We start from the raw sequence: 129,741 nt of genomic DNA on the forward strand, positions 1-129,741 counted from the left end.
ATCTTACGTTTATGGACAGTTTCCCATCTTTTTCCTGGACTTATTTTTACCTAAATTTCGTCCAACTCCACGTAAGTCCAATCTCAGAGCAGTTACCATTTTATTTTATTTTTTACTAATATTTAAAGCCACACTGTCTACGTAGCATCCGTAGTCCAGACCTCAACAATTTACCGAGAAACTTTTACCAACAAAATGTTTAAGAGTGAACATTTTAGTTTCAGGCTTTTTGAAAAAGCAAAATTTGCGTCTACAAATCATTCAAATATTACAAAATTTAATTTCTTAAAATATTTTTCCGGTTGCATAAATTGTGTGCGACAAGCATAAAACAACATTTCTCACAAATCAGGGAAGTTGCAACAAATCCAGGAAAATTCTAAGTAAGACTTCTGTGAAAAAAAAGTGACTGTTTTAATAACTATATTAATTCCTTCAAAAAGGATAAAACTTTTTTTTTTTTCCCTCCAATTTGTGCCTGAAAACATTTACAGACGGCATTCACGTCTGGTGATCATGCAGAGACGGACAGATCAGCGATTGTAAGCTTTTATCAGATTTCTGCCGCAAACAGCGTGCACTCTAACGTCAACGTGTTTCCCTTGCCCATCACTAATGCATGCACGTTAACAGAGGCCGCGGGAAGCGGTTCTAAAATTAGAATTTTACTATCCGTTTTTTTTTTTATTGCTTAATATTTACAAAAAGGAAAAAAAAAAAAAGCAAACATTTGCAGGCCATAGCAAGAATAAAAGAAAAGAAAATCAATTATTTACCAAAACACAACTAGGTGTAGAAAATATCTACAAATCTTCAGGAAGATTTAACCCATTTAATATAACAATTCAGCCTGAGAAGTCCTATCATTTTTTTTTTCTTGTTTCGGCAAAATCTAACCCTTTCAGTGCCAAACTAAATGGCTTGCGGCGACAAAATAACCCATATTGTGCATCTTTTGGTGTCACGGTGGAGACTTAATGGATGGTAAGTGCTAATATATTTTCTTCCTCTTAAAATAAGAGTCGCTGTAGTTTTCCCCAGAGGCGGAGGAATACTGGTCGGCGTAGCCGGATTCAGCGTTGGAGACCATGTATGTTCTTTTGTCGCTGCTTGTCCCCTGTAAGAGAAAGGAGGAAACCGGTTTATTCTATGTGTCCGTGTAAATATTCAAATGTCGTCAGCAAACAGCGCGGCTATTCTCCTATTCCTCCAACAGTATTTGCATGTTATCTGGTAAAACGATTGTAATGGAGCAGACGCACTAGAAGCGCCGCTTCATTCTCTTATATCATTTCATACAGATCTAAAAAAAATGGGATGGTTAAAACATCTCACACACATTTTACTGTCTGGACCTGAAGCTTTTAAAAGCCGCCTTATGAAGGGAGTGGAGCTTAATTCTTGCCAGGATAATTGTACATTTGTTTAATGATAGTGGATTTAAAAACAAACAGGAATACGAGTTATCATATTTCCAGGACAGGAAAGACGAAAAAAATCTTCTAGCAAGTACCAAGAAATGCAAGTTTCCTTTTTTCGTTCAAGACGCAACTATGGTGAATGTGAACGTTTACTAGAGAGACCTTTTATCTGATGGGACACTTCCTGTAAGTGGAATGCAATTTGCGTTTCAGTCTAGGGCAGTATTCCAAACGCCATTACAGGCCAGGTTTTAAGGATATCCATGCTTGAGTACAGGTGACGTAATATCTAAACTCGAACCTGGATATCTTGAAAACCTGGACTGCAATGGCAGAGTTTGGGAAACTCTGGTCTAGGGTAATGCGAGAGGGAGATTGGGCAACGAGCTGTTATCACACAGGCTACAGAATCTTGTAGCTGAAGAAACGCGGCGCATTAGAGGACCATGTACTGGTTTACGCCAGGGAAGTGCAGAGATTAAACAGTGCATTGCTTTTACCATACGACGTTGTGTGGTAGTAGCTTGTGGGACACTAGCTGGAGAAGGGAAGGACCTGTCCCCGCCTCTGATCTTCAACACCCAAAATCTAGAAAATCTTAACGTACAGTCTCCTTACAAAGAACAATTACTTGTATCCACTTTGGAAGCGGATGAGCCACCCACACACACCCCCCACTAGAAACAGCCATTTTGTGGGCAGAATCGATATAAGAACGCAGATTATCAGTTCACTAGGAATAGATGACCTCATTGAGGTAAGAGGCATGCGGTTATTAATCTGCAGTTACTGTGTAGAGGCATCGGGGGCTTGTTCCTATAATACCACCACACAAACCTGTTGTTGTTCTCCATGTCTGCAGCGTATAACGGGGTCATCATGCGAGACCAGCACCTGGTTCCACTGACTATAGCCTCTCTGATCTTTACCCCACAAGCTGATCACCTACCTTTTCTGCAGATGGCGAGACCCCGGGCTGGTACGTTCCTTGTGCATTCGCATAGTAGGTGGGCGGTGCCTGGATGTACGCGTTGTAATCTCCGTAACCCGGAGTGGAAGACGACTGCAGAGAATAAAACTAATTATAGAACAGATAACAGCTGACCAGCAATAATTGCTCTATACTCCCCTTTCACCGCTGACCCTGAAGTAGGATCAGATAAACCCATCTAGGATCTGGTCTTTGTCCAACCCCTACCTAACCACTGCAAGGTGTATGTGGATGTGTTCATTCAACAGCTCAGACCCAGGAGGGAGGCTGCATGAAGTGAACTGCACCTTGACGCCTGTCCCTGGCCTGCTCACCTGTCCACTGTCTGCCTGGACGTCCAACTGGGAGCTGCCATATGAGGAATATTGTTCATACCACTGCTGAAGGGCATCCTGCAAGACAAAGAGTACCAGTGAGCTAATCAAGGGGTACACACCCAACCGCACAGGGAGGTCGCAACTCAGGGGAGAAGGTGCTACCTGAGAGTAATCCCCGTAGTTCTGGTTGTAGGTGAAGTAGTTGTCTAGTCCCGTCTGTCCTGTGGAGTCCTGAGAGTGTAAACCATCCATTGCATGCTGCTGATAGTTCGGTGCGGCCATCCCTAGGTCACATGGGAACAGCCTCAGTACAATCAGGAACCTCATTAATTCCATTTTACAAAGAACCCCCCCCTCCCCGTTTATGTTTTGTCCTATTTGCTCAGTAACCCGCTCTGCAAAATATTACACTGTCCTGACCGCCCCCTGTGCCAGATACATACAGACACACTTTACAAAATGAATAAGCTAGATAGGCTTTCGAACTGATGACCCTTTCTAGTAGAAGCGTTACCTGTTGGTTCGCGCCACTGTACCGCCAAATACAGGTGGTCATTCCGAGTTGATCGCTATCTGCTTTAGTTCGCTGTGCAGTGATCAGGCAAAAAAAAACTGCACTTCTGCGCATGCGGCGCAATGCGCACGCGTGAAGTAGTATTACAGCGACCGATGTAGTTTCACACAAGGTCTAGTGATGCTTTTCAGTCGCACTGGTTGCTGCAGAGTGATTGACAATAAGTGGGCGATTCTGGGTGTCAACTGACCGTTTTCAGGGAGTGTTCGTAAAAGCACAGGCGTGTCAGGAAAAACGCAGGCGTGGCTGGGCGAACGCAGGGCGTGTTTGTGACGTCAAAACAGGAACTGAACAGTCTGAAGTCATCGCAAGCTCTGAGTAGGTTTTGAGCTACTCTAAAACTGTACAAAAAAATTATGCCGCCGCTCTGCGATCCTTTCGTTTGCATTTCTGCTAAGTTAAAATACACTCCCAGTGGGAGGCGGCATAGCATTTGCACGGCTGCTAAAAACTGCTAGCGAGCGATCAACTCGGAATGACCACCACAATGCTATCAAAGATGTCGCTGCATCGTAAACTTAAAATAAGATTTTACTCACCGGTAAATCTATTTCTCGTTGTCCGTAGTGGATGCTGGGGACTCCGTAAGGACCATGGGGAATAGCGGCTACGCAGGAGACTGGGCACAGCTAAGAAAGAATTAGGACTACCTGGTGTGCACTGGCTCCTCCCACTATGAACCTCCTCCAGACTTCAGTAAGGATACTGTGCCCGGAAGAGCTGACACAATAAGGAAAGGATTTTGAATCCCGGGTAAGACTCATACCAGCTACACCAATCACACCGTATAACTCGTGATATTATACCCAGTTAACAGTATGAACATAACAGAGCCTCTCAACAGATGGCTCAACCATAACCCTTTTAGTTAACAATAACTATATACAAGTTTTGCAGACAGTCCGCACTTGGGACGGGCGCCCAGCATCCACTACGGACTACGAGAAATAGATTTACCGGTGAGTAAAATCTTATTTTCTCTAACGTCCTAGTGGATGCTGGGGACTCCGTAAGGACCATGGGGATTATACCAAAGCTCCCAAACGGGCGGGAGAGTGCGGATGACTCTGCAGCACCGAATGAGAGAACTCAAGGTCCTCCTCAGCCAGGGTATCAAATTTGTAGAATTTTGCAAACGTGTTTGCCCCTGACCAAGTAGCAGCTCGGCAAAGTTGTAAAGCCGAGACCCCTCGGGCAGCCGCCCAAGAAGAGCCCACTTTCCTCGTGGAATGGGCTTTTACAGATTTAGGCTGCGGCAGGCCAGCCACAGAATGCGCAAGCTGAATTGTGCTACAAATCCAGCGAGCAATAGTCTGCTTTGAAGCAGGAGCACCCATCTTGTTTGGTGCATACAGGATAAATAGCGAGTCAGTCTTCCTGACTCCAGCCGTCCTGGAAACATAAATTTTCAAGGCCCTGACTACGTCCAGTAACTTGGAGTCCTCCAAGTCCCTAGTAGCCGCAGGCACCACGATAGGTTGGTTCAAGTGAAAAGCTGATACCACCTTAGGAAGAAACTGGGGACTAGTCCTCAATTCTGCCCTATCCATATGGAAAATCAAATAGGGGCTTTTGCATGACAAAGCCGCCAATTCTGCCACCCGCCTTGCCGAAGCCAAGGCCAAAAGCATGACCACTTTCCACGTGAGATATTTTAAATCCACGGTTTTGAGTGGCTCAAACCAATGTGACTTTAGGAAACCCAACACCACGTTGAGGTCCCACGGTGCCACTGGAGGCACAAAAGGAGGCTGAATATGCAGCACTCCCTTGACAAATGTCTGAACTTCAGGCAGTGAAGCCAGTTCCATTTTGGAAGAAAATCGATAGAGCCGAAATCTGGACCTTAATGGAACCCAATTGTAGGCCCATAGTCACCTCTGACTGTAGGAAGTGCAGAAATCGACCTAGCTGAAATTTCTCCTTTGGGGCCTTCCTGGCCTCACAGTACGCAACATATTTCCGCCATATGCGGTGATAATGGTTAGAGTTCACTTCTTTCCTAGCTTTAAATAGCGTAGGGATAACTTCCTCCGGAATTCCCTTTTCCTTCAGGATCCGGCGTTCAACCGCCATGCCGTCAACGCAGCCGCGGTACGTCTTGAAACAGACAGGCCCCCTGCTGCAGCAGGTCCTGTCTGAGCGGCAGAGGTCATAGGTCCTCTGAGATCATTTCTTGGAGTTCTGGTTACCAAGCTCTTCTTGGCCAACCCGGAACAATGAGTATAGTTCTTACTCCTCTCCTTCTTATTATTCTCATTACCCTGGGTAAGAGAGGCAGAGAAGGGAACACATACACCGACTGGTACACCCACAGTGTTACCAGAGCGTCCACAGCTATCGCCTGAGGGTCCTTGACCTGGCGCAATATCTTTGTAACTTTTTGTTGAGGCGGGACGCCATCATGTCCACCTGTGGCCTTTCCCAACGGTGTACAATCATTTGGAAGACTTCTGGATGAAGTCCCCACTCTCCCGGGTGGAGGTCGTGTCTTCTGAGAAAGTCTGCTTCTCAGTTGTCCACTCCGGGAATGAACACTGCTGACAGTGCTAACACATGATTTTCCGCCCATCGGAGAATCCTTGTGGCTTCTGCCATCGCCATCCTGCTTCTTGTGCCGTCCTGTCGTGTACATGAGCGACCGCCGTGATGTTGTCTGACTGGATCAGCACCGGCCGGTGTTGAAGCAGGGGTCTAGCCTGACTTAGGGCATTGTAAATGGCCCTTAGTTCCAGAATATTTATGTGTAGGGAAGTCTCCTGACTTTTCCATAGCCTTGGAAGTTTCTTCCCTGTGTGACTGCCCTCCAGCCTCAAAGGCTGGCATCCGTGGTCACCAGGACCCAGTCCTGTATGCCGAATCTGCGGCCCCCTAGAAGATGAGCACTCTGCAGCCACCACAACAACGACACCCTGGCCCTTGGAGACAGGGTTATCCGCCGATGCATCTGAAGATGCGACCCGGACCACATGTCCAACAGATCCCACTGGAAAATCCTTGAATGGGACCTGGCGAATGGAATTTCTTTATCATCCACTAGGGGTCACTGGAGTACTCTTGGGATATGGACGGGCGTAGCCGAACAAAGGCACTGAATATTTAAATTTAGGACTCTCCCCCCCTCCATATCCCCAAGTACCTCAGTGTACTTTGCCAGTGTTTTTTCGGTGCTCACAGATGAACATCGGCTTGTGGCAATGGCCACTTTTCAGAAGATTTTTATTTTTATTTTTAATTTTTACACTTCCCGTCCCAGTTTCTGGAAAAACTTGGGTCCGGGATGGTGCCGCTGCAAGGCAGCGTATGGCGTGTCGGTCCTCACAAAGAGCACCCTCACAGCCACAGGCGCTACAAGGCAGCGCATGGCGTGTCGGTCCTCACAAAGAGCACCCTCACAGCCACAGGCAGCCACTGTCTCCTGCAAACTGAACGGAGCTTACAGGAAGAAGCTCAGTCACAGCCAGGATGAGACAAAGAGCTGGAAGAAACTACATCTGCAAGGAGCTTACACCAGAAGCCCCGTCACAGATGAGAAGCTGGAGGCTGTAACGGAGTTTACACAGATCACAGCCAGGATGAAAACGGCACAAGGTAGGGGTGTCAGGGCGGTCAGCTCACGCTGCCGCCCTGCTGTGTGTGAAAGTGTTAACTGTACCCGCCGCTAAGCACCGCTGAAGGGGTCCTGCTAAACTATGCACAGAGCGGCCGCACGTCACTCAGACGCCGGCCGCTCTCACTGTGCTGATGACCGGAGAGACTCCGTGTGCTGAATACGCGCAGAGCGGCCGCACGTCACTCAGACGCCGGCCGCTCTCACTGCGCTAATGCCCGGCACCACTACACGCCGCACAGAGACTGCCGAGACTTTAACACTGCCGAGACGCTGCTGGCCGGACACAGAAGACTGTGTATTACGCCGCCCGCTCGTCCGGACGGCTCCCCGGCGCTATATACAGCGCTCTTCTGCTATCGCTCTCCTGCTCTCCCTGCACCTCGAACCCCGTACGCTGCAGGTACCATGGGGAGACAGGGGGGGGGGGGAGGGGGAGTAATGCCCATAGCAGCAGCAAAGGCTGCATGGGTTTAAAATAAGCAGCGCAGCGTTTTAAACAGAATCAGAAGCTATATTATCAGTATAAAACTGTAGATATAAGATCAGTGGGAACTGTGATTATATGTTCAGCACATTTTATATATCTAATATATAATGAAGCTTGTTGCTGCCAGACTGTGTCTAATATCAGTATGAAACTGTGATTATATGTTAAGCAGTTTATATATATAATATATATATGAGGCTTTGGTTGGCAATAGGCTATCAGTGGCATAATCTATTGCAGGTTTAACCATGTTTTCTGTTAATTTCTATAAGACATTCACTGCAGGCAGTGTTCATATTAATGAAGGCTAACTAAATACATGTATTTTACTGTATCCTACACCTGTGTTATCACTGTATAATCTGTATAATAGGCTATTAAGTCTATATTAAAAATGCAGCAGGTAACCTGTACTGTGATTTTATGTGAAAACATGGCATGACGGCCATTTTAATCATTGCTGTTTTTCCAGTTATAATTCCAGAACATTCCGGCAATACACCTCTACTCCACAAGGAGGCGCAGGGGTGTTAGTGGGAATTTTTAGTTTAGGATAATTCTAGAACATTCCTGCCCTACATCTTTAAGCCACCAGAAGGCGCAGGGGTGTTAGTAGGAATTTGGTTCGGGTTTCATGCCCATGTGAAATGCTTTTCACATAAGGAACACTTTAGTTCCTAATAAATATGCTGTTCAGCAATAACATATATATATAGATATATATGCCATATAATAAATTTATTAAGTCGTGCAAGTGTCTGTCTGTTGCCTATTAAGATGTCTGTCTACATAGCGAATAAGGCTCTAGTGCAGACTAAAAATGTTAACATTGGCAATTCAAATTAAAACAGCGGTAATCGGAGTCTCGGAATAACTCCGCCAGCGCTAACAAAAGACAATCTTTCCAAAGGGACAATTTTCCTTTGGGTACCAGAGGGTTTATTTCACTGGTCTTATAATTTAATGCACGATTCTATGTCAAATCTCACACCGATAACTACGAGTGAGAAGGGTACATTAGTCCAGCACTCAGATAGTGCGGGGTTTTGGACAACCATACAGACGCGATCCGCCATTGGTATATGCGTTTCTGTCAAACATTATAAAAACCCCTAGATTCTATGTATGAAACCATGTCGATCACGGTTAAATAAGCTGCACAGTATATCTGTAAAGCTTCTGCTAACGCCGGTTATTTTCATTGTCGTTAGTTAAGCGCTAAAAGGCCAGAGCTTGTTTGCTCCTAAATATACTTGTAACGGCATTTTATCCCTTTTAGGATATTCTGACATTAGCGCATACAGTATACTTGTAACGGCGTTTTATTCCTGTATAAGAAACAGTCACGCCTTGTAACGACAAGACGTTACAGTCAACAAGCCAGTGGTTTGATGACCTCTTTTACAATTGTGGAAGTGCGTCTTTTCATGTTACCTTTGCGAGGTTTCATGACTTCAACTCATATATGTCTCAGCTATTTACAGCTTGGAGTACAAAACTGCTTCTGTCGAACGGTTTGGCAGGTTGTCATTTAGTCTTTGCTGGTTTATAAACCAGGCAATAGTACGCCAACAGAGTCAAAGTTACTTATTTCCCTCTGTTTGAGCAAAATCAAACAGCTCCGTTGCAATATCAATCAGCAAGTCATTTACTACAGTTAGAAAATGGCTTTTCTGCAGTGAGTTTTTTGCTTTTTCGAGCCACAAAATTGTATAATTGCATTTGATCTTCACAATGCGTATTTACCCAGTCCGGTTTCTTCATCACAGGTTATAGCGTTTGCAAATCGCCACAACCATTACCCATTTCCATTCTACCGTTGCTTATCGCTTCCGGTATTTACCAAAGTGATGTTGCAATGATAGCTCATCTCACATAAGAACTATGTATCAACAAAGTCCTCTATCTTGCGCTACTAAGATATACTGCGGTAGCAGATTAAGTTCGAAAACAATCACATCTAAGTCTGTCTAAACGATATCAATTCCGAAGTAAGATTATAAATACGGTAAATCAAATACTTTTACCTACTACACCAGCAACAACAAAAGTACACGCACACTAGCGGTATATTGCTGTATTCACTTATTAAGAATAAAGATGTGTTTTCAGTTAGTTCGCCACCCTTCACTCGCGTTTCCCACAAAGGGACAAGGGTGCGTATACTCTGGAATGCAAGGATGCGTATAATCTGGACAACAGTCACAGAGAGTCAGGATTTGTATTTAAATTCAACGCAAAGGTTCTAAAACACGACACTGCTGTCGATAAATGTACTAGAACTCTGTGCATTTTACAATGCAATAGATAAATGTCCTAGAACTCTGTGCATTTTACAATGCATTAAATGATTCGCTTTCAGTCGAACCAGAGATAGACTCTGGTTTCTCTTCAGAACGAATAAATCTTTCGCTTTTTACTAAAGATTTCTGTGGAGAGAAACAACCGTGAGTTTCATGTAATTTTGTTTTTCAGGCCTGGCTCACGCTGCCCTTAAGCAGTCAAACAAAGCAACGGCAGTTGCATACTCAACAACCAGTGAGAACCAAGAAGCCGCATGACAATGCGGCAGGTAACTCAAATCTTCAATGGCTCAGAACGCCATTATGTGAAAATGTCAAGACATCAATCCGTGAGTGGACATCTGTTAGACACACGATCTCACCCGTCAGGGTTTGGATCTTGAAAACTGGACATTAAATCCACAGGTGTTTCGTATGTGAGTCCACACAAGGAGGTTACCCTCAAGTATATCAGTATGTGTACATCACATTCATGGGGTCATTCAGCATCGTGTGTCTAGCTACACCATTTTCCGCTTCTCTCTTCGTTGCCAAAACGGATCAGAAGACAGTTCGTCACAGTCATACTGGTGGGATCTCATGGGTTTCAGAGAAGTTGCTTCTCGAATTTTCAAGGAATACTTGCACACGATCTGGGCCCGCTCATAATACGTCCAACCTGTTACATCAGGAAACGTTCTTTTACCCATAGTTACCTATGTACCTATTATCTATGTACCGCAGCTGCGGTTGACAGGGTGAGGGTTCAGACCGCCCTCTTAAAAAAAATAGAGCGTTACTGTATCGGTTATACCAACCATGTTACGAAATAGTAAGCCGCTTAAGGCAGCTCATTATTAAAAAGATTTCGTGTGCTTACATAGGTTGTAAACCTCGGAAGTTTCCAACATCATCCTTCAAGTAACCGTATTCTGTTAAACGGAATGGGATGGAAAACTGCGGTCATCTGCACTAAGAGTGCAGGTATCTGTGTGGTAAACTTATTTTCAAAGCGTTTGCTCTATTTGCGTCTGTAAACATCTTTCTACAAGGTGTCACCAAAGTTCAGACTCTATTTATCCCACCTACAGCGCTAGGCGATTTGAGGTTGGGTTCAGATTTATGACAGTTTTCATATTTTGGAACCTTTTCAACAAAAGGGAATTAAGTTTTCATATTTTGGAACCCTTTCAAAAAATGGGGATTAAGTTTCTCACTTTGGAAAACATTTTTCTTCTAGCCTTGGCTTCGGCAATAGTGCTTCGACAAGGGGTTTGTTTTCAGATTTGGTTGCCTTGTATTACAAGCCACCGTATTTGAGTTTTCTCATGACAAAGCAGATCTTCGGACGAAATCCGCTTTCGTATTCTTCACATCAATATACCAATAGTGGTTCCTGTGTGGACACCACATTCTAAAATTCTGAATGTGGTACACGCGTTACGCGTTTATATATGTACCGAACGACTACAGTACGTGATATGAATACGTTGTTTGTTCTATATGATACTGCAAACTGGAGTTAGCCAGTTTCTCAGCAGACATTATCCAGTTGGATAATAATGACTACAAGTCAGGCTTACTTTAAGGCTAAGTTACAATCGCCTACGTCAGTAATAGTTCATCCCACAGGTTCTGTGGGAATGTCAGACCCAGCGGGTCGTGGAGCGTCTACGACGCGGCTACATAGCCTTCAGTGCACCACGTTTGTGCACTTTTACACGTTATGAATGGTGGCGCCGTCAGCATATAGCTTTGGCTGCCTACTGTTACAAGTATCAAACAGCTCTCCCGCCCACGAGGGAAGCTTTGGTACGTCCCAAGAGTACTCCAGTGACCCCTAGTGGATGATAAAGAAAATAGGATTTTGGTACTTACCAGGTAAATCCTTTTCTTTGAATCCATAGGGGGCACTGGACGCCCACCCAGAGCAGTTTTACCTGGGTTGTTTTAAGCTCAAGGGAGCTTACTGAACAAATTTTACTTGTGTGGTATTAAGCTCAAAGAAGCTTATGGTAACACATTTTCACCGATTGGCTCAAATTATAAAGTTCTATCGGTTAAGGTGTCAACTGTTTAGTTGACAATAAGGTTACAGGTCAACTTTGTGGTTGTCTGTTATAGGGATTCTCCATTGTCAATCTCTCTATATCCTGTTCGCTCAGTAAAAAACACTGGCAAAGTACACTGAGGTACTTGGGGATATGGAGGGGGGGAGAGTCCTAAATTTAAATATTCAGTGCCTTTGTTCGGCTACGCCCGTCCATATCCCAAGAGTACTCCAGTGCCCCCTATGGATTCAAAGAAAAGGATTTACCTGGTAAGTACCAAAATCCTATTTTCTTCGTAAGAAGCTACCATCCTTCCCAGGGCTCGCGTGCATTGATGCACCGACACCTGTATACGTATTAGGAGGTCTCTGTCTAGAGACGACAACTCCTTGGACTTTTCCTCTGGGAGAAACCCTTTTTATCCTGTTCTGTGTCCAGAACCATACTCAGGAACAGTAGACGCGTCGTAGGAACCAGCTGCGACTTTGGAATATTCAGAATTCAGCCGTGCTGTTGTAGCACTTCCCGAGATAGTGCTACTCCGCCGAACAACTGCTCCCTGGACCTCGCCTTTATAAGGAGATCGTCCAAGTACGGGATAATTATTTCGGCCATTACCTTGGTAAATACCTCGGTGCCGGGGACAGACCAACGGCAACGTCTGGAATTGGTAATGACAATCCTGTACCACAATTTTGAGGTACTCCTGGTGAAAAGGGTAAATAGGGACATGCAGGTAAGCATCCTTGATGTCCAGTGATACCCTCCAGGCTTGCAATAATCGCCCTGAGCGATTCCATTTCGAACTTGAACCTTCGTATATAAGTGTTCAAGGCTTTCAATTTTAGAATGGGTCTCACCGAACCGTCTGGTTTCGGTACCACAACATTTTGGAATAGTAACCCCGGCCTTGTTGAAGGAGGGGTACCTAGATTTCACCTGCTGGAAGTGCAGCTTGTGAATTGCCGCCAGTACTACCTTTCTCCGAGGGCAGCAGGCAAGGCTGAGGTGAGGTAACGGCGAGGGGGAGTCGCATCGAACTCCAGCCTGTATCCCTGTGATACTATTTGCTGAACCTAGGGATCCACCTGTGGGCAAACCCACTGGTCCCTGAAGTTCCCGAGACGCGCCCCTACCGCACCTGTCTCCACCTGTGGAGCCCCAACGTCAAGCGGTGGACTCAGAGGAAGCGGGGGAAGATTTTTGATCCTGGGAACTGGCTGCTGGTGCAGCTTTTTCCTTCTTCCCTTGTCTCTGTGCAGAAAGGAAGCGCCTTTGACCCGCTTGCTTTTCTGAAGCCGAAAGGACTGTACCTGAAAATACGGTGCTTTCTTAGGCTGTGAGGAAACCTGAGGTAAAAAAAAATTTCTTCCCAGCTGTTGCTGTGGATACGAGGTCCCAGAGACCATCCCCAACAATTCCTCACCCTTATAAGGCAGAATCTCCATGTGCCTTTTATAGGCAGCATCACCTGTCCACTGCCGGGTTTCTAATACCCTCCTGGCAGAATGGACATTGCATTAATTCTGGATGCCAGCCGGCAAATATCCCTCTGTGCATCCTTTATATATAAGACAACATCTTTAATATGCTCTATGTTAGCAAACTATTTTCCCTGTCTTAGAGTATTAATATTATCTGACAGGGTATCAGACCACGCTGCAGCAGCACTATTTATGCTGAGGCGATTGCAGGTCTCAGTATATAACCTGAGTGTGTATATACAGACTTCAGGATAGTCTCCTGCTTTTTATCAGCAGGCTCCTTCAAGGTGGCCGTATCCTAAGACGGCAGTGCCACCTTTTTTGACAAACGCGTGAGCGCCTTATCCACCCTAAGGGATATCTCCCAACGTGACCTATCCTCTGGCGGGAAAGGGTACGCCATCAGTAACTTTTTAGAAATTACCAGTTTCTTATTGGGGGAACCCACGCTACTTTACACACTTCATTCATTCATCTGATGGGGGAACAAAACACTGGCTGCTTTTTCTCCCCAAAAATAAAACCCCTTTTATGTGGTACTTGGGTTCATGTCAGAAATGCGTAACACATTTTTTATTGCCGAGATCATGTAACGGATGTTCCTAGTGGATTGTGTATATGTCTCAATCTCGTCGACACTGGAGTCAGACTCCGTGTCGACATCTGTGTCTGCCATCTGAGGTAACGGGCGCTTTTTTGAGCCCCTGATGGCCTTTGAGACGCCTGGGCAGGCGCGGGCTGAGAAGCCGGCTGTCCCACAGCTGTTTTACGTCATCCAGCCTTGTAAGGAGTTGACATTGTCGTTTAATACCTTCCACATATCCATCCACTCTGGTGTCGGCCCCACAGGGGACGACATCCCATTTATCGGCCTCTGCTCCACCTCCACGTAACCTTCCTCATCCCACATGTCGACACAGCCGTACCGACACACAGCACACACACAGGGAATGCTCTGACTGAGGACAGGACCCCACAAAGTCCTTTGGGGAGACAGAGACAGAGTATGCCAGCACACACCAGAGCGCTATATAATGCAGGGATTAACACTATAACTGAGTGATTTTTCCCCCAATAGCTGCTTGTATAAACAATATTGCACCTAAATTTAGTGCCCCCCCCCCTCTCTTTTTAACCCTTTGAGCCTGAAAACTACAGGGGAGAGCCTGGGGAGCTGTCTTCCAGCTGCACTGTGAAGAGAAAATGGCGCCAGTGTGCTGAGGGATATAGCTCCGCCCCTTTTTCGCGGACTTTTCTCCCGCTTTTTTATGGATTCTGGCAGGGGTATTTATCACATATATAGCCTCTGGGGCTATATATTGTGATATATTTGCCAGCCAAGGTGTATTTATTGCTTCTCAGGGCGCCCCCCCCCAGCGCCCTGCACCCTCAGTGACCGGAGTGTGAAGTGTGTATGAGGAGCAATGGCGCACAGCTGCAGTGCTGTGCGCTACCTTGGTGAAGACTGATGTCTTCTGCTGCCGATTTTCCGGATTTCTTCTTGCTTCTGGCTCTGTAAGGGGGCCGGCGGCGCGGCTCCGGGACCGAACACCAATGGCCGGTTCCATGCGGTCGATCCCTCTGGAGCTAATGGTGTCCAGTAGCCTAAGAAGCCCAAGCTACCACCAGTTAGGTAGGTTCGCTTCTTCTCCCCTTAGTCCCTCGCTGCAGTGAGCCTGTTGCCAGCAGATCTCACTGTAAAATAAAAAACCTAACATATACTTTCTTTCTAGGAGCTCAGGAGAGCCCCTAGTGTGCATCCAGCTCGGCCGGGCACAGGATTCTAACTGAAGTCTGGAGGAGGGTCATAGTGGGAGGAGCCAGTGCACACCAGGTAGTCCTAATTCTTTCTTAGCTGTGCCCAGTCTCCTGCGGAGCTGCTATTCCCCATGGTCCTTACGGAGTCCCCAGCATCCACTAGGACGTTAGAGAAAATAAAATACTAACAGAGACCGCGCAGGCTGGATTCTATGGAGAACACTAAGACTGGCAAAGTTCATCTACATAATAATACTTACCGGTCAGGGAGTTACCAGGCATCACGCTCGCCAAGTTCAGGAACGGGTTAGTGCTGAGACGGACATCCCTCGGCGGCTCTCCGAGCAGCGACATCTGGTTGTTCGACTTGTACTACAAAATAAAATCTACCCTTAAAAAAAACATTAAATAAACACTTAAGCTGTAACTTGTCCGGGGTGGACGGGCAATGCACAGTCTATGTTGCAAAGACGTTCTTTTCCATGGTTAGGACGTAAACCTCTCATATAACTCTACTAGAGATCAGTAAGAAAACACCAGTACAACACATGTAAAAATATTACACAGAGCAGATTTGGAGAACCACAGCCATGTAATAACGCAGACTGTTCTGCAGTTGTGTAGGAGCCACCTAAGCCTGGACTATAATACAGCTTTTGACATTTTGGACATTCGTAAGTCATTGTCATGTAATTTACAATTGAGCCACTGGGTGGCACTGGTCTAAGTCTATGAATGAATGCGTTATTAGTTGAGATGCAGATGATCGCAATACAGTATGTGCATATGTTTTACTGAACAAGAATCCTTGGAGAGCAAAGGAAACAAGTGGATTAATCAAGCTTTTAGAAGGCCTCTCAGCAGTGATCAGACCTTAGGTTTAGGGGTTCTGCGTTCTCTGTCCCCAGACGCAGTAATGTAAGTTCACTTTCAGAACATTTAAATAATTAAACATTAGAAGTTTTTTTGCGGTTCTCACCACATTCTGAGCATCCGGATTGCTGGGCTGATACTGGGCTGGATTGCTGGGCTGATACTGGGCTGGATTCTGCGCAGCCAGCAAGGAGCTGTCAAACACCACAGATGCCAAATGCTTGTCTTGTGCGAGCCTGGACAGTGCCGAATTCAATTGCTGCTTGTGGTAATACGGCAGCATGTCTAGGGGAGGAAGTGCAGAGCGGACAGGTGAGTCTGGGAGCAGGAAAATATGGCAGAGCATTTGCCAGCACCTTGTCTAGATAACATGGCAGTATATACAATACAATCATCCAGACCTGTGACCTCAAAGAGCTATTGTGTTCTAGGTAACCCTTAAAAGGACCTTATAATAGAACGTCATCAGAGGGGAAAATAAGATTTTACTCACCGGTAAATCTATTTCTCGTAGTCCGTAGTGGATGCTGGGACTCCGTAAGGACCATGGGGAATAGCGGCTCCGCAGGAGACTGGGCACAACTAAAGAAAGCTTTAGGACTACCTGGTGTGCACTGGCTCCTCCCACTATGACCCTCCTCCAGACCTCAGTTAGGATACTGTGCCCGGAAGAGCTGACACAATAAGGAAGAATTTTGAATCCCGGGTAAGACTCATACCAGCCACACCAATCACACCGTATAACTCGTGATACTATACCCAGTTAACAGTATGAAATATAACTGAGCCTCTCGACAGATGGCTCAACAATAACCCTTTAGTTAGGCAAGAACTATATACAAGTATTGCAGACAATCCGCACTTGGGATGGGCGCCCAGCATCCACTACGGACTACGAGAAATAGATTTACCGGTGAGTAAAATCTTATTTTCTCTGACGTCCTAAGTGGATGCTGGGACTCCGTAAGGACCATGGGGATTATACCAAAACTCCCAAACGGGCGGGAGAGTGCGGATGACTCTGCAGCACCGAATGAGCAAACTCTAGGTCCTCCTCAGCCAGGGTATCAAACTTGTAGACTCTTGCAAAAGTGTTTGAACCCGACCAAGTAACAGCTCGGCAAATTTGTAAAGCCGAGACCCCTCGGGCAGCCGCCCAAGAAGAGCCCACTTTCCTCGTGGAATGGGCTTTTACAGATCTAGGGTGCGGCAGTCCAGCCGCAGAATGTGCAAGTTGAATCGTGCTACAGATCCAGCGAGCAATAGTCTGCTTAGAAGCAGGAGCACCCAGCTTGTTGGGTGCATACAGGATAAATAGCGAGTCAGTTTTCCTGACTCCAGCCGTCCTGGAAACATATATTTTTCAGGGCCCTGACTACGTCCAGTAACTTGGAATCCTCCAAGTCCCAAGTAGCCGCAGGCACCACAATACGTTGGTTCACATGAAAAACTGATACCACCTTAGGAAGGAATTGGGAACGAGTCCTCAATTCCGCCCTATCCATATAAAAAAATTAGATAAGGGCTTTTGTATGATAAAGCCGCTAATTCTGATACACGCCTGGCCGACGCCAAGGCCAACAGCATGACCACTTTCCACGTGAGGTATTTTAGCTCCACGGATTTAAGTGGCTCAACCCAATACGACTTCAGGAAATCCAACACCACGTTGAGATCCCACGGTGCCACTGGAGGCACAAACGTGGGCTGACTATGCAGCACTCCCTTAACAAAAGTCTGAACTTCAGGCAGTGAAGTCAGTTCTATTTTGGAAGAAAATCGATAAGAGCCGAAATCTGGACCTTAATGGAACCCAATTTTAGGCCCATAGTCACCCCTGACTGTAGGAAGAGCAGAAATCGACCTAGCTGAAATTCCTCCGTTGGGGCCTTCCTGGCCTCACAGCACGCAACATATTTCCGCCATATGCGGTGATAATGGTTTGCGTTCACTTCTTTCCTAGCTTTAATTAGCGTAGGGATAACTTCCTCCGGAATGCCCTTTTCCTTCAGGATCCGGCGTTCAACCGCCATGCCGTCAAACGCAGCCGCGGTACGTCTTAGAACAGACAGGCCCCCTGCTGCAGCAGGTCCTGTCTGAGCGGCAGAGGCCATGGGTCCTCTGAGATCATTTCTTGGAGTTCTGGGTACCAAGCTCTTCTTGGCCAATCCGGAACAATGAGTATAGTTCTTACTCCTCTCCTTATTATTCTCATTACCCTGGGTATGAGAGGCAGAGAAGGGAACACATACACCGACTGGTACACCCACAGTGTTACCAGAGCGTCCACAGCTATCGCCTGAGAGTCCCTTGACCTGGCGCAATATCTTTTTAGCTTTTTGTTGAGGCGGGACGCCATCATGTCCACCTGTGGCCTTTCCCAACGGTGTACCATCATTTGGAAGACTTCTGGATGAAGTCCCCACTCTCCCGGGTGGAGGTCGTGTCTGCTGAGAAAGTCTGCTTCCCAGTTGTCCACTCCGGGAATGAACACTACTGACAGTGCTAACACATGATTTTCCGCCCATCGGAGAATCCGTGTGGCTTCTGCCATCGCCATCCTGCTTCTTGTGCCGCCCTGTCGGTTTACATGAGCGACCGCCGTGATGTTGTCTGACTGGATCAGCACCGGCCGGTGTTGAAGCAGGGGTCTAGCCTGACTTAGGGCATTGTAAATGGCCCTTAGTTCCAGAATATTTTTGTGTAGGGAAGTCTCCTGACTTGTCCATAGTCCTTGGAAGTTTCTTCCCTGTGTGACTGCCCCCCAGCCTAGAAGGCTGGCATCCGTGGTCACCAGGACCCAGTCCTGTATGCCGAATCTGCGGCCCTCTAGAAGATGAGCACTCTGCAGCCACCACAACAGCGACACCCTGGCCCTTGGAGACAGGGTTATCCGCCAATGCATCTGAAGATGCGACCCGGACCACTTGTCCAACAGATCCCACTGGAAGATCCTTGCATGGGACCTGGCGAATGGAATTTCTTCGTAAGAAGCTACCATCTTTCCCAGGGCTCGCGTGCATTGATGCACCGACACCTGTATTTGTATTAGGAGGTCTCTGTCTAGAGACGACAACTCCTTGGACTTCTCCTCCGGGAGAAACCCTTTTTATCCTGTTCTGTGTCCAGAACCATACCCAGGAACAGTAGACGCGTCGTAGGAACCAGCTGCGACTTTGGAATATTCAGAATCCAGCCGTGCTGTTGTAGCACTTCCCGAGATAGTGCTACTCCGACTAACAACTGCTCCCTGGACCTCGCCTTTATAAGGAGATCGTCCAAGTACGGGATAATTATTTCGGCCATTACCTTGGTAAATACCCTCGGTGCCGGGGACAGACCAACGGCAACGTCTGGAATTGGTAATGACAATCCTGTACCACAATTTTGAGGTACTCCTGGTGAGGAGGGTAAATAGGGACATGCAGGTAAGCATCCTTGATGTCCAGTGATACCATGAAATTCTCCAGGCTTGCAATAATCGCCCTGAGCGATTCCATTTTGAACTTGAACCTTCGTATATAAGTGTTCAAGGATTTCAATTTTAGAATGGGTCTCACCGAACCGTCTGGTTTCGGTACCACAAACATTTTGGAATAGTAACCCCGGCCTTGTTGAAGGAGGGGTACCTTGATTTCACCTGCTGGAAGTACAGCTTGTGAATTGCCGCCAGTACTACCTCCCTTTCTCCAAGGGCAGCAGGCAAGGCTGATGTGAGGTAACGGCGAGGGGGAGTCGCCTCGAACTCCAGCTTGTATCCCTGTGATACTACTTGCAGAACCTAGGGATCCACCTGTGGGCAAGCCCACTGGTCCCTGAAGTTCCCGAGACGCGCCCCCACCGCACCTGTCTCCACCTGTGGAGCCCCAGCGTCATGCGGTGGACTCAGAGGAAGCGGGGGAAGATTTTTGATCCTGGGAACTGGCTGCTTTCTTAGGCTGTGAGGAAACCTGAGGTAAAAAATTTTCTTCCCAGCTGTTGCTGTGGATACGAGGTCCCAGAGACCATCCCCAAACAATTCCTCACCCTTATAAGGCAGAATCTCCATGTGCCTTTTACAGGCAGCATCACCTGTCCACTGCCGGTTTTCTAATACCCTCCTGGCAGAATGGACATTGCATTAATTCTGGATGCCAGCCGGCAAATATCCCTCTGTGCATCCCTCATATATAAGACGACGTCTTTAATATGCTCTATGTTAGCAAAATATTATCCCTGTCTAGGGTATTAATATTATCTGACAGGGTATCAGACCACGCTGCAGCAGCACTATTTATGCTGAGGCAATTGCAGGTCTCAGTATAGTACCTGAGTGTGTATATACAGACTTCAGGATAGCCTCCTGCTTTTTATCAGCAGGCTCCTTCAAAGTGGCCGTATCCCAAGCCGGCAGTGCCACCTTTTTTGACAAACGTGTGAGCGCCTTATCCACCCTAGGGGATATCTCCCAACGTGACCTATCCTCTGGCGGGAAAGGGTACGCCAGCAGTAACTTTTTAGAAATTACCATTATCTTATCGGGGGAACCCACGCTCTTTACACACTTCATTCACTCATCTGATGGGGGAACAAAACACTGGCTGCTTTTTCTCCCCAAACATAAAACCCCTTTTATGTGGTACTCGGGTTCATGTCAGAAATGTGTAACACATTTTTCATTGCCGAGATCATGTAACGGATGTTCCTAGTGGATTGTGTATATGTCTCAACCTCGTCGACACTGGAGTCAGACTCCGTGTCGACATCTGTGTCTGCCATCTGAGGTAACGGGCGTTTTTTGAGCCCCTGATGGCCTTTGAGACGCCTGGGCAGGCGCGGGCTGAGAAGCCGGCTGTCCCACAGCTGTTTCGTCATCCAGCCTTTTATGTAAGGAGTAGACATTGTCGGTTAATACCTTCCACCTATCCATCCACTCTGGTGTCGGCCCCACAGGGGGCGACATCCCATTTATCGGCCTCTGCTCCGCCTCCACGTAACCTTCCTCATCCAACATGTCGACACAGCCGTACCGACACACCGCACACACACAGGGAATGCTCTGACGGAGGACAGGACCCCACAAAGTCCTTTGGGGAGACAGAGAGAGAGTATGCCAGCACACACCAGAGCGCTATATAATGCAGGGATTAACACTATAACTGAGTGATTTTCCCCCCAATAGCTGCTTGTATACACATATTGCGCCTAAATTTAGTGCCCCCCCCCTCTCTTTTTAACCCTTTGAGCCTGAAAACTACAGGGGAGAGCCTGGGGAGCTGTCTTCCAGCTGCACTGTGAAGAAAAAATGGCGCCAGTGTGCTGAGGGAGATAGCCCCGCCCCTTTTTCGGCTGACTTTTCTCCCGCTTTTTTCATGGATTCTGGCAGGGGTAATTTATCACATATATAGCCCTGGGACTATATATTGTGATGATTTGCCAGCCAAGGTGTATTATATTGCCCTCAGGGCGCCCCCCCCCCCCCAGCGCCCTGCACCCATCAGTGACCGGAGTGTGAGGTGTGCATGAGGAGCAATGGCGCACAGCTGCAGTGCTGTGCGCTACCTTGTTGAAGACAGAAGTCTTCTGCCGCCGATTTTCCGGAACACTTCTTGCTTCTGGCTCTGTAAGGGGGCCGGCGGCGCGGCTCCGGGACCGAACATCGAGGTCGGGTCCTGTGGTCGATCCCTCTGGAGCTAATGGTGACCAGTAGCCTAAGAAGCCCAAGCTACCACAAGTTAGGTAGGTTCGCTTCTTCTCCCCTTAGTCCCTCGCTGCAGTGAGTCTGTTGCCAGCAGAACTCACTGTAAAATAAAAAACCTAAAATATACTTTCTTTCTAGGAGCTCAGGAGAGCCCCTAGTGTGCATCCAGCTCAGCCGGGCACAAGAATCTAACTGAGGTCTGGAGGAGGGTCATAGTGGGAGGAGCCAGTGCACACCAGGTAGTCCTAAAGCTTTCTTTAGTTGTGCCCAGTCTCCTGCGGAGCCGCTATTCCCCATGGTCCTTACGGAGTCCCAGCATCTACTTAGGACGTCAGAGAAATAAAAAGCCCTTGCTGGGGCGGAGGACCACATGTGACTTCAGATGTAACAGACCTACTGCTGTGTTAGGTAAGCAATGGTCTATCACATGCAGCAGAGCTGTGGATGGCACGTTAGGACCCGGGCAGCAGAGACGTTGGACAATACAAAAGGAAAATGGTTTGAAAAATGCAGAATTCTAAAAAGGGAGAGGGAATTGAAAAACGGGACAACAAAATGTGTGCGGTACGATATACCGTCAGACGGGATGTAGGCTGTCAGTATACCGGCAGCGAGGCTTCGCTTGCCACGTGTTCTATTCCCACTAGGTTGGCGGCGTGGACCCACCAACAGAGTGGAAATTTGGGGGGTGAGGGGGGGATTCAATTCGCAGGTAAAATGTTGGATTTTGGGATTCCGGCGTCAGTTTAAGATCTGGACTCTGAGCTCGATAGTCCATCCGGGGTTACTGAATTTTCTGTATTATTGTATGCCAGGCCAGTCCAGGGTGTATTATTGTATGCCAGACCAGTACAGGGTGTATTATTGTCTGTCAGGCCAGTCCAGGGTGTATTATTGTATGTCAGGCCAGTCCAGGGTGTATTATTGTATGTCAGGCCATGCTAGGGTGTATTATTGTCTGTCAGGCCAGTCTAGGGTGTATTATTGTATGCCAGGCCAGGCCAGGGTGTATTATTGTATGCCAGTCCAGGGTGTATTATTGTATGCCAGGCCAGGGTGTATTATTGTATGTCAGGCCAGTCCAGGGTGTATTATTGTATGTCAGGCCAGTCCAGGGTGTATTATTGTATGTCAGGCCAGTCCAGGGTGTATTATTGTATGTCAGGCCAGTCCAGGGTGTATTATTGTATGTCAGGCCAGTCCAGGGTGTATTATTGTATGTCAGGCCAGTCCAGGGTGTATTATTGTATGTCAGGCCAGTCCAGGGTGTATTATTGTATGTCAGGCCAGTCCAGGGCGTATTATTGTATGTCAGGCCAGTCCAGGGCGTATTATTGTATGTCAGGCCAGTCCAGGGTGTATTATTGTATGCCAGGCCAGGTCAGGGTGTATTATTGTCTGTCAGGCCAGTCCAGGGTGTATTATTGTATGTCAGGCCAGTCCAGGGTGTATTATTGTCTGCCAGGCCAGTCCAGGGTGTATTATTGTCTGTCAGGCCAGGGTGTATTATTGTCTGTCAGGCCAGGGTGTATTATTGTATGCCAGTCCAGGGTGTATTATTGTATGTCAGGCCAGTCCAGGGTGTATTATTGTCTGTCAGGCCAGTCCAGGGTGTATTATTGTCTGTCAGGCCAGGCCAGGGTGTATTATTGTCTGTCAGGCCAGTCCAGGGTGTATTATTGTATGTCAGGCCAGTCCAGGGTGTATTATTGTATGTCAGGCCATGCTAGGGTGTATTATTGTCTGTCAGGCCAGTCTAGGGTGTATTATTGTATGCCAGGCCAGGCCAGGGTGTATTATTGTATGCCAGTCCAGGGTGTATTATTGTATGCCAGGCCAGGGTGTATTATTGTATGTCAGGCCAGTCCAGGGTGTATTATTGTATGTCAGGCCAGTCCAGGGTGTATTATTGTATGTCAGGCCAGTCCAGGGTGTATTATTGTATGTCAGGCCAGTCCAGGGTGTATTATTGTATGTCAGGCCAGTCCAGGGTGTATTATTGTATGTCAGGCCAGTCCAGGGTGTATTATTGTATGTCAGGCCAGTCCAGGGTGTATTATTGTATGTCAGGCCAGTCCAGGGTGTATTATTGTATGTCAGGCCAGTCCAGGGCGTATTATTGTATGTCAGGCCAGTCCAGGGCGTATTATTGTATGTCAGGCCAGTCCAGGGCGTATTATTGTATGTCAGGCCAGTCTAGGGTGTATTACTGTTTGCCAGGCAAGTCCAGGGCGTATTATTGTATGTCAGGCCAGTCCAGGGCGTATTATTGTATGTCAGGCCAGTCCAGGGTGTATTATTGTATGCCAGGCCAGGGTGTATTATTGTATGCCAGGCCAGTCCAGGGTGTATTATTGTATGCCAGTCCAGGGTGTATTATTGTATGCCAGGCCAGTCCAGGGTGTATTATTGTATGTCAGGCCAGTCCAGGGTGTATTATTGTATGCCAGGCCAGTCCAGGGTGTATTATTGTCTGTCAGGCCAGTCCAGGGTGTATTATTGTCTGTCAGGCCAGTCCAGGGTGTATTATTGTATGCCAGACCAGTACAGGGTGTATTATTGTATGTCAGGCCAGTCCAGGGTGTATTATTGTCTGTCAGGCCAGGCCAGGGTGTATTATTGTATGTCAGGCCAGTCCAGGGTGTATTATTGTATGTCAGGCCAGGCCAGGGTGTATTATTGTATGTCAGGCCAGTCCAGGGTGTTTTATTGTCTGTCAGGCCAGGCCAGGGTGTATTATTGTATGTCAGGCCAGTCCAGGGTGTATTATTGTATGTCAGGCCAGTCCAGGGTGTATTATTGTATGCCAGGCCAGTCCAGGGTGTATTATTGTATGCCAGGCCAGGGTGTATTATTGTATGTCAGGCCAGTCCAGGGTGTTTTATTGTCTGTCAGGCCAGGCCAGGGTGTATTATTGTATGTCAGGCCAGTCCAGGGTGTATTATTGTATGCCAGGCCAGGGTGTATTATTGTATGCCAGGCCAGTCCAGGGTGTATTATTGTATGCCAGTCCAGGGTGTATTATTGTATGCCAGGCCAGTCCAGGGTGTATTATTGTATGTCAGGCCAGTCCAGGGTGTATTATTGTCTGTCAGGCCAGTCCAGGGTGTATTATTGTATGCCAGGCCAGTCCAGGGTGTATTATTGTCTGTCAGGCCAGTCCAGGGTGTATTATTGTCTGTCAGGCCAGTCCAGGGTGTATTATTGTATGCCAGACCAGTACAGGGTGTATTATTGTATGTCAGGCCAGTCCAGGGTGTATTATTGTCTGTCAGGCCAGGCCAGGGTGCATTATTGTATGTCAGGCCAGTCCAGGGTGTATTATTGTCTGTCAGGCCAGGCCAGGGTGTATTATTGTATGTCAGGCCAGTCCAGGGTGTTTTATTGTCTGTCAGGCCAGGCCAGGGTGTATTATTGTATGTCAGGCCAGTCCAGGGTGTATTATTGTATGTCAGGCCAGTCCAGGGTGTATTATTGTATGCCAGGCCAGTCCAGGGTGTATTATTGTATGCCAGGCCAGGGTGTATTATTGTATGTCAGGCCAGTCCAGGGTGTATTATTGTATGCCAGGCCAGGCCAGGGTGTATTATTGTATGTCAGGCCAGTCCAGGGTGTATTATTGTATGTCAGGCCAGTCCAGGGTGTATTATTGTATGCCAGGCCAGTCCAGGGTGTATTATTGTATGCCAGGCCAGGGTGTATTATTGTATGTCAGGCCAGTCCAGGGTGTATTATTGTATGTCAGGCCAGTCCAGGGTGTATTATTGTATGCCAGGCCAGTCCAGGGTGTATTATTGTATGTCAGGCCAGTCCAGGGTGTATTATTGTATGTCAGGCCAGTCCAGGGTGTATTATTGTCTGTCAGGCCAGTCCAGGGTGTATTATTGTATGTCAGGCCAGTCCAGGGCGTATTATTGTATGTCAGGCCAGTCCAGGGTGTATTATTGTATGTCAGGCCAGTCCAGGGTGTATTATTGTATGCCAGGCCAGTCTAGGGTGTATTACTGTTTGCCAGGCCAGTCCAGGGTGTATTATTGTATGTCAGGCCAGGGTGTATTATTGTATGTCAGGCCAGTCTAGGGTGTATTATTGTATGCCAGGCCAGGGTGTATTATTGTATGTCAGGCCAGTCCAGGGTGTATTATTGTATGCCAGTACAGGGTGTATTATTGTATGCCAGTACAGGGTGTATTATTGTATGCCAGTACAGGGTGTATTATTGTATGCCAGTCCAGGGTGTATTATTGTATGTCAGGCCAGTCCAGGGTGTATTATTGTATGTCAGGCCAGTCCAGGGTGTATTATTGTATGTCAGGCCAGTCTAGGGTGTATTATTGTATGTCAGGCCAGTCCAGGGTGTATTATTGTATGTCAGGCCAGTCCAGGGTGTATTATTGTATGCCAGACCAGTACAGGGTGTATTATTGTATGTCAGGCCAGTCCAGGGTGTATTATTGTATGTCAGGCCAGTCTAGGGTGTATTATTGTATGTCAGGCCAGTCCAGGGTGTATTATTGTATGCCAGTCCAGGGTGTATTATTGTATGTCAGGCCAGTCCAGGGTGTATTATTGTATGTCAGTCCAGTCCAGGGTGCATTATTGTATGCCAGGCCAGTCTAGGGTGTATTATTGTATGTCAGGCCAGTCCAGGGTGTATTATTGTCTGTCAGGCCAGTCCAGGGTGTATTATTGTATGCCAGACCAGGGTGTTTTATTGAATGCCAGGCCAGGCCAGGGTGTATTATTGTATGCCAGGCCAGGCCAGTCTAGGGTTTATTATTGTATGCCAGGCCAGGCCAGTCTAGGGTTTATTATTGTATGTCAGTCCAGTCCAGGGTGTATTATTGTATGTCAGGCCAGTCCAGGGTGTATTATTGTATGCCAGGCCAGGGTGTTTTATTGAATGCCAGGCCAGGCCAGGGTGTATTATTGTATGCCAGGCCAGGCCAGTCTAGGGTTTATTATTGTATGCCAGGCCAGGCTAGGGTGTATTATTGTATGCCAGGCCAGGCCAGTCTAGGGTGTATTATTGTATGCCAGGCCAGGCCAGTCTAGGGTGTATTATTGTCTGTCAGGCCATACCAGGGTGTCTAGGCCAGGGCGTATTATTGTATGCCAGTCTAGAACAGGGCGTATTATTGTATGCCAGTCTAGGCCAGGGTGTATTATTGTATGCCAGTCTAGAACAGGGCGTATTATTGTATGCCAGTCTAGGCCAGGGTGTATTATTGTATGCCAGTCTAGAACAGGGCGTATTATTGTATGCCAGTCTAGGCCAGGGTGTATTATTGTATGCAAGGCCAGGGTGGAAACACGACATCGCGCAGCCTATGATGATCCCCTTATCCAACTCGTCTACTTTCCAGGGGGGGGGGGGTCACACAATTTCAACTTTAGACTACATAGTGTAGATGAGGGGGACGTCAACTCCAGTCCTCAAGTACCACCAACAGGTCACATCTTGCAGAGGGGCTTAGTCATGCCCAGGTGAGTTTATCTACGTTGCTGGGTTAACAATTACCCCACCTGCTTCCACAGGCAGAACCCCTCACGGCATGACCTGCTGGGGGTACCGGAGAAACCCTGTGCTAGATAAAGGCTATAAACTGTAGCAATTTCTCCAATACATTCCCCCTATAATCCAGTAATACCAGTATACTCTACATGTGCTGTTATACTATACAGCCATGGAAAGCATCATCTAATAGTTCTGAACAACCAAACAAAGCTCGGCAGCTGTCAGCAACTACCACGAGCGTATTACAGGCTATAACTGGCCAAGGGGCAGATGTACTAAGCTTTGGAGAGAGATAAAGTAGCAGCCAATCAGCTCCTAACTGCCACGTTACAGGCAGTATTTAAAAAATGGTTAGTTAGGAGCCGGTTGGTTGACACTTGATCTCCGTTCTCTTTGTCCCGCAGTGTTTAAAGAATCTTTTTGATTTGGTCTACGAGTTATTTACCCTGTAATCACATCTCGTGCTCTTGTACTGCGCTACGGGATCTGTAGCGCCATATATGCATCGTGGATGACGATCTCTCACCATTTGCACAATTACAGGTGCTGGCTGCATCTAGCAGCAATACATTTCTCGGAGCCAGAGAACAAGGAGCCATCACAGGCAATCTGCGAGCCGGCCCAATATTCTTATGAACGAGGCCGCTTAGTTCCGTGGGAAATGGAGATTGTCAGTTCTTGCCACAGAGTAGCTGCCTGCACGTGCACCGGAAGGTGGAGATTACCTGGTGCCAGGGAGGGTTGGCCACACTGACTCCCGCACTCTACACAGAATAACCTTCCCTGCTGAGGAATGTCAGCCTGACTCCCCTCCCCCGTCTCTATTAGCAACCAGGAGCGGATGTGGAGGAGAGAAACTTCTGTAATACTGGAATGAGCTTAGTTAACCCCTTAACCTCTGCGTCCCAGTGCTAGCAGTGTCCCAGTGCTGGCTGTCCTCCCGTACATGTAGGGCTACGCCCGCTAAAACACTGTGAAGACCAAGATTACTTTTCTGCATGTCCCTCTGGGAGGCCTCCACTGATCCTGTCTGCGCCGTCCCCATTGCTGTCTGTAACATGGAACCCGGGGCTTCTCCCAGCAGGCCGGGTTTCTATACACAAGGAAAACATGTTTAGGGCGAGTACAATAACACTGGTGATTACTGTCTTGGAGGGAGACACGTATGACATGGGCACATAAGTACTCACGCTGTTGTTGGACTGGTTCTTCAGCTGTAGAAGTTGCTGCTGCGCCATTTGCAGATGCGGATAGTTTTGCAGCAGGAGGTTCCCGGCGAGACTGGGCTTCTGTGCGACAAGACAACGGATGTCAGTCATACGATCAAACGCTACAGTGATGCCGAGACGCAGGCGCTATAAAAGGGGTTTCTAGTGATGAGCGGATTCGGTTTTACTCGGTTTTACTCGGTTCTCAAAACCGAATCTTATTGGCTATCCAAAACACGTGACATCAGTGAGCCAATAAGATTCGGTTTTGAGAACCGAGTAAAACCGAATCCGCTCATCACTAGTTTCTATGCACAGAATTTCCAACCAAAGTTTCAATCATTTTGCGGTAATCCCCCCGCGTGTCAGGGATGTACACGCTCTGGCGGCAGCCAGTCACCTGCTTAGCCCCAGGAACAGGAGAGAGATGGAGGCGAGGGACCGCTCAGTAACTCCTTAGCCAGGTACACAGTGATATGATATCGGCCCGATGTGTTGTTTTCAGCAAAATAGCGCTGAGCGGTCAACCGGGTGATATCGCATGCATCGTGGGATATGCTAATGAGTGACGGAACAGTGATCCTTTCCGTCCTTCATTAAATCGTTCTGATGTGTACTCAGGATCCGATATATCTGCTAGTCAGGCCAACACGTCGGCTGGGTACATGTCACATAGCGAGTATCCAGATTAATAATAGCTGCCCACATGTATGTTATTAAAGGTAACATTTTGACCCCCATTTATGAAGCCTTGGAGAGAGATAAAGTGGACAGAGATCAAGTACCAGCCAATCCGCTAACTGCCATGTTACAGGCTGTGTTTGAAAAATGACAGTTAGGAGCTGATTGGCTGGTCATTATCTCCAAGGATTGATAAATCCGGGCCTGTGTGTGGAAAATACTCTTCAACGATAGAACTGTGAAGTTGCATAATGGTCAGAGAGGAGGCAGAAGTGCCTAAAGCAGAAACAGGAGGAAAAGAGCTTTAGAATTGCAGGTTGCTCCCATCTGAAAAGGAATGATGGCTGTATCCCATGGTAGTATGAACGGGAATGATGGCTGTATCCCATGGTAGTATGAACGGGAATGATGGCTGTATTACATGGTAGTATGAACGGGAATGATGGCTGTATTACATGGTAGTATGAACGGGAATGATGGCTGTATCCCATGGTAGTATGAACGGGAATGATGGCTGTATCCCATGGTAGTATGAACGGGAATGATGGCTGTATCCCATGGTAGTATGAACGGGAATGATGGCTGTATCCCATGGTAGTATGAACGGGAATGATGGCTGTATCCCATGGTAGTATGAACGGGAATGATGGCTGTATCCCATGGTAGTATGAACGGGAATGACGGCTGTATCCCATGGTAGTATGAACGGGAATGATGGCTGTATCCCATGGTAGTATGAACGGGAATGATGGCTGTATCCCATGGTAGTATGAACGGGAATGATGGCTGCATTACATGGTAGTGTGAACGGGAATGACGGGAATGATGGCTGTATCCCATGGTAGTATGAACGGGAATGATGGCTGTATCCCATGGTAGTATGAACGGGAATGATGGCTGCATTACATGGTAGTATGAACGGGAATGATGGCTGTATCCCATGGTAGTATGAACGGGAATGATGGCTGTATCCCATGGTAGTATGAACGGGAATGATGGCTGTATCCCATGGTAGTATGAACGGGAATGATGGCTGTATCCCATGGTAGTATGAACGGGAATGATGGCTGTATCCCATGGTAGTATGAACGGGAATGATGGCTGTATCCCATGGTAGTATGAACGGGAATGATGGCTGTATCCCATGGTAGTATGAACGGGAATGATGGCTGTATCCCATGGTAGTATGAACGGGAATGATGGCTGTATCCCATGGTAGTATGAACGGGAATGATGGCTGTATCCCATGGTAGTATGAACGGGAATGATGGCTGTATTACATGGTGTTGACAACACTATCATCTCCCCCGTTCCCCAACTCCGCTGCCTGGGTGTCACTCTTGACTCCTCCCTCTCCTTTGCACCCTACATCCAAGCTCTGGCGCAATCTTGTCGGTTCCAGCTACGCAACATTGCTCGTATCAGGCCATTTCTCTCCCAGAGTGCAACTAAACTTATCATCCACTCACTGGTCATCTCACGACTTGACTACTGCAATGTGCTCCTCACTGGCCTCACTTGCTCCCACATCGCTCCCCTCCAATCTGTCCTCAACTCTGCAGCTAGGCTCATCTTCCTCTCCCGCCACTCCACTTCTGCCACTCCCCTTCAACAAAATCTACACTGGCTCCCATTCCCCTACAGAATCCTCTTCAAACTCCTCACCCTCACATACAAGGCCATCTCTAATTCCACTGCTCCCTACATCTCCAACCTCCTCTCCCTTCATACTCCCTCCCGCCCACTACGGTCGGCTGATGACCGTCGCCTCTCCTCTGCCTTGGTCACTGCTTCCCATGCACGAGTTCAGGATTTTGCCCGTGCTGCACCCCTTCAGTGGAATGCGCTCCCCCGCTCCATTAGACTCTCCCCGACCTTGCAAAGCTTCAAACGGGCATTGAAAACCCACCTATTCATCAAAGCGTACCCCTCCAATGCATAACCTAGTCCTAAGGCTGCTCCTCCATCCCCTTGCCCCATGCCTCGGACATCTCTGCTTTGCTCGCATACCACCATCAGGCTTCTACCGGCTTGCACCTCATGTCATCTGTCTGTTGCCCCTCCCCACTAGATTGTTAGCTCTTCAGAGCAGGGCCCTCTTTCCTCTTGTCTAAACCCTCTTCTGGACACATTTCACTCAGCGACCATCTTTACCTGCTTTCTCTCCTGCTGGTAAAGGCTCATCTCTATCTATGGCTGCCAGCCACAAGTAGTACAATGATTACTCCTTCGCTACTTACATCTAAGCTGTATTATGTTTTGAGAATTGTGTTGCTCTTTGTTACCTGCACTCCATTTTTGTTATTTATTTACTGTTATGCTAAGTTTTGTCTCCCTGTACTGTCCTTTGTACGGCGCTGCGAAACACTTGTGGCGCCCTATAAATAAAATGTAATAATAATAATAATGGTAGTATGAACGGGAATGATGGCTGTATTACATGGTAGTATGAATGGGAATTATGGCTGTATCACATGGTAGTAATGAACGGGAATTATGGCTGTATCACATGGTAGTAATGAACGGGAATGATGGCTGTATCCCATGGTAGTATGAACGGGAATGATGGCTGTATCCCATGGTGGTATGAACGGGAATGATGGCTGTATTACATGGTAGTATGAACGGGAATGATGGCTGTATCACATGGTAGTATGAATGGGAATTATGGCTGTATCCCATGGTAGTATGAACGGGAATGATGGCTGTATCCCATGGTAGTATGAACGGGAATGATGGCTGTATCCCATGGTGGTATGAACGGGAATGATGGCTGTATTACATGGTAGTATGAACGGGAATGATGGCTGTATCACATGATAGTATGAATGGGAATTATGGCTGTATCCCATGGTAGTATGAACGGGAATGATGGCTGTATCCCATGGTAGTATGAACGGGAATGATGGCTGTATCCCATGGTAGTATGAACGGGAATGATGGCTGTATCCCATGGTAGTATGAATGGGAATGATGGCTGCATTACATGGTAGTATGAACGGGAATGATGGCTGTATCCCATGGTAGTATGAACGGGAATGATGGCTGTATCCCATGGTAGTATGAACGGGAATGATGGCTGTATCCCATGGTAGTATGAATGGGAATGATGGCTGTATCCCATGGTAGTATGAATGGGAATGATGGCTGCATTACATGGTAGTAATGAATTGGAATGATGGCTGTATTACATGGTAGTAATGAATGGGAATGATGGCTGCATTACATGGTAGTATGAACGGGAATGATGGCTGTATCCCATGGTAGTATGAATGGGAATGATGGCTGCATTACATGGTAGTATGAACGGGAATGATGGCTGTATCCCATGGTAGTATGAACGGGAATGATGGCTGTATCCCATGGTAGTATGAATGGGAATGATGGCTGCATTACATGGTAGTAATGAATTGGAATGATGGCTGTATTACATGGTAGTAATGAATGGGAATGATGGCTGCATTACATGGTAGTATGAACGGGAATGATGGCTGTATGCCATGGTAGTATGAATGGGAATGATGGCTGTATCCCATGGTAGTATGAACGGGAATGATGGCTGTTTTACATGGTAGTATGAACGGGAATGATGGCTGTTTCCCATGGTAGTGTGAACGGGAATGATGGCTGTATTACATGGTAGTAATGAATGGGAATGATGGCTGTATTACATGGTAGTAATGAATGGGAATGATGGCTGCATTACATGGTAGTATGAACGGGAATGATGGCTGTATGCCATGGTAGTATGAACGGGAATGATGGCTGTATGCCATGGTAGTATGAACGGGAATGATGGCTGTATGCCATGGTAGTATGAATGGGAATGATGGCTGTATGCCATGGTAGTATTAATGGGAATGATAGCTGTATCCCATGGTAGTATGAATGGGAATGATGGCTGTATCCAATGGTAGTATGAACGGGAATTATGGCTCTATTACATGGTAGTATGAACGGGAATGATGGCTCTATTACATGGTAGTATGAATGGGAATTATGGCTGTATTACATGGTAGTATGAATGGGAATGATGGCTGTATTACATGGTAGTAATGAATGGGAATGATGCTGCATTACATGGTAGTATGAACGGGAATGATGGCTGCATTACATGGTAGTATGAACGGGAATGATGGCTGTATTACACGGTAGTGTGAACGGGAATGATGGCTATTTTACATGGTAGTAATGAATGGGAATGATGGCTGTATTACATGGTAGTATGAACGGGAATGACGGCTGTATTACATGGTAGTATGACTGGGAATGATGGCTGTATTACATGGTAGTAATGAATGGGAATGTTGGCTGCATTACATGGTAGTATGAATGGGAATGATGGCTGTATCCCATGGTAGTATGAATGGGAATGATGGCTGCATTACATGGTAGTATGAATGAGAATAATGGCTGTATTACATGGTAATATGAACGGGAATGATGGCTGTATTACATGGTAGAATGAACGAGAATGATGGCTGTATTACATGGTAGTATGAACGGGAATGATGGCTGCATTACATGGTAGTATGAATGAGAATAATGGCTGTATTACATGGTAGTATGAACGGGAATGATGGCTGTATTACATGGTAGTATGAATGGGAATGATGGCTGCATTACATGGTAGTATGAACGGGAATAATGGCTGTATTACATGGTAGTATGAACGGGAATAATGGCTGTATTACATGGTAGTAATGAATGGGAATGACGGCTGTATTACATGGTAGTATGAATGAGAATAATGGCTGTATTACATGGTAGTATGAATGGGAATAATGGCTATATTACATGGTACTCCGTACACCCCCATTGCACCCACTACAGTTACTGGGGAGAATATCCGCTCCATCAGCCAATCGCCTTCTCGCATTCAGCACATTAGAAGCTGCCGAGCAGCCTCCGCAGCTCCAAGTCTCAAGAAGTTTTGGTGACGTTTGTCACGACTGAGGAGCTGCGGCACTATACATGGCATTGAATGGCGTGCCCCCATAACACAGGTGGTCTGTGGCCGGAGATACAGCAGAGCCACAGCACTAATATGCTGAATGACGCGGCTCTGCCCCTGTGACCAGAGAGGTTAGTACATGGTAGGTTGTTACCTGGTGCAGCTTGTTGAGCTGTGAGAGTGCTTGGCTGACTGTAGGATTGATGTAATGAGACCGGTCAGTAGAACCTGCAACACAAGGACATGTCAGAACATAGCAGGTGGACTCTGGACCGAATGTGCTCCAACTTGATAAAAGAGCTCTCACCATGTCCCCCTGACATTCCGGGGGGCTGCGTCTGCAGAAGCATTTGTAGCATGGCTGGGTTGTTGAGGCTCTGCATGATCTGAGCAGGGTTAGGCTCTGGAAGCAATCCTTTCTGGTTATGCTGCAACTAGACACGGAGACATAAGCAGTATTATACAGTCCTCTAGGAAATTCTGTGTATTTTACATATTCAAGTGTTATTGCAGCCCTTCAAAACCGTATCATCTCCCAATGCCAGCCTCAGGCCAAGAGGTTGCATTGTGCTGGTCTAGATGGAGATGACAATGCCCAGACCATAGGAGATAGTGCCGCTCAGAGCAGACACTGGGACAGTAGTGAAGTTTGGGGACGAGTCTGGTTAGGCAGGGGAGTGAGTATTATCAGCACTGGATCAGGGAGTGAGGGATGGGGACGGAGGGCTAAGGTCAGAGGTAGCCATAACAGGGTGTGACCAGGTCAGAGATGTAAGACGGGGAGGCCTAGGTAAAGGCTATGAAGGTGGAGGTTACGTGGAACCAGTGTACGCACAGGACTGCAGGATCACAGCAGGCAGAGGCAGGCTGGGAAAGGCCAGACAGGAGGTGGCTGCAGTAGTGTAGGCAGGAGATCAGGAGAGTATGGGTAATGGGTTTAGTAACATCCAGGGAGAGAAAGGGCCATATCCTGGCAATGTTTCACATGAGGCGGTGGCAGATGTGTGAAGGAAAGCGGAAGGTGGGGATGACACAAGGAGAAGAGGCAATAGGGGGGGGGGGGGAGGATAGCTAGAGCACATGGTCATCATGCAGGAGTGAGACACCGGTAAAAGGGCAAACAGATACAGCTACGGCTTGTGGGTGGGGCGTAGTGGGAGGAGTCTGCCTCTCAGGGAGAAGAAAGACACCGTAGTCTGCACTGACATAAGGCTGGTCCTAACTGTTGCTAACTGAGCGCTGCCACGTTTTTGAGACTGTAGCTTAAAAAGGGAGTGTAATGACCGCACAGGTTGGGGTGTATACAGTAAGTTGTCTCTTCTATAAGTTTAATGGTTGCCGCTAGGCATGTGTGTGTCCAAATATGCACAGAGGTAGATTATAATGATGACACTTGGGTGCTCCCTGAGAGTGTGAGATAGACAGCAAAGACAAAAGAGATGCGTCCAAATAGACTCTCCTAGAGTGCGGCACTCAGATACACCTTCAATCAAAATTCTGGATATTTACGTTGGAAACCGATGGCAACTAAAATTTAACTTTTAATAATTCAATACACAATAAAAACTGGAGTACCTAGGTACTGCAAACTATTAAATTAAAAAGGCGAAATATTAACTCACAACATATAAGGACACGACATTCTTAAAAGTGTACACAGCTTCAATTTCTTATTAATGGCCTCAGCCAAATATTGACGCATAGATATACGGACAACCGATTGTGATGGAGCAGGATAGAGAGGCAGGGCTTTTATGTTGTTTTCTGGGTTCTGCTGCCCCGCCATTTGCCTAGGCATTGAATACGGGGTGAGAGATCCCTACTCACAACAGCCTATGGAAAAGCGAGAAAGCATCAAGGCTTACGCAGGTAAGTGACTTCGTTTCTGCTTTCGGCTGATGGCTAAATACCAGCGCAGCCGAAGAGAGAACTACTCGCACCCTGGAGGCCCAGATATGGAATATAGCTAAGTGTGTACATAAAACAATGGGGTGTGCGTATGTGGAGAGCGTGCAGATTTAATATTTGCAACCTAAGCCATTCCACTAAACACATGGAGTTAATACATCCTGGAAAACATATATAATCAGATGTATCATAAATGGAATAACGTTGCTTTCCAATGTAATGTAACAAACACCTCTGTTACATTTGTAACACACCAGAATGTATCTTTGTATTAACACAACTTCTAAACAACAGTCAGCTATGTAAATTAACCATTTGGTACAGAGTTATAATTATCTATATCTCTGCATGTAATACAACCAAATGTAGCTCTGTTTATTTATAGCCTGTAGCATATGGGCATAAAAACACCATTTTTGAGAAGGCCTTTCCCATAAGCTGGGACAGCAGACTGGCTCAGTCAACACGTGTCCCTGGCAGCAGCAACGTATGTTACAGCAGATACGGTTACACGCCTTTCCTGGTGCAGAGAGATAACCGCAGCACGGCAATCCTGTTACCAGAGCTTCTCCATGCTCTATGTGTACACAGAGGAGTGACGCTCACCAAGGAGAGACGGGAGAAACTAACGCTGATGAGTCTGCGTCACATGATCAGTTCTCACTGATGGCTGATCTTACACTATATGTACTCTATACACACACCCCTATACCTACATACTGTATATAGTGTATTGCAGCAGCTGTATCCTAGCGTGGCGAGAAGCTGACTCTCCATACGGTAACGCTGCTTATGCACGGGACGGCCGAGGTTTCCTCATTCACATTTCTACAATTAATAAGATAATATGAACCTGTGTGTAAGAGGCAGAAGGTTTCTTACCCTCCTCTGCGCAGCAATGAGGGCGGCTAGCACGTTCCGGCCCGGGGACCCGGGGGCACTGAAGGAGACCTGGATCGTGTATCCTTCCACAGTAGTCCCATCCATAGCGTCCCTCACCTCCTCCGCCTGCTCGGGCTTTTCATACTCCACCACTGCCACCCCGTAGCTGTAGCCGCTTTCTTCCTCCGCCAGCTGCAAGCACAGGTCACATTAGCGGTAAATTCACATACATTATAATTCATGACAATTCAGAGACATTTCTACATGGGGGGGGGGGGGGGGGGGGAGGGGGGGCTGAAACGCAATGAGCCGGCAGACATGGGTCAAACATTATTGCGCCTGTAATCACGGTCGGAAAATGACGGCGTCCATAGGCAGATACTAATCCTTCTCTAACAGTCCTCTAATAATCCTTCTGGTTTTGATCATTTTTTAAAGCGCTGACACATTAAGCAGCGCTGTAAGGGGGTTCTGCACACACACTGCTGACACTGAAGGATCTGCCCAAACGTCTGATATACACAATGTAATAATAAGTGTAACAGTCATCTCTACACAGAATCAGCAGCGGGTTCCCCTGTGAACAGACAGGACGCCTGGTGCCACTGCCCACTCTACAGCTGCCTCTCCCATGTGTACGCCGGGTGTGGATCATAGGGTCGAACACCCTTAGGTCATAAGGTTGACCATTATTAGTCGACAGTGACTGTCAACACATGAAATAGGTAGACACGGTCATTAGGTCGACATCATTTTTATTTTTATTTATAAAAAATTCACTCAGTTACTATTACCAATTGTAGTCCACGTGGATCGTAAAGTATGAAAAAGGAAAGAAAATAAGTGAAAAAACTCACGTCGACATTTTTTCATGTCGACCTAGTACAGGTCAAACCACAGGTCGTGTCGACCAATAGTGGTCGACCTAAAGACCGGATACCGTGTACGCCAGCACCGGTGGGACCTGGACAGTAGGGAAAGGACTGGTGCTAAGATACCCGGTAGACCCCGGCCCCGGATGATAGATCTACAGTGTATCGGTATGGTGAATATGCAAAAGGCCTATAGATGAAAGATCGACTGTGTTTATGGTTGACAAGTGCAAAATGTTGACACTTTTTTTTGTTTTTTTTTGTTGTTTTCCAAACGTTTGCTTGATTGACTATCCACGTGGATTACAATTGCCCAAAGCGTGGCGGGCAAAGCGAGCCTGCGAGGGTGTACGTTTCTACTGGTTACATATTACCAAACAAAAAATAAGAATTTACTCACCGGTAATTCTATTTCTCGTAGTCCGTAGTGGATGCTGGGAACTCCGTAAGGACCATGGGGAATAGCGGGCTCCGAAGGAGGCTGGGCACTCTAGAAAGATCTTAGACTACCTGGTGTGCACTGGCTCCTCCCACTATGACCCTCCTCCAAGCCTCAGTTAGGTACTGTGCCCGGACGAGCGTACACAATAAGGAAGGATTTTGAATCCCGGGTAAGACTCATACCAGCCACACCAATCACACCGTACAACTCGTGATATGAAACACAGTTAACAGTATGAAACAATAGAGCCTCTCAACAGATGGCTCAACAATAACCCGATTTAGTTAACAATAACTATGTACAAGTATTGCAGATAAACCGCACTTGGGATGGGCGCCCAGCATCCACTACGGACTACGAGAAATAGAATTACCGGTGAGTAAATTCTTATTTTCTCTAACGTCCTAGTGGATGCTGGGAACTCCGTAAGGACCATGGGGATTATACCAAAGCTCCCAAACGGGCGGGAGAGTGCGGATGACTCTGCAGCACTGAATGAGAGAACTCCAGGTCCTCCTCAGCCAGGGTATCAAATTTGTAGAATTTTGCAAACGTGTTTGCCCCTGACCAAGTAGCTGCTCGGCAAAGTTGTAAAGCCGAGACCTCTCGGGCAGCCGCCCAAGATGAGCCCACCTTCCTTGTGGAATGGGCATTGACAGATTTTGGCTGTGGCAGGCCTGCCACAGTATGTGCAAGCTGAATTGTACTACAAATCCAACGAGCAATAGTCTGCTTAGAAGCAGGAGCACCCAGCTTGTTAGGTGCATATAGGATAAACAGCGAGTCAGATTTTCTGACTCTAGCCGTTCTGGAAACATATATTTTCAGTGCCCTGACAACGTCTAGCAACTTGGAGTCCTCCAAGTCCCTAGTAGCCTAGGCACCACAATAGGCTGGTTCAGGTGAAACGCTGACACCACCTTTGGGAGAAACTGGGGACGAGTCCTCAATTCTGCCCTATCCATATGGAAAATCAAATAAGGGCTTTTACAAGACAAAGCCGCCAACTTTGATACTCGCCTGGCAGAAGCCAAGGCCAATAACATAACCACCTTCCACGTGAGATATTTCAGATCCACGGTTTTTAGTGGTTCAAACCAATGTGATTTTAAGAAACTCAACACCACGTTGAGATCCCAAGGTGCCACAGGAGGCACAAACGGGGGCTGACTCTGCAGCACTCCTTTTATAAATGTCTGAACTTCAGGTACTGAAGCTAGTTCTTTTTGAAAGAAAATCGACAGAGCCGAGATCTGTACCTTAATGGAACCCAATTTAAGGCCCATAGTCACTCCTGCTTGCAGGAAATGCAGAAATCGACCTAGTTGAAATTCCTCTGTTGGGGCCCTTTCGGCCTCACACCATGCAACATATTTTCGCCATATGCGGTGATAATGAGTTGCTGTAACCTCTTTCCTGGCTTTAGTAAGCGTAGGAATGACTTCCTCCGGAATGCCCTTTTCCTTCAGGATCCGGCGTTCAACCGCCATGCCGACAAACGCAGCCGCGGTAAGTCTTGGAACAGACAGGGCCCCTGCTGCCGCAGGTCCTGTCTGAGTGGCAGAGGCCATGGGTCCTCTGATATAAATTCTTGAAGTTCTGAGTACCAAGCTCTTCTTGGCCATCCACGAGTATCGTTCTTACTCCTCGCCTTCTTATTATTCTCAGTACCTTTGGTATGAGAGGCAGAGGGGAGAACACATAAACCGACTGGTACACCCACGGTGTTACCAGAGCGTCCATAGCTATCGCCTGAGGGTCCCTTGACCCGGTGCAATATCTTTTATAGCTTTTTGTTGAGGCGGGACGCCATCATGTCCACCTGTGGCCTTTCCCAATGGTGTACAATCCTATTGGAAGACTTCTGGAGGAAGTCCCCATTCTCCCGGGTGGAGGTCGTGTCTGTTGAGAAGATCTGCTTCCCAGTTGTCCACTCCGGGAATGAACACTGCTGACAGTGCTAACACATGATTTTCCGCCTATCGGAGAATCCTTGTGGCTTCTGCCATCGCCATCCTGCTTCTTGTGCCGCCCTGTTGGTTTACATGGGCGACTGCCGTGATGTTGTCTGATTGGATCAGTACCGGCTGGTTTTGAAGCAGAGGCCTTGCTGGCCTCAGGGCATTGTAAATGGCCCTCAGGTCCAGAATATTTATGTGTAGGGAAATAACCTGACTTGACCAAAGTCCCTGGAAATTTCTTCCCTGTGTGACTGCCTCCCAGCCTCAAAGGCTGGAATCCATGGTCACTAGGACCTAGTCCTGTATGCCGAACCTGCGGCCCTCTTGAAGATGGGCACTCTGCAGCCACCACAGTAGAGATACCCTGGTCCTTGGAGACAGGGTTATCAGCCTATGCATCGGAAGATGCGATCCGGACCACTTGTCCAACAGGTCCCTCTGAAAAGTTCTTGTATGGAACCTGCCTAATGGGATTGCTTCGTAGGAAGCTACCATTTTTCCCAGGACTCGCGTGCAATGATGCACCGCTACCTATTTTGGCTTCAGGAGGTCTCTGACTAGAGATGACAACTCCTTGGCTTTCTCCTCCGGGAGAAACACTATTTCTGGTTTATGTCCAGAACCATCCCCAGGAACAGTAGACGTGTCATAGGAACCAGCTGTGACTTTGGACTGTTTAGAATCCAACCATGCTGTTGTAGCACTTTCCAAAATAGTGCTACCCCGACTACCAACTGCTCCTTGGACCTCGCCCTTATAACGAGATTGTCCAAGTACGGGATAATTACAACTCCCTTTTTTTGAAGGAGTATCAACATTTCGGCCATTACCTTGATAAAACACCCTCGGTGCCATGTACAGTCCACACGGCAGTGTCTGGACTTGGTAATGGTAATCCTGTACCACAAATCTGAGGTACTCCTGGCGAGGATGGTAAATGGGGACATGCAGGTAAGCATCCTTGATGTCCCAGGATACCATGTAATCCCCCTCGTCCAGGCTTGGAATAACCGCCCTGAGCGATTCCATCTTGAACTTGAATTTTTGTGTTCAAGGATTTTAAATATAAAATGGGTCACACCGAACCATGCGGTTTCGGTACCCCAACCCGTGTGGAATAGTAACCCCGTCCTTGTTGAAGTAGGGGCACCTTGAGTATTACCTGCTGGGAATACCGCTTATTAATTGCCTCTAGCACAGCCTCCCTGCCTGAGGGAGTTGTCAGCAAGGCATATTTTAGGAAACGGCTGGGGGGAGACATCTCGAATTCCAGCTTGTACCCCTGAAATACTACTTGAAAGAAACAGGGATCCACCTGTGAGCGAGCCCACTAATTGCTGAAATTTTTGAGACGGCCCCCCACCGTACCTGGCTACACCTGTGGAGCACCCGCGTCATGGTGTGGCCTCACAGGAGGCGGGGGAAGAATCTTGATTCTGGGAACAGGCTGACTGGTGCAGCTTTTTTCCCTCTACCCTTGTCTCTGTACAGAAAGGAAGCGCCATTTGACCCGCTTGCTTTTCTGAAGCCGAAAGGACTGTACCTTTGTCTGTGAGGAAACCTGAGGTAAAATTATTTCTTCCCAGCAGTTGCTGTGGATACGAGGTCCCAGAGACCATCCCCAAATAATTCCTCACCCTTATAAGGCTCTCTATGCGCTTTTTAAGTCAGCATCACCTGTCCAGTGACAGGTCTCTAATACCCTCCTGACAGAATGGACATTACATTTATTTTGGATGCCAGTCGGCAAAATATCCCTCTGTGCATCCCCCATATATAAGACGACGTCTTTAATATGTTTTTATGTTTGCCAACTAGTATCCCTGTTTGACAGGGTCACCGACCACGCTGCAGCAGCACTATCTGCAGGTCTCAGTCTAGTACCTGAGTGTGTAAATACAGACTTCAGGATAGCCTCCTGTTTTTTATCAACAGGTACCTATTAAAGTGGCCGTATCCTAAGACGCCAGTGCCACCTTTTTTGACAAACGTGTGAGCGCCTTATCCACCCTAGGGGATATCTCCCAGCGTAACTTATCCACCTGGCGGGAAAGGGTACGCCATCAGTAACTTTTTATAAATTACCAGTTTCTTAACGGGGGAACCCACGCTTTCACACACTTCATTTATTCATCTGATGGGGGAACAAAACACTGCCTGTTTTTTCTCCCCAAACCTAAAACCCATTTTTAGAGGTGCTTGGGTTAAAGTCAGAAATGTATAACACATTTTTTATTGCCGGGATCACGTCACGGATGTTCCTAGTGGATTGTGTATATGTCTCCACCTTGTCGACACTGGAGTCAGACTCCGTGTCGACATCTGTGTCTGCCATCTGAGAGAGCGGGCGTTTTTGAGCCCCTGATGGCCTTTGAGACGCCTGGGCAGGCGCGGGCTGCGAAGCCGGCTGTCCCACAGCTGTTATGTCATCCACCCTTTTATGTAAGGAGTTGACACTGTCGGTTAAAGCCTTTCACCTATCCATCCACTCTGGTGTCGGCCCCACAGGGGGCGACATCACATATATCGGCCTCTGTTCTGTCACCATATAAGCCTCCTCATTCAACATGTCGACACAGCCGTACCGACACACCGCAGACACACAGGGAATGCTCTAAACGAGGACAGGACCCACAAAAGCCCTTTGGGGGGACAGAGTAAGAGTATGCCAGCACACACCAGAGCGCTATATATATACAGGGACTAACTGAGTTATGTCCCTAATAGCTTTTATATAATATACTGTATACAGTGCCAATTTTAATGCCCCCCCTCTCTTTTCCCTCTTACTGTACTGTAGAATTGCAGGGAAGAGCCAGGGAGCTTCCCTCCAGCCGAGCTGTGAGGGAAAAATGGCGCCAGTGTGCTGAGGAGATAGGCTCCGCCCCTTTTTCGCGGCCTATTCTCCCGTTTTTTATGGAATTCTGGCAGGGGTATTTACCTCATATATAGCCCCTGGGGCCATATATTGAGGTATTTTAGCCAGCCAAGGTGTTTTTATTGCTGCCTCAGGGCGCCCCCCCCAGCGCCCTGCACCCTCAGTGACCGGAGTGTGAAGTGTGTGAGAGGAGCAATGGCGCACAGCTTGCGCTACCTTGGTGAAGACAGAGTCTTCATGCCGCCGATTTTCCGGACCATCTTCTTGCTTCTGGCTCTGTAAGGGGGACGGCGGCGCGGCTCCGGGACCGAACATCAAGGCTGGGCCTGCGGTCGATCCCTCTGGAGCTAATGGTGTCCAGTAGCCTAAGAAGCCCAATCCGGCTGCAAGCAGGCGAGTTCGCTTCTTCTCCCCTTAGTCCCTCGCTGCAGTGAGCCTGTTGCCAGCAGGTCTCACTGAAAATAACAAATTCTAAGACTATAACTTTCTAAGAGCTCAGGAGAGCCCCTAGTGTGCATCCAACCTCGGCCGGGCACGAAATCTAACTGAGGCTTGGAGGAGGGTCATAGTGGGAGGAGCCAGTGCACACCAGGTAGTCTAAGATCTTTCTAGAGTGCCCAGCCTCCTTCGGAGCCCGCTATTCCCCATGGTCCTTACGGAGTTCCCAGCATCCACTAGGACGTTAGAGAAACTTGTGTCGACGTTTGCTATGTTGACCTTTTGACCCTGCCGGCCATATGGTGATAACCTATCGACTGTCTTCCTAGACGCTGTAGATCTTCTCACCACACCCTCCCAGGACTGCAATTAAGCAGAACTACAAATCTGTAACAGAATTTAACTACAACCATAAATTCACATTTCCTGGGTCATAAATGACAATACGACGACACTCGGCCAGCATTCACGTCACAGGTCAGCCCGATGTATATCGCTACATGTAACAGAGCAGCGACTTCTCTATGGAGGGAGAATAAAGTTCTGGTTTCCAGCTTATGTGATACAGAGGCGATACAGAGATTTATTTTTGCTAGTAACCCCAAAATAAAGTGATGCATAGCTAACAATAAGGTTACCCCTTAAAAAAATAAAATGGTGGGGACACAACTTGGGATCCTAACAGAAAGATACGCAATTCTGCTTTAACGGACCACTGATGTGAATATATAGGCGGATATAAGCTGTACCAGTGTATTTAAAAAAAAAAATAAGAATTTACTCACCGGTAATTCTATTTCTCGTAGTCCGTAGTGGATGCTGGGAACTCCGTAAGGACCATGGGGAATAGCGGGCTCCGAAGGAGGCTGGGCACTCTAGAAAGATTTATGACTACCTGGTGTGCACTGGCTCCTCCCACTATGACCCCCCTCCAAGCCTCAGTTAGGACACTGTGCCCGGACGAGCTGACATAATAAGGAAGGATCTAGAATCCCGGGTAAGACTCTTACCAGCCACACCAATCACACCGTACAACTCGTGATACTATATCCAGTTTGACAGTATGAAAACAACTGAGCCTCTCAACAGATGGCTCAACAATAACCCTTTAGTTAACAATAACTATTTACAAGTATTGCAGACAATCCGCACTTGGGATGGGCGCCCAGCATCCACTACGGACTACGAGAAATAGAATTACCGGTGAGTAAATTCTTATTTTCTCTGACGTCCTAGTGGATGCTGGAAACTCCGTAAGGACCATGGGGATTATACCAAAGCTCCCAAACGGGCGGGAGAGTGCGGATGACTCTGTAGCACCGAATGAGAGAACTCCAGGTCCTCCTCAGCCAGGGTATCAAATTTGTAGAATTTTGCAAACGTGTTTGCCCCTGACCAAGTAGCTGCTCGGCAAAGTTGTAAAGCCGAGACCCCTCGGGCAGCCGCCCAAGATGAGCCCACCTTCCTTGTGGAATGGGCATTTACAGATTTTGGCTGTGGTAGGCCTGCCACAGAATGTGCAAGCTGAATTGTACTACAAATCCAGCGAGCAATAGACTGCTTAGAAGCAGGAGCACCCAGCTTGTTGGGTGCATACAGGATAAACAGCGAGTCAGATTTTCTGACTCCAGCCGTCCTGGAAACATATATTTTCAGGGCCCTGACAACGTCTAGCAACTTGGAGTCCTCCAATTCACTAGTAGCCGCCGGCACCACAATAGGCTGGTTCAGGTGAAACGCTGACACCACCTTAGGGAGAAATTGGGGACGAGTCAACAATTCTGCCCTATCCATATGGAAAATCAGATAAGGGCTTTTACATGATAAAGCCGCCAATTCTGACACTCGCCTGGCTGAAGCCAAGGCCAATAACATGACCACTTTCCACGTGAGATATTTCAGATCCACGGTTTTTAGTGGCTCAAACCAATGTGATTTTAAGAAACTCAACATCACGTTGAGATGCCAAGGTGCCACAGGAGGCACAAACGGGGGCTGAATATGCAGCACTCCTTTCACAAATGTCTGAACTTCAGGTACTGAAGCTAGTTCCTTTTGAAAGAAAATCGACAGCCGAGATCTGTACTTTAATGGAGCCTAGTTTTAGGCCCATATTCACTCCTGCTTGCATGAAATGCAGAAATCGACCTAGTTGAAATTCCTCTGTTGGGGCCTTTTTGGCCTCGCACCATGCAACATATTTTCGCCATATGCGGTGATAATGCTTTGCCGTAACATCTTTCCTGGCCTTAATAAGCGTAGGAATGACTTCTTCCGGAATACCCTTTTCCTTTAGGATCCGGTGTTCAACCGCCATGCCGTCAAACGCAGCCGCGGTAAGTCTTGGAACAGACAGGGCCCCTGCTGTAGCAGGTCCTGTCTGAGCGGTAGAGGCCACGGGTCCTCTGAGAGCATCTCTTGAAGTTCCGGGTACCACGCTCGTCTTGGCCAATCCGGAACCACGAGAATTGTGTTTACTCCTCGCTTTCTTATTATTCTCAATACCTTTGGTATGAGAGGCAGAGGAGGGAACACATAAACCGACTGGTATACCCACGGTGTCACTAGAGCGTCCACAGCTATCGCCTGAGGGTCCCTTGACCTGGCGCAATATCTTTTTAACTTTTTGTTGAGACGGGACGCCATCATGTCCACCTGTGGTTTTTCCCAACGGTTTACCAGCATCTGGAAGACTTCTGGGTGAAGTCCCCACTCTCCCGGGTGGAGGTCGTGTCTGCTGAGGAAGTCTGCTTCCCAGTTGTCCACTCCCGGAATGACCACTGCTGACAGTGCTAGTACATGATTCTCCGCCCATCGGAGAATTCTTGTGGCTTCTGCCATCGCCATCCTGCTTCTTGTGCCGCCCTGTCGATTTACATGAGCGACTGCCGTGATGTTGTCTGACTGGATCAGCACCGGCTGGTGTAGGAGCAGGGATTTTGCTTGACTTAGGGCATTGTAGATGGCCCTTAGTTCCAGAATATTTATGTGAAGGGAAGTCTCCTGACTCGACCATAGTCCTTGGAAGTTTCTTCCCTGTGTGACTGCCCGCCAGCCTCGAAGGCTGGCATCCGTGGTCACCAGGACCCAGTCCTGTATGCCGAACCTGCGGCCCTCTAGAAGATGTGCACTCTGCAGCCACCACAGTAGAGACACCCTGGTTCTTGGAGACAGGGTTATTAAGCGATGCATCTGAAGATGCGATCCGGACCACTGGTCCAACAGGTCCCACTGAAAGATTCTGGCATGGAACCTGCCGAAGGGAATTGCTTCGTAAGAAGCCACCATCTTTCCCAGGACCCGCGTGCAGCGATGCACGGATACCTGTTTTGGTTTCAGGAGGTCTCCGACTAGAGATGACAACTCCCTGGCTTTCTCCTCCGGGAGAAACACTTTCTTCTGGACTGTATCCAGAATCATACCCAGGAACAGTAGCCGTGTCGTCGGAACCAGCTGTGACTTTGGGATATTCAGAATCCAGCCGTGCTGCTGCAGCACCTCCTGAGATAGTGCTACTCCCACCAACAACTGTTCCTTGGACCTCGCTTTTATTAGGAGATCGTCCAAGTACAGGATAATTAAAACTCCCTTTTTCCGAAGGAGTATCATCATTTCCGCCATAACCTTGGTAAATACCCTCGGTGCCGTGGACAGTCCAAACGGCAGTGTCTGGAATTGGTAATGGCAATCCTGTACCACAAATCTGAGGTACTCCTGGTGAGGATGGTAAATGGGGACATGCAAGTAAGCATCCTTGATGTCCAGGGATACCATGTAATCCCCCTCGTCCAGGCTTGCAATAACCGCCCTGAGCGATTCCATCTTGAACTTGAATTTTTTTATGCATGTGTTCAAGGATTTCAAATTTAAAATGGGTCTCACCGAACCGTCCGGTTTCGGTACCACAAAAAGTGTGGAATAGTAACCCAGGCCTTGTTGAAGTAGGGGTGCCTTGATTATCACCTGCTGGGAATACAGCTTGTGAATTGCCGCTAGCACCGCCTCCCTGTCTGAGGGAGCAATCGGCAAGGCAGATTTTAGGAACCGGTGGGGTGGAGACGCCTCGAATTCCAGTTTGTACCCCTGAGATACTATTTGAAGGATCCAGGGATCCACCTGTGAGCGAGCCCACTGATCGCTGAAATTCTTGAGGCAGCCCCCCACCGTACCTGGCTCCGCCTGTGGAGCCCCACCGTCATGCGGCGGACTTGGAAGAAGAAGCGGGGGAGGGCTTTTGCTCCTGGGAACCTGCTGTTTGTTGCAGCCTTTTTCCCCTACCTCTGCCTCTGGACAGAAAAGACCCGCCTTTTCCACGCCTGTTTTTCTGGGTCCGAAAGGACTGAACCTGATAAAACGGCGCCTTCTTAGGCTGTGAGGGGACATGGGGTAAAAATGCTGACTTCCCAGACGTTGCTGTGGAAACTAGGTCCGAGAGACCATCCCCAAATAATTCCTCACCCTTATATGGCAGCACTTCCATGTGCCTTTTAGAATCTGCATCTCCTGTCCACTGGCGAGTCCATAATCCTCTCCTAGCAGAAATGGACAATGCACTTACTTTTGATGCCAGTCGGCAGATTTCCCTCTGTGCATCTCTCATATATAAGACTGAGTCTTTTATATGGTCTATGGTTAACAGGATCGTGTCTCTGTCTAATGTGTCAATATTTTCTGACAGTTTATCTGACCACGCAGCGGCAGCACTGCACATCCAAGCTGACGCAATAGCTGGCCTAAGTATAATGCCTGAGTGTGTATATACAGACTTCAGGATCGCCTCCTGCTTTCTATCAGCAGGTTCCTTGAGGGCGGCCGTATCCGGAGACGGTAGTGCCACCTTTTTAGACAAACGTGTGAGCGCTTTATCCACCCTAGGAGGTGTTTCCCAACGTGACCTATCCTCTGGCGGGAAAGGGAACGCCATTAGTACCTTCTTAGGAATTACCAATTTTTTATCAGGGAAAGCCCACGCTTCTTCACACACTTCATTTAATTAATCTGATGGGGGAAAAAATAAGATTTTACTTACCGATAAATCTATTTCTCATAGTCCGTAGTGGATGCTGGGGACTCCGTCAGGACCATGGGGATTAGCGGCTCCGCAGGAGACAGGGCACAAAAATAAAGCTTTAGGATCAGGTGGTGTGCACTGGCTCCTCCCCCTATGACCCTCCTCCAAGCCTCAGTTAGGATACTGTGCCCGGACGAGCGTACACAATAAGGAAGGATTTTGAATCCCGGGTAAGACTCATACCAGCCACACCAATCACACCGTACAACTTGTGATCTGAACCCAGTTAACAGTATGACAAACGTAGGAGCCTCTGAACAGACGGCTCACAACAATAACAACCCGATTTTTTTGTAACAATAACTATGTACAAGTATTGCAGACAATCCGCACTTGGGATGGGCGCCCAGCATCCACTACGGACTATGAGAAATAGATTTATCGGTAAGTAAAATCTTATTTTCTGACGTCCTAGTGGATGCTGGGGACTCCGTCAGGACCATGGGGATTATACCAAAGCTCCCAAACGGGCGGGAGAGTGCGGATGACTCTGCAGCACCGAATGAGAGAACTCCAGGTCCTCTTTAGCCAGGGTATCAAATTTGTAGAATTTTACAAACGTGTTCTCCCCCGACCACGTAGCTGCTCGGCAGAGTTGTAATGCCGAGACCCCTCGGGCAGCCGCCCAGGATGAGCCCACCTTCCTTGTGGAATGGGCCTTGACAGATTTAGGCTGTGGCAGGCCTGCCACAGAATGTGCAAGTTGAAATGTGCTACAAATCCAACGAGCAATCGTCTGCTTAGAAGCAAGAGCACCCAGTTTGTTGGGTGCATACAGGATAACAGCAAGTCAGTTTTCCTGACTCCAGCCGTCCTGGAAACCTATATTTTCAGGACCCTGACAACATCTAGCAACTTGGAGTCCTCCAAGTCCCTAGTAGCCGCAGGTACCACAATAAGCTGGTTCAGGTGAAACGCTGACACCACCTTAGGAAGAAACTGGGGACGAGTCCGCAGCTCTGCCCTGTCCGAATGGACAATCAGATATGGCTTTTGTGAGACAAAGCCGCCAATTCTGACACTCGCCTGGCCGAGGCCAGGGCCAACAGCATGGTCACTTTTCATGTGAGATATTTCAAATCCACAGATTTGAGCGGTTTAAAATGTGATTTGAGGAATCCCAGAACTACGTTGAGATCCCACAGTGCCACTGGAGGCACAAAAAGGGGGTTGTATATGCAATACTCCCTTGACAAACTTCTGGACTTCAGGAACTGAAGCCAATTCTTTCTGGAAGAAAATTGACAGGGCCGAAATTTGAACCTTAATTGACCCCAATTTGAGGCCCATAGACACTCCTGTTTGCAGGAAATGCAGGAATCGACCGAGTTGAAATTTCTTCGTGGAGCCTTCCTGGCCTCACACCACGCAACATATTTTCGCCACATGTGGTGATAATGTTGTGCGGTCACCTCCTTCCTGGCTTTGACCAGGGTAGGAATGACCTCTTCCGGAATGCCTTTTTCCCTTAGGATCCGGCGTTCCACCGCCATGCCGACAAACGCAGCCGCGGTAAGTCTTGGAACAGACATGGTACTTGCTGAAGCAAGTCCCTTCTTAGCGGCAGAGGCCATGAGTCCTCTGTGAGCATTTCTTGAAGTTCCGGGTGCCACGTCCTTCTTGGCCAATCCGGAACCACGAGTATAGTTCTTACTCCTCTACGTCTTATAATTCTCAGTACCTTGGGTATGAGAAGCAGAGGAGGGAAAACATACACCGACTGGTACACCCACGGTGTTACCAGAACGTCCACAGCTATTGCTTGAGGGTCTCTTGACCTGGCGCAATACCTGTCCAGTTTTTTGTTCAGGCGGGACGCCATCATGTCCACCTTTGGTCTTTCCCAACGGTTCACAATCATGTGGAATACTTCCCGATGAACTCCCCACTCTCCCGGGTGGAGGTCGTGCCTGCTGAGGAAGTCTGCTTCCCAGTTGTCCACTCCCGGAATGAACACTGCTGACAGTGCTATCACATGATTTTTCGCCCAGCGAAGAATCCTTGCAGTTTCTGCCATTGCCCTCCTGCTTCTTGTGCCGCCCTGTCTGTTTACGTGGGCGACTGCCGTGATGTTGTCCCCCTGGATCAATACCGGCTGACCTTGAAGCAGAGGTCTTGCTAAGCTTAGAACATTGTAAATTGCCCTTAGCTCCAGTATATTTATGTGGAGAGAAGTCTCCAGACTTGATCACACTCCCTGGAAATTTTTTCCCTGTGTGACTGCTCCCCAGCCTCTCAGGCTGGCATCCGTGGTCACCAGGACCCAGTCCTGAATGCCGAATCTGCGGCCCTTTAGTAGATGAGCACTCTGCAGCCACCGCAGAAGAAACACCCTTGTCCTTGGAGACAGGGTTATCCGCTGATGCATCTGAAGATGCGATCCGGACCATTTTTCCAGCAGATCCCACTGAAAAGTTCTTGCGTGAAATCTGCCGAATGGAATCGCTTCGTAAGAAGCCACCATTTTTCCCAGGACCCTTGTGCAATAATGCACTGACACTTTTCCTGGTTTCAGGAGGTTCCAGACTAGCTCGGATAACTCCCTGGCTTTCTTCTCCGGGAGAAACACCTTTTTCTGGACTGTGTCCAGAATCATCCCTAGGAACAGCAGACGTGTCGTCGGAAACAGCTGCGGTTTTGGAATATTTAGAATCCACCCGTGCTGTCGTAGAACTACTTAAGATAGTGCTACTCCGACCTCCAACTGTTCTCTGGACCTTGCCCTTATCAGGAGATCGTCCATTTTCTTTGAAGAAGAATCATCATTTCGGCCATTACCTTGGTAAGGACTCGGGGTGCCGTGGACAATCCAACCGGCAGCGTCTGAAACTGATAGTGATAGTTCTGTACCACGAACCTGAGGTACCCTTGGTGAGAAGGGCAAATTGGGACATGGAGGTAAGCATCCCTGATGTCCCGGGACACCATATAGTCCCCTTCTTCCTGGTTCGCTATCACTGCTCTGAGTGACTCCATCTTGATTTGAACCTTTGTATGTAAGTGTTCAAATATTTCAGATTTAGAATAGGTCTCACCGAGCCGTCTGGCTTCAGTACCACAATATAGTGTGGAATAATACCCCTTTCCTTGTTGTAGGAGGGGTACTTTGATTATCACCTGCTGGGAATACAGCTTGTGAATTGTTTCCACTACTGCCTCCCTGTCGGAGGGAGACGTTGGTAAAGCAGACTTCAGGAACCTGCGAGGGGGAGACGTCTCGAATTTCCAATCTGTACCCCTGGGATACTACTTGTAGGATCCAGGGGTCCATTGCGAGTGAGCCCACTGCGTGCTGAAACTCTTGAGACGACCCCCCACCGCACCTGAGTCCGCTTGTACGGCCCCAGCGTCATGCTGAGGACTTGGCAGAAGCGGTGGAGGGCTTCTGTTCCCGGGAATGGGCTGCCTGCTGCAGTCTTCTTCCCTTTCCTCTATCCCATGGCAGATATGACTGGCCTTTTGCCCGCTTGCCCTTATGGGGACGAAAGGACTGAGGCTGAAAAGACGTTGTCTTTTTCTCCTTTATACGGCAATACTTCCATGTGCCGTTTGGAATCTGCATCACCTGACCACTGTCGTGTCCATAAACAACTTCTGGCAGATATGGACATCGCACTTACTCTTGATGCCAGAGTGCAAATATCCCTCTGTGCATCTCGCATATATAGAAATGCATCCTTTAAATGCTCTATAGTCAATAAAATACTGTCCCTGTCAAGGGTATCAATATTTTCAGTCAGGGAATCCGACCAAGCCACCCCAGCGCTGCACATCCAGGCTGAGGCGATCGCTGGTCGCAGTATAACACCAGTATGTGTGTATATACTTTTTAGGATATTTTCCAGCCTCCTATCAGCTGGCTCCTTGAGGGCGGCCCTATCTGGAGACGGTACCGCCACTTGTTTTGATAAGCGTGTGAGCGCCTTATCCACCCTAAGGGGTGTTTCCCAACGCGCCCTAACTTGTGGCGGGAAAGGGTATACCGCCAATAATTTTCTATCGGGGGAAACCCACGCATCATCACACACTTCATTTAATTTATCTGATTCAGGAAAAACTACAGGTAGTTTTTTCACACTCCACATAATACCCTTTTTTGTGGTACTTGTAGTATCAGAAATATGTAACACCTCCTTCATTGCCCTTAACAAGTAACGTGTGGCCCTAAAGGGAAATACGTTTGTTTCTTCACCGTCGACACTGGAGTCAGTGTCCGTGTCTGTGTCGACCGACTGAGGTAAAAGGACGTTTTAACGCCCCTGACGGTGTTTGAGACGCCTGGACAGGTACTAATTGGTTTGCCGGCCGTCTCATGTCGTCAACCGACCTTGCAGCGTGTTGACATTATCACGTAATTCCTTAAATAAGCCATCCATTCCGGTGTCGACTCCCTAGAGAGTGACATCACCATTACAGGCAATTGCTCAGTCTCCTCACCAACATCGTCCTCATACATGTCGACACACACGTACCGACACACAGCACACACACAGGGAATGCTCTGATAGAGGACAGGACCCCACTAGCCCTTTGGAGAGACAGAGGGAGAGTTTGCCAGCACACACCAAAACGCTATAATTATACAGGGACAACCTTTATATAAGTGTTTTTCCCTTATAGCATCTTAATATATATAATCATATCGCCAAATAAGTGCCCCCCCTCTCTGTTTTAACCCTGTTTCTGTAGTGCAGTGCAGGGGAGAGCCTGGGAGCCTTCCCACCAGCATTTCTGTGAGGGAAAATGGCGCTGTGTGCTGAGGAGAATAGGCCCCGCCCCCTTTTCGGCGGGCTTCTTCTCCCGTTTTTCTGAGACCTGGCAGGGGTTAAATACATCCATATAGCCCCAGGGGCTATATGTGATGTATTTTTTAGCCAGAACAAGGTATTCTCATTGCTGCCCAGGGCGCCCCCTGCACCCTCCGTGACCGCTGGTGTGAAGTGTGTGACAACAATGGCGCACAGCTGCAGTGCTGTGCGCTACCTCATGAAGACTGAAAAGTCTTCTGCCGCCGGTTTCTGGACCTCTTCGCTTTTCGGCATCTGCAAGGGGGTCGGCGGCGCGGCTCCGGACTCCATGGCTGGGCCTGTGTTCGATCCCTCTGGAGCTAATGGTGTCCAGTAGCCTAAGAAGCCAATCCATCCTGCACGCAGGTGAGTTCACTTCTTCTCCCCTAAGTCCCTCGTTGCAGTGAGCCTGTTGCCAGCAGGACTCACTGTAAAATAAAAAACCTAAAAACTTTTTCTAAGCAGCTCTTTAGGAGAGCCACCTAGATTGCACCCTGCTCGGACGGCACAAAAACCTAACTGAGGCTTGGAGGAGGGTCATAGGGGGAGGAGCCAGTGCACACCACCTGATCCTAAAGCTTTATTTTTGTGCCCTGTCTCCTGCGGAGCCGCTAATCCCCATGGTCCTGACGGAGTCCCCAGCATCCACTAGGACGTCAGAGAAACTACGGGTAGTTTTTTCTCCCCAAACATAATACCCTTTTTAGTGGTACCTGTATTTATATCAGAAATGTGTAACACCTCTTTCATTGCCTCAATCATGCAGTGAATGGCCTTAGTGGGCATCAGGTTAGACTCATCGTCGTCGACACTGGTGTCAGTATCAGTGTCGACATCTGGGTCTGCGGTCTGAGGTAGCGGGCGTTTTAGAGCCCCTGATGACCTGTGCGACGCCTGGACAGGCACGAGCTGAGAAGTCGGCTGTCCCACATTTGGCATGTCGTCAAATTTCTTATGTAAGGAGTCTATACGTGCACTCATTTCTTTCCATAAGTTCAACCATTTAGGTGTCTGCCCCGCAGGGGGTGACATCCCTTCTAAAGGCATCTGCTCCGCCTCCACATCATTATCCTCATCAAACATGTCGACACAGCCGTACCGACACACCGCACACACACAAGGAATGCTCCAACTGAGGACAGGACCCACAAAAGCCCTTTGGGGGGACAGAGTGAGAGTATGCCAGCACACACCAGAGCGCTATATAATGCAGGGACTAACTGAGTTATGTCCCCTATAGCTGCTTTTTCTATATAATTTATACTGCGCCTAAATTTAGTGCCCCCCCTCTCTGTTTTTACCCTGTGCTGTAGTGTAGACTGCAGGGGAGAGCCAGGGAGCTTCCTTCCAGCGGATCTGTGAAGGAGAAATGGCGCCAGTGTGCTGTGGGAGATAGCTCCGCCCCTTTTCCGCGGACTATTCTCCCGCTTTTTTCTATATTCTGGCAGGGGTATTTTCCACATATATAGCCTCTGGGGCTATATATTGTGGTATTTTTGCCAGCCAAGGTGTTAATATTGCTTCTCAGGGCCCCCCCCCCCCAGCGCCCGGAGTGTGAAGTGTGTGTGAGGAGCAATGGTGCACAGCTGCAGTGCTGTGCGCTACCTTGGTGAAGACGGATGTCTTCTGCCGCCGATTTTCCGGACCTCTTCTTGCTTCTGGCTCTGTAAGGGGGACGGCGGCGCGGCTCCGGGACCGAACACCAAGGACTGGGCCTGCGGTCGATCCCTCTGGAGCTAATGGTGTCCAGTAGCCTAAGAAGCCCAATCCGGCTGCAAGCAGGCGAGTTCGCTTCTTCTCCCCTTAGTCCCTCGCTGCAGTGAGCCTGTTGCCAGCAGGTCTCACTGAAAATAAAAAACCTAAATCTATACTTTCTTTCTAAGGGCTCAGGAGAGCCCCTAGTGTGCATCCAACCTCGGCCGGGCACAAAATCTAACTGAGGCTTGGAGGGGGGTCATAGTGGGAGGAGCCAGTGCACACCAGGTAGTCCTAAATCTTTCTAGAGTGCCCAGCCTCCTTCGGAGCCCGCTATTCCCCATGGTCCTTACGGAGTTCCCAGCATCCACTAGGACGTCAGAGAAATAAAAAACAACAAAACACACACTATGGCATGTTAGATTTGGTTTTTGGATGTGTTTGCAGTAGAAATATTGCGTCTGTGTGTAGAGAAAGGTCTGCCGCCTGGGCATGTAAGGACACTGCTCAGAGCCTGCGAGCCGAGAGCATTACAGACGCGGCAAGTGTAAATGCGGAGTGTGACATTGCGTTACAGCCATACAGGAGCGGACGTGTATACCTGTGTGAATCGCGGTTGCATCAATCAACACTTAAAGTTTAGTTGCCCTCTAAACTATTTATTAATCCGTACAGTGACGCAAGGGGCAGGCTACCCACCATGTCACATTGACACAATGGGCGGGCTTCCGTGTCACAGTAATGCAATGGGCAGGCTTCATCTCCATCTCACAGTGACGCAAGGGGCGGGCTCAGGTAAGACGTACTATTATTGTGCAGCATTACTGTGTGTATTTATAGATATAGCTCTAATTTGTGGGGGCCACTGCAGGAGAGACCTCCGACATCATTTGCGCAGAAGCCGCTGAAAGCCTTACTGAACAAATGAAACATCCCTTTGACAAAAAAAAAAAAAGTGGAAATCCCACTTACAAGGGAATAAAACACTGTATGCACTTAAAAACAGGACTTTTATACTTACACAAATTCCTGGACCATGGGGTACAGACACTCTGGATGAGGCAAATACTTCTATATTCACACCCTGACGTAAACCAGTTATTTGTATAACCAACCCCCACAGGATGGAAGCGCAAGAGTGTGACACCACTGCCTCTACAAGAGTGGAACCCAACCATTGGTAAATGGCCTAACAAGAAAGGAACCGTCCTGGCATCCACAGGAGATGTCTGCGGTATCCGGGTCCTTGAGCAGTTCTGCCCCACCTTTTGATTTAACCTGGATATGATCGTCACAACCTCGGACCAGAGAATAGCGGACATGACATCCATGAAACAATCTGGGTACAAACCAGTGGAGCTGTGGAAACTGGATATGGGGGGGGCACCAACCTGCAAATCTACAGCCTTCCCAGGTGGGAACATACAAGTAAGCATCCTTGATGTCTACGGATACCATAAACGCATCCTTTTGTAAGCAGTTGATGACAGATCTAAAGGATTCCATCTTTAACTTTTCCACCAAAACATAAGCATTGAGGGACTTAAGGTGCTATATGGGTGGAAAGAAACTCATGTACCGGGAGCAAAAGTATCACACTTATGGCCAAGTGGTGGTGGTGAGGGGACAGAGGGGAGGGAAATCATACACAGATTACAGAATGGTCTCAAGTTTCCTTTCTGTAATTTCCAGAAGTACGGAATGGTGGTAGCCTGAAATTCTATGGGAGCATCACCTTAGGTCAGGCATTCCCAACCACGGTCCTCAAGGCACACCAACAGTGCAGGTTTTAGTGATATCCAGGCTTCAGCACAAATGGTTAAATCAAAATAACTGAGCTACTAATTAAGTCACCTGTGCTGAAGCCTGGATATCACTAAAACCTGCACTGTTGGTGTGCCTTGAGGACCGTGGTTGGGAAACACTGCCTTAGGTGGAGCTCCCCATACTTTGGTATACTGTTCTATAAAGAGTGTGAGAAGCCGGTCACACTTTCAGGCTTCACATAACAAATGGGGAAACGAAGCGTTAGCTCTGGTTCTTGTTAAGCAGTGTACCGTCAGGCTCCACTGACTTCTCCCTGACCAGGAAGTCATCCTCCCCTGTAGTGTTCCTATGAAGATGAGGAAGCCTCGGCCTGATTCCTCCTACACCTCACCATCCCTTGGAAGACTCTGTCAGACCCTCTCTAGCACTGACCCGCGGCAAACCTCTGATGTTTCCACAAAACAGCTGGTGAGGGTTCCGCCAGACCCCTCTCCTAAAGAGAGAGACTGACTACATCCTGCACTTATCAAAGAAATGCCCCTAAACCGGTTTGTCTAGCGTCTCCACCTCTGACCCACAGATGAACCCCCGGCCGAGATGCATGGGGTCAGTGGTGAGGCAAAATAGGCAGGACGTTTCTTTTCCCCTACGCGGCGAGCTACATGAGCAGTGCCAGAGATTCAGCCCAGGCTGCTCCTACCAGATCAGTGGTGGATCGTGTGTGTCAGCAGTAGCCGGCTATCACATTGGCAAGGCAAGAATGAGGCATCCATGGCTGGATGTCCCTTGGACAATGCAGAATGACACTTCAGTCACTGAAGAAGCCTCCCAGCCGGGCTCAGACCAGGAATTACTCCCTCTTTCAGACATAACACATGCAAAACCCCAAGGAAATCCCACCTTATCTAAAGAAAGTACCAGGGAAAGGAAAGCGCAGGTGCTGGCGGTTTCTTTATGTATGAACTACAGCGCGCACACTGGGGCGGAGGCACCAGGCTGCCAAAATACCGCACCTCCCGTCAGGGCTGAGCACATACCAGTCACAGTCACACAAGGGACAGCTCCCTAACGACTGGCCTACGCCATAGGTTCCCCCCACCTGATTATGCTTTCTAGATAGGTGCTAGGGCTCTACCGTGGTAATTCGCCCCTTGGGAACCGACCCGGGCTTTGATAGCCACAACTGCCTTACCGTCACCTGTGCTTACCCCTGGTTTGCCGGAGGTTGCAATGACAGCAGAAAGTAAGGGAAAAGTGATCTCGCGCTGGGCACAGCACCGCATCGGCCAACTCCCACAGTCATGTGACCACAACCTCAGGTGGTCCCAGTGCAGAAGTAATATATTACACTATATCAGTTACTACAGGGGCACTGTAATAAATGTGTTCCTGCAGGACAGAAGATAAGAGGAGGGACGAGCAAAATGGGTCTTTATACCCCATGGACCAGTGGGTTAAAAGAGAATAGAGGATTTTGGTACTTACCGATAAATCTATTTCTCCGAATCCACTCGCAGACACTGGAGATCTCAGACAGCTGGGGTGTGATGGATGCAAAAAAACAAACAAACAAAAAGAAACACTTATGCACAGCTGGCTCCTCCCCCTTCACCCCCCTAATCCCTCCAGTTTGAAAATTGACGGAGAGAAGAGAGAACATGAAAAATCAAAGCCATACGGGAAGGAACCAACCGTACCAACACCTCGAACAGCAACCAAGAACTATGACCATTATAATCAAACTGTTTGAACTAAATTTAACAAGAACACGCAGGCAGACAGCACCGAGGCGGGCGTCCGGTGTCCCCGAGTGGATTCAGAGAAATGGATTTATCGGTAAGTACCAAAGTCCTCTTTTCTCTTTCATCTACTAGGGGACACTAGAGATCTTAGACAGCTGGGTACGTCCCAAAGATACTCCCATGGGCGGGAGTGCTGTCCGAAGCCTGAAGAACCAAACGTCCAAAATTTGCATCTCGAGATGTAAACGTATCAAACTTGTAGAACAGAGTGAACGTGTGTGCTGATGACCATGTTGCAGCTCTGCAAAGTTGGGCAGTGGAAGCTCCTCTAGCCACAGTCCATGAAGCACCCACTGATCTGGTGGTATGAGCTCCTATCCGAAAAGGAACCCTCCTACCACTAGAGATATATGCCTGTTTTATGGTTAGTCGTATCCATCTGGCCAAGGTTTGTTTTGAAGCCGGCCAGCCCTTCCTGGGTCCATCACATACAGAACAAAAAAGCTTCAGATTTCCTAAGAGATACCGTAGCTTGTATGTAAGGCTTTGACCACATCCAAAGACAAGTCCGCTTCTGCCAATCCCTGGAAGGAGGGGACCACAATCAGTTGGTTTATGTAAAAACCCGAAACCACCTTAGGTAAAAACTCCACCTGCGTATGGAGTTTTGCTCTGTCTTCATGAAAAACTAAAAAGGGACTTTTACATGACAGAGCCTCTAACTCCGAGACCCTCCTCGCTGATGCTAAAGCTAGGAGCAGGGCTACTTCCCAGCTAATGTATCTCAGATCTGCCTTTTCCAAAGGCTCAAAAACTGCCAATTTAAAAAATTCTAGCACTAAATTTAGATCACACAGGGCCGTGGGAGGACGAAAAGGTGGTTGTATTCTCAACACACCCTGTAAAAATGTCTGGACCTCCTGCAGGGACGCCAGACATTGCTGGAAAAGAATATAGAGGGCCAAGACCTGTACCTTCAAGGATCCAAATCATTTTGGAGAAACCTCAAAAGTCTACTAAGGCGGAACACTCTGGGATTCCAACCCCTAGGCTGACACCAGTCCATGTACTCCTTCCAGATTCTATAGTAGGGTGCCGCAGTGAGTGGCTTTCTTGCCGCTAACATGGTAGGAATAGCCGATTTTGGGATACCTCTGTCTCTTAGAAACCAGGTCTTAACCACGCCGTCAAACGTGGACGGCTCAGATCTGGGTGAAGGAATGGCCCTTGTGACAACAGGTCTTCCCTCTGCAGCAGTCTCCAAGGATCTTCCGCCAGGAGTCCCCTCAGGTCTGAGTACCAACTTCTGCGAGGCCAGTCTGGTGCTATTAAAATCACCCACGCTTTTTCCCGTTTGACCTTTTTCAAACACTCCTGGTAAAAGGGGAAAAGGCGGGAAGATGTACACCTGTTCGTATAGCCAGGGAATCGCTAGTGCGTCCATTGCTTCTGCTGCTGGATCCCTCATCCTGGCAGCTGATGGTTGTTTTTCCGAGAGGTTAGGTCTATCTGTGGTAGACCCCACCGTCGTACTACTGCCTCGAATACCTGTGGGTAGAGACACCACTCCCCTGGATGCATGTCCTGCCAACTGAGGCAACCTGCTTCCCAATTTTCCACTCCTGGAATAAAGACTGCTGACAGGATTATGTTGCGCTTTTCTGTCCAAGACAGAATCTCTGTGGCCTCTTTTTGAGCCATGCAGCTTCTTGTTCCTCCCTGACGGTTCATGTATGCCGTTGCAGTCACATTGTCCAACTGCACTCTCGTGTGCTGAGCCCATACTAGGTCTTCCGCCAGAAGAAGTGCATTGTAAATGGCTCTTAATTCCAGTACATTTATTGGGAGACTGCTCTCCTGCAGTGACCATATTCCCTGAAACAGATGACAGTCCAGTACTGCTTCCCATCCTCTGATACTGGCATCTGTTGTCAAAATCTTCCAATCCCAGATTCCAAACCTCTTTCCCGCTGTCAGGTTCCTGTGGACCGAGCACCAAATTAACGGGGTCCTGGCCTGGGGCGACAAGCGAATCCTTCGGTGAAGAAGTACAGTAAATGCATGCCTGCCCCCTGAGGAATCAGATTTAGCTGAAAGGGTCTGGAATGTGCATGCCATATTGGATCGCTTCAAAGGATGCTACCATCTTTTCTAGAAGCCGTACACAAAGATATAGAGAGACAGTCTAGTTCTTTAGAACCTGAGGTACCATTTCCTTGATATCTCAAATTTTGTCCTCTGGGAGAAACACCTTCAGTTGTATGGTGTTCAAGATGAGACCCAAAATTTGAATCCTCTGCGTCGGTTGCAGATTGGATTTTTTGAAATTCACGATCCAGCCATGTCGAATCAGAAATTGATGAGTGATCTAAGCATCCAGGATCAACTGGTCCTGAGAGGGAGCCTTGATGAGAAGGTCGTCCAGATACGGTATTATCGTTACCCCTAATTATCTCAATTTCGCTACCATGACTGCCATGATCTTTGTGAAGATCCTCGGGGCTGAAGATAGGCCAAACTGTAAAGCTCTAAACTAGTAATGAGTCTTGCCCACTGAAAACTGTAACTAGGCTTGGTGTGGGGTCCAAATTGGGACACGGAGGTACCCATCCTTTATGTCCATCGACACCATAAACTCCCGATGCTCCAGTCCCGCTAAAACTGACTGTACCGATTCTATCTTGAATCTGTAAACTGTCAGGAATTGATTTAAAACCTTTAAATTGAGGATTGGCCTGACAGACCCATCCGGTTTTGGTACTACAAAAAGATTTGAATAAAATCCCACTCCTCTTTGAGAAGTCAGGACAGGCATAATTACTTCTGTCTGAAGTAACTTTTGAATAGCCGTGTCTAATGCTCTCGCTTTGTGAGGGCACCAAGGAAGGCCCGTCATAAAGAACTGTGAGGTCGGTTCAGAAATTCTATCTTGTATTCCTGGGAAATAATATGGTTGACCCAGACTTTTTGTGAGGTTTCGGCCCAGGTATCCCGAAACCTTTCCAGTCCTGTTTTCGGGTTGTGGACTGGGAACGGCCTCTTCTTCAGACTCTTCTTGCAGGAGAGGGAGGGGTCTCTTTACTGCTTTACGCACAGTCTTTTCTACTTGTGCGGCCGGAGCTACTCTAATTAAGAATTCCTTCATAGTCTTGTAAAAACCACCATCTCCGTAGAAATATCTGCCAGGGCATGTTCCCATGACGGGCCACTGCACCCAGGTTGAGCGTCCATTCCCAAATATGTGCTGCCAATATTAGTGCTCTTTTTTCCATACATAGCAAATCTTTGTGGTCTTGGTTGGTGCTTTAGACGACATGTTAAAAGCACACACACGCCCAATCAGCAGTACTTTCACCCTATTAGAGTAGGAGGAGAAAGACCGTAGTGATATAGGGAGCAGTGAAAAAGTTGGGAGTCACACAGCTGGAGTTCTATTAAACATTATATAAAAAAATAAAGAAATTTTAACCAGCCTGATGTTTACAACCCTCACACCAACAACTGTTAACACTGCTTGAGTTGTCTGTATCCCTCCTCCGCAGGACCTGTCAGCAGTGCCCCTTGGAAGATAAAATGTTCTTTTAGAGCATTTAAAATCAGAAGTTCTCAGGAGTAGAGCCCTATAAAAACCTTTTTCTACAAGCCAGCGCCAGTAATAACCAGCACTGTCAGGAGTGCCGTTAGTAACAAGCAGCAGCTCCTATGAGCCTTTAGATTCCCTTCAGTGAACGGACACTTAACACATCCGCTCCCCTCAGAAAGGAATAGCCCTCTCTACGCACCTAAACCAGAAAAACAAAATGGCGGCAAGTGATTTTTTTTTTTTTTTCATACACCTCACAACACTTATCCTAACAGCGCGGCATATGGGGCAGAGAGGGAGCCGTTTTCTGGCTGCTTTCTGAATGTAGAGTCAGCCCGTCCTGCGTGACCACAAAAGCGCTTTATCTCAGCTTTCTCAGTACCTGTGCGCCAATTCTCCCCCCGCTGAGTAACAGCCGCTCACTAGCCTCCGGTCTCGCCACAGGTAGTCCCCACGCTGCTCAGCCGCTGGTCTCCGGCTGCTCCCGACCTCAGCGGCTTACTGACTGCTACAGGGAGATAGTCGCAGTTACTGAGGGAACGGTCCGCTATGCTCAGTTACTCACTGCTCGTCGGCGGCTCTGCTGAATGATCTTCTGACAGAGATGCAGATCCCTTCCACCGGGATATTTGTCTCTCCTATACAGCGTATAGTTTTTGGAAGCTTTCACCCTCCTTTCTGATAGGCAAGATCAGCCCACTTGATTAGATATTCCATTAAAAACCAGACGTTTGCAGCTAGTATAGTCATTCACCACATTGACACTGTATAGAGTGTATTTCTGATCAATTTAATGTTATCTTCATTGTAAAAAAAACCCAGCGCTTTTCTAAAAAAAAAAAAAAAGAAAGAAAAGAAAATTTCTAAGTGACCCCAAACTTTTGAACGGTAGCCTGTGTCTCTGTATGTGTAAAAAAATAAAATAAAAAATAAAATAAATATATATTATATTTTTTTGTTTGATTGTTAAAAATATTAAGCACAAAACTATGAAAGATTTGATTTCGTACATACAAGTCCTCTTACAGTACATCATATTTGGATGATCTCACCTATGTATAAGCTCAAGCTTTGCAGGATGGGCAATTATTACTGTTCAATGCTTCCCCTTTCTACAACCACCCTATGTACCGCAGAAGAACAAGGTTCCCCGTCTCCCCCTTAATAACCGCACCCCAGCACGGCCACATACAGTACACTACTATACACATAACCGTTAAGAGCAGGTGAAACTGGAGCTTGATCCTGTACCTGGCAGTAGACTGGCTTGTGCAGGAAGGAAAACATTTGCATCAGTTCATAAGTATTGTTGTAATCCTTGGGAAGCTTGTCGACGCACAGGCACTTTGAGTGAAGAAAATCCTCTATCAGCTGACTGGCGTCCACCCACTGGGCAAACAGGGTGAAATCCTCCAGCTGCTTGCCAACCAACCCCAGGCGGGCCTTGGAAGCGGTGTCCTTCTTCATATACTCCACAAACCCATATCCCTTAGAGTGCCCGGTGAACTCGCTGTAAACCAGAAAGCATCGCTCAATGTGCCCGTAGATCCGGACCAATTCCTCAAACTCTTTAATGGTGAACAAGGGGGGCAGGTTGGTGACGCAGAGCAAAGCATCTGTCGGCTGCAGCTGAACGGAGATCTCCTGGTCTCGGAGCTGGTGATTGTGGAACCTGGAAATCGCGTCTTCTGCTTGCTCTCTGTCTGATAGAGTGACGTAGGCTGGAAAGAGAGAGGGGGGGGGGGGGGGAATTCATTACAATCCAAAATACATGTTCCATTAGTGCTCAGAACAAGGATTTACTGCAAGAGACTGACATTGTAGGTGCAGCTATGATCTTTCCATTGCATCACTCACGTTGTTTGCCACAATGGCATAGCGTCCGTACAAGGAACTAGGGAAATAATGTGTGTTTGTCACATGAAGAGCAACAGGGGGATGAAAAAAAATATTCGCCCCCTTTGACGATTCTTTGCAAAGACAAAAAGCTCGGAGCATCAGTTTTCTCCAAAGCTCACTTAAGTGGCTGGTGTGAATAAACTGAAGTGTTTTAAATGTTTAAATAGTTTTTTTTTTTAAATACACAGTTGGTTAGTGTATTTTCAAACATGAGCTTCATCATGAAGATCAGAGAACAGCCAAGATAAAATTTCTGAAAATAGCGTACATGCCAGCTAGGGTCTTCTAAAAAGGCATAGTAAATGCTCAAAGTTTATAAAGGTTAAAGTTGTGCCTTCAAGCCAGTGCAAAAGGATGCACTCAAACAGTTTTATAAACATTGATATATATTTACACAGACACAAAAGGAATAGGACTACTCAAAGTCCCAAGTATCAGAACAGATGAACAAACACTATGAATGGGAAACATTCAATGACTCAGCTATTCCTGAACTCACAACATGCACAGAATCAGCAGCAATGTAGATTTACACCTAAAAAAATACCTTTCATTTATAAAAGGCTAATTTGATTTCTACACGGTAAGGAGAGCGTTCACATTTTATGCTGTCTCTGAACAGAGTACGGCAGTTAGGGTCTAATAAATAATTTAATTGCCAAAACCTGCAGACGGGTAATGCCGCATTATTCTGCAGACGTCAGGATACTGGGAGATCAGTAACAGCTGAGTCAGGTACAAACGTTACATTACACATCTATCCCTCCTAAAGGAGTCTTAATTATTAGGTCTGCTACACTTCCTTTTACTAAAACAATTAACATACTGAAGCCTATAACATTCCACCTATAAATAAGCCAGAACGATTAAATTATATTAGACAAAAACATATAAAGCTTATATGTAACAACGTAAAAAAAATAAATAGGAATTTAATACCTATCGGTAATTCCTTTTCTCGTAGTCCGTAGGTTATACTGGGATGGTATTAGTACCATGGGGTATAGATTGAGTCCATTGCAGCCTTGGCACTTTAAAAATCTTCAGTGCATGCTGGCTCCTCCCCTCTATGCCTAAGGAACAGGGACAACAACAGCATATTGGGATGGTATTCGTACCATGGGGAAGTCCCAAAGCTCCCAGAACGGGTGGGAGAGTGCCGAGACCTCTGCAAAACTGACTGACCAAACTGAAGGTCCTCAGAGGTCAAGGTATCGAATAGTGTTCACTCTAGGCTGTTTTAGCTGGCAAAACCCGCCCTGCCCCTTTTGCGGCGCCCTGCTAGAACAGCCGCCCGCTCCCTGCCCTCCCGGCGTGTATAGATGCCGTGCGCATGCGCGCGGCATCCATTCACGCATTGGGAGAGGGCTGGGGGAAGCCCAGCACCAACGGAGGTGCTGGGCACGCCCCCAACAGTGACGTCGCCGGCCACAGACGCTCTCTATAGTAGCGTCTGTGGGCCGCACCGCCCCCTAAAATGACGTAGGCGTGGCAGCACCCCCATTTCGGCCGCGCGCGCACTTGTGCCCCTGGAGTCCGGCGCCCTGCCCCTTTTCACTCCTAGAGTGAACACTATCGAACTTGTAGAACTTTACAAACATGTTCGAACCAGACCAAGTAGCTGCTCGGCACAACTGCGAGGCCGAGACACCACAGGCAGCCGCCCAGGAAGAACCCACCAACCTAGTGGAGTGGGCCTGAATAGAACTTGGCAGTGGCAATGCTGCCGAAGTGTAAGCCTGTTGGGATAGTCAGACGAATCCAACCAGCAATGGACTGCTTTGAAGCAGGACATCCAATCCTGGTAGCATCGTAGGAGGACAAAAAGAAAGTCAGTCTGTGGCGAGCTGTCCTCTTGACGTAAGTCTTCAAAGCCCGAACCACGTCCAGGGACTTAGGAGTAACAGATGTGTCAGACACCACCGGAACCACAATCGGCTGATTTATGTGAAAAGCCGGCACCACTTTTGGCAAAAACTGCGGGCGAGTCCTGAGCTCCGCCCTATCCCCATGAAATTTAAAATAAGGGATCTTACAGGATAAGACACCCAAATCAGACACACGCCTCGCAGAGGCCATTGCCAGCAGCATGACAGTCTTCCAAGTCAAGAATTTCATGTCCACCCTGTGTAACGGTTCAAACCAATCCAATCGGAGAAAGGTTAGGACCAAATTGAGATCCCACAGAGCTGTGGGAGGGACAAAGGGCGGTTGAATGCGAAGGACACCTTTTAAGAACGTCTGTAACTCTGGAATCACAGCCAACTGCCTCTAGAAGAATATGGACAAGGCCGACATCTGAACTTTGATGGGGCCTAGCCGTAGGCCCATCTCCACCATGCCTGCAGAAAGAGCAGGAAACGGCCAAATTCCACAGTAGAATATTTTCTACCCTCACACCAAGAAACATACTTCTTCCAGATGCGGTGGTAATGCTTTGACACGACCACCTTTTGGGCTTGGACCATAGTCAAGACCACCCTGGAGGGAAGTCCTTTTCTGGCTAGGATCTCCCTTTCAACCTCCATGCTGTCAAACGTAGCTGCAGGAAGTCTGGATAGATGAACGGCCCTTGCTGAAGATCTTTGAGAAGCGGCAGAGGCCAGGTCTCGTCGAGAGACATGGCTAGGAGGTCCACATACCAGGCCCGACGAGGCCAATCCGGGGCAATCACAATTGCTTGAACGCATTCCCATTTCAGTCTTTTTAGAACTCTGGGAATGAGAGGAATTGGAGGGAATAGATAGATGAACTGGGGAGTCCACAGCGCTGTCAGAGCGTCCATCGCTGCACCCTGCGGATCCCTCGTCCTGGAACAGTAGCGACGCAGCTTCTTGTTGAGCCAAGAAGCCATCATGTTTATTATCGGGCAGCCCCACCAATGAACCAGCTGTGTAATCACCTGAGGGTAAAGGCCCCATTACCCCGTATGTATATCATGACTGCTGAGGAAGTCTGCTTCCCAGTTGTCCACTCCCGGAATGAATATGGCCGACATGGCCTTTGCATTGTTTTCCGCCCAGAGGAGTATCCTGGACACCTCTCGCATGGCGGCCCTGCTTTTTGTTCCTCCCTATTGGTTTATGTATGCCACCGCCGTGGCGCTGTCCAACTGGACCTGTATGGCCTGATGTTGGAGAAGAGAGGAGGGCCTGTAGAAGGGCATTGTAAATCGCCCTGAGTTTCAGAATGTTTATCGGAAGAGAAGACACCTGACGCGACCACCTTCCTTGGAACTGAGCCCCTTGGGTCACAGCACCCCAACCGCGGAGGCTCGCATTAGTTGTCAACAGAATCCAAGACTGGATTCCGAACGGTCGACCTTCCACTAGGTGGGAGATCTGCAACCACCACAATAGGGAAATTCTCGCCCTTGGCGAAAGTGATATCCTTTGGTGCATGTGTAGATACGACCACGACTACTTGTCCAGTAGATCCAGCTGGAATGGACAGGCATGAAATCATCCGTATTGAATTGCCTCGTAGGAGGCCACCATCTTGCCTAGTAGGTGAACGTAAAGATGCACTGAGATCTTGTGGGGCTTCAGCACAGAGCGGACCATAGACTGAATTGCCAAGGCTTTGTCCATTGGAAGAAATACTTTGAGACACAGTATCCAGTATCATCCCCAGGAACTGTAGTCTCTGCGATGGTTCCAGGTGTGATTTTTGTAGATTTAGAATCCACCCGTGGTTCATAAGAAGCAGTGTAGTCAGGTCGATGCTCTCCAACAGTCACTCTCTGGACACAGCTTTTATGAGGAGATCATCCAAGTAAGGGACGATGTTCACTCCCATCACACGGAGCTGTAGCATCATCTCCACCATAACTTTCGTGAACACCCTCGGTGCCGTTGAGAGGCCAATGGGCAAGGCCCGAAACTGGAAGTGGCGGTCCTGTAACGCAAATCTGAGATAAGTCTGATGAGGGAAACATATCAGGATGTGCAGGTATGCATCCTTGATATCCAGGGATACCAGGAATTCCTCCTTCTTCCAGGCCAGAAACCACCGCTTTTAGAGATTCCATCTTGAACTTGAGCACACGCAGGTACGGGTTCAGAGATTTGAGGTTCAAGATCGGCAGTACCGAACCGTCCAGTTTCGGTACCGCAAAGAGGCTTGAATAAAATCCCTCGTTTTGGAACAGAGGGGGGACTGGACCAATAGCCTGTGTTTGCAGCAGTTTTTGAATGGCGTCCTGCAAGGTAACCCTTGCTACAGGTGAAGCTGGTAAGCCAGATCTGAAGAATCTGTGAGGAGGGAGTGCTTGAAATTCCAACCAGCAACCTTGGAATATTAGGTCTCTTACCCAAGGGTACCAGCAGGACCCTGCCCAAACCTGGGCGAAATATTGCAGTCGAGCACCCACCTGATAGTCCCCCTGCAGCTGGGTCCAACCGTCACGCGGAGGGCTTCGTGGAGAAAGAACTGGAATTCTGGTCCAGTGATCCAGCAGCTGCTGGTCTGCGAGATTTTCCTCGAGATACTCTAGCTGCATTAGAGGCACCCCTGGCCCTACCTCTAAATCTGGCCACACGAAAGGACTGTAAAGAGAGGCCGGGTAAGGTCTTCTAGCCAGAGGGGCTGCAGACCGCAGATAAGTGGACTTACCTGCCGTTGCATGTGAAATCCACTCGTTTAGTTCTTCACCAAACAAGGCATCCACCTATGAAAGGAAGATTCTCAACACCTTTTTTGGAATCAGCATCCGTTGTCCAATGTCGCAGCCATAGTGCTCTGCGAGCCGATACCGCCATAGCCGTGAAGCGGGCATTAATGAGGCCTATATCCTTGATTGCCTCACTCATAAAGTTAGCAGCATCCTAGATATGTTGCACTAGAGTTATGATCTCATCCTCAGGCATCGTGTCAAACCCCTCAATTATATTATCAGACCATTTTACCATGGCCCTTGTGATCCAACCACAAGCAATGGTGGGTCTCCGTGTGACTCCCACCGCAGTGTAAATGGATTTGAGCGTAGTTTAAATTTTACGATCAGCTGGGTCTTTCAGGAAGAGAGCACCAGGTACAGGAAGTACAACTTTTCGTGACAGCCTGGAAACCGAGGTATCCACAGTAGGGGGATTTCCCCACACTTTCCTATCCTTAGGAGGAAAGGGAAATGAGGTTAGCAACCACTTAGGGGTTTGAAACTTCTTGTCACGATTAATCCATGTCTCTTTAAAAAGAGTGTTTAATTCCTTTGAGACAGGAAATGTGGCAGTAGATTTTAGTTTCACATTAAAAAAAAAAATGACTCTTCATTAGGTCATGCCTCTTTATCTGGGATATTGAGGACCTCCCTAATAGAATATATTAGGGCTTCTACACCCTGAGATAGAGTAATGTCACCTTTGTCAACATCTACCTCTCCCTATTTCAAATCTGGCATGTCATTTTCAGAGTCAGAATGGAGTACATGTGGGAGTGTGCGTTACTGTGAAACCAGCAGGGGGGGCTGAGAAGCCGGTCTGTGGTCAGAAGTATGAACTAAAAAAGCATCCACAGATTTTTTAAGCATTTGTCTTTCCTGCCTGGCAGTAGCCAATTCAGAATTAATGTTAGATATCATCCTTTTAAATGAATCCAGCTATGCTGGTTCCTGTGTGCTGCTTCTCCTGAGAAGGGGTGGTGCACCAAGTACACAACAGAGATCCCCCTGGAGAAGGGGAAAACTTTGTGTTACAGGATGGACACACAGCCTTTTTTGCCAGACATGTTTATACAGCAAAACACACACACTAGCAGTGAAATAACACAGTAACAGTGAGATAACACAGAACCCCAGACAGCCTGTATGGAGTGATACAGAAAGGGACAGAACCAGCACACTATGCGTCAACAGCTAAAGCAGTGCTTTGCCGGGCATAAACTAGAGCCCTAGATAAGGGAACTAGTTTTTCTTACAATATAATGCTCCCCCCCCTTCTACAAACCCCTTGGTAGCAGCACAAGGTGCTTTTAGAGGGTCCTTGGAGGAGCAGCGCTTCCTTGCCTGGAGTCTGATGCAGCAGGAAATGGCGCCTCTAAGCCGCTGGTCCCGCTCTCTGGGAAGCCCCGCCTGCTCAATGACACGCGGTCCCTGTATATTATTTATACTGGCTTTCTGGCATTTGAGTAGAAAACGGGGTTTAAACCCCTTTTCTGTGCTAGCGCCAGTGTGGGTATAGGCTGCCCTTATGCCGCCATTGTAACCAGGGACCGTGGTTTCTGTACTCACCGCACCAGCGTCTGTTAGGGGTAGCAGAATGCTGTTGGAGTACGTGCACACCCTGGGGGTGAGCGAAACACCACCTCAGGAGCTTTGTCCTGTCAGCGGGGATCTGGACCATTAACCCTGTAAGAGGTTGGTTCGGTCCCCCCCATAAGTCCCACAACGCAGGCAGACTGGTGCCAGCCAGTGCTGCCTGAAAATAAACTAAAATAAGATTTTACTCACCGGTAAATCTATTTCTCGTAGTCCGTAGTGGATGCTGGGGACTCCGTAAGGACCATGGGGAATAGCGGCTCCGCAGGAGACTGGGCACAGCTAAGAAAGATTTAGGACTACCTGGTGTGCACTGGCTCCTCCCACTATGACCCTCCTCCAGACTTCAGTAAGGATACTGTGCCCGGAAGAGCTGACACAATAAGGAAGGATTTTGAATCCCGGGTAAGACTCATACCAGCCACACCAATCACACCGTATAACTCGTGATAATATACCCAGTTAACAGTATGAACACAACAGAGCCTCTCAAAGGATGGCTCAACAATAACCCTTGTAGTTAACAATAACTATATACAAGTATTGCAGACAGTCCGCACTTGGGACGGGCGCCCAGCATCCACTACGGACTACGAGAAATAGATTTACCGGTGAGTAAAATCTTATTTTCTCTGACGTCCTAGTGGATGCTGAGGACTCCGTAAGGACCATGGGGATTATACCAAAGCTCCCAAACGGGCGGGAGAGTGCGGATGACTCTGCAGCACCGAATGAGAGAACTCAAGGTCCTCCTCAGCCAGGGTATCAAATTTGTAGAATTTTGCAAACGTGTTTGCCCCTGACCAAGTAGCAGCTCGGCAAAGTTGTAAAGCCGAGACCCCTCGGGCAGCCGCCCAAGAAGAGCCCACTTTCCTCGTGGAATGGGCTTTTACAGATTTAGGCTGCGGCAGGCCAGCCACCGAATGCGCAAGCTGAATTGTGCTACAAATCCAGCGAGCAATAGTCTGCTTTGAAGCAGGAGCACCCATCTTGTTTGGTGCATACAGGATAAATAGCGAGTCAGTCTTCCTGACTCCAGCCGTCCTGGAAACATAAATTTTCAAGGCCCTGACTACGTCCAGTAACTTGGAGTCCTCCAAGTCCCTAGTAGCCGCAGGCACCACGATAGGTTGGTTCAAGTGAAAAACTGATACCACCTTAGGAAGAAACTGGGGACGAGTCCTCAATTCTGCCCTATCCATATGGAAAATCAAATAGGGGCTTTTACATGACAAAGCCGCCAATTCTGACACACGCCTTGCCGAAGCCAAGGCCAAAAGCATGACCACTTTCCACGTGAAATATTTTAAATCCACGGTTTTGAGTGGCTCAAACCAATGTGACTTTAGGAAACCCAACACCACGTTGAGGTCCCACGGTGCCACTGGAGGCACAAAAGGAGGCTGAATATGCAGCACTCCCTTGACAAATGTCTGAACTTCAGGCAGTGAAGCCAGTTCTTTTTGGAAGAAAATCGACAGAGCCGAAATCTGGACCTTAATGGAACCCAGTTTTAGGCCCATAGTCACCCCTGACTGTAGGAAGTGCAGAAATCGACCTAGCTGGAATTCCTCCGTTGGGGCCTTCCTGGCCTCACACCACGCAACATATTTTCGCCATATGCGGTGATAATGTTGTACGGTTACATCTTTTCTAGCTTTAATAAGCGTAGGAATGACTTCCTCCGGAATACCCTTTTCTTTTAGGATCCGGTGTTCAACCGCCATGCCGTTAAACGCAGCCGCGGTAAGTCTTGGAACAGACAGGGCCCCTGCAGCAGCAGGTCCTGTCTGAGCGGCAGAGGCCATGGGTCCTCTGAGATTAATTCTTGAAGTTCCGGGTACCAAGACCTTCTTGGCCAATCTGGAACAATGAGAATAGTTCTTACTCCTCTTTTCTTTATTATCCTCAGTACCTTGGGTATGAGAGGAAGAGGAGGGAACACATAAACCGACCGGTACACCCACGGTGTCACTAGAGCGTCCACAGCTATCGCCTGAGGGTCTCTTGACCTGGCGCAATATTTTTCTAGCTTTTTGTTTAAGCGGGACGCCATCATGTCCACCTGTGGCTTTTCCCAACGGTTTACAATCAGTTGGAAGACTTCTGGATGAAGTCCCCACTCTCCCGGGTGGAGGTCGTGCTTGCTGAGGAAGTCTGCTTCCCAGTTGTCCACTCCCGGAATGAACACTGCTGACAGTGCTAACACGTGATTTTCCGCCCATCTGAGAATCCTTGTGGCTTCTGCCATCGCCGTCCTGCTTCTTGTGCCGCCCTGTCGATTTACATGGGCGACTGCCGTGATGTTGTCTGACTGGATCAGAACCGGCTGGTTTTGAAGCAGGGGCTTTGCTTGACTTAGGGCATTGTATATGGCCCTCAGTTCCAGAACATTTATGTGTAGGGAAGTCTCCTGACTCGACCAAAGTCCTTGGAAGTTTCTTCCCCGTGTGACTGCACCCCAGCCCCGAAGGCTGGCATCCGTGGTCACCAGGACCCAGTCCTGTATGCCGAATCTGCGGCCCTCTCTGAGATGAGCACTCTGCAGCCACCACAGCAGAGACACCCTGGTCCTTGGAGACAGGGTTATCAACCGATGCATTTGAAGATGCGATCCGGACCATTGGTCCAACAGGTCCCACTGAAAGGTTCTGGCATGGAACCTGCCGAATGGAATCGCTTCGTAGGAAGCTACCATCTTTCCCAGGACTCGCGTGCAATGATGCACCGACACCTGTTTTGGTTTCAGGAGGCCTCTCACTAGAGATGACAGCTCCTTGGCTTTCTCCTCTGGGAGAAACACTTTTTTCTGGACTGTGTCCAGAATCATCCCCAGGAACAGTAGACGTGTCGCCGGAACCAGCTGAGACTTTGGAATATTCAGAATCCAACCGTGCTGGTGTAGCACCTCCTGAGATAATGCTACGCCGACCAACAACTGCTCTCTGGACCTCGCCCTTATCAGGAGATCGTCCAAGTATGGGATAATTAAAACTCCCTTCTTTCGAAGGAGTATCATCATTTCGGCCATTACCTTGGTAAATACCCTCGGTGCCGTGGACAGGCCGAACGGCAACGTCTGGAATTGGTAATGACAATCCTGTACCACAAATCTGAGGTACTCCTGGTGAGGATGGTAAATGGGGACATGCAGGTAACCATCCTTGATGTCCAGAGATACCATGTAATCTCCCTCTTCCAGGCTTGCAACAACCGCCCTGAGCGATTCCATCTTGAACTTGAATTTTCTTAAATATGTGTTCAAGGATTTCAAATTTAAAATGGGTCTCACCGAACCGTCCGGTTTCGGTACCACAAACATTGTGGAATAGTAACCCCGTCCTTGTTGAAGTAGGGGCACCTTGACTATCACCTGCTGGGAATATAGCTTGTGAATTGCCTCTAACACAGCCTCCCTTTCTGAAGGAGTCGTTGGTAAGGCAGATTTGAGGAAACGGCGGGGGGGGGGGGGGGGGGGGGGGGGGGGGGATGTCTCGAATTCCAGCCTGTTCCCCTGAGATACCACTTGAAGGATCCAGGGATCTACCTGTGAGCGAGCCCACTGATTGCTGAAGTTTTTGAGACGGCCCCCCACCATACCTGGCTCCGCCTGCTGAGCCCCAGCGTCATGCGGTGGACTTAGCAGAAGAAGCGGGGGAGGACTTTTGTTCCTGGGAAGTGGCTGTATGCTGCAGCTTTTTTCCCCTACCTCTGCCTCTGGGCAGAAAGGACGCGCCTCTACCCCGTCTGCTCTTTTGGGGGCGAAAGGACTGCACCTGATAATACGGTGCTCTCTTTGGTTGTGAGGGGACATGTGGCAAAAATGCTGACTTCCCAGCTGTTGCTGTGGACACTAAGTCTGAAAGACCATCCCCGAACAACTCCTCACCCTTATAAGGCAAAACTTCCATGTGCCTTTTAGAATCTGCATCACCTGTCCACTGCCGGGTCCATAACCCTCTCCTGGCACAAATGGACAGTGCACTTATTTTTGATGCCAGCCGGCAAATATCCCTCTGTGCATCTCTTATGTAAAAGACAGCGTCTTTAATATGCTCTACGTTTAGCAATATAGTGTCCCTGTCTAGGGTGTCAATGTTTTCTGACAGGGAGTCTGACCATGCAGCTGCAGCACTGCACATCCATGCTGAGGCAATAGCTGGTCTCAGTATAATACCAGTGTGTGTATATATAGCTTTCTGGAGAGCCTTCTGCTTTCTGTCAGCAGGTTCCTTTAGGGCGGCCGTATCCTGGGACGGCAGTGCCACCTTTTTTGATAAGCGCGTAAGCGCTTTATCCACCCTAGGGGGTGTTTCGCAACGTGACCTATCCTCTGGCGGGAAAGGGTACACCATTAGTAATTTTTTTGAAATTACCAATTTTTTATCGGGGGAAGCCCACGCTAGTTCACACACTTCATTCAATTCTTCAGAAGGGGGAAAAACTACTGGTAGTTTTTTCTCCCCAAACATAATACCCTTGTTAGTGGTACCTGGGGTCACCTCAGAAATGTGTTAAACATTTTTTATTGCCTCAATCATATAACGAGTGGCCCTATTGGACATTACATTAGTCTCTTCGTCGTCGACACTGGTATCAGTATCCGTGTCGACATCTGTGTCTGTCACCTGAGCTAGCGGGCGTTTTAGAGCCCCTGATGACTTTTGAGACGTCTGGGCAGGCACGGGCTGAGAAGCCGGCTGCCCCGCATTTGGCATGTCGTCAAATTTTTTATGTAAGGAGTCGACACTTTCGCGTAATTCCTTCCACAAGTCCATCCACTCCGGTGTCTGCCCCGCAGGGGGTGACAACACATTTACAGGCACCTGCTCCTCCTCCACATAAGTCTCCTCATCAAACATGTCGACACAGCCGTACCGACACACCGCACACACACAGGGAATGCTCTGACAGAAGACAGGACCCCACAAAGCCCTTTGGGGAGACAGAGAGAGAGTATGCCAGCACACACCAGAGCGCTATATAAATCAGCAGTGTTCACTCTAGGAGTGAAAAGGGGCAGGGCGCCGGACTCCGGGGGCACATGTACGCACGCGCGGCGAAGCTGCGATCGTGTCAGAAACGGGGCGCGGCCACGCAAATTAGGGGGTGTGGCCACGCCTACGTCATTTTAGGGGGCGGTGCGGCCCACAGACGCTACTATAGAGAGCGTCTGTGGCCGGCGACGTCACTGTTGGGGGCGTGCCCAGCACCTCCGTTGGTGCTGGGCTTCCCCCAGCCCTCTCCCAATGCGTGAATGGATGCCGCGCGCATGCGCACGGTATCTATACACGCCGGGAGGGCAGGAAGCGGGCGGCTGTTCTAGCAGGGCGCCGCAAAAGGGGCAGGGCGGGTTTTGCCTGCTAAAAAACGGGCAGGGCGCGGCGCCCTGCTAAAACAGCCTAGAGTGAACACTAAATCAGGGATTAACTAAATTATATCCCCTTATAGCTGCTATATGTATATTGCGCCTAAATTTAGTGCCCCCCCTCTCTTTTTTACCCTTTTCTGTAGTGTAGACTGCAGGGGAGAGCCAGAGAGCTTCCTTCCAGCGGAGCTGTGAGGGAGAAATGGCGCCAGTGTGCTGAAGGAGATAGCTCCGCCCCTTTTTCGGCTGACTTTTCTCCCGCTTTTTTATGGATTCTGGCAGGGGTATTTATCACATATATAGCCTCTGGGGCTATATATTGTGATATATTTGCCAGCCAAGGTGTATTTATTGCTTCTCAGGGCGCCCCCCCCCAGCGCCCTGCACCCTCAGTGACCGGAGTGTGAAGTGTGTATGAGGAGCAATGGCGCACAGCTGCAGTGCTGTGCGCTGCCTTGGTGAAGACTGATGTCTTCTGCTGCCAATTTTCCGGATTCTTCTTGCTTTTGGCTCTGTAAGGGGGCCGGCGGCGCGGCTCCGGGACCGAACACCAATGGCCGGTTCCATGCGATCGATCCCTCTGGAGCTAATGGTGTCCAGTAGCCTAAGAAGCCCAAGCTACCACAAGTTAGGTAGGTTCGCTTCTTCTCCCCTTAGTCCCTCGCTGCAGTGAGTCTGTTGCCAGCAGATCTCACTGTAAAATAAAAAACCTAAAATATACTTTCTCTCTAGGAGCTCAGGAGAGCCCCTAGTGTGCATCCAGCTCAGCCGGGCACAGGATTCTAACTGAAGTCTGGAGGAGGGTCATAGTGGGAGGAGCCAGTGCACACCAGTCCTAAATCTTTCTTAGCTGTGCCCAGTCTCCTGCGGAGCCGCTATTCCCCATGGTCCTTACGGAGTCCCCAGCATCCACTAGGACGTCAGAGAAAATAAAGTTTTGAAGAAAACACTCTGGAGCTCCAGAGAATGCACCCAGCTCCTTGGGCACATTTTTCTAAACTGAGTCTGCAGGGAGGGCATAGAGGGGAGGAGCCAGCACACACTGAAGATTTTTAAAGTGCCAAGGCTCCAATGGGGCCAATCTATATCCCATGGTACTAATACCATCCCAGTATCCCCTAGGACGTTAGAGAAATGTAATGAGTGTAGATTATGGATTGTCCCTGTACCCACAATAACCCATCTGTGTGTCTATGAGAATGGGTGCAATACTGGAACCCATAAATAACCCTCAATGTAGTCATATACTGTATCCAAAACCAATTAAACCCACAAAGGACTTACATTTTTTGTTTAATTAATCAATAACAAAATGTGTTTTTATAGTAAAACACACAGCCTGTGAGAACTTCTTACCGGTCTTTTTAATTTTATCCACATAGCAATATTTGATCTCGTAGTCCTGTAATAAATTGTGTATGTCCTAGGAGTAAAAAAACAAAACAAAGTATGTTAAAAAGGACTGAAAAGAAGCCGCCATCAGTGAGAGAGAACAGACGCTGCCGCCGGAACATATGGAACGGAACGCGCGTTTACTTAAGAAGCTGCTGCAGTCGTGTATTTATAGGCATAAACATTACAAATACTTAGCAGCGGTGTCAGCACTGGAACTAAAGCACAAAACAGATTGTGCTACATGGTGCAGTAGCGTTAATGGAAAGGCTTCCTATTATATCCTTATCAGAGATGCTTTGTGCTCTCAGCAAGTCACCGATTAATTTCACCTGGCCAAAGACGGCCCGGAGACAGACCAGATGGTGGTTAACAAAGTAATACAGGAATCAGGAGCCGGGCAGCGAGATCTAGGATGCCGCAAGTTCTTCTAAGGAGCCAGGGGAGATCTGCACCCACTCACATCAAGAGCTGCGACTCTAAATTCAGGAAGCAGCATAAATGTGTATTTACATGAAATCACTATTAAGGTGCAGCTCTAAATAGGACGCGGTTCTTACACAAGAACACGGCCTATCTATTCACCCCTGTGGAGACGGATCAGGACCGCAGATTATGGAGTGACAGAGTATTCTAACAGATTACACTAGATCATCATATTGTTTGGCTGGAGTCTCTATGGGGGGAGATGTATCAACCCTCCTAAAGAGTGGAGAAGATGCCCATAGCAACCAATTAAGCTTCTATCTACAATTATATAGAATGTGCTTCATAAATGATAGCTGGAAGCCGATTGGTTGCAATGTCCAACTTCTCCACTCTTTGCAAGGTTTGATACATTTCCCCTTATGGGGTAGATTTACTAAAACTTTTAAAAATAAAAAGTGATGGTGTTGGTTGCAACCAGCCAGACTCTGCCTATCATGGTCTAGGATGCAATAGAGACATGATAGCTAGAACCTGGTTGCTATGGGAAACACCGCTTTTCCTTTTTAGAAGCTTTAGTAAATTTACCCCTCTGTCCGTAAACCTAGTAACAGTGGCCGTGCGCTCCCATACACGCCATTGCTGGACACGTGCAGTCACTGGTAGCGACAGAGAGGTTACCTGTGATCGCAAGCACATGGCATGTACAGCGGACGCTAAGCGCTGAGTGGGAACGCAATAACGGATTCCACATTTAGTGTCTGGCGTGGGCATCACCTGGGATTTCCTCAGTTGTGTGGAGGGTGAAATCCTGGTCGGGTCCCTGGCGCTATCACTATTAGATCCAGGGTACCCTTTATACAAAGCAAACTACATAAGATATTTTTTCCCCTCAAGTTATTACTCTCTCCTGCTTTCCCCAAGAGGAGTCAGCCATGCGAGTCACTTCAGACCATTCCGGATTGGCACATCGCGTCCTGACGGCATCGTAAGTTCTCTACGGGACGTAACTGAAAACGTATGACTCTGGTGCTACCGTAATCAGCCGATACGCACACTGCAGCATATTGTGGTGACACCCTGTGACATATCATGCCAAACTGAATATCCCCCACTGCGGCCGATTACAAATGCCCTCAATACACTTGAATTGGCTATTTATCAACGAGTGATAAAACTTGTTGTGAATGATCAAACTCGCTGCACATGATATATGACACTCCAGCCAATCAGCCACAACTGTCATTTTTCTAACATGACAGTTAGGATCTGATTGGCTGGGGCACCATTTATTATTCACAACGAATTTGGGGCAATTTCTTTGCCTCATTTTATAGTACTCCCGATCTTACACCAGCCCCACGTACAATGGTTGTTGACTGTAGAGAGTACATCTCAGTTCTCAAGACCTACAGCTGTGCCCAGCCAGGTATACAGCATACATATAGAGGGGTGTATTCAATAAGTGTCTGATCCATTCAGACATGAATTTGTCGGAATGGATCAGACAGGGGCTATTCAAGGGTCCGCCAAATCAGACTGTCGGATTTGGCTGTACCCGGGGCCCTGTCCTGTCACTGCTGTCAGCGGCTGCTGGGTGCGCTGACAGCGGCAGCAGATGGTGGTGGTCAGAGCTGCAGCAGGGAGAGAGGTGTCTGGCCCGGGGGACGGCCGTCAAGGTACCTCTCATCCCCGCAGCACCGCTCCCCACCTCAATCCGACTTGTTTTCAGTCAGATTGAGTTTGTCGGAAAGCGGGCCAAAACCTGTCGGATTTGACCCCATTTCCAACAGAAGCACGCGGATCGCGGCTATTCCGCCGATCCACGTGATTCCCGACTTGTCGGAAAAAAATCAGCCACTATTGAATAGGTCGGAACCCCTTCCTTCCTAAATCAGTCGGAAGCTGCCGTCTTTCCGGCAAGACGGCAGCTTCCGACTCTTATTGAATACACCCCATAGTCTCACTGCTTTGCACGGGAGAACTAGTTGGCTACAATTTATGGGCACTTTCTGGGTTCGCTGCAATTATATGACCTATTAGGAAAATAACATAAAATGTATTCTTATGCTACCAGAAGTTCACCCGTTCTCTCCTGATAAAGGAACCCAACATATGTGAGGCCAAAACTAACAAAAGGTGGATGCTCCTCGTTACCAGGCCTGACATTCTCTAATTTCCCCAGGACAAGCCGTCAGGCATTATATAAATAAAATATAACACTATGCAGCGGACCGAAAAATTTCCCATGAAACAAAGGCCAGACTGCTCCGGACAGCAGCGCATTACACAAAGCTCCGAGCCAGGAATACTTTCCTGCCAGTCCGTTCCAAACCCTGCACAGCGTAACACACAGGGGTCAGGGAGAGAGGGTATTATCTTCCACATCCATTTCAGCCTTTTTTTGCATGCAATCACTAGAACATAATTCCTGCCTGTCCTTCTGCAACTGCCATGCAAATGGGATGACACCGGATCCCTCCAACACAGCCATCTGGGGCTGCGGAGTACAATTGGGCGATGACAACGTGCGATGCAGAGAAATTAGGTCAGTCATCGAGACTCCAGAACAACTACGCATTCAAAGCTGGAATAAAAACAGCAAATCCTACCAAATGTACCAAATAAATAAAATCACAAGTGTATGAATAAACGTCACATTGTCTCAATCCCTGTGTGTCATCTGGGGGCGTATAATCCTTCAGAGGATTATAAATTGCAAATAGAACAGAAAACACGAATATAGAAATTTAAAGTAAGCAGATTAATTGGAGCAATACATTTTGCAGTGCTAAATAATGGGAAACAGACAAAGTACACCTCTCTGTTGGGAGTCAGTAAATCTAGTGTTTCAAAGTTGCATAAAAAGTCACAGCTACAACTAATCTGTATCACTAAAACAGACACGGAAATGCCATAACAGGGAAACATAAAACACCACCATGAACTGAACAACTGCTGATGCACAAGACATCGCAAACATCAAGCTTGTCCCAATTAATTTAGGTACGACTATGGGATGAATACAGTCTGCAAAGTGTCAATTGTTTAATACAAACTCCCGCAGCTCCGTTCCAAAGGCTAGCCTTATTTTTAGGACACTGCGGTCAGTTTTATTGAAAATGATTTTATGCTTAGTCTTTCTGTGCAAATATTGCATTAATTATTAGTAGAACTTGTATTATTTTAGCTTTAGGGCAATAAGGACAGTTAGGAGAGACTGCTATTGGGCCAAAACTATTTTCTTGTGCATATTGTACAGAGAAAAGCCAGACAAAACCAGGAACACACACCTTCCACTATTACTCACCGCGCTAGTCTCATGTATTTATACCACAGCTGTATTATCTAGCTAAGGTCAAGGAACAATGCAGCACATATTTGTGTCTGCAGCTACAGAAAACCTACAGGGCAGTGGCATTTGTCGAGCAGCCTCTGACTAGGCATCGTGGTAATACAGGACATAGGTATATAGTAATGGATAATGGATAACGGCTGATTCTGACTTGGGAGCAAAACAAACCCAAAAACATGTAACTGCACCTGGAACAAACCATGTTGCAAATATATTTATTATGTTTGCATGCAGGGTAAATACTGGCGGCTCCTGCATGTAGCCCAAAGATGCTGGTCAGTTTTATTTTTACACTGCAATTTACATTTGGGTTTGAACACACACCTCCGGAATATAACTCTCTCTGCACATCATCTGCCCCCATGTAGTGCAGCATGGTTTTACCAAGGTGTACACTTAGGGGGCTATTAAGAGGTGGACGCAGACGTCTAAAAATCTCAAATGGGCGATTTTCGCACGTTGGTGGTCGCATCATGATCGACAGGCGTTTTTGGGGCCGGACGATGGAGTCGCCTGCGTTTCCTGCAATTATAAACATGACGGAAGTACGCCTGCAAATATCATCCTCTATTTGGCCTCCAGCATACGATTTTAGTGATCGCAGATTTTGCTATTTTGCAAAAACTTCCACCAACTCTGAATAACCCCCTTTTTACTTAATAAAAATATTTTTTTTTTAAAGAACCGTTTTTTGTTCATTTGCGGACAGAAGCTAAAAATGGATGCTGAGACTTGTAGTTCTCACCAGTGTGACACTACAAGTCTCAGCATGGTAGCACCTCTCATTATGTTTAGAGTTAGGGTGTGCAATCCAGCCCCCCCTATAAGTTCCAAAACAGGGGCAGGTCCCCATTGTGCCTACCGCTAATGTATGCGTCTGTAGCAGAAGTAAAATACCAGGAGAACGCGTGTGAATGGATTCGTGTGCAGTGGGATCGCTGCACATTCATTCTGCTGATGCACACACATTTTAAAGAGCAATAAGAGAAACCTGGGCTCTTGCTGCTGGCAATATTCCCACAGCACGCTAAGCAAACATCAACACTTTGCAGAACTGAAGGCTCCAGTTCTACTGAATGGCCGAGTAAATAGAAGTAAGCAAACAGAGCTGGAATCACGTCGTTATTTCCACTGCAACAGCAACAAGAAACACGGCTGTCATCGCAGCAGGCCGCCACATACACAGGTAACGCAACTCAGCCAACAACACCCACTGTGAGACGCGGACATCTGCGCTGGGCCATGACACCTGGAGAGTTACATGTAAATATAGGGGAAGGGGGATTACTGCAGGAAAGGTACAGCAAGTCCTTCCAGGGAAGCGATTCTCAACCTCTGTCCTCAAGGCACACTAACAGTCCAGGTTTTCCTGATATCCATGCTTGAGAACAGATGCTTAGATCGAAATAACGGAGGTACTAATCTAGTTACCTGTGCTCAAGTATGGCTATCCTTAAAACCTGGCCTGTTTGTGTGTTGAGGGCCGTGGCTGGAAATGCCTCTGCCAGGGTTATACGTAGCGTCTCGTGCTAGCAATGGTTGCTTAAAGTTTATATATGACTCTCAAAGTGCACATGACTTACTGTCCCGAGACCCCCACTCTCAGGGTGTGCAACACTTACTGGCCAGAGACCCCCACTCTCAGGGTGTGCAACACTTACTGTCCCGAGACCCCCACTCTCAGGGTGTGCAACACTTACTGGCCGGAGACCCCCACTCTCAGGGTGTGCAACGCTTACTGGCCGGAGCCCCCCACTCTCAGGGTGTGCAACGCTTACTGGCCGGAGACCCCCACTCTCAGGGTGTGCAACGCTTACTGGCCGGAGCCCCCCACTCTCAGGGTGTACATCACTTACTGGCCAGAGACCCCCACTCTCAGGGTGTACATCACTTACTGGCCGGAGACCCCACTCTTAGGGTGTGCAACGCTTACTGGCCGGAGACCCCCACTCTCAGGGTGTGCAACGTTTACTGGACCGAGACCCCCACTCTCAGGGTGTGCAACGCTTACTGGCCAGAGAGCCCCACTCTCAGGGTGTGCAACGCTTACTGGCCAGAGATCCCCACTCTCAGGGTGTGCAACGCTTACTGGCCGGAGCCCCCCACTCTCAGGGTGTGCAACGTTTACTGGACCGAGACCCCCACTCTCAGGGTGTGCAACGCTTACTGGCCAGAGAGCCCCACTCTCAGGGTGTGCAACGCTTACTGGCCGGAGCCCCCCACTCTCAGGGTGTGCAACGTTTACTGGACCGAGACCCCCACTCTCAGGGTGTGCAACGCTAACTGGCCAGAGATCCCCACTCTCAGGGTGTGCAACGCTTACTGGCCGGAGACCCCCACTCTCAGGGTGTGCAACGCTTACTGGCCGGAGACCCCCACTCTCAGGGTGTGCAACGCTTACTGGCCGGAGACCCCCACTCTCAGGGTGTACATCACTTACTGGCCAGAGACCCCCACTCTCAGGGTGTACATCACTTACTGGCCGGAGACCCCACTCTTAGGGTGTGCAACGCTTACTGGCCGGAGACCCCCACTCTCAGGGTGTGCAACGTTTACTGGACCGAGACCCCCACTCTCAGGGTGTGCAACGCTTACTGGCCGGAGACCCCCACTCTCAGGGTGTGCAACGCTTACTGGCCGGAGACCCCCACTCTCAGGGTGTGCAACGTTTACTGGACCGAGACCCCCACTCTCAGGGTGTGCAACGCTTACTGGCCGGAGACCCCCACTCTCAGGGTGTGCAACGTTTACTGGACCGAGACCCCCACTCTCAGGGTGTGCAACGCTTACTGGCCGGAGACCCCCACTCTCAGGGTGTGCAACACTTACTGGCCAGAGACCCCCACTCTCAGGGTGTGCAACGCTAACTGGCCGGAGACCCCCACTCTCAAGGTGTGCAACGCTAACTGGCCCGAGACCCCCACTCTCAGGGTGTGCAACGCTTACTGGCCGAAGACCCCCACTCCCAGGGTGTGCAACGCTTACTGGCCGGAGACCCCCACTCCCAGGGTGTGCAACGCTTACTGGCCGAAGACCCCCACTCCCAGGGTGTGCAACGCTTACTGGCCGAAGACCCCCACTCCCAGGGTGTGCAACGCTTACTGGCCGAAGACCCCCACTCCCAGGGTGTGCAACGCTTACTGGCCGAAGACCCCCACTCTCAGGGTGTGCAACGCTTACTGGCCGGAGACCCCCACTCTCAGAGTGTGCAACGCTAACTGGCCAGAGATCCCCACTCTCAGGGCATGCAACACTTACTGGCCGGAGACCCCCACTCTCAGGGTGTGCAACGCTTACTGGCCCGAGACCCCCACTCTCAGGGTGTACATCACTTACTGGTCCGAGACCCCCACTCTCAGGGTGTACATCACTTACTGGCCCGAGACCCCCACTCTCAGGGTGTGCAACGCTTACTGGCCCGAGACCCCCACTCTCAGGGTGTGCAACGTTTACTGGACCGAGACCCCCACTCTCAGGGTGTGCAACGCTTACTGGCCGGAGACCCCCACTCTCAGGGTGTGCAACGCTTACTGGCCGGAGACCCCCACTCTCAGGGTGTGCAACGTTTACTGGACCGAGACCCCCACTCTCAGGGTGTGCAACGCTTACTGGCCGGAGACCCCCACTCTCAGGGTGTGCAACGTTTACTGGACCGAGACCCCCACTCTCAGGGTGTGCAACGCTTACTGGCCGGAGACCCCCACTCTCAGGGTGTGCAACACTTACTGGCCAGAGACCCCCACTCTCAGGGTGTGCAACGCTAACTGGCCGGAGACCCCCACTCTCAAGGTGTGCAACGCTAACTGGCCCGAGACCCCCACTCTCAGGGTGTGCAACGCTTACTGGCCGAAGACCCCCACTCCCAGGGTGTGCAACGCTTACTGGCCGGAGACCCCCACTCCCAGGGTGTGCAACGCTTACTGGCCGAAGACCCCCACTCCCAGGGTGTGCAACGCTTACTGGCCGAAGACCCCCACTCCCAGGGTGTGCAACGCTTACTGGCCGAAGACCCCCACTCCCAGGGTGTGCAACGCTTACTGGCCGAAGACCCCCACTCTCAGGGTGTGCAACGCTTACTGGCCGGAGACCCCCACTCTCAGAGTGTGCAACGCTAACTGGCCAGAGATCCCCACTCTCAGGGCATGCAACACTTACTGGCCGGAGACCCCCACTCTCAGGGTGTGCAACGCTTACTGGCCCGAGACCCCCACTCTCAGGGTGTACATCACTTACTGGTCCGAGACCCCCACTCTCAGGGTGTACATCACTTACTGGCCCGAGACCCCCACTCTCAGGGTGTGCAACGCTTACTGGCCCGAGACCCCCACTCTCAGGGTGTACATCGCTCACTGGCCAGAGACCCCCACTCTCAGGGTGTACATCGCTCACTGGCCCGAGACCCCCACTCTCAGGGACATTGCCACGTCGACCTTTTCCAGGTGTCGTCCGATAGTGGTCGACCGAAGGACCGTATCCCAACTAAACATCACATTTACCAGTAGGTGTGATATGGGTGACCGGCGCAGGGGGAAGGGCGTGCTCGGAGGCAACCGCACTCTATGGATGTCATGCATGCCGACCGTTGGGGATGTTGAGGGGGCGGGGTGTAGGGGGAGGTTATGTGACCGCCAGTCACATTACTACATCCTCTACCAGTGACCCAGGTGCATATCACTTACAGTTCAGGGGCATTTAGGGTGCACAGCACTCACCAGTCTTATGGTGCACCTTACTCAATGGCCTAGAACCCTCAGTCTGCGTGTGCCTCTCTCATTGGCCTAGAACCCTCAGGCTGCGTGTACCTCTCTCTCTCACTGGCCTAGAACCCTCAGTCTGCGTGTGCCTCGCTAACTGGCCTAGAACCCTCAGTCTGCGTGTGCCTCGCTAACTGGCCTAGAACCCTCAGTCTGCGTGTGCCTCGCTCACTGGCCTAGAACCAAGTCACACTTCATCTCATTCCCAGACCTGGGACCTATAGTCAGGAGCCACCCCACTCACAGCCCGGGACCCACAGATAGGTGGGCATCCAACTCACAGCCCGGGACCCACAGATAGGTGGGCATCCAACTCACAGCCCGGGACCCACAGATAGGTGGGCATCCAACTCACAGCCCGGGACCCACAGATAGGTGGGCATCCAACTCACAGCCCGGGACCCACAGATAGGTGGGCATCCAACTCACAGCCCGGGACCCACAGATAGGTGGGCATCCAACTCACAGCCCGGGACCCACAGATATGTGGGCATCCAACTCACAGCCCGGGACCCACAGATAGGTGGGCATGCAACTCACAGCCCGGGACCCACAGATAGGTGGGCATCCAACTCACAGCCCGGGACCCACAGATAGGTGGGCATCCAACTCACAGCCCGGGACCCACAGATAGGTGGGCATGCAACTCACAGCCCGGGACCCACAGATAGGTGGGCATGCAACTCACAGCCCGGGACCCACAGATAGGTGGGCATGCAACTCACAGCCCGGGACCCACAGATAGGTGGGCATGCAACTCACAGCCCGGGACCCACAGATAGGTGGGCATCCAACTCACAGCCCGGGACCCACAGATAGGTGGGCATCCAACTCACAGCCCGGGACCCACAGATAGGTGGGCATGCAACTCACAGCCCGGGACCCACAGATAGGTGGGCATGCAACTCACAGCCCGGGACCCACAGATAGGTGGGCATGCAACTCACAGCCCGGGACCCACAGATAGGTGGGCATGCAACTCACAGCCCGGGACCCACAGATAGGTGGGCATGCAACTCACAGCCCGGGACCCACAGATAGGTGGGCATGCAACTCACAGCCCGGGACCCACAGATAGGTGGGCATGCAACTCACAGCCCGGGACCCACAGATAGGTGGGCATGCAACTCACAGCCCGGGACCCACAGATAGGTGGGCATCCAACTCACAGCCCGGGACCCACAGATAGGTGGGCATGCAACTCACAGCCCGGGACCCACAGATAGGTGGGCATGCAACTCACAGCCCGGGACCCACAGATAGGTGGGCATCCAACTCACAGCCCGGGACCCACAGATAGATGGGCATCCAACTCACAGCCCGGGACCCACAGATAGGTGGGCATCCAACTCACAGCCCGGGACTCTCAGTCAGGAGGCACCTCACTCACTGGCAGGGGACCCTCAGTCACTGGCAGGGGACCCTCAGTCACTGGCAGGGGCCACCTCACTCACTGGCAGGGGCCACCTCACTCACTGGCAGGGGCCACCTCACTCACTGGCAGGGGCCCCTCAGTCAGGGGCCACCTCACTCACTGGCAGGGGACCCTCAGTCAGGCGGCACCTCACTCACTGGCAGGGGCCACCTCACTCACTGGCAGGTGACCCTCAGTCAGGAGGCACCTCACTTATTCCCTGGGATCCTCAGTCAGGGGAAACCTCACTCAATGGCAGGGGATCAGCACCCGGCAGTCGGAGGCCGCGGCCTAGCTCATTCCCGGCCTCCCGTGCCCCCTCCTCCCCGCTCACCTGGCTGTTGCTGTCCTGCGGGAGGTTCCTGATCAGGATCTTCCTCCGGTTCCCGAGTTTCCACTTAGTTGTGTCCAGCCTCCGGGCGATCTCCGCGGGCTCCAGCTTCGGCAGAGTCCCGGCTCTCTCTCCCCAGCGGCCGGGAGTAGTGGCCACAGCCGGGGTCCCCGGGTAGAGCAGGGGTAGCCCGGTGCCCTGTACCGCCATCTTGCTGCGGCTGCCTCGCTCGATGTGTGCGGGCGGGGAGGAGCCGGGGATCTGCTCTCCTCCTTCTCCTCCCCTACCGGGGCGTCATCCACTGCCTGTCACCCGGCCGTCACCCAGTCACACAGCAGCGCCCGGGCCGGGTGTTTCCCAGTCAGACCCATGGGGCAACTGTGTCACTGGCTGGGGGGATTACATGAGGGTTTCCTGCTGTGCAGTATATACTGACTGAGTAATGCACATAGCAGCATCTAGGTCTATCACCCCTCTCTGTGCTCTGCAGCAGTGTACTCTCATCATCCTCTTTCATCATCATCATCCTCTCTCTCTCATCATCATCATCATCCTCTCTCATCATCATCCTCTCTCTCATTATCATCCTCTCTCAACATCATCCTCTCTCTCATTATCATCCTCTCAGCATTATCCTCTCTCATCATCATCATCATCCTCTCTCAACATCATCCTCCCATCATCATAATCGTCCTCTCTCATCATCATCATCATCATCATCATCATCATCATCCTCTCTCATCATCATCATCATCATCATCCTCTCTCTCATTATCATCCTCTCATCATCCTCCCTCTCTCATCATCATCCTCCCTCTCTCATCATCATCCTCTCATTATCATCCTCTCTCATCATCATCATCCTCTCTCTCATTATCATCCTCTCATCATCCTCCCTCTCTCATCATCATCATCCTCTCTCATCATCAATCATCCTCTCTCTCTCTCATACTCCTCTCTCTAATCATCATCCTCTCTCATCTTCATCATCCTCTCTCTCTCTCTCTCTCATCATCATCATCCTCTATCTCAGCTACACATACAGCGGTGCCTGAAAGTTTGTGGAACTTTAAGAATTTTCTATATTTCTGCTGAAATTCAGCCTAAGACTACCTCAGATTTTCACGCCAGCCCTAAAAGTAAAAGAGACCAAATGACACCTAAAAATCAGACGCGCCCATATCTTTATTGCAGAAAATAATCCAATATCACGTATATGTGAGGGGCAGAAGTATGTGACCATTGGTTTCAGTATCGGGTATGACCCCCTTGTGCAGCAATAACTGTATGTAAACGTTTCCGGTAATTGTTGGTTAGTCCTGAACATCGGCTTGGAGGACTTTGACCCCATTCCTCCGTACAGCTTCAATTCTGTTATGTTGGTGGGGTTCCTCCCATGAGCTGCTCGCTTCAGGTCCTCCTGCAACATTTCAGTTGGATTAAGGCAGAGGTTCTCAAACTCGGTCCTCGGGGGCCCACACAGTGCATGTTTTGCAGGTCTCCTCACAGAATCGCAAGTGAAATAATTAGCTCCACCTGTGGACCTTTTAAAATGTGTCAGTGAGTAATTAATAGTGATGTGCACCGGACATTTTTCGGGTTTTGTGTTTTGGTTTGGGTTCGGTTCCGCCGCCGTGTTTTGGGTTCGAACGCGTTTTGGCAAAACCTCACCGAATTTTTTTTGTCGGATTCGGGTGTGTTTTGGATTCGAGTGTTTTTTTCAAAAAACCCTAAAAAACAGCTTAAATCATTGAATTTGGGGGTCACTTTGATCCCATAATATTATTAACCTCAATAACCATAATTTACACTCATTTTCAGTCTATTCTGAACAACTCACAATATTATTTTTAGTCCTAAAATTTGCACCGAGGTCGCTGGATGGCTAAGCTAAGCGACCCAAGTGGCCGACACAAACACCTGGCCCATCTAGGAGTGGCACTGCAGTGTCACGCAGGATGGCCCTTCCAAAAAATACTCCCCAAACAGCACATGACGCAAAGAAAAAAAGAGGCGCAATGAGGTAGCTGTGTGAGTAAGCTAAGCGACCCTAGTGGCCGACACAAACACCTGGCCCATCTAGGAGTGGCACTGCAGTGTCACGCAGGATGGCCCTTCCAAAAAATACTCCCCTCCCCAAACAGCACATGACGCAAAGAAAAAAAGAGGCGCAATGAGGTAGCTGTGTGAGTAAGCTAAGCGACCCTAGTGGCCGATACAAACACCTGGCCCATCTAGGAGTGGCACTGCAGTGTCACGCAGGATGGCCCTTCCAAAAAATACTCCCCAAACAGCACATGACGCAAATAAAAATGAAAGAAAAAAGAGGTGCAAGATGGAATTGTCCTTGGGCCCTCCCACCCACCCTTATGTTGTATAAACAGGACATGCACACTTTAACGAACCCATCATTTCAGTGACAGGGTCTGCCACACGACTGTGACTGAAATGACTGGTTGGTTTGGGCCCCCACCAAAAAAGAAGCAATCAATCTCTCCTTGCACAAACTGGCTCTACGGAGGCAAGATGTCCACCTCATCATCATCGTCCGATTCATCACCCCTTTCACTGTGTACATCCCCCTCCTCACAGATTATTAATTCGTCCCCACTGGAATCCACCATCTCAGATCCCCGTGTACTTTCTGGAGGCAATTGCTGCTGGTGAATGTCTCCATGGAGGAATTGATTATAATTCATTTTAATGAACATCATCTTCTCCACATTTTCTGGAAGTAACCTCGTACGCCGATTGCTGACAAGGTGAGCGGCGGCACTAAACACTCTTTCGGAGTACACACTGGAGGGAGGGCAACTTAGGTAGAATAAAGCCAGTTTGTGCAAGGGCCTCCAAATTGCCTCTTTTTCCTGCCAGTATACGTACGGACTGTCTGACGTGCCTACTTGGATGCGGTCACTTATATAATCCTCCACCATTCTTTCAATGGTGAGAGAATCATATGCAGTGACAGTAGACGACATGTCAGTAATCGTTGGCAGGTCCTTCAGTCCGGACCAGATGTCAGCATAAGCAGTCGCTCCAGACTGCCCTGCATCACCGCCAGCGGGTGGGCTCGGAATTCGTAGCCTTTTCCTCGCACCCCCAGTTGCGGGAGAATGTGAAGGAGGAGATGTTGACAGGTCGCGTTCCGCTTGACTTGACAATTTTCTCACCAGCAGTTCTTTGAACCCCTGCAGACTTGTGTCTGCCGGAAAGAGAGATCCAAGGTAGGTTTTAAATCTAGGATCGAGCACGGTGGCCAAAATGTAGTGCTCTGATTTCAACAGATTGACCACACGTGAATCCTGGTTAAGCGAATGAAGGGCTCCATCCACAAGTCCCACATGCCTAGCGGAATCGCTCTGTTTTAGCTCCTCCTTCAATGCCTCCAGCTTCTTCTGCAAAAGCCTGATGAGGGGAATGACCTGACTCAGGCTGGCAGTGTCTGAACTGACTTCACGTGTGGCAAGTTCAAAGGGCAGCAGAACCTTGCACAACGTTGAAATCATTCTCCACTGCGCTTGAGACAGGTGCATTCCACCTCCTTTGCCTATATCGTGGGCAGATGTATAGGCTTGAATGGCCTTTTGCTGCTCCTCCATCCTCTGAAGCATATAGAGGGTTGAATTCCACCTCGTTACCACCTCTTGCTTCAGATGATGGCAGGGCAGGTTCAGGTTTTTTTGGTGGTGCTCCAGTCTTCTGTACGCGGTGCCTGTACGCCGAAAGTGGCCCGCAATTCTTCTGGCCACCGACAGCATCTCTTGCACGCCCCTGTCGTTTTTTAAATAATTCTGCACCACCAAATTCAAGGTATGTGCAAAACATGGGACGTGCTGGAATTTGCCCAGATGTAATGCACGCACAATATTGCTGGCGTTGTCCGATGCCACAAATCCCCAGGAGAGTCCAATTGGGGTAAGCCATTCTGCGATGATCTTCCTCAGTTGCCGTAAGAGGTTGTCAGCTGTGTGCGTATTCTGGAAAGCGGTGATACAAAGCGTAGCCTGCCTAGGAACGAGTTGGCGTTTGCGAGATGCTGCTACTGGTGCCGCCGCTGCTGTTCTTGCAGCGGGAGGCAATACATCTACCCAGTGGGCTGTCACAGTCATGTAGTCCTGAGTCTGCCCTGCTCCACTTGTCCACATGTCCGTGGTTAAGTGGACATTGGGTACAACTGCATTTTTTAGGACACTGGTGAGTCTTTTTCTGACGTCCGTGTACATTCTCGGTATCGCCTGCCTAGAGAAGTGTAACCTAGATGGTATTTGGTAACGGGGGCACACTACCTCAAGAAATTGTCTAGTTCCCTGTGAACTAACGGCGGATACCGGACGCACGTCTAACACCAACATAGTTGTCAAGGCCTCAGTTATCCGCTTTGCAACAGGATGACTGCTGTGATATTTCATCTTCCTCGCAAAGGACTGTTGGACAGTCAATTGCTTACTGGAAGTAGTACAAGTGGTCTTCCGACTTCCCCTCTGGGATGACGATCGACTCCCAGCAGCAACAACAGCAGTGCCAGCAGCAGTAGGCGTTACACTCAAGGATGCATCGGAGGAATCCCAGGCAGGAGAGGACTCGTCAGACTTGCCAGTGACATGGCCTGCAGGACTATTGGCTTTCCTGGGTAAGGAGGAAATTGACACTGAGGGAGTTGGTGGTGTGGTTTGCGCGAGCTTGGTTACAAGAGGAAGGGATTTACTGGTCAGTGGACTGCTTCTGCTGTCGCCCAAAGTTTTTGAACTTGTCACTGACTTATTATGAATGCGCTGCAGCTGACGTATAAGGGAGGATGTTCCGAGGTGGTTAACGTCCTTACTCCTACTTATTACAGCTTGACAAAGGCAACACACGGCTTGACACCTGTTGTCCGCATTTCTGTTGAAATACTTCCACACTGAAGAGCTGATTTTTTTGGTATTTTCACCAGGCATGTCAATGGCCATATTCCTCCCACGGACAACAGGTGTCTCCCCGGGTGCCTGACTTAAACAAACCACCTCACCATCAGAATCCTCCTTGTAAATTTCCTCCACAGCCCAAGCAACACCCATATCCTCATCCTGGTGTACTTCAACACTGACATCTTCAATTTCACTATCAGGAACTGGACTGCGGGTGCTCCTTTCAACACTTGCAGGGGGCATGCAAATGGTGGAAGGCGCAAGCTCTTCCCGTCCAGTGTTGGGAAGGTCAGGCATCGCAACCGACACAATTGGACTCTCCTTTGGGATTTGGGATTTCGAAGAACGCACAGTTCTTTGCTGTGCTTTTGCCGCAAGTCTTTTCTTTTTTCTAGCGAGAGGATGAGTGCTTCCATCCTCATGTGAAGCTGAACCACTAGCCATGAACATAGGCCAGGGCCTCAGCCGTTCCTTGCCACTCCGTGTCGTAAATGGCATATTGGCAAGTTTACGCTTCTCCTCAGACGCTTTTAATTTTGATTTTTGGGTCATTTTTTTACTGATCTTTTGTGTTTTGGATTTTACATGCTCTGTACTATGACATTGGGCATCGGCCTTGGCAGACGACGTTGATGGCATTTCATCGTCTCGGCCATGACTAGTGGCAGCAGCTTCAGCACGAGGTGGAAGTGGATCTTGATCTTTCCCTATTTTTTTAACCTCCACATTTTTGTTCTCCATATTTTGCGCACAACTAAAAGCCACCACAGGTATACAATGTAGATGGATGGATAGTATACTATTATTACTTATACTTATGGACGACGAGTGACGACACAGAGGTAGGTACAGCCGTGGCCTACCGTACTGCTGCTTATATATATATAATATACTGTATAACGGACCTGGTGGACACTGTCAGCAGACTGCTAAACTAGTATGAAGAAAAAAAGAAAAAAACACCACAGGTATACAATGTAGATGGGTGGATAGTATACTATTATTACTTATACTTATGGACGACGAGTGACGACACAGAGGTAGGTACAGCCGTGGCCTACCGTACTGCTGCTTATATAATATACTGTATAACGGACCTGGTGGACACTGTCAGCAGACTGCTAAACTAGTATGAAGAAAGAAAAAAAAAAAACACCACAGGTATACAATGTAGATGGGTGGATAGTATACTATTATTACTTATACTTATGGACGACGAGTGACGACACAGAGGTAGGTACAGCCGTGGCCTACTGTACTGCTGCTTATATAATATACTGTATAACGGACCTGGTGGACACTGTCAGCAGACTGCTAAACTAGTATGAAGAAAGAAAAAAAAAACACCACAGGTATACAATGTAGATGGGTGGATAGTATACTATTATTACTTATACTTATGGACGACGAGTGACGACACAGAGGTAGGTACAGCCGTGGCCTACCGTACTGCTGCTTATATATATATAATATACTGTATAACGGACCTGGTGGACACTGTCAGCAGACTGCTAAACTAGTATGAAGAAAGAAAAAAAAAACACCACAGGTATACAATGTAGATGGGTGGATAGTATACTATTATTACTTATACTTATGGACGACGAGTGACGACACAGAGGTAGGTACAGCCGTGGCCTACCGTACTGCTGCTTATATATATATATAATATACTGTATAACGGACCTGGTGGACACTGTCAGCAGACTGCTAAACTAGTATGAAGAAAGAAAAAAAAAACACCACAGGTATACAATGTAGATGGATGGATAGTATAGTATTATATTACTTATGGACGACGAGTGCACTGACGACACAGAGGTAGGTACAGCCGTGGCCTACCGTACTGCTGCTTATATATATATATATATATATATATATATATATAATATACTGTATAACGGACCTGGTGGACACTGTCAGCAGACTGCTAAACAAACTAGTATGAAGGAAAAAAAAATACACAGGAGTGTTTTTCAGGCAGACAAACGTATACTGGACTGGTGGACACTGTCAGCAGACTGCTAAACTAGTATGAAGAAAGAAAAAAAAAACACCACAGGTATACAATGTAGATGGGTGGATAGTATACTATTATTACTTATACTTATGGACGACGAGTGACGACACAGAGGTAGGTACAGCCGTGGCCTACCGTACTGCTGCTTATATATATATATAATATACTGTATAACGGACCTGGTGGACACTGTCAGCAGACTGCTAAACTAGTATGAAGAAAGAAAAAAAAAACACCACAGGTATACAATGTAGATGGATGGATAGTATAGTATTATATTACTTATGGACGACGAGTGCACTGACGACACAGAGGTAGGTACAGCCGTGGCCTACCGTACTGCTGCTTATATATATATATATATATATATATATATATAATATACTGTATAACGGACCTGGTGGACACTGTCAGCAGACTGCTAAACTAGTATGAAGAAAGAAAAAAAAAAACACCACAGGTATACAATGTAGATGGATGGATAGTATAGTATTATATTACTTATGGACGACGAGTGCACTGACGACACAGAGGTAGGTACAGCCGTGGCCTACCGTACTGCTGCTTATATAATATACTGTATAACGGACCTGGTGGACACTGTCAGCAGACTGCTAAACTAGTATGAAGAAAGAAAAAACACCACAGGTATACAATGTAGATGGATGGATAGTATAGTATTATATTACTTATGGACGACGAGTGCACTGACGACACAGAGGTAGGTACAGCCGTGGCCTACCGTACTGCTGCTTATATAATATACTGTATAACGGACCTGGTGAACACTGTCAGCAGACTGCTAAACAAACTAGTATGAAGGAAAAAAAAATACACAGGAGTGTTTTTCAGGCAGACAAACGTATACTGGACTGGTGGTCACTGTCAGCAAAACTGTGCACTGTACTCCTGCTATAACTGCTCCCCAGTCCCCACAATTAGGCAGTGTGAGCAGTGCACTCAGCACAGATATATCATGCAGCAGTGCAGCACACTGAGTGAGCACAGATATGGTGGTCGGAGCGTTTTTTTTCAGGCAGAGAAACAAAGGATTAAACTCACTGGTGGTATAATCAAAACCCTGCACTGTACTCCCTAACAGCTGCTCCCCGTCCCCAATCCTCCCCACAATTATAACAATGTCACTCTTAGTCTTTTCTATTACGGAGAGGACGCCAGCCACGTCCTCTCCCTATCAATCTCAATGCACGTGTGAAAATGGCGGCGACGCGCGGCTCCTTATATAGAATCTGAGTCTCGCGAGAATCCGACAGCGGGATGATGACGTTCGGGCGCGCTCGGGTTAACCGAGCAAGGCGGGAGGATCCGAGTCGCTCGGACCCGTGTAAAAAAAAGGTGAAGTTCGGGCGGGTCGGATTCCGAGGATCCGAACCCGCTCATCACTAGTAATTAATACACCTGTGCACCTGCTGGGTTACCTGCAAAACATGCACTATGTGGTCTCCCGAGGACCGAGTTTGAGAACCTCTGGATTAAGGTCTGGAGTTTGACTTGGTCACAGGGCTGCCATTACAGGGATACTACTGTCTCAGGCCCGGGAACTCTGACAGAGTGGAGGCCCCAGGCCTCTCATACCGCCCGCCACTGCCCTGCAGTTAGCTGATGGCTGCCCCCGTTTTCCCGTCTCCCGCCGGCCACTGCCCATGCAGCAAAGTATCAGAAGAGTCCGCCGGCTGCCGATGCACAATAAAGTTTATTGGGGATCAGAGTTCAGGAGCCAGAGCAATCCTCCGACAAAAATATAAAACTGCATATTAGGCGTGTGTAGCTGGAGCAGGGTCCAGCTGCTGGAAGGCTAATATCTCTGGTTCTGGGCATAGTGGAGACAAGCTGCCAGTGTCCAGCGAAAGGAGAGAGACCCAGCTTTTCCAGTATACCCTCAGAAAATCTCTAAGACAGAACCCAAGATATGTTGCTGGGAAGAGCAATTAACAAGCTTAGATGGGGGCCACGGCTTTAAAGTTGGATATCTCCGGTTCCCCAGGGCCGATTTGCAAAAATCGAGTACCTCTGGAAAAAGGGACCCTCAGCTATCAGCATAGGGCCCTTATACTCCTTGGATCCTTGGACAAGTGCCCATTGAGCCCATACGAAAAGACGGCCCTGCGATAGACGCCACCTAATAGAAGCCTATGGGCTTCACTTTGCATAATTCACCAAGAGGAACCGCCGCACATACGCAGAAGAATTCCTGAGTCATATACCCAGAAGTACTCTCATCGCAAAGGACAGCTCTTATCAGAAGAGGTATCCTTTGAATTTTAATCACAATTGTATATACATACGGCATTACTAAATGCTATGCAATCAGTGGCAGGATGTAACGCGTTCAAAATATGATGCTTAATACATCTCACCATATGTTCGCTCTTAATTAAACTGCAAAACTCAAAAGAAAGCAGGTAGACCTACCTAGATAACCCTCTTTCTCTGAAGTCCACAGTGTCCACAGGATCTACCTTGGGATATAAGGTAGTGACAGCGGAACGGGCACCAAACAGTTAAGCTTTTCAGACTCCCAGGATGCAATGGGCCAGCCCCCTATATCCCCGCCTCCTCGCTCAGGCACTTCAGTTGGTTCCAAAGTTCAAAGCAGGAGCAGTTTAAAAGAGAGGGAAGCCTATTCAGGCAAGAAGAACATACCCACGAACTTCCACACCAAAGGACAAGAAGAGGTTAGTAAGTGTACAGATTCTCAAATCAGGTGCGTCAGGGAGAGATCCCCGTGGACACTGTGGACTTCAGAGAAAGAGGGTTATCTAAGTATGTCTACCATAGTCCACAGTGATCCACAGGATCTACCTTGGGACGTCCCAAAGCAGCCACTAAGGGAGAGGACACTCCTTGGACAGGAGAATCCTTCGCCCAAATGTAGCATCCTGAGAGGCAAATTTGTCAAAGGCATAATGTCCAATGAATGTGTTAATGGATGACCATGTGGCTGCCTTACAGATTTGTTCAGCTGAGACACCACGGTGGGCTGCCCATGAAGGACCTACCTTACGAGTAGAGTGAGAGAGACATTATCCGGAATCGGGAGATCCGCTTGAGAATATGCTTCTGAGATAGTCATCCGAAGCCATCTCGCCAGTGTCTGCTTATCAGCAGGCCATCCTCTCTTGTGAAATCCGTAGAGAATGAATAGAGAATCTGTCTTTCTGATGGCGCTGGTACGATCCACGTAAATCCTTAGAGCACGAACTACATCCAATGATGCATCTCCCACAGAGAGGTCCGGTCCCTGAAAAGCCGGAACTACAATTTCTTCATTAAGTTGGAACTATGAGACCACCTTATGAAGATACCCAGATTTAGTTAGAAGAACTGCTCTAGCTGGATGAAAAACCAGAATAGGAGGGCGACACAACAGTGCCCCTAAATCTGATACTCTTCTAGGTGAAGCAATTACCAGAAGAAAAAGCACTTTAGCTGTCAACCATTTGAGATCCACACAATTCAGTGGTTCAAATTGGGCAACTTGAAGTGCCATGAAAACTAATTCTAAGTCCCAGGGAGCTGTAGGGTGAACAAAAGGAGGTTGAATGTGAAGCATTCCCTGGAAAAAAAAAGTGGCAACATCCTGCAATTTTCTGTTGAAACCATACAGACAATTCCAGGGACGAACTGGGGGCTCCAGCCGGCCCTGGCGTATACGTGCGCACGCATGAGAAAGGGGGCGCACGCGCTGTGTAAAGGGTGCGTGGACACTGCAAATGGGGGCGTGTCGCAAGTCAGAGGGTGTGGACTCGCGGCACGCCCCCATATTAGCAACGGGTGGCTGCAGCGGGGGACAAACCAGAGAGCCGGGAGCTGCGCTGAGCGCAGCCTTCCCGGCTCTCTGTGGACCGGACCGGCCCACCAGCTTATCGGACCTTCTGGCATTTGCCAGAAGTGCCAGATGGCCAGTCCAGCCCTGGATAATGCTGACACTTGAACCTTCAAGGAAGCTATGCGGAGACCCCTGTCCATTCCTGCTTGAAGGGATTCTAGAATTCTAGAAACTCTGAAAGACTTCGGGTCAAAACCTTTGGCAGCGCACCATTGGAAATATGCATGCCAAAACCGGTACTAGATGCGAGCAGAGGATGGCTTTCTTGCTTTAAGCATCGTCTGAATTACCTCTTGTGAAAAACCTTTTGCTTTTAGGACGGATGTTTCAAGAGCCATGCTGCGAAAGACAGTCGATCCAGATGTTTGTAGAGACAGGGACCCTGAATCAGCAAATCTGGCCATTGAGTTAGTAGGAACGGAGCGTCCACAGACAGCCTCTGCAGATCTGTGTACCAGTTTCTTCTGGGCCCCCCGGAGCTATTAGTATCATGGTGCCCCCTTCCTGTTTGAATTTTCAAATCACTCTGGGCACCATAGAGATTGGTGGAAACATGTAAGCAAGATGAAAATTCCATCTCACTGACAGGGCATCCATGAAGATTGCTTCTGGAACCTTTGTTCTTGATTCGTATGTAGGAACTTTGTTGTTCCGACGGGAGGCCATGAGATCCACCCCGGGCAGTCCCCACCTGTTTATCAGAATCTGGAAGACTTCTGGTTGTAAGGCCCATTCTCTTGCATGAATGTCGGGCCTGCTGAGAAAGTCTGCTTCCTGATTTAGGACTCCTGGTATGAAAACTGCTGACACGGCTGGATGATGAAGATCCGCCCACCGTAATGTGCGGCTTACTTCCTCCATTGCCATTTGACTTTGAGTGCGTCCTTGATTGAGGTGCGCTTACTGCCGTGGTATTGTCCGAGCGAATCTGAATCGGTTTGCCGTGAAGTATTTATTTTGCCTGGGTGAGTGCCATGTCCGTTCTAGTGGTCCGGCTCCCGTCGCACCAAACTAAAAACTGAATTGCCTGAGCCATGAGGCGGGGATATAGGGGGCTGGTGCATTGAATCCTGGGAGTCTGTTTGGTGCCCGTTCCGCTGTCACTACCTTATATACCAAGGTAGATCCTGTAGATCACTGTGGACCCTGATAGAGAAATAAAAGTTTTTGGTATTTTTTTTAAACTAGGCGCTTCATCACGCTCTACGGGCGCTCTTCACACCGTCGAAAGGGGCTACGCCCCCTTAACTCCTGCACGCCTTGCTGGGGTTCAATATTTGTATTATATGGAGTATTACCTGCATTCCTAGGTTTGTTAGTGGTTAAATATTGCAAGACGAAAGTGCTTCCGATGGTGAAGGGGGTGTAGCCCCTTGCGACGGCGTGAACAGTGCCTGCAGGGCACGATGTACAGAATGTAGCGGGTGCGGGGGGGGGGGGAGGGGGGGCAGGGAGTATGTAGATGCTGCGGGTGGAGGGGGGGTGGATTCAGGTGGGGGGGGGGGTGCAGGACCTATAACTATGTGATGTTATGTGTAACAATATATAGGACACGGATAAGGATGTATGTGATATAGACATACCGGCATGAAGAGGTAAATGGTGTCATTAGACACAGAGGGAAGTGCTGGTACAATGCGGAACAGGGGCAGCTGTGTCCTCTCTCTACACCGTACCATCCTTCAGGTGTAGCAACGCGGACATGTTGCGCACGCAATGTCTCCACGCGGCCGCAGGTGCACCGGTCCCCTCTGCATGCGCTATGTGCGCGCCCCCCTCAGGTGCTGTGTGAGGGATAGGGAGGAGGCGGCACAGCGAAGCATCACCGATATACCGGTAGCTACGGGGGGCACCGCAGGGGGTTATGGCTCCTGTCCTCCTGGTGAGGGTTTGTCAGGGAGTTATCCAGGAGCCGGTGGTATGGACCCTGCATGGGACACAGGGGGGTAGGGAGGGGACGCAGAGACGCGGGGCGGTCTGGAGGGGATACAGAGACGCGGGGCGGTAGGGAGGGGATGCAGAGACGCGGGGCGGTAGGGAGGGGACAGAGAGACGTGGGGCGGTAGGGAGGGGATAGAGAGACGCGGGCGGTAGGGAGGGGCTAGAGAGAGGCGGGGCGGTAGGGAGGGGATGCAGAGACGCGGGGGGCGGTAGGGAGGGGATAGAGAGATGTGGGGCGGTAGGGAGGGGATACAGCGGCACAGGGCGGTAGGGAGGGGATACAGAGAGGCAGGGCGGTAGGGAGGGGATACAGAGATGCAGGGCGGTAGGGAGGGGATACAGAGACGCGGGTCGGTAGCGAGGGGATAGAGAGAAGCGGGCGGTAGGGTGGGGATACAGAGGCGTAGGGAGGAGGGGATACAGAGACGTGGGGCAGTAGGGAGGGGACACAGAGAGACGCGGGGTGGTACGGAGGGGACGCAGAGACGCGGGGCGGTAGGGAGGGGATAGATAGACGTGGGTCGATACGGAGGGGACGCAGAGACGCAGGGCGGTAGGGAGGGGATAGAGAGATGCAGGGTGGTAGGGAGGGGATACAGCGGCACAGGGCGGTAGGGAGGGGATACAGAGAGGCAGGGCGGTAGGGAGGGGATAGAGAGAAGCGGGGCGGTAGGGTGGGGATACAGCGGCACAGGGCGGTAGGGAGGGGATACAGAGAGGCAGGGCGGTAGGGAGGGGATACAGCGGCACAGGGCGGTAGGGAGGGGATACAGAGAGGCAGGGCGGTAGGAAGGGGATAGAGAGAAGCGGGGCGGTAGGGTGGGGATACAGAGGCGTAGGGAGGAGGGGATACAGAGACGCGGGTCGGTAGGGAGGGGATAGAGAGAAGCGGGGCGGTAGGGTGGAGATACAGAGGCGTAGGGAGGAGGGGATACAGAGACGTGGGGCGGTAGGGAGGGGACACAGAGACGCGGGGCGGTACGGAGGGGATAGAGAGACGTGTGGTGGTAGGGAGGGGATACAGAGACGTGGTGCGGTAGGGAGGGGATAGAGAGAAGCGGGGCGGTAGGGTGGGGATACAGAGGCGTAGGGAGGAGGGGATACAGAGACGCGGGGCGGTACGGAGGGGACGCAGAGACGCGGGGTGGTATGGAGGGGATACAGAGGCGTAGGGAAAAGGGGATACAGAGACGCGGGGCGGTACGGAGGGGACGCAGAGACGCGGGCAGTATGGAGGGGATACAGAGACGCGGGGCGGTAGGGAGGGGATACAGAGACGTGGTGCGGTAGGGAGGGGATAGAGAGAAGCGGGGCGGTAGGGTGGGGATACAGAGGCGTAGGGAGGAGGGGATACAGAGACGCGGGGCGGTACGGAGGGGACGCAGAGACGCGGGGCGGTATGGAGGGGATGAAAAGGGGCGTGGCCTCACCGGTCTTTTTTTCTCTCGCTCCGGGGGTGTTTCCAGCTTGCCTGTAGATGCTGGCAGCCCCCGGAGACTGGAGTGTGTGTGCCGGCTCTTCTCTGTGACAGGAGGCGAGTGCTGCAGGAGATGACGTCACTGCAGCACTCGGCTCCTGTCACAGCAGGAGAGCGGACAGCTGGATGTGCGTGGAGGAGGCGGCGGGTCTGTGTACGCGGGGCAGGGAGGGCTATGAAGCCTTCTGCTGCGCCACCCGTCCCTCCTAATGTCTATGCCTGTGGCAGCAGCAGCAGTTGTTGTTCGCTCTGCACCGCGGCCGGAGAGTCGGAGTGGCTGATGGGGGGGGGGAGGAGCAGAGACTTGCTACACATGTGGTGGGCGGGCTCTGTGACTCCGCCCACCACTGTGACTCCACCCATCGTTAGAAATGCAGGCACAGAGTCACAGGGCTAATATATAGGAGATGTTTTTTTGTAATTTGTGCAATTTCTTTTTTTTTTATTCAATTCTTGTAAGATATGGTGCCAATGGTGGAACAATCCAACACATGCGGCTAAATGTAGCCTCCGAGTTCTAGAGATGCAGGAATTTTTGTGCGAGTCTGCCCCATTTTTTAAATCGGCAATCTCATTAACAAGGCAAAACCAGGTTGGTTTTCAGGTGCTGAAAATTAATAAGGGACTACAGCACGCATTCCCAACCACGGTCCTCAAGGCACACTAACAGTGCAGGTTTTAGTGATATCCAGGCTTCAGCACAGGTGACTTAATTAGTAGCTCAGTTATTTTGATTTAACCATCTGTGCTGCAGCCTGGATATTACTAAAACCTGCACTGTTGGTGTGCCTTAAGGACCGTGGTTGGGAATGCCTGGACTACAGGATAGATAGATATATATATATACATATATATATATACATATATCTATATCAAACATTCTAATGGGGATAGGTGGAGAAGTTCACCTTATTAACCAATCAGCTTCAAGCTATCATAAACCATAGGCAGAAGATGATTGTTTGCATAACTTCTCTGTAGAAGGTTTGGAGTGAGAAGGTGGGTGTGGCCAATGCTGTGTGGGCGTGGTCAGTGGCATATAGAGCCTCCCACTAACCACCTACATCTCCCACCCATATTCCCTGTGGTTCATACAGTATGTCATTACTAATTAAACTGTGCAGTAATTTTATTAACAACAATAGAACTCAATTATTCTCACAATTAATATGACAACGTTTAGTTAAAACATACAGGCAGATTAATTTCTAGTTTATAAGCCTCAATTGACAATGACTACTGTTTTTACTATATATTATTATAAATTGGTATTTTGGACCCATTATTTGCTGGGTAGCAAGCATGCAAAATGCATATAAAAATGTATAAGTCCTACTGATGGAGGTAACTGGCAGATAAAGGAGCATATTTAACAAGTGATTTCCTTGTTATCACTCATTACAAATGGTGAATGGTGCTCCAGCCAATCAGCTCCTGCCATTTATTCAAACACATGACAGTTAGGAGCTGATTGGCTGGAACATCATGCATCATTTTTAACAAGTGGTAACATTAATATCACTCATTGATAAATCTGCCCCAAAGTGCACAAATAGTGGTGTTGGGCAAATGGTTGGAGACATTAGTCTGGAAGCTGAGTGGGGTGCTTAGCCCAGGGTGATGGTGCCCCATCAATAGCTGGCAATGTAGGCTGACAGGTTGCATAAGGTTTCACATAGTGTTTCTGAAAAATTCCCCCCCTGGATGTTCCCCATCATAGCACTCAGGAGCGGTTCTTGGTGCGGGCAAGCAGTGCCTGTGCCCGGGGCGCTGTGGCCTGGGGGCGCGGCTGCAGTCACCCCGCAGGCACCGCTAGTGTCTGTGCGGCGCTGCTATGGGAGAGACGTGATGACGTCTCTTCCATAGAGAGGAGCCGCGGGAGGCCAGACGGAGCAGCAGCAGCGGTCGGGAAGCAGGAGCAGGGCAGTGGTAAGTATTGTTTTTTTTCTTTTTGTGTGTGTTTGTAAGCGGCTACTAGGGGACACAGCGACAGGGGGCACAACTACTGGGGGCAAAGCAACAGGGGGCACAGCAACAGAGGGCACAACTACTGGGGGCAAAGCAACAGGGGGCACAGCAACAGAGGGCACAACTACTGGGGGCAAAGCAACAGGGGGCACAGCAACAGAGGGCACAACTACTGGGGGCAAAGCAACAGGGGGCACAACTACTGGGGCAAATCTACTGGGGGCACAACTACTGTGGCAAATCTACTGGGGGCACAACTACTGGGGGCAAAGCAACAGGGGGCACAACTACTGGGGCAAATCTACTGGGGGCATAGCTACAGGGGGCACAACTACTGGAGGCAAAGCAACAGGGGGCACAGCAACAGAGGGCACAACTACTGGGGGCATAGCTACAGGGGGCACAGCGACAGGGGACACAGCAGCAGAGGGCACAACTACTGGGGGCAAAGCAACAGGGGGCACAGCGACGGGGCACAACTACTGGGGCAAATCTACTGGGGGCATAGCTACAGGGGGCAAATCTATTGGGGGCAAATCAACTGGGGGGCACAGCTACTGGGGGGCATAACTGTGGCCACGCCCCTATTTTTTTTTTTACACTTTTTTTGCTTTGGGTGGGGGGGGGGGGGGGGGGGGCAGTGGAAACTTTCACACTGGGCGCCACAAGGTGTAGAATCGGCCCTGATAGCTGATAGCACTGGCTCTATAGATTGGGGCTAATGAATGGAATAGCCCAAAACATCTTTACTAAGTTAGTGCTTCTCAAACTTGGGGGGTAATTCCAAGTTGATTGCAGCAGGATTTTTGTTAGCAATTGGGCAAAACCATGGGGGTCATTCCGAGTTGTTCACTCGGTCAAAATCTTCGCATCGCAGCGATTTTCCGCTTAATGCGCATGCGCAATGTCCGCACTGCGACTGCGCCAAGTAAATTTGCTATGCACTTAGGAATTTTACTCACGGCATTTTCATCGTTCTGGCGATCGTAATGTGATTGACAGGAAATGGGTGTTACTGGGCGGAAACAGGCCGTTTTATGGGCGTGTGGGAAAAAACGCTACCGTTTCCGGAAAAAACGCAGGAGTGGCTGGAGAAACGGGGGAGTGTCTGGGCGAACGCTGGGTGTGTTTGTGACGTCAAACCAGGAACGATAAGCAGTGAAATGATCGCAGATGCCGAGTAAGTCTGAAGCTACTCAGAAACTGCTACGAGGTGTGTAATCGCAATATTGCGAATACATCGTTCGCAATTTTAAGATGCTAAGATTCACTCCCAGTAGGCGGCGGCTTAGCATGAGCAAATCTGCTAAAATTCACTTGCGAGCGAACAACTCGGAATGACCCCCCATGTGCACTGCAGGGGAGGCAGATATAACATGTGCAGAAAGAGTTAGATTTGGGTGTGGTGTGTTCAAACTGAAACCTAAATTGCAGTGTAAAAAAGAAAGCAGACAGTATTTACCCTGCACAGAAACAAAATAACCCACCCAAATCTAACTCTTTCTGCACATGTTATATCTGCCTCCCCTGCAGTGCACATGGTTTTGCCCAATTGCTATCAAAAATCCTGCTGCAATCAACTTGGAATTACCCCCATGGTCTGCAAATACAGGTTTTAAGGATACAGCACACATGACTTAATTTGCACCTCAGTCATTTTGAATTAACCATCTGTGCTGAAGCATGGATAACCTTAAAACCTGGACTGTTAGCTTGTCTTGAAGACTGAAGGGAAGAAGTTTATTTATTCACCTCTCTAAATTTTGTTATTGGCTCTTCAAGTCAACGGTGTATTGAATATGTGCAAAGTTGCCAGCCATCAATACCGACATGAGAGGAATAATAAGCAAACATTTTATTCCTAGTGATCAGTCAGGAGCGGTGCTAGGTGCGGGCAAGCTGGGCGGAAGCCCGGGGCATTGTGTCCTGAGGGCACGCCCACAGTAACCCTGCAGGCTTCCGTCTGCACTCTGGCTGCTGCAGCAGATACCATTTAGACAAACACTCAGGCGCTAGAGGTCCTATTTGCCCTCTAGCGTCTGGAGGAGAGAAGGGAGACAGACGCTAGAGGTTGAGTAGGACCTCTAGCGTCTGAGTGTTTCCCTCAATGGCATCGGCTGCAGTAGGCACCCACGCAGCCTGCTGCACCCAGGATGTGGGCAAGGCAGTACAAACGAGTGGGTGGGCACATGTAAACCCCGTGGCAACGAGCATGAGACCCCTGGCAGTGAGCAGGTAATTTAAAAATAATTAGAAACCTTACTGTGGGGCATCATTTATAATGGACATTATTGTGTGAGGGGCATAAAATGGTGTCAGGGGCATAACTATGTGTGGTATAATGTGTAATGGCATAACCGTCTGTTGCATAATGTGCAATGGGCATTACGGTGAGCGGCATAATGTGTAATGGGCATTACGGTGTGTGGCATAATGTGTAATGGGCATTACGGTGTGTGGATTAATGTGGAATGGGCATTATGGTGTGTGGCATAATGTGCAAGCGCTATTATTATAAGGAGGAAAAATGACAAGTAGTTTAAAGGGTATGAATCAGGATTTTTTTTTCATGTGTCTTGGTTTTTCCTGTGTTGTACAAGGGGCTCTACCAGGCGTAATGTGTGTAAGGGGTACTACTGTGTGGTGTCATGTGACTGACGGACACTATTGTGTGGTGTAATTTGAATTGGTACTATTGTGGCCACGCCCCTATTTTGCCTTCAGTACACGCTAACCATAGTTTAAATGGAGGAGGGGCGCCAAATGAAACTTTCACCCTGGGCGCCACTAGGTCTAGAACCGGCCCTGTGATCAGTACAAGCGTGACCTCCTTTGCTTTCCAATACATTATACATACCATGTACAAGCCTGTGGTTTGGGTCTAGGAAGAGCTACAGACCTGGTGTATTCCATTCCCCGGCCCCTGTGTCCGCTAGATGCACACATTTACATTTGGAACATTTTCATGTTTTAGAAATGTGTAAACAAAAATGCTAGTTATTACCACTAGTAATACTTATTATAAATATTAAATTACATGTTGGTGAGTCTGTGTATTATTGTAAATCTGGAAATTTGTTCTGCAAATATTGTTTCATTCAGGTACTCAATGGCAACACGCTAGGGAGATATATAGGCCATACGCTTGGGGCAAAACAGGAAAAACATCTATAATTAGTTCTCCCTCTTTCCCACAACACATCTCAATCCCCTTGTGCTTTATGAGGAGTCAGAGAGAAAAAGCTGCTGCATCCATGAATGTAATAGAGACGAGAATCCCACTGTCACCTGGGAAACCTAAAGAAAACAGAATTTACAGGACAAGAGCTCTGGCTCCTTCAACCCTCCCCCAGCAGCGTACAGTAAGGGTATGACCGCCCAGCGTACAGGAAGGGTATGACCGCCCAGCAGCGTACAGGAAGGGTATGACCGTCCAGCAGCGTGCAGGAAGGGTATGACCTCCCAGCAGCGTACAGCATTACGGTGTGTGGCATAACGTGTAACGAGCATTACGGTGTGTGGAATAATGTGTCATGGGCATTATGGTGTGTGTATAATGTGTAAGGGGCAGTACTATAATCAGTGCTATTTTTGTAGGAAAATAGGTCCAGGAACTGTGGGTGGGGCAGAGGTGAGTGGTGATGTGGGTAGAGCTAACAAATGGGCGGGGCATCAATTGGTACATAAACTTTTATTTTATTTTTAAAACACAATACCGAGTATATATACACATAATAGAAACATAGAATTTGACAGCAGATAAGAACCACTTGGCCCATCTAGTCTGCCCCTTTTTTATTTTATCCTTTAGGCAATCTCAACCCTTTTTTAACCTTAATTCTTTGTAAGGATATTCATATGCCTGTCCCAAGCATGTTTAAATTGCTCTACAGTCTTAGCCTCCACCACCTCTGATGGGAGGCTATTCCACTTATCCACTACCCTTTCTGTGAAGTAATTTTTCCTTAAATTTCACCTGAACCTCCCCCCCTCCAGTCTCAGTGTATGTTCTCGAGTTCTAATACTTCTCTTCCTTTGAAGAATGTTTCCCTCCTGAACTTTGTTAAGACCCTTGATATATGTGAAAGTTTCTATCATGTCCCCCCTTTCCCTTCTCTCCTCCAAACTATACATGTTAAGATCTTTTAGCCTTTCCGGGTATAGAAAAGTAATTTGCCCCAAATAGTGCCAGTTACACAATGCTCCCGGTAGTGGCCAGATGATATATAGTTTATAGAAAAGAGGGCACTCAAAATGGACTTTAAAATAAAACTTATCTTATGGAAAATAAATTTTGGCTCGGCACAGGTTCAGGAACTCAGTTCCTGATGATATCATATTTAATGAGCATTTCATATTTAATGAGAGATTTGATGACATGCGCACTAACCCTGTTTTGACTAAGGGAGGGGGGGGGGGGGGGCAGAGGAAACTTTCACCCTGGCACCACAAGGTCTAAGCTATTTTTGTCATTAGGGTTCATATATGAACACATTTAATATTGTTAGGTGACACGTGTAACAGTGCTGAAGAATAACAAGTGTTGCTATATCGGAGAACCAGTTACAGAACCCCCATGGTGTGCATTTGCGTTGGGTAGGAAATGCCGGCAATCAGAAGACGACCGCGGCATCCCAATGCTTAGAATCCCGACATGGGGGAAGGTAAGTATACTATCCTTACCCTAATGCCCCCCTACCCTCCCTGGGGGTGCCTAAATCTAACCCCACATTCCCGCATCCTAATCCTAACCCTTTTTAATAAATTTGCAAAAATCTCAAAAAAACTTTTTTCACGTTGTCATTATGGGGTATTGTGTGTAGAATTTTGATGGGTAAATTAATTTATTCAATATGCTATATATTAGGCCAAATCTGTGACTCTGTGCCTGTCCGTAACGCTGGGTGGAGTCACAGCGGTGGGCGGAGTCAGCAAGTCTCTGCTCCTGCTGCCTGTCCATCTCTCTCTCTCCCCTCCCCCCACCCATCAGCAGCTCTGACTCCCCGGCTACGGCGCCGGGCGAACAACAACGGCTGATGCCGCCCCCGGCATACACATTAGGAGGGACGGGTGGCGCAGGAGAAGGCTCTCATAGCCCTCCCTGCGCCGTGTACACACACCCGCCGCCTCCTCCACACACATCCAGCTGTCAGCTCTCCTGCTGTGACAGGACACTCCTGCAGCACTCGCCTCCTGTCACAGAGAAGAGCCGGCACACACACTCTCCGGGGGCTGCCAGCATCAACAGGCAAGCTGGAAACACCCCCGTAGCGAGAGAGAACATACCCGCGAGCCCACGCCCCTTTTACATAAGGCCACACCCCCTTTTCATCCGCGTGGGGGGGGTGAGAGATGTGTGTAATAGAACAGACTGCGCTACGACACCCAGTGACGCCTCTGGACACTACTGTTTACCAGCCTGCAGCAGCCGCCCACAGCCCCAACGGTGAGTCCCTCCGGCCATCCTAACCACTGATTCTATGTCTGGTCGCCACTTTACACAAGTCTCCACTTCTGGTGCCCTCCCTCTCCACTACTTTCCCCCCTCTCTTCATCAGCTTCCTCACTGGGGACCCTCCCTGCCGCCCCGCGTCTCTATATCCCCTCCCTACCGCCCCGCATCTCTCTATCCCCTCCCTACCGCCCCGCGTCTCTCTATCCCCTCCCTACCGCCCCGCGTCTCTCTATCCCCTCCCTGCCGCCCCGCGTCTCTATATCCCCTCCCTACCGCCCCTCGTCTCTCTATCCCCTGCCTACCGCCCCGCGTCTCTCTATCCCCTCCCAGCCGCCCCGCCTCTCTGTATCCTCTACCTGCTGCCCCGCATCTCTGTATCCCCTCCCTAACACCCTGCATCTCTGTATCCCCTCCCTACCGCCCCGCGTCTCTCTATCCCCTCCCTACCGCCCGCGTCTCTGTATCTCCTCCCTACCGTCCCACGTCTCTGTATCTCCTCCCTACCGCCCCGCGTCTCTGTATCTCCTCCTCCCTACGCCTCTGTATCCCCACCCTACCGTCCCGCGTCTCTGTATCTCCTCCCTACCACCCGGCTTCTCTCTATCCCCTCCCTACCGCCCTGCGTCTCTCTATCCCCTCCCTACCGCCCTGCGTCTCTCTATCCCCTCCTTACCGCCCTGCGTCTCTCTATCCCCTCCCTACCGCCCCGCGTCTCTCTGTCCCCTCCCTACCACCCCACGTCTCTGTATCCCCTCCTCCCTACGCCTCTGTATCCCTTCCCTACCGCCCTGTGTCTCTGTATCCCCTCCCTACCGCCCTGCGTCTCTCTATCCCCTCCCTACCGCTCTGCATCTCTCTATCCCCTCCCTACTGCCCTGCGTCTCTCTATCCCCTCCCTACCGCCCTGCGTCTCTCTATCCCCTCCTTACTGCCCTGCGTCTCTCTATCCCCTCCCTACCGCCCCGCGTCTCTCTGTCCCCTCCCTACCACCCCACGTCTCTGTATCCCCTCCTCCCTACGCCTCTGTATCCCCTCCCTACCGCCCCGCTTCTCTCCATCCCTTCCCTACCGCCCTGTCTCTGTATCCCCTCCCTACCGCCCTGCGTCTCTCTATCCCCTCCCTACCGCTCTGCGTCTCTCTATCCCCTCCCTACCGCCCTGCGTCTCTCTATCCCCTCCCTACCGCCCCGCGTTTCTGTATCCCCTCCCTACCGCCCTGTGTGTCTGTACCCCCTCCCTACCGCTCTGCGTCTCTGTATCTCCTCCCTACCACCCCGCTTCTCTCTATCCCCTCCCTACCGCCCTGCGTCTCTCTATCCCCTCCTTACCGCCCTGCGTTTCTCTATCCCCTCCCTACCGCCCCGCGTCTCTCTGTCCCCTCCCTACCACCCCACGTCCCTGTATCCCCTCCTCCCCGCCCCGCTTCTCTCCATCCCTTCCCTACCGCCCTGTGTCTCTGTATCCCCTCCCTACCGCCCTGCGTCTCTCTATCCCCTCCCTACCGCTCTGCATCTCTCTATCCCCTCCCTACTGCCCTGCGTCTCTCTATCCCCTCCCTACCGCCCTGCGTCTCTCTATCCCCTCCCTACCGCCCTGCGTCTCTGTGTGCCCTCCCTACCGCCCCGCGTCTCTCTATCCCCTCCTTACCGCCCTGCGTCTCTCTATCCCCTCCCTACCGCCCCATGTCTCTGTATCCCCTCCCTACCGCCCCGCTTCTCTCCATCCCTTCCCTACCGCCCTGTGTCTCTGTATCCCCTCCCTACCGCCCTGCGTCTCTCTATCCCCTCCCTACCGCTCTGCATCTCTCTATCCCCTCCCTACCGCCCTGCGTCTCTCTATCCCCTCCCTACCACCCTGCGTCTCTCTATCCCCTCCCTACCGCCCCATGTCTCTGTATCCCCTCCTCTATATGCCTCTGTATCCCCACCCTACCGCCCCCCTTCTCTCTATCCCCTCCCTACCGCCCCGCGTCTCTGTATCCCCTCCTCCCTACCGCCCTGTGTCTCTGTATCCCCTCCCTACCGCCCCGCGTCTGTTTCCCCTCCCTACCGCCCTGCGTCTCTCTATCCCCTCCCTACCGCCCCGCGTCTCTCTGTCCCCTCCCTACCGCCCCGCGTCTCTGTATCACCTCCCTACCGCCCGCGTCTCTGTTTCCCCTCCCTACCGCCCTGTGTCTCTGTATCCCCTCCCTACCGCCCTGCGTCTCTGTATCACCTCCCTACCGCTCTGCGTCTCTGTATCACCTCCCTACCGCCCTGTGTCTCTGTATCTTCTCCCTACCGCTTTGCGTCTCTGTATCCCCTCCCTACCGCCCCGCGTCTCTGTTTCCCCTCCCTACCGCCCTGCGTCTGTTTCCCCTCCCTACCGCCCTGCGTTTCTGTATCCCCTCCCTACCGCCCTGTGTGTCTGTACCACCTCCCTACCGCTCTGCGTCTCTGTATCCTCTCCCTACCGCCCTGTGTCCCATACACGGTCCATACCACTGGCTCCTTGATACCTCCCTGACAAACCCTCACCAGGAGTACAGGAGCCATAACCCCCTGCGGTGCCCCCCATAGTTACCGGTATATCGGTGATGCTCCGCTCTGCCGCCTCCTCCCTATCCCTCACACAGCAAGCGCAGGGCGCAAGCCCAGCACCGAGCACATGATCGCGCTGTCCATGCCCATTGTCCCCTCCTCCTACTGCACCTGAGGGGGGCGCGCACATAGCGCATGCAGAGGGGACTGGTGCACCTGCAGCCGCGTGGAGACCTTGCGTGCGCAACATGTCCGTGTTGCTACACCTGAAGGATGGTACGGTGTAGAGAGAGGACACAGCTGCCCCTGCTCCGCATTGTACCAGCACTTCCCTCTGTGTCTAATGACACCATTTACCTCTTCATGCGGGTATGTCTATATCACATACATCCTTATCCGTGTCCTATATATTGTTACAAATAAAATGACATAGGTATAGGTCCCCCTCCCCCCCCCCCCACCTGCATCCACCCGCAGCATCTACATACTCTCTGCCTCATCCGCGGTCCCCCCCGCACCCGCTACATTCTGTACATCGTGCCCTGCAGGCACTGTTCACGCCGTCGCAAGGGGCTACGCCCCCTTCTCCATCGGAAGCACTTTCGTCGTGCAATATTTAACCACTAACAAACCTAGGAATGCAGGTAATACCCATACAAATATTGAACCGCAGCAAGGCGTGCAGGGGTTAAGGGGGCGTAGCCCCTTTCGACAGTGTGAAGAGCGCCCGTAAGGCGCGATGAAGCACCTAGTTTTGAAATAAAGCTGTAACATAACAAAATGTGAAAAAAAGTGAAGCGCTGTGAATACTTTCCGGATGCACTGTAATTACACCTTTTTGTGTTTGCTTTTTATATTAGCGTTTACTTGGTCCCTGAAAGGTTCTACTAGTTTGGCTGCCATCCGAGTCAGTGGTGTGAGAAGATGGGTGCGGGGTGTGCGGCCTGCTCCCAGGTGTCACCCTCAGAGGGGGTGACACCAAAATGCCTCTTGCTCTCACTCACAGGAGCCGGATGCTGCAGTGTGACCGTTGCTTGCGGCACTCGGCTCCTGTGATCCAGGCGCTGACACTGCACATCTACTGTTCAAAAGGGGGCAGCCCAGCTTCCTCGGATGATGTTAGGCTGCCCCCGGAGTGATGTTACCGGGTTCCCCCGCGAGGCCACGCCATGCAGTCAGCAGGCTGTCCTGGGCGCCTCCTCCCTGCAGCCAGAAGGACCTCCGGCTGTGTTGCTACGGGGTGGAGGAGTTGAGCTTCCGGGATCAGGGCTGCCGTGACGGAGGTATGCCGGGGGGAGAGTGGTCGGTGTCAGCGGTGCGGTGGGTTGCAGCGGCCGTCGGTAAGGATACCCTCCGGGGCAAAAACTCGGTGGCCGGAGGTTAGGGAGTTTTACCGCATTTTCCCTTTAGTACATCCCGCCCATAGTCTGTAATGGTTTCTTGTCTCTCCCGTTCCGCATATAAAAAGGCACTCGTCAGGGATGCCCATTAACCCCTACTATCATTCGCCATAGCGTCGGAACCACTCGCCATTGCTCTCCGTACATTAGCTGCTTTTACTGGTATATCGGTTGGCGGCCGGAGGTCAAGTTGGGACTTTTTAGCAGATGACGTTATTATTCATGTCTGATCCTGTCAGCTCTATACCGATTGTGACTAACATCACTGATGATTTTGGCTCTTTTTCGGGATACAAAGTGAATTATTCTACATCAAATTTATTACCACTGACAGGGGGGGGGGGGGGGGGGGGGGGAGCAGGATAATTAGATAATGCTAATTTTACCTATTGGAAAGTAGTTTGGGATTTCTGCTAAATGTGATGCCTTCGACCCGGGGGGAGTAATGCTTACTTTTTGCATCCTTGCAGGAAAAATACCTTATGGACACTTGTATATGTTTTTACAAGCTAGACATTTTGTTCAATCTCTCCCCTTGTTACAGACGAAGGATGAGGATATGGACCCTCTCTTCCCACATATGTCCCCTACCCTTTCTAAATTTCAGAAACGTTGGTGGCTTTATAATAGGTTAATTCTTCCCTCAAGAAACAAATGATGGCAAGACACACTAACGAAGTGGACGAAAGACATACCCTCTATTCATACTAATAAGATATAGCTGACACATTGTGAATTAGTACTCACATTTTTACACTCGGCTAAATTACAGTAAGCATAGCTGAAATTTCCATTAATGGGCCCTGGTGGTCAGCACTACAGTTGGGTAGGCCTTCCATTAATGGGACCTGGTGGTCAGCACTACAGTTGGGTAGGCCTTCCATTAATGGGACCTGGTGGTCAGCACTACAGTTGGGTAGGCCTTCCATTAATGGGAGCTGGTGGTCAGCACTACAGTGGGTGATGCCTTCCATTAATGGGCCCTGGTGGTCAGCACTACAGTTGGGTAGGCCTTCCATTAATGGGCCCTGGTGGTTACCACTACAGTTGGGTAGGCCTTCCATTAATGGGCCCAGGTGGTCAGTACTACAGTGGGTTATAGCTTCCATTAATGGGACCTGGGGGTCAGGACTACAATGGGTTATGCTTTCAAGTAATGTGTCCTGGGGGTCAGCACTACAGTGGGTTATGCTTTCCATTAATGGGACATGGTGGCCAGCACTACAGTAGGTTATGTCTTCCATTAATGTCTCCTGGAGGTCAGCACTACAGTGGGTTATGCCTTCCATTAATGGGCTCTGGGGGTCAGCACTAGAGTGGCTTATGCCTTCCATTAGTGGGTCCTGGGGGTCAGTACTACAGTGGCTTATACCTTCCAGTAATGTGTCCTGGGGGTCAGCACTACAGTTGGGTTATACCTTCCAGTAATGTGTCCTGGGGGTCAGCACTACAGTGGGTTATACCTACCAGTAATGTGTCCTGGGGGTTAGCACTACAGTTGGGTTATGCCTTCCAGTAATGTGTCCTGGGGGTCAGCACTACAGTGGGTTACGCCTTCCATTAATGTGTCCTGGGGGTCAGTACTACAGTGGGTTATGCCTTCCAGTAATGTGTCCTGGGGGTCAGCACTACAGTTGGGTTATACCTTCCAGTAATGTGTCCTGAGGGTCAGCACTACAGTGGGTTATGCCTTCCATTAATGTGTCCCGGGGGTCAGCACTACAGTGGGTTATACCTTCCAGTAATGTGTCCTGGGGGTCAGCACTACAGTTGGGTTATACCTTCCAGTAATGTGTCCTGAGGGTCAGCACTACAGTGGGTTATGCCTTCCATTAATGTGTCCCGGGGGTCAGCACTACAGTGGGTTATGCCTTCCATTAGTGGGTCCTGGGGGTCAGCACTACAGTGAGTTATGCCTTCCAGTAATGTGTCCTGGGGGTCAGCACTACAGTTGGGTTATGCCTTCCATTAATGTGTCCCGGGGGTCAGTACTACAGTGGGTTATAGCTTCCATTAAATACATCAGGAATGATACAATGTAAGCACTTACTTTCTCTCAATTATGGCAACATAAATTTCCTGTTTAAAAAAAATGTATGAACCCAAATTCCTCTGACCTGGTCTGTCCCTCATATAGGTCTGTTCTCCCCTTGTTAGGAGAGAACAGACCCATACGAGGTGTGTATAAACCACAATGTAGGATGTGTAAGGTGTGTATGTACCACAATGTAGGATGTGTAAGGTGTGTATGTACCACAATGTAGGATGCCAAAGCCCCACTATACAGTGGGGCAAAAAAAATGTATTTGGACAGCCACCGATTATGCAAGTTGACCCACTTAAAAAGATGAAAGGGGTCTGTAATTTCCATCATAGGTACACTTCAACTGTGAGAGACAGAACTGAAGGAAAAAAAAAAAACAGGAAATCACATTGTGTGATTTTTAAACAATTTAATTGTATATTCTTGCGGAAAATAAATATTTGGACAATCAAAAAGTTTAACTCAATACTTTGAAATATAACCTCGGTTGGCAATTACAGAGGTCAAAGGTCTCCTGTAGTTCTTGACCAGGTTTGCACACACTGTAGCAGGTATTTTGGCCCACTCTTCCATGCAGATCTTCTCTAGATCTGTCATGTTTTGGGGCTGTCGCCGGGCAACACGGACTTTCAACTCCCTCCACAGATTTTCAATTGGGTTGAGGTCTGGAGACTGGCTAGGGCACTCCAAGATCTTGAAATGCTTCTTACGGAGCCACTCCTTAGTTGCCCGGGTGGTGTGTTTGGGTTTATTGTCATGCTGGAAGACCCAGCCACGTCCCATCTTCAACGCTCTTACTGAGGGAAGGAGGCTTTTGCCCAAAATCTCATGATACATGGCCCCATTCATCCTCTCCTTAATACGGTTCAGTCGTCCTGTCCCCTTTGCAGAAAAGCAGCCCCAAAGCATGATGTTTCCACCCCCATGCTTCACAGTGGGTATGGTGTTCTTGGGATGCCATTCATCATTCTTCTCCCTCCAAACACGGCGAGTGGAGGTTATACCAAAAAGTTTGATTTTGCTCTCATCTGACCACATTACATTCTCTCAATCCTCCTCTGGATCATCCAGATGGTCACTGGCAAACTTTAGACGGGCCTGGACATGTGCTGGCTTAAGCAGGGGGACCTTTCGGGCGCTGCAGGATTTCAATCCATGACGATGTAGTGTGTTACTAATGGTAACCTTTGTGACTGTGGTCCCAGCTCTCGGGGTCATTGACCAGGTCCCCCCGTGTAGTTCTGGGCTGATTCCTCACCGTTTTCAAGATCATTGATACCCCACAAGGTGAGATCTTGCATGGTGCCCCAGGTCGAGGGAGATTGTCGGTGATCTTGTATTTCTTCCATTTTTTAGTAATTGCGCCAACAGTTGATCTCTTCTCTCCAAGCTGCTTGCCTATTGTCGAGTAGCTCATCCCAGCCTTGTGCACCTCTACAATTTTGTCCCTGGTGTCCTTAGACAGCTCTCTTGGCCATGGTGGAGAGGTAGCAGTCTCTGTTTGAGGGTGTGGACAGGTGTCTTTTATACAGATAACCCGTTCAAACTGGTGCCATTAATACAGGTAACGAGTGGAGGATAGAAGAGCTTCTTAAAGAAGAAGTAACAGGTCTGTGAGAGCCAAAAATCTTGCTGCTTGGTAGGCGTCCAAATATTTATTTTCCACAAGAATATACAAGTAAATTGTTTAAAAATCATACAATGTGATTTCCTGTTTTTTTTCCCCCAGATTCTGTCTCTCACAGTTGAAGTGTACCTATGATGAAAATTACAGACCTCTCACATCTTTTTAAGTGGGTCAACTTGCACAATCGGTGGCTGTCCAAATACTTTTTTGCCCCACTGTATATCACTAAGAAATAGGGGATTTATGTATATAACACTGTAGATCTGCTAAGCATAAAAAAATAAGGCACTAGGCAAATGCGCAGTGCAGAATGGCGCTAATGAAAGCGATGTGCGACAAGGTGCTGCATCTGAATTCTGCCCACACACACAGGCTAGAACAACGAGCTCTCGCAGCACAAAGTATTTCAGGAGGTGTGTTCTGCTGGACTAATGGCAGTCAGTGACTCGTCCACTCATGTGACTGAGTTAGTGGGGACAGGGGCACATGTGACATGATGTGAGGAGCCACAGAGTTGTATAGTGGAAGGAGCAGGGTCTCCCAGCAGCACAGAGTATTTCAGGAGATGAGTGATATGTTAATGAATAGCGTCACATGACTTGCGTCACTTGATCCTGGAGGGCTCATGCTTCCACCTTTCATGCCTCTTTACTCAGTTTGGTTTAGAGCACAAGCAGTCTTTACCATTATATACACTGCTCAAAAAAATAAAAGGAACACTAAAATAACACATCCTAGATCTGAATGAATGAAATATTCTTATTAAATACTTTGTTCTTTACATAGTTGAATGTGTTGACAACAAAATCACACAAAAATTATCAATGGAAATCAAATTTATTAACCCATGGAGAACTGGATTTGGAGTCCCCCTCAAAATTAAAGTGGAAAAACACACTACAGGCTGATCCAACTTTGATGTAATGTCCTTAAAACAAGTCAAAATGAGGCTCAGTAGTGTGTGTGGCCTCCACGTGCCTGAATGACCTCCCTACAATGCCTGGGCATGCTCCTGATGAGGTGGCGGATGGTCTCCTGAGGGATCTCCTCCCAGACCTGGACTAAAGCATCCGCCAACTCCTGGACAGTCTGTGGTGCAACGTAGCGTTGGTGGATGGAGTGAGACATGATGTCCCAAATGTGCTCAATTGGATTCAGGTCTGGGGAATGGGCGGGCCAGTCCATAGCATCAATGCCTTCGTCTTGCAGGAACTGCTGACACACTCCAGCCACATGAGGTCTAGCATTGTCTTGCATTAGGAGGAGCCCAGGGCCAACCGCACCAGCATATGGTCTCACAAGGGGTCTGAGGATCTCATCTCGGTACCTAATGGCAGTCAGGCTACCTCTGGCGAACACATGGAGGGCTGTGCGGCCCCCCAAAGAAATGCCACTCCCCACCATTACTGACCCACTGCCAAATGGTCATGCTGGAGGATGTTGCAGGCAGCAGAACGTTCTCCTTGGCGTCTCCAGACTCTGTCACATCTGTCACATGTGCTTAGTGAGAACCTGCTTTCATCTGTGAAGAGCACAGGGCGCCAGTGGTGAATTTGCCAATCTTGGTGTTCTCTGGCAAATGCCAAACGTCCTGCACGGTCTTTGGCTGTAAGCACAACCCCCACCTGTGGACGTCGGGCTCTCATACCACCCTCATGGAGTCTGTTTCTGATCGTTTGAGTAGACACATGCACATTTGTGGCTTGCTGGAGGTCATTTTGCAGGGCTCTGGCAGTGCTCCTCCTGTTCCTCCTTGCACAAAGGCGGAGGTAGCGGTCCTGCTGCTGGGTTATTGCCCTCCTACGGCCTCCTCAACGTCTCCTGATGTACTGGCCTGTCTCCTGGTAGCGCCTCCATGCTCTGGACACTACGCTGACAGACACAGCAAACCTTCTTGCCACAGCTCGCATTGATGTGCCATCCTGGATGAGCTGCACTACCTGAGCCACTTGTCTGGGTTGTAATGAGGTCATACAGGCACGTGGAGGCCACACACACTACTGAGCCTCATTTTGACTTGTTTTAAGGACATTACATCAAAGTTGGATCAGCATGTAGTGTGTTTTTCCACTTTAGTTTTGAGGGTGACTCCAAATCCAGACCTCCATGGGTTAATAAATTTGATTTCCATTGATAATTTTTGTGTGATTTTGTTGTCAGCACATTCAACTATGTAAAGAACAAAGTATTTAATAAGAATATTTCATTCATTCAGATCTAGGATGTGTTATTTTAGTGTTCCCTTTATTTTTTTGAGCAGTGTATAATGTATGGTCTGTATTTGTACCCTGTGCCAGGCTCCAATCATCCACTTGTCTATACCCCATTGTCTATATGCTCCAGTGTCCCCTAGTTGGATGAAGGAGAAATACAATACAACGTTCTGGATAACCAGGACATGACACCACTGAGTGGGCCCAGGGAACCCGGGGCAGATGGGTGGTCCTGCCATAAGGTGCTTGTGCCTACTATGAACAACAGACATATACATATTGATTTTGGATCCGTGTGCCTGCTCCTCGTGACCTTGGACACGTCACTTTTTACCCTGGTCATTATTTCCCCTTACCTGCACATCTACACAATGTAACTCCCAGCATACAACAAGCAGGGTCACTATTACGAGTCCTCTTGATATGGCGGAGCCTGCACGACCTCCGGATTTTGTTCTGCAACTGCTGTCAGGGCTCATTTGTTGCATCTCTAAGGTCTGTGAATGCGGTCACCTCTTGTTATTACACAAAAATGTCTCAGGGTTCTCTGTAACATCTCTGAAGATTTAGGGGCAGATTCAGTTAAGCGTGGTACGTTCTGGCGGCTACATGTTACATGGCGTAAGGCGGATTCTGCTTACAGAATATGGAGGCACGAACTGAATCTGCCTACGGCAGTGGCTAATAGATGTGCAACACAAGCTGCTGACTGCACTCAACTGTATCTACCCCTAAATACATTTAGAGGGTCAGTCATCACTTACAGTCTTCGGAGGGCAGAGGATGTGGGTACCTACAGTACATTGAGGCTCTTGGATCGTTTATCCAGCCTCAGGGACATCTATCACCTTTCATTGATGCAGAAGTATAGCTCCCCCCAGTGGTCACATTATAAAAACACAAGTTGAATAATTGAGGATCCGGAGGTGCTTTTAAACAGCATTTATTTTTATTTATTTCTCTGACGTCCTAAGTGGATGCTGGGACTCCGTACGGACCATGGGGAATAGCGGCTCCGCAGGAGACTGGGCACAACTAAAGAAAGCTTTAGGACTACCTGGTGTGCACTGGCTCCTCCCACTATGACCCTCCTCCAGACCTCAGTTAGAATCTTGTGCCCGGCTGAGCTGGATGCACACTAGGGGCTCTCCTGAGCTCCTAGAAAAGAAAGTAATATGTTAGGTTTTTTATTTTCAGTGAGATCTGCTGGCAACAGACTCACTGCTACGAGGGACTAAGGGGAGAAGAAGCGAACCTACCTGACTGGAGATAGTTTGGGCTTCTTAGGCTACTGGACACCATTAGCTCCAGAGGGATCGAACACAGGACCCAACCTCGATGGTTCGGTCCCGGAGCCGCGCCGTCGTCCCCCTTACAGAGCCAGAAGCATGAAGATGGTCCTGGAAATCGGCGGCAGAAGACTTCGGTCTTCAACAAGGTAGCGCACAGCACTGCAGCTGTGCGCCATTGCTCCTCATGCACACCTCACACTCCGGTCACTGATGGGTGCAGGGCGCTGGGGGGGGGGCCCTGAGCAGCTATATGAATACCTTGGCTGGCAAAAAATCACAATATATAGTCCCAGAGGCTATATATGTGATAAATACCCCTGCCAGAATCCATGAAAAAAGCGTGAGAAAAGTCCGCCGAAAAAGGGGCGGGGCTATCTCCCTCAGCACACTGGCGCCATTTTTTCTTCACAGTGCAGCTGGAAGACAGCTCCCCAGGCTCTCCCCTGTAGTTTTCAGGCTCAAAGGGTTAAAAAGAGAGGGGGGGCACTAAATTTAGGCGCAATATGTGTATACAAGCAGCTATTGGGGGAAAAAAAATCACTCAGTTATAGTGTTAATCCCTGCATTATATAGCGCTCTGGTGTGTGCTGGCATACTCTCTCTCTCTGTCTCCCCAAAGGGCTGTGTGGGGTCCTGTCCTCAGTCAGAGCATTCCCTGTGTGTGTGCGGTGTGTCGGTACGGCTGTGTCGACCAGGCCCGGCGACAGGGGGGGTCAAAGGGGACAATCGTCCCGGGCCCCAACGTTGTGAGGGGCCCCGAGGTCCGGCTGCGGCGGTGTGGCGGCTGCAAGCTCATCATGGATGGAAGTAATTATATACATCGCAGCAACGAGCCGCCGCACCGGCCGCCCGCTGTGTAGTTAATAGCAGCATGATGCTGCTATTAACTATACAGCGGGCGGCTGGCGCGGCATCGCATTGCCGCAATATATATAATTAGCCAGCACTACAAGAACAGCGGCACCCCTGTCCTGTGGTAACCCCCCTCTGCCCCAAGGTCAGCTGTGCAATGACGTCGCTCTCCTCCCGGCCCGCCCTGTCTCTGCTGTGGCAACTACCTGAGAGGAGCGGCCGTGCAGTCTGCAGAAGCAGGACTGCAATTAAAATGACTGCCAGGCTGGCGAATATACAGAATAAAACAGCCTGAGGCAGGCAGGCTAGCAGCTTGTGGGGAGACTGGTCTGAATAGCGGCGGCTGTGTGCTGGTAAGTGTGCGCTCTTCTGGATTTTGGGGCTTTGGGTTTGGGCACATGTCATAGATGCATGAATGCAGGCCTGGCGAAAGGGGGGTGGTCAAAGGGGACACCCTTACCGTGCCCCGAGGGTCAGAGTACTTTTAGTACTTTTACAACTAACTGCCTGTCTGTCACCAATTTAGTTAACTAAAGCCTAGTACACACTAGGCGATCCCCGCTGACATTGGCGGCGGCGGCGGCGGGGACCCGGCCGGGTGCCGGCATTGGCAAGTGCATACACACTTGCCGATGCCGGTGAGGAAGGGAGCGATGGCGGGGGGAACAACGGCAGCATGGCTGTCGTTAACGAGGACCTTCCTTGTCTGTACAAGTTCAGATGAGGGGGGGCGTTAACGATGTGCGCATCGATAGCGACATTGAGTGTACACACTAGGCGATATTGTGAAAGATCTTGCTCAAATCAGCCCTTCTGAGCGAGATCTCTCACTTTCTCATCTAGTGTGTATGGGGCTAAAGTGTCTGGCCGCAGAGTCCTCCCTTCCCCCCTCACTTGGTCCCGTCCCAGTGGTGCATGCAGCCGTCACGACATCATGACTATGACGCTGCATCGGCCTTCCATGTCTCTTGCCATTGAGGAGCATGCCTGAACCAGCCCAGCCTCCTGCCAGTGTCGGGCACAGGTGTGTGACAGTGCATTTACAGACTGAGGGGGTGGGGGGCCCCAGAGATATCAGTGTATGGGGCCCCAAGATTTCTGTTGCCGGCCCTGGTGTCGACATGTTGGATGAGGAAGGTTACGTGGAGGCGGAGCAGAGGCCGATAAATGGGATGTCGCCCCCTGTGGGGCCGACATCAGAGTGGATGGATAGGTGGAAGGTATTAACAGACAATGTCAACTCCTTACATAAAAGGCTGGATGACGTAACAGCTGTGGGACAGCCGGCTTCTCAGCCCGCGCCTGCCCAGGCGTCTCAAAGGCCATCAGGGGCTCAAAAAACGCCCGTTACCTCAGATGGCAGACACAGATGTCGACACGGAGTCTGACTCCAGTGTCGACGAGATTGAGACATATACACAATCCACTAGGAACATCCGTTGCATGATCTCGGCAATGAAAATTGTGTTACACATTTCTGACATGAACCCAAGTACCACATAAAAGGGGTTTTATGTTTGGGGAGAAAAAGCAGCCAGTGTTTTGTTCCCCCATCAGATGAGTGAATGAAGTGTGTAAAGAAGCGTGGGTTCCCCCGATAAGAAACTGGTAATTTCTAAAAAGTTACTGCTGGCGTACCCTTTCCCGCCAGAGGATAGGTCACGTTGGGAGATATCCCCTAGGGTGGATAAGGCGCTCACACGTTTGTCAAAAAAGGTGGCACTGCCGTCTTAGGATACGGCCACCTTGAAGGAGCCTGCTGATAAAAAGCAGGAGGCTATCCTGCAGTCTGTATATACACACTCAGGTACTATACTGAGACCTGCAATTGCCTCAGCATGAATAGTGCTGCTGCAGCGTGGTCTGATACCCTGTCAGATAATATTCATACCCTAGACAGAGATAATACTTTGCTAACATAGAGCATATTAAAGACGTCGTCTTATATATGAGGGATGCACAGAGGGATATTTGCCGGCTGGCATCCAGAATGAAGGCAATGTCCATTCTGCCAGGAGGGTATTAGAGACCCGGCAGTGGACAGGTGATGCTGACTTTAAGGCACATGGAGATTCTGCCTTATAAGGGTGAGGAATTGTTTGGGGATGGTCTCTGGGACCTCGTATCCACAGCAACAGCTGGGAAGAAATTTTTTTACCTCAGGTTTCCTCACAGCCTAAGAAGGCACCGTATTTTCAGGTACAGTCCTTTCGGCTTCAGAAAAGCAAGCGGGTCAAAGGCGCTTCCTTTCTGCACAGAGACAAGGGAAGAAGGAAAAAGCTGCACCAGACAGCCAGTTCCCAGGATCAAAAATCTTCCCCCGCTTCCTCTGAGTCCACCGCATGACGCTGGGGCTCCACAGGTGGAGACAAGTGCGGTGGGGACGCGTCTCGGGAACTTCAGGGACCAGTGGGCTTGCCCACAGGTGGATCCCTGGGTTCTGCAAGTAGTATCACAGGGATACAAGCTGGAGTTCGAGGCGACTCCCCCTCGCCGTTACCTCACATCAGCCTTGCCTGCTGCCCTCGGAGAAAGGGAGGTAGTACTGGCAGGCAATTCACAAGCTGTACTTCCAGCAGGTGAAATCAAGGTACCCCTCCTTCAACAAGGCCGGGGTTACTATTCCAAAATGTTTGGGGTACTGAAACCAGACGGTTCGGTGAGACCCATTCTAAAATTGAAATCCTTGAACACTTATATACAAATGTTCAAGTTCAAAATGGAGTCGCTCAGGGCGATTATTGCAAGCCTGGAAAATTTCTTGGTATCACTGGACATCAAGGATGCTTACCTGCATGTCCCTATTTACCCCCCTCACCAGGAGTACCTCAAAATTGTGGTACAGGATTGTCATTACCAATTCCAGACGTTGCCGGGGTCTGTCCCCGGCACCGAGGGTATTTACCAAGGTAATGGCCGAAATAATTATCCCGTACTTGGACGATCTCCTTATAAAGACGAGGTCCAGGGAGCAGTTGTTCGTCGGAGTAGCACTATCTCGGGAAGTGCTACAACAGCACGGCTGGATTCTGAATATTCCAAAGTCGCAGCTGGTTCCTACGACGCGTCTAGCCACAAGGATTCTCCGATGGGCGGCAAATCACGTGTTAGCACTGTCAGCAGTGTTCATTCCGGGAGTGGACAACTGGGAAGCAGACTTCCTCAGCAGACACGACCTCCACCCGGGAGAGTGGGGACTTCATCCAGAAGTCTTCCAAATGATTGTACACCGTTGGGAAAGGCCACAGGTGGACATGATGGCGTCCCGCCTCAACAAAAAGCTAAAAAGATATTGCGCTCCAGGTCTCTATTGGATATGTAATGGTACGTAACCCGAAGGTATACTTATACTGTGTTTAGCGTATACACTCTCCATGGATACATCAGATGTTTTTCTTTTAATGTGGCATGGAACGGCTCTGTTGTGTTTTTTTTTTTTCTCTTCCCCCCCTCCCCCTCTCTCATTATTCCCTGTTGTTCCTGTTTTCCCCATGTATATGCTCTCCGCTTGGGGAGAAATTTTTGTATATCTGTTTAACTATGCACAAAACTATCTGAAAAACCAACACCATGAAGACTGTCTTTCATATTTTATTATGCAATTGATTCTGTATTGTGTATTGTAGATTTCTCAGTCTCTCCTGGTGTAAATAAAATGTTTAAAAAAAAAAAAAAAAGATATTGCGCCAGGTCAAGGGACCCTCAGGCGATAGCTGTGGACGCTCTGGTAACACCGTGGGTGTACCAGTCGGTGTATGTGTTCCCTCCTCTGCCTCTCATACCCAGGGTAATGAGAATAATAAGAAGGAGAGGAGTAAGAACTATACTCATTGTTCCGGATTGGCCAAGAAGAGCTTGGTACCCAGAACTTCAAGAAATGATCTCAGAGGACCCATGGCCTCTGCCGCTCAGACAGGACATGCTGCAGCAGGGGGCCTGTCTGTTCCAAGACGTACCGCGGCTGCGTTTGACGGCATGGCGGTTGAACGCCGGATCCTGAAGGAAAAGGGCATTCCGGAGGAAGTCATTCCTACGCTAATTAAAGCTATGAAAGAAGTGAACGCAAACCATTATCACCGCATATGGCGGAAATATGTTGCGTGCTGTGAGGCCAGGAAGGCCCCAACGGAGGAATTTCAGCTAGGTCGATTTCTGCACTTCCTACAGTCAGGGGTGACTATGGGCCTAAAATTGGGTTCCATTAAGGTCCAGATTTCGGCTCTATCGATATTCTTCCAAAATAGAACTGGCTTCACTGCCTGAAGTTCAGACTTTTGTTAAGGGAGTGCTGCATAGTCAGCCCCCGTTTGTGCCTCCAGTGGCACCGTGGGATCTCAACGTGGTGTTGGATTTCCTGAAGTCGCATTGGGTTGAGCCACTTAAATCCGTGGAGCTACAATACCTCACGTGAAAAGTGGTCATGCTGTTGGCCTTGGCGTCGGCCAGGCGTGTATCAGAATTGGCGGCTTTGTCATGCAAAAGCCCTTATCTGATTTTTTTATATGGATAGGGCGGAATTGAGGACTCGTTCCCAATTCCTTCCTAAGGTGGTATCAGTTTTTCATGCGAACCAACCTACTGTGGTGCCTGCAGCTACTTGGGACTTGGAGGATTCCAAGTTACTGGACGTAGTCAGGGCCCTGAAAAGTCTGAACTTCACCAACACCACGTTGAGATCCCACGGTGCCACTGGAGGCACAAACGGGGGCTGACTATGCAGCACTCCCTTAACAAAAATATGTTTCCAGGACGGCTGGAGTCAGGAAAACTGACTCGCTATTTATCCTGTATGCACCCAACAAGCTGGGTGCTCCTGCTTCTAAGCAGACTATTGCTCGCTGGATCTGTAGCACGATTCAACTTGCACATTCTGTGGCTGGACTGCTGCACCCTAAATCTGTAAAAGCCCATTCCACGAGGAAAGTGGGCTCTTCTTGGGCGGCTGCCCGAGGGGTCTCGGCTTTACAAATTTGCCGAGCTGTTACTTGGTCGGGTTCAAACACTTTTGCAAGAGTCTACAAGTTTGATACCCTGGCTGAGGAGGACCTAGAGTTTGCTCATTCGGTGCTGCAGAGTCATCCGCACTCTCCCGCCCGTTTGGGAGCTTTGGTATAATCCCCATGGTCCTTACGGAGTCCCAGCATCCACTTAGGACGTCAGAGAAAATAAGATTTTACTCACCGGTAAATCTATTTCTCGTAGTCCGTAGTGGATGCTGGGCGCCCATCCCAAGTGCGGATTGTCTGCAATACTTGTATATAGTTATTGCCATACTAAAGGGTTATTGTTGAGCCATCTGTTGAGAGGCTCAGTTATATTTCATACTGTTAACTGGGTATAGTATCACGAGTTATACGGTGTGATTGGTGTGGCTGGTATGAGTCTTACCCGGGATTCAAAATCCTTCCTTATTGTGTCAGCTCTTCCGGGCACAGTATCCTAACTGAGGTCTGGAGGAGGGACATAGTGGGAGGAGCCAGTGCACACCAGGTAGTCCTAAAGCTTTCTTTAGTTGTGCCCAGTCTCCTGCGGAGCTGCTATTCCCCATGGTCCTTACGGAGTCCCAGCATCCACTACGGACTACGAGAAATAGATTTACCGGTGAGTAAAAATAAGAATTTACTTACCGATAATTCTATTTCTCGGAGTCCGTAGTGGATGCTGGGGTTCCTGAAAGGACCAAGGGGAATAGCGGCTCCGCAGGAGACAGGGCACAAAAAGTAAAGCTTTAGGATCAGGTGGTGTGCACTGGCTCCTCCCCCTATGACCCTCCTCCAAGCCTCAGTTAGGTACTGTGCCCGGACGAGCGTACACAATAAGGAAGGATTTATGAATCCCGGGTAAGACTCATACCAGCCACACCAATCACACTGTACAACCTGTGATCTGAACCCAGTTAACAGTATGATAACAGCGGAGCCTCTGAAAAGATGGCTCACAACAATAATAACCCGATTTTTGTAACTATGTACAAGTAATGCAGATAATCCGCACTTGGGATGGGTGCCCAGCATCCACTACGGACTCCGAGAAATAGAATTATCGGTAAGTAAATTCTTATTTTCTCTATCGTCCTAGTGGATGCTGGGGTTCCTGAAAGGACCATGGGGATTATACCAAAGCTCCCAAACGGGCGGGAGAGTGCGGATGACTCTGCAGCACCGAATGAGAGAACTCCAGGTCCTCCTTAGCCAGGGTATCAAATTTGTAGGATTTTACAAACGTGTTTGCCCCTGACTAAATAGCCGCTCGGCAAAGTTGTAAAGCCAAGACCCCTCGGGCAGCCGCCCAAGATGAGCCCACCTTCCTTGTGGAATGGGCATTTACATATTTTGGCTGTGGCAGGCCTGCCACAGAATGTGCAAGCTGAATTGTATTACACATCCAACTAGCAAAAGTCTGCTTAAAAGCAAGAGCACCCAGTTTGTTGGGTGCATACAGGATAACAGCAAGTCAGTTTTCCTGACTCCAGCCGTCCTGGAACCTATATTTTCAGGGCCCTGACCACATCTAGCAACTTGGAGTCCTCCAAGTCCCTAGTAGGCGCAAGACACCACAATAAGCTGGTTCAGGTGAAACACTGACACCACCTTAGGGAGAGAACTGGGGACGAGTCCGCAGCTCTGCCCTGTCCGAATGGACAAACAGATATGGGCTTTTTTGAGAAAAAAAAACCACCAATTTGACACTCGCCTGGTCCAGGCCAGGTCCAAGAGCATGTTCACTTTTCATGTGAGATGCTTCAAATCCACAGATTTGACTGGTTTTAAACCAATGTGTTTTGAGGAATCCCAGAACTACGTTGAGATCCCACAGTGCCACTGGAGGCACAAAAGGGGGTTGTATATGCAATACTCCCTTGACAAACTTCTGGACTTCAGGAACTGAAGCCAATTCTTTCTGGAAGAAAAATCGACAGGGCCGAAATTTGAACCTTAATGGACCCCAATTTGAGGCCCATAGACACTCCTGTTTGCAAGAAATGCAGGAATCGACCGAGTTGAAATTTCTTCGTGGGGCCTTCCTGGCCTCACACCACGCAACATATTTTCGCCACATGTGGTGATAATGTTGTGCGGTCACCTCCTTTCTGGCTTTGACCAGGGTAGGAATGACCTCTTCCTGAATGCCTTTTCCCTTAGGATCCGGCGTTCCACCGCCATGCCGTCAAACGCAGCTGCGGTAAGTCTTGGAACAGACATGGTACTTGCTGAAACAAGTCCCTTCTTAGCGGCAGAGGCCATAAGTCCTCTGTGAGCATCTCTTGAAGTTCCGGGTACCAAGTCCTTCTTGGCCAATCCGGAGCCATGAGTATAGTTCTTACTCCTCTACGTCTTATAATTCTCAGTACCTTAGGTATGAAAAGCAGAGGATGGAACACATACACCGACTGGTACACCCACGGTGTTACCAGAATGTCCACAGCTATTGCCTGAGGGTCTCTTAACCTGGCGCAATACCTGTCCCGTTTTTTGTTCAGACGGGACGCCATCATGTCCACCTTTGGTAATTCCCAACGGTTTACAATTATGTGGAAAACTTCCCCATGAAGTTCCCACTCTGCCGGGTGGAGGTCGTGCCTACTGAAGAAGTCTGCTTCCCAGTTTCCATTCCCGGAATGAAACACTGCTGACAGTGCTATCACATGATTTTCCGCCCAGCGAAAAGTCCTTGCAGTTTTTGCCACTGCCCTCCTGCTTCTTGTGCCGCCCTGTCTATTTACGTGGGCGACTGCCGTGATGTTTTATCCCACTGGATCAATACCGGCTGACCTTGAAGCAGAGGTCTTGCTAAGCTTAGAGCATTATAAATTTACCCTTAGCTATATTTATGTGGAGAAAAATCTCCAGACTTGATCACACTCCCTGGAAATGTTTTCCTTGTGTGACTGCTCCCCAGCCTCTCGGGCTGGCCTCCGTGGTCACCAACATCCAAAACTGAATGCCGAATCTGCGGCCCTCTAGAAGATGAGCACTCTGTAACCACCACAGGAGAGACACCCTTGTCCTTGGATATAGGGTTATCCGCTGATGCATCTGAAGATGCGATCCGGACCATTTGTCCAGCAGATCCCACTGAAAAGTTCTTGCATGAAATCTGCCGACTGGAATTGCTTCGAAGGAAGTCACCATTTTTTTTACCATGGCCCTTGTGCAATGATGCACTGATTTTAGGAGGTTCCTGACTAGCTCGGATAACTCCCTGGCTTTCTCTTCCGGGAGAAACACCTTTTTCTGGACTGTGTCCAGAATCATCCCTAAACACAGGAGACTTGTTGTCGGGATCAGCTGCGATTTTGGAATCTTTAGAATCCACCCCTGCTGTTGTAACAGTATCCGAGATAGTGCTACTCCGACCTCCAACTGTTCCCTGGACTTTGCCCTTATCAGGAGATCGTCCAAGTAAGGGATAATTAAGACGCCTTTTCTTCGAAGAAGAACCATCATTTCGGCCATTACCTTGGTAAAGACCCGGGGTGCCGTAGACAATCCAAACGGCAGCGTCTGAAACTGATAGTGACAGTTCTGTACCACGAACCTGAGGTACCCTTAGTGATAAGGGCAAATTTGGGACATGGAGGTAAGCATCCCTGATGTCTCGGGACACCAGATAGTCCCCTTCTTCCCGGTTCGTTATCACTGCTCTGAGTGACTCCATCTTGATTTGAACCTTTGTAAGTGTTCAAATTTTTTTAGATTTAGAATAGGTCTCACCTAGCCTTCTGGCTTCAGTACCACAATATAGTGTGGAATAATACCCCTTTTCTTGTTGTAGGAGGGGTAATTTAATTATCACCTGCTGGGAATACAGCTCGTGAATTTTTTCCCATACTGCCTCCTTGTCGGAGGGAGACCTTGGTAAAGCAGCCTTCAGGAGCCTGCGCAGGGGAAACGTCTCGACATTCCAAACTGTACCCCTGGGATACTACTTGTAGGATCCAGGGGTCCTGTACGGTCTCAGCGTCATGCTGAGAGCTTGTCAGAAGCGGTGGAACGCTTCTGTTCCTGGGAATGGGCTGCCTGCTGCAGTCTTCTTCCCTTTCCTCTATCCCTGGGCAGATAT

The 129,741-nt window shown here is 49.1% G+C and overlaps 1 protein-coding gene and 1 pseudogene across 1 annotated transcript; one reads left to right on the forward strand and one right to left on the reverse strand.

The window, feature by feature from the left end:
- Nucleotides 1–260: 260 nt before the first annotated feature.
- On the reverse strand, nucleotides 261–87,472 carry RAVER2 (ribonucleoprotein, PTB binding 2). The gene is made up of 14 exons (XM_063939175.1): nucleotides 87,114–87,472; nucleotides 76,795–76,861; nucleotides 63,170–63,639; nucleotides 36,683–36,874; nucleotides 34,200–34,326; nucleotides 34,047–34,120; nucleotides 28,240–28,338; nucleotides 28,040–28,142; nucleotides 15,958–16,136; nucleotides 15,239–15,350; nucleotides 2,892–3,013; nucleotides 2,727–2,804; nucleotides 2,371–2,484; nucleotides 261–1,117 (listed from the first exon to the last, which is right to left on the reverse strand). Exons 1-14 carry the CDS (start codon nucleotides 87,318–87,320, stop codon nucleotides 992–994), a joined length of 2,070 nt encoding a protein of 689 aa, XP_063795245.1. The 5' UTR covers nucleotides 87,321–87,472; the 3' UTR covers nucleotides 261–991.
- LOC134959508 (U5 spliceosomal RNA) lies at nucleotides 9,779–9,886 on the forward strand (annotated as a pseudogene).
- Nucleotides 87,473–129,741: the final 42,269 nt, after the last annotated feature.

This window comes from Pseudophryne corroboree, chromosome 9, assembly GCF_028390025.1.
Source record: "Pseudophryne corroboree isolate aPseCor3 chromosome 9, aPseCor3.hap2, whole genome shotgun sequence".
Classification (NCBI taxonomy): Eukaryota; Metazoa; Chordata; class Amphibia; order Anura; family Myobatrachidae; genus Pseudophryne; species Pseudophryne corroboree.

What these genes read in the sequence shown, in the direction of transcription:
- RAVER2 (XM_063939175.1), bottom strand. Translation starts at nt 87,320, where the DNA reads ATGGCGGTACAGGGCACCGGGCTACCCCTGCTCTACCCGGGGACCCCG. An exon ending in GGATAAAATTAAAAAGACCG is followed by an intron (nt 63,640 to 76,794) that starts GTAAGAAGTTCT and finishes CTCTCTTTCCAG; the next exon opens with CCTACGTCACTCTATCAGAC. An exon ending in CGGAATGTCAGGGGGACATG is followed by an intron (nt 34,121 to 34,199) that starts GTGAGAGCTCTT and finishes CTTGTGTTGCAG; the next exon opens with GTTCTACTGACCGGTCTCAT.